Below are 144,179 nucleotides of genomic sequence, written 5' to 3'. Positions count from 1 at the left end.
CCTCACGGGTGCAGGGTCCCGAGTTGGATCCCTGGTACCAGAAGAAAATAAAAAATAAAAAAATAATAATAAAAGGAGAGAGATTTAAAAAAAAAAAAGAAGAACTACATCTACTGGGGAACTTTTGAATGACAATAAAAAGGCAAATGCTTAACTGTATTTGCTGAATAATCCTCAATGCTTTTTACTCTTGTTATCCTGTCATGTTACACCATGTGCAATGCATATGAATGGTATATACACATATCTGTATATGTATTGTATGTATTTCATATATATATGTGTATTATTTCTCTTTTACCTGGCACTGTAATCTCCTGTGGCTATACATATTCTGTGTTTAATTCACCTCTGTTGTGTTGCCTCTACTTCTCAGCAAAATTATACCTAGCTTTTCAAGTACTACACATGACTTTGCCCACTTTGTAATTAGAAAATTAAAATTATCCAGTCTAACCTCCTGTACCTTCTACTCAAGTGTTTTGTCTTCTGTATCTTTTCCTCTTTTTTCCTTCATTTCTATGTTGATTTTCTGTCTCATAAATAAGAATAATTCGTGTTTCTGGGGATAACTTCTATACATTTCTTGAATTTCACTATCATTTTCTATGGGGCTTTATGTAACAATTACTTTCTTTCTCCCCCATTCTTTCTTGTTAAACCTTAAAATGTGAGTCATCCATGATGAAATTAATTCTGTGAGAAATGATCTTTGTTTGGCCTGTATTAGTGTTTTTGCAGAGATATTTGTGTGATTATATGATTAAAGCACAAATATTTTGAAAAAACACTATGTTATACCATAACAGAGATCTTCCAAAAATGAAAATTTAAAAATATTCCAGAGAGAATAAAAACAGGTTTCCAAGACAACAGTAGAGGCAATTGGGGAGATACCCGAAAAAGTACAAGAATTAGAAAAACATGCACTGTTTTGGCCAAGGTAAAATATACAATCATTGTTCTGGGTTATGTTCTATAAATTTCCCAGAACATTAAATTGGTTAAAATGAAAGCATTTTCCTAGGGGATCTATGGGGTAAGGATCCTGCCAGCCACAGTCCCAGTGTTTTCATCAACTATCGGTGTTTTTACCAACTAATCAATGCACAATCTAGTTTATGTGTTTCTGTTTAAAGGTACCTTTTAAAAAATGCATTGTTGATTCACGAATGCTGAGCACACAGTCAGGAGAACACACACCCTCTAACTCATGCCAGAATGAAGCTAATTTCACACACACATTTCATCCACAAGGTGGGATAATCATTTAGGAACACTTGACAACAATTCAGCACTGCAATTGGGGCCTGTTTAAAATTTTACAAATGGTCCCCAATGCACACACAAACACGGGTGCAAGGAAAAGGTGGTTTTAAATAAACCATGGAAAAGACACTTATTTACAGTATGAAAGCTGACTCAGAAGGCAGTGTGTCACACGGACCAACTTTAGCCAGCTCTGTGTACCGGGACACTCACATCTCCAGGGTCCTGTGTATGTGCACACCTGATGGAAAATGCTCAGCCCAGCCCTGCCTTGGGGTGGCAGCACTATGACATTTTAGCAAGTAGGAAATTCACATATAGAGAATGAAGATCAATTGTGTGTTCGTATAGACATAATGCATACACATACATACATATGGGCACACAGAGACGAGCTTCATTTAGCTCTATGAAATTTCCAGTACCAAAGTGTAGAGCAGATCCCTGCCTGCTATGCTGGAAACCATCCTAGTAGGTGGTTGTAATGCAGGTCCACATGTAAAGACAGTGATTGCAGGTTTTATTTTACAACTGCAAGTGTCATGGTGATCATCATTCTCGCACAAAGTCATTGAGTATTATTAAATGGAATTTTGTTTTCCACAGGGAGTGAAAATAATGACACTATAAAGATGCAAACTTTGCTTTCTTCCTATTATCTTATAAAACAGAATGGGTTTTGTCTCAATCCAAAGTAATTTGGTTTATTCCAGTAATCTCAATTCTGCTCTGGTTTGCAATTCTCATGAATTCTTGGGCTGCCAACATTTTTTTTAATATAAACAAACAAAACTCTAGTGAATGAGCCAGCAGAACCACTATTATTTTATTGGCAGCAGTGGCCTGGAAAGTGGAAAGAGAGAATGCCGTGGAGCTGAATGTCCTCAACTCCGCTGCTTTGTACTTTTCTACATCTTTTTCAAGCAAGCTACATAAACTTCCTGTACTTTTTTATATGTACAACTGGAATAATATTTGAATAAATATATTGTATAAGTTGTACTTGGTACATGTAGAATTCTTAGAAAAATGTTAGGTACAGAGCCACGATTAATGCCATTACAGGCAATGGCTGACTTACATGCTTCAGCTTACAATGGTGTAAAGGCGTTCCATATTTCGTAGCAACTTTACTTCCAATTTTGAATTTTGTCTGAAACAGGATCATGCTATGTCGCTTGGGCTGGCCTTGAACTCATCATGTAGCACAGGCTGGACTGAAACTCACTGCAATCCTCCCGCCTTAGCTTCTCGAGCGATGAGATTACAGACGTGCTCCACCGCATCTGGCTCAGATTTTGAATTTTGAATGTTCCTTGGGCTAACACAAGCACAGTATGACAAGCGACTCAGGCTTCCCAGCCTCTTTTGCTGTGCTGAGCTGTGTCACCTGCTCAGACCTGATTTTCCCTTTTTTTGGCTGTACTTGGCTGGGAACTCAGGGCCTTCTGCATGGCAGGGGACCAATGAATTGTCTCCAGCCCTGGTAAGCTATTTTAAATGATAATTTACATATAATATTTTCAATTTACAATGGGTTTATCAAAGAATAATACCATTATAAAGATTTGTAGAATTTATTGTTATTATTGTTGCAATTACAGATACCAACCTTAATATTGAGGAGGTCGATTACCTGGCAGCTTTTATTTGCTAATGTGAAACAACAGAAATTAGCTTTTCAAAAAATGAAAATATCGAGGCTGGGGATTTAGCTCAGTGGTTTCACCGCCTGCTGCGCAAGTGCAAGGACTCGAGCTCGATCCCCAGTACCAAAAAAGAAAATATCCAAATCAATAACAACATTTGGTTTATGTGAATATGAATATTCTTTATATCATTTGTATTTCAGCTATTTTTGGTTTTAATTTTTTTAGTTCTTTATTCCTTATACTATTTTAATACGTTAACTTTTTCACTTACATAACCTTTAAAATTCTACTTATTTCTTTTATTATCCCAAATGTGAAAATGGCTGTCTTTCTTTCAAGCGTGAAGACTTTCTCACCTTGAACACTAGCCCTATCTCTTTGGGGTCCAATACGCTGACCATGGTCCTGACTGTCTTGCCCAACAACCATCCAATGCCAAATCCCTACCCAGGAGGACTGTGTCTTCCAGATCAGGCACTTTTTTTTTTTTTTTTTTTTTGTACTGTAGATCAAACTTAGGACCTTGCACTTGTGAGGCAGGCTCTGTGCCACTGAGCTAAATCCCCGGCCCTCAAGCATTGTTTTTGAAGGAGATTTTCAGACAGTTCCCTGGCCAGAGGTCTTAGCTTCCCATACTTTAGAAGGCTGTGCAGTCATCCACAAGTGCTGCAGGACAATCGTGCAAATGGAGCACACTTAAGGCCTCCCTTCTCCAAGGCCCAGTGATCCACGGCACTCCTATCGGTGCACAAAGGAGAGGAACTTCTGCTTGACTGCAGAAGACAGAAATGGAAATTATACCCTCTGCTCGTGGTGCCTGTACTAGAGCTAAATGATGTGCATTTGGAAAGGTAGGAGTTCTTGTAAATACTGAAGGGAAACGGCACTGGGTTATTACATAGGTCCAGGGGCTCGGGTGACTCCGTAATAATTTAACCCATCTGAGCCTCTGTCTTCATTACTGCAGCATTTATGAGATATCAACACCTGTTTGAACTCATATTTCATTAGGATTACTACCAGGATTGAGTGATATAATAGGTATAACAGCACTTCACAAATTAGAGTGCATTTCATTCATGCAATATGATCTGTTAAATTTATAATATTCATTCTACCTTCATCTGGATGTCTAATTTTTTATAATAATAAAAAATCCTTTAGGTTAAATAACTACAATTTGACATGGTGACATTAGCACTTCTTGGGAAGATTCTGAAATATGTTTTAAATTTTTACATTAAATTGATGACAAACATACAGTTCTTTTACTTTTTGTTTTTTTCTTCTAGCATTTGCAGAGTTGCTGTGCAGCCATGTTGAAAGATCACAAACAGATCGGCTTGTTCACAATTTTCATTCAGCTTTTCAGTAAGCTGTCTCGTCTACACAGGCTGTGCTGTAGCCATTTCCAGTTCAAAATCACTGCAAGAAAGTAATTGATCCTCTACTTCAATATCCCTGCTGTTTCATGATCTCTCTTACAATTCGGGGGGCATCTATTGCTCACTGATGTTGAAAAACATAATAAGGTCACAGCAGGGAGGCTTCAGCTTCATTAGAGAACATTATTATAAAAATAAAATGATGGAGGACAAATTGTTTTTGTCCTTGTGGTACTGTTTCTGCAGACCCACATTAATCTGAGGGTTTAAAGCAACAATGAATTGGTTATGTCCTTTTTGTCATTCACTTCACAGTGGTAGCCCCTAGTGGTAGAAAGGGGTGTCAATCATTCACATTCCTCTGTTGAATAAAAAGGACTTCAGCCTCTTGGGGAAATAAGGGCCACTCTCTGTCAATAACCAAATTTATTTCTGCTTTTAAAATATCAGGATAATGCTGGTGTCCAGCAAATGCAGTTGCCAGCATTATTTAAAAATGATCAAGCAGAGAAAGGCATTGAAGTTTTGACCCACTCAGGCTTCCATCTATCATGAGAGACTATAATAAGGGGCCCAGACACAAGAACTTAAGATGGAGAATCCGTGATTGCTCTATTAATCTGTTTTAACTGATAGTAAAATCTGACAGAGCGAATTACAAGTTGCAGGCAGTAAGGCTTATCAATTCATTACCACTTTCAAGGCTCTCCCTTGCTTTCCTTTTGCCTTCAGCTCCTGGCAAAGGACAGCCTTTTACAGTTCAATTTCTCAGTTTATTTTTGACTGCTTTTAATTAAATTTGATGGCCTGCTTCTGCACCGCTAAAGTTATTGGAGTTGCAAAGCACTTTGCTCTCTTGGTGTCGGTTCATTATTAACTGCTTTTCAAAGTGCTGCTCTCAACCTTCCATTTTATAAATATTTAAATAACTGAATTTCTATATAAATATCTGTGCACAGAAGATAGGGATTCTACTGCCTGTTTAATAGGTCATATAGAGTAAAATTTAAAAATCTCTTTTTTGTAATATTATGATAATATTAATTGAGACCATGTCCTTAAATCATTTGGAAAAGAAGTTCTTACACAAATAATATCAGTATCTTCAAAGTAACAATGACAAATGATTTAAGAGTTTATAGCACACATATAATTACTTCTGTCTAGTCAAATATCTCAGAAAATGTTTCAGAAATCTCAGAAAGAAACACATGGAGACACGGAATTCAGATAAAATAATAAAACTTCTTCTCGCAAGTGGGCAGGAACACCAGAAACCATTCCGGTCAGTATCCTGACACCCTTTGTTCAGCGTTTCCCTTTTTATATCCTTTTTAGCCATTATATCTCATCCTGAGTGGTCTTTGATGTGTAAATATAATTCCAGTTTCTATTTACAAGTCACAGACACAAGATAGGTGCATATACATTGTAAATTCACCCTGGCACGGTAACTTTGTTAGGTTAATGAAGTTACTGGTTAGTCAGATAATAATCACCTTAAACAAGGATTTATGGGAAAAGGAAATCTTAAAAGAACACATTACTTATTTTGCTTTTACAATTACCTTAATAAGAAATCTATTAAGTTATCTAAAACTTTTCCTTATCAAAAATAGAATCGTTTTTACACAGATAAGTAAAATCCTGAAATTAATCTGAATGTTTCAAAAAGCATTTTTTTTTGTTCCTAGGATGAAATGATGTTTAAAAAAAAAAAAAGTGTACAAATCAGACAAAATTTCACTGACTAGGGAAAATTAGTTGAGAAATTAAGAGAGTAAACTTAAAAGACAATAAAATTAAAATGTTGTATTTACTGTAAGAATTAATCTTTTGTTTTTCCCCATATCCCTCACAATTCTGCCAAATAATTTTTTAAAATATAGGGATTCAAAAAATTGAAGCAGGAAGAGTAGAGGAAGAGAAATAACAGGAGTAGTCAAGTTGGCAGCAGGGGACACTGGGTCAGCACTGTCCTGGCTTACTGCCTTCAGTGTTCCTGTCACTATCCCTGCTCTGTACACAAGAAAATGTAAGTACAGAAACATTAAACAGTTGCTTATCATCATAGATTCGGTATGTGACAAGACCAGGATTCCCTTTCAGAAGCTTACTCTTAAACATTGCGCTGTATATTTCAATGAACTGTGGTGGGAAGGAAGCGAGTAGAGACGTAATTGCTGTCAGAGTGCTGAGGTGGTACCTCCCTTGTCCCCACACTGTGGCACACCCATAAAAATTCAGCATGCCACCCACAGAAGCCGCAAGTGTCCCATCATGTGGAAGAAGTGAGTGCTTTAGTAGAAAGTAGGAATGAAGCAGAGTTCCCACAAGGTAGCAATCCATGCAGTTCCAAAGTGGTTCTTCTCTATCCCCGACAGCCAGTAGCACCTGTCTGTATCCGTCACCACCCCCTTCCATGAAGCTCCTGAGTGCTAAGTGTTTGTTCTGTGCAGAAACACAGCCTTGTACAGTTTAGACTTGGGGCAAACCATTAGTACAAATTGACACACTTAATCAGAGTCTACAGCCTCCCTCTTCTCCTTGGTTCCAAGACTCTAGCAGCCTATTCTGTTCCCTCAGCTCCCATGACAAAACTCCATTCTAAAGTATGAATGCATTGACAAAGGCAACCCCATCATTTCTGCAAACAAGACCTGTGGTAATAACTGAAAAAAGACCACGATAAAACAGGAACACTGTGTGGAATTAAAGAACAGGACAAAAATAGCTCTAATCAACATGGAAGTGATGAAAACATGTACTGTTGTAAAACCAAAGCAACTCAGAACAAAATAATAAAAAAGAAAAACCAGAAAATTTATTGAAGACTAAATTTATTTAAATTTATTGGATACTAAATCTATGATATCAGATAAACCAAAAATAAAAACATGCTCTTAAGAAAAGGAAGGCTGCATTGAGAAAAATACTGTAATGAAAGGCAACAAACACTGGGAAAGTGTTCCAGACTGAGGGTATTGAAGAGACAGAGACGGGGAAATTAAGTACAATACACAATTCTGGACTAGACCTCATGCTGGAAGAACATTATGCTCTAAAGATTGTTATGTGTTGTGTACAGCAAAAGAGAACAAATGGGCAAATGTTAAATAGAATAGCTGACTAAAAGGTAGATTTGTATTCATTGTACTTTTTCACAACTTTTTAGTTAAGGTGCATTTATTTTCAAATTAAAAGTTTACAAAAGAATAGGACAATAAATGACAAAAATCAAGAAAATTTTCTAAAGGGTAAAACAAAAAGAGATGGGAAGTAGGAAAGGAGAGAAAGGGAAGAGTAATACACAGGGCTCGGCAGCTGATTATTAGTAACAGGCGATGCTATGTCAGATAAGACGAAAGACTGAAGAGCTCACATAGAAAAAGTTTTAGTACATACACACTCTCTGTAGAGCATGGAGACTTTTAGAAATGCATAACATTCCTACAAAACAAAAGTAAAACAGAAGTCATCTATAAATAAATAAGAAAGAAATTAAGCTGCCATTAGTGAGTCTTTCTTAATTGGGAGACTCGTTTGTAACCTATATTCTCCAGAATATACTCAAACAAACATCAATCAGACTTAAGAATGTAACAGCCTTTGAGGACAAATAGGTAGGCTTCTGGTACACCATGCCTTTCACGAAGCTACAAGAGGCTGTGCTCCTGCAAAAGTGAGACATTACATCAAGCACCAGGAAGTCCAACCTGGCCACCTGAACCCTAACAAAGCACAGACCAGGAGGCTGAGGGAGCAAACAACTCTACGACAGCAAGACGACAGAAGGCTGCAGGAGACTCCGACATATTAACAGTAATGGACTTCATATTTATTTTCATCAGATTGTGCAAAGAATAAAATAATCATTGGTAATATTATGAACTTGAGGAAAAATTAAAATGCTAAAAATGGAACCCTAGAAAAATAGTTACATAGTTATAATGTGAACACTAAATATTAATTTCATTCAAATAAATTTATTCAACACACAGAGGATAGTGAAAAGGAAATTCTATAATCCACAAGCCTGTCCAAAAGCCTATATACATCGTAGGAAGTTAACATGTAATATTCAAATTTGATGAATCAAGATAAGCATATTAAAATCATTAACATACTTTCTAGATATACTCAAAGTTTGAACACTGGTCTTTATTGAACAAGACTTAAGCCCAGAGAGCTTTGGAAGAAATTGCTGTGATTCTCGTGCTGTTTTATCAGCCTCTTGGCACTATCTGATGACTAAATCATACATCCCTGTTTTATTTATAAAAATAAAACTGCCTTTAAAAGTTAGAACAATTTGTAGTACCACAAAACCACTTAAGTCATTTTAACAACAGAGGACACTTGAAATTAGAGACAATCCCTGTCCCTGAGTTCTTAGGGCTAAATATTTAAAAAGAAACAGTTCACAACTCAGGACCTTGCACTTGTGAGGCAGGCGCAAAGTCACCGAGCTAAATCCCTGGTGCTTGTAAGTTTTATAAACCACTTTGCTTCTGATGTTTAACAGTTTGAAAGGAAGCACATCCTGTCCTTGGTTTTGGCTCCAGCCCCAAGTAGATGACCTGTTATCTCCCCTGCTAGTGACAGAACATGGCAATCTCCTCGGATCCAGAAAGTTCACTGAAATTTAAAAACAGGCAATATCGACAAGCGATTTCCTTGACGTTAAAAACTGGTATGTATTCCAGATGGCATTATTTTTCTGTCAGGACTGACTGCAACAAAATTTAAACTCATGCACCCTTGGTCCATCACAAACTTTAATGGCAATGATCAAAGGGCAATAACTGACAAAAGGTGACCTAAAAAATGAGAGAACATTCTGATTACAAGGGCAAAAACTGTTGCCTTATTAAACAAATTCTGTATCTTTCCTTCCACAAGATAGAAATTATGCATATTCACTGTTCCTAGTCCACATATAGTCAAACTGTAAGTTCTCAATGTAACTGGTCATCTCCAGCAGACATGAGATGTAAGGGAAAAGAAGTTAACTGCTGAGATATTGGAAATTGAGGTCCTCAACCTGCATCACATATATCTTTGAGAGAGGTTCTATATTATATAAAGAATACTTGCAGAATATTTTACCATTTTGGATAACCAGAACATAATTTGTTCCATGCTACATTAACAATTTCTGAAGTAGTCTTTTCATTTTCCATCATTAAGAAGAAATATTGAATGTCACAGGCTTTTGTCAGTCCTTTTTTTCAATGCCTGGCAGATGACAACACGGACTTCACTTTAAAAGAAAAAAATTTTTTAAAGCTTTATTCCTACCTTAACCTTTCTGCTTCTCTTCCTGAGAGTTTTTTTCCTTTCTCAGTCACTTTTACCCTCTTGCCTAATTTTGTTATCTCAAAATTTTTTTATTCTATTAGCATCTTTTTTCTTGATTTCATCCTTGTTTCATTGTAATTCTAAATGGTCCTCCAATCTGTAAACCAACTCCAAATTCTTGGTTGCCTCAAGCTTTTAAATTCTATTTCAAAATTTCCTAATATTTTGTGGTCATATTAGCTCATACCCAACTCACAGTAAGTTAAAAAACTCAATATGGGGCTGGGGATTCAGATCAGTGGTGCCACCACCTGCCTCATAAGTGCAAGGTCCTGAGTTCGATCCCTGGTACCAAAAGAAAAAACCCTCAACATGGACAATAAAACTATGTTTTTGAGAAGGATATCTATAAGGTAATATTTATAGCACAGAAGAATTACTGTATTAACAATAAGACAAAGAAAAAAACCAATAAGACAAAGAAGGGATTTGTGGAATATAAACAGACACAGGATCAGGAGGAAGGACACTGCTTAGTTGTACAAACTACAAAAAGTTGAGTTTTAGAAGGTAAAGGCATAGAAAAGAGGAAAGCAAAAGGAAGAGAGAAAAGATACTGCTGTGAAAGAAGAGTGAGGACCTGCAGAACTGTAAGTTCTGAGTACATGATGAACAAAGAGTGGAGGAAAGAAGGGGGCAAGAAGAAAACACAAGTGCCAGGATTTAAAACTCTGAGAACCCTAAAGACAATTGTACCACTAATAAGAGTTCAGGAATAGCCATCATAAGCCTCAAATATAACTGCCTCATCCTTGACTAAAGTGATAATTGCAACCTGAAGCCAAATTTTTCTCACTAGCATTAATGTGGCATTTATTTTCAAGAGAAACTTTATTAAAGAAATATTCAAGTGCTTTGGGAAAATGAAGTGATAGCCTTTGTTAAGATAAAAAAAGTTACTGAATATTTATGTTACATAAATTTGCATTTTTATCTATACATTTTTAGTATTATATCATAAATGTGAATTATTTGTTTACAATAAATGGAAAAAGGTTTTCTATACAGTGCCAAAGTTAATGTTCATAGTGGCACAGCCTTGATTTATAACTTTAGGACTATTTAATGTAGAAAATTAAGAATATTTAAAGGTAGAAAAAGTATTTGTTCATTAAATTTTACACCTTATATGCCATAGGAATTTTTTTTATTAATTCCATGGTACTAAAGCCCTTTTATGACCTTCACAGATGTAGTAATAACTATTATATACTTAACTGGGAATAATAATACCAAGTATTTCCATATTAAGTTGGAAAATGTATAAAAGCACTCTGCTATGTGATTTTATTGAGGTCCAACCTAGTGAAAAGTAACAAATCACTGGAGGAAAAGCATAAAATAAATTTAATCCCAGTTCCTTGGGCTGAAATTCAAGACCCAACAAAATTAATCCCTGTCCTTTCTTTCCAGCATTATCTTTCATTACATTTAAAAAAATGATTAACTGCCTTTTCCTCGTGTCCTCTACATTCTAACTCATCTTGGGTATATATAGCATCCCTTTCATCTAAATGCCATTCCCAGCAGACACATCTGTGCTAACTGATTTATACCAAGTTTAAGAAGCATTTTCAGTTGTTTTGATTTGGATGTGGTCTGTTTTATAAAAAAAACAATGTGCACTTCATCTCTGTTTATTTTTTTTTTGAACAGGGTCTCTCTATGTAGTTCAAGCTGGCCTTGAACTCACTATATATCCCAGGCTAGACCAGGAACTGATGGTGATTCTCTGCTTCAGCCTCCCGAATGCTGAGATTACAGGTGTGCACCACTGCATCCAGATTCTGTTTATTCTTCAGAACCTAAAACTAATATAGTTAAATATGTACATGTATACATAGTAGCACATAATAATGTACCATTTTGTGGTATTAGTATATCTAGTGCAACTGCTATGGTAGATGATAAATTACTTATAGGCAGAAGTATTTTAATCATAGCTATATTGTCCAAAAATTTAGTGCAATGCAATGTACATAGTAGATACTTAATATATCATATCTTTCTGTAGTTTTTGAGAGGCATTATTGTCAGAGTCAGTCTCTTTTGGGTCCATCCTTTTATATCATCTGAATTTTCTCAGCTATGTGAGTAGACAGGAACACTTTGATTAGTAGTGATCGAATTCACCTTGATTTTACCACATACGATGTACTGTTTGAAAATCCAAGTGTATTGAATGTGACCAGCACTAGACCAATTTTGATTTATTCTAGATCTGAATTCTTAAATGAACACTGATTCATGTGCAAAAATTTTCATCTTCTGACAATTTCCAATACTCTGCAAATTATTCCCTAAATTATAGTACTTCAGCAAATATAATTTCAAATGCTGAAGTTTAACATTACTTTAGTTGTTGGCAATAACAACTTTCACTGCTGCATAAGATTAGCTGTACATTAACTTTCAGATCATGCAGTGTTCCTAATATTACATGGCTGGAATTAATTTCCAGATCAATGAGTCAGTACTATCTTAATATTGTGTCTTTAATTTTCACATCACATTTATTTTGTGAGTAGATTTCATGAAAGAAGTTGCTTTATACTGCCACACTCATTACCTTAGGGCAGCTTTTTATTCAGAGCTGAATTCTTTCTTTTTATCTAAGGAAGAAAGGGCTCCTCACAAACTATTGAACCATGCTGATCAGATGGGCAGGCCACATACACTAAAATGGAAAGGAGGGAGAGACTTTTCTGGAAATAGCTCCTTCTAGATTCCTACTTAGAACGTGGAGATATTTCACCACTGGGATAACAACAACAAAGACAGATGATGCTATACAGTGGAAAAAATGCAGAACCTGGAGCAGACTCTGGACAGGAACCACTGAGATGACAATGGCTGATCTGAATGCTTTATTTGTAAACTTATCTGGTAATAGCTGACCTTGTATCAGGTGAAAGAAAATAAAGGGTGACATTTACCATCTAATTCAGCAGAAGTGATCTCTTTCTCCTCTGAAGCACACATGAACACTACACACACACACACACACTTTTGTATTTTGAAGGCCAGTTTATTTCTCAAGTCCATTTATGTTCTCTAAACTTGAAGTTTTGAGCAGCTGCATCTATTCCTTTGGTTGGTGTTATAAATCCATTAACAGATTTGCAAAGTGGTTAGGCACTTCTAAAGTGCTTTTACAAGTAGCAGATTTGTTGATTTGGAGAGCAGGGACACTTGAGGACAAATGAGTAATTTAAGCCTCAGAAGCCCGAAGAGAATAATATGCTCTGAGCTGCAAATCTCATATGCAGCAGAGCTGATGTCTGAACTTAGGTCAACCAGTAGCCTATCTGTACTCTACCTATTTTCATTTGTTGCCAACTGTAAATTAGAATTGTGTTTACTTTTTCCTGTCATCTTTCTAGTTTCCACTTAGAGTTGACTTTCATATTTTAATGTGTTTATTAGAGGAGAAATATGGAAGACTCATGAATTGTCCAGAGTAACCTCACTAATGATATAAAGAGGGAGAAAATTAATGTGATTATATTCATAAAATTGACCTTCTATCCACTAAGGTAGCTCCATTAAGGGAATCTAGGTTACACACTTCCCTGTTAAGCAGGGTTTTGTTCTTTCAATCTTGATAGAGGGGAGGGAGGAAAGAGAAGATGAACCGGAAGGAGACATTGCCTAAAAGAGGGAGGGTTCTGTTTTCTAGGAAGTGTGAATTTAAAAAGTATTGTATAAGTCAGCTTTCCTAAAACTGAGACACACTTAACACCCCAACTTAAAGGAGGAGACGTTTAATTTGGCTAATGGTTCCCAGGAATTCAGTTCATGCTTAGCTCGTTCCAATGCAGGAACATCATGACATCATGGAATGTCATAGTGGAGACAGATTGTTTCAGGAGCTGGGAAAAGTGCCAGAGAGGAAGGTGTGGGGGACCAGATATAGCACCCAAGGTCACACTCCCATGACTCACTTGGACACACATAAAAGTGTGCTTTAGTAACACCCTGGGCAGATCCCAAGCTAATCAAGTGGCCAAAATTAAGCTTAACCAATTTCTATGAATGTTATTAAAAATATATTTCTTTATAGTTACCCTTAAAAGCACTGCTCAAAATTTCACATATTCTTTGTTGCTTTTACGCATTTATGAAATAGGTATTATTATCTTCACCTTTGCAACCTCTTATTTACTTAAACAAGTGTGTATTTTTTTCTTACTATAATATATATGTATGTTATTTTCTTACAAAAATATAGGATTTTACTGCAATTTTGTAATTTTATTTTTAATACTTCTAGAAAATATAGTGACTATTTTTCTAGAGTCCTACTTTTGCCTTATGGATTAATTTCAGACTTAATTTTCAAAATTAAGAGTTTTTTCCCTGATTATTTAAAATAATCATTCTGAAAACAAAATTAAAAATTAAAAAAATAAAAACAAAATGTTAAAATAAAATTACTTTATCATATTGACTCCTTTGCTTTTTTCCCTACCTATGCAAATCTTAATAATGCCCCATAAATACATTATTATTCTTTTATAAAACATGAAAATAAACCTGTTCCCTCCTCCTTGTTATAAGTATTCTTCTAAAGCATGGATTTTAATAGTTCTATAAATTATTTCAAAACTCTTGTAAGTTCTATAAAATTACATATTTGCACTGTACAGCATTTTCACTGCTACTCAGACTATAAGCAATATTGTTTGAAACTTTTCAGACATTTCTAATTTTTCTTATATTAAATCACTTGATATGAAATTGCTGTGTCAAAAAAATGCTCATTAAGGTATTTGCTAAATAGATCAAGTGCTTATTATGCAATCTTTTTTTGAGGAGATGGGGACTGTACCCAAGGCCTTCCTACGGCACCACATCCTCTGATCTTTTATTACTTTTTTAAACTTTGAGATGGAGTCTAGCTAAGGAGGCATCCAGGCTGGGCAAGAACTTGCAATCCTCCTGCCTCAGCCTTCCAAGGTGCTGGCTTAGAGGCTTGTATCTTTTTATAGCACTTTCCCAGGTAACCTTGATTGGGTCATCATCTTTATGACTGTGGAACAGAGATTCTATGTGACCCACAGGTAAGACTTAGTATGTTTGTAAGACCAGCATAAAAATGTGTTTTTTGTTTCATATCTGTCTTTCGTGGCCTGTTACTCTATGTATCCCACAGAGGTTTCATACCAATGTCTCTCTAGGAACACACATGCTCACCATAGAGTCATCAAAGAAGACTCAGGCGGTCAGCACCACATGTGTGTCAGAGTGCTGATCTTTCATACTTTTAAACCACAGGTAAACGTGTCTCTGTGTTATTGTGTTACCTGACCATGTAACACAGTGGCCCCACACTGAGAGGGACAACATTGTCCCCAGCTACCTCCACCTGGGAGGACTGTCACCAAGAAGGCCTTTGCTAGCACCAGCTGGGTGCTCTGTGCCCCTCTCCTTGCTGCAGGGAGAGGGCTCCCCTCCTGCCCCCTGTGAAGGGTGATGCTCCTTTGTCTCTCCCAGCCTGGACAACTAGAAGCTCAGTTCCAAAAGAAATCCCTTCATCACTCTGCTGTCACTTAAAGTGAGAAAGGGCACATACATTGTGCCCCAAGGAATCTTAAAAGGATAATTTTTTAAAGAGACATAGTAACCTTCCGGTGCTCAGCGATGGAGTCAGACTGGGACCCCTTAGACTGTGCATCCCACAGCCACCACTCACCTGCGGCCTAGGCCCAAAGCTTCCCTCGGTGCTGGTGCCTGCATGCTGCCCTCAGATTCCCTCAACTGCAGTGCAAGGGCCAGGACCCGCTTGCCTTTTATTCCTCCTACAACAAAACAGAGTGCCAGGCATTTTTTATGTCACTTCAGGCATAATGAGATATTCATTATATTATCTTTCCTGTCACACAAGATGCTCACTCAATCAGAGTGCTCCACATGGAGGGAAGCAGTATAAACTGTTCCCCTCCATGATTCACACCTCGAAGATTAATATGGTACCTGCATACGTCAATGGGACATCTATATTTTATCTCCTATAAAATGGTCCTTATAAAATGTTCCATATTATTTCAATGCCATCACTCCTATTCCTTTAAGTAACTGATACGTTCATTTAGGAAGCCATTTTCTGTATATTGTTCTTGGAAACCATAAACCAAAAGCTTTCAAATCCCAGAATGAAGCCCATGTTGAAAATAGTACTTTATTTTTTACCATGAAAATGAATCTCAGTAGCAAACAGAATTCAGTAACACAATTCCATTAGTTTGATGCCTGTCCTATTTTATGTTCCTCAACTTGAGAAACAGTGATGAACAATAGTGATGTTGTGTGAAGCACACTGAGCAGTGCTGCACAGAAACTCATGATAAGAGATGGTTTTGCCATGTGATAGAGTCATAGGCCCGGTACAAGGTAAAATATCAAGTTTAGCTGCCTGTGAGAATGGAGGTACTGGCCAGGCCCTTTCACTCCCCAGTTAGAGCCCTTGAGCTTCCTTACACGGAGCTCTACTCCAGGCTGCTTAGGGAGTCTAAGTAAACATGGAAGAGACTCAGCAACACACCCCCTGTCCAGCATTTTTGTTCTTTGCCTTTGGCCCCCTTTCCAGGATCTGGAGTCTGATGGAGGCTCATGGGGAGGAATTTGCCATTATCTGATATTCTTCATGGTCGCTGCTTCCCTAAATCTTCACAATCAGGACTGACGAGGTCAATAGTTCCTCCTGCTTGATCTACCTACCAGGCACCCTTTCCCTTCTGGTTGTACCAACTTGTCACCAATTGCCCATTTGGATTACGCCTGATTCTGGTAATATCCTCTGTGAATAATGACTGTGCTTCAACAAGTGCAGTTAAACCCCTCCCAGCTCCCCCAGAACTTATCTTCTGGGATCAAGTGAGAAATTACTTATTTCGTTCCCCTTCTTACTAGTTATTTAAGTATAAAAATGTTTTTCTGATGCAGTATGAAGGGGTCAAGAAAGACCTGATTAAATTGCTTTATGAAACTTTCCAACCATAAGGAGAATATTATTCTTTTAAGATTTAGATCATTCCGATCTTCTGGAATTCCTTTCACCCCTTCATGTCCTCTGCTACTGCCACAGCAGACTGTCAAGAGTCTGCACTTAGATAATAGCAATAACTTCTCCAATGTTGATTTGGTGCCACACAAAAACAGATGGCATTTCCAAATTAGGATAATTTGAGGAGAGTGTAATAAAGAATCCACTTTAAAAAGTATGAGCTGTATGTAGGAGAATCATGATGGAAACTCTGGTGGAGTTGTCCCCTACCCCAGCCTTCAGGGAGGAGGGCAGGGAGCAGGTGCTGCCAGCTAGGAGGAGTAAAGTGTAAACAGGGGCCCCTGGACAGATGCAGTGATCTCTCTGAGGTCTCAGATATCCCAGGATGGGACAGAGGAAGCCTGAAACTAAGTCTCCCATGTTCTCGCTTCCCTCCGGTTTCCCGCCTAGTTCACCTGTGGGACAAATCACACTGGAGTCCCCAGTGCAGGGGAGCCTGCTGATGTTCCTAGTTAGGCTAGTTTCCAGGGCGAGAGAGTAAGTGGAGAAAGGTAAAAATGACTCTGTAAGGGGGAATAAAATTTCAGAAAATCTTGTCTTTATATCTAAAAGCACAGGATTTGGAATCAGATTGATGTTTGAGTTCCAACTCTACCTAGGTGTGTGACAGTAATGTTTACAGTTCTCAGAATCATCTGTACAGTGGAGATACTAATACATCGGAGTGTCATTGATACACTGCCATAACACACAAATCACATACTGCGGAGTGCTTCGTAGTAGTAACAGCAATTCTTCTTAAAATACAAAAATAAAAACAAACACAAACATTTCTAGAATGCCGAGCTCAAAATCAGTTCTTCCAACATAAGATGACTTTTTTAACCTCTGCACTTTCCTCCAAGTGCCTGTAAGAATGATTCCTCTTCATCTCAAATCTGGTCTGGAAAACTCCTACTTACAGCCTATGAGATAGACTGCAGTCTCTCCACAGCTTTTCCAAGACCAGATGATCATTCCCTACTTATTTTCCATGGCACAGAACACCCCGCAAACCAAGGAGACAGCGCCTGTCTTCCCATGTGACCACAAGCTCCTTGAAGGAAGGAAAAGGTTTTCAGACAAATGTGTACCCTCAGGAAATTTACTGAATATAGATACTGAGTAAGCATAAAGTGAATAAATGAATATGTATTTCTAGAATAAATGAAGTAAACCAAGGAGTGTGAATTTCTAGAATAAGTCTGCTGCAATGTAAGAAAAGGATTCAGGAACATCTTTGCCTATTAAGACCAGCCTGTGATAAGGTGCAAGGTGTAATTACCACGCAAAGTCATAAAAACTCTGACTAGCTCCTAAAGAAAAATCCAACCCACTTTGGGAATTTGGTCTGGGACAGCATGGCTAAAATATTCACCTCATTCCCTTCCAAGTTACCAATAGCACTAGACAAAATTGATTTGAAGTAGAAAATTAGTGTTTTCCCAGCTACAACACCACTGTTATCAAATGCATGTGCATGATTAAAGAAAAAGTTGAACTCCCAACATTATCTCAGTGACTGACCAAAAGTTTCCCCCGTGAGTATTAATAAAAAGAAATATCTGCCACCTGCCTAGCAAGTGCAAGGTCCTGAGTTCAATCCCTGGTACAAAAAAAAAAAAAAAAAAAAAAAATTCTCTTCTGTACTTAGGTAATGATCTATGAAAATGAACATAAACACGAAGCAGTAGACAGAATAAACGGGTGTGCTCACCCCTGCCTCAGCCCCCTTTATCTTCTCTCAGCAAAACAACACACTGATATCTGTGTCTTTGAAAATGTCTTCTTCTGCAAATAGAAATATTTACTCTTATTCGCTGGCTCTTTTTAAAAAAGCAAACAGTTAACACTCATACAGACCTGTCTTTGTTTTCACCTACCATAAATCAGTTCTTCCTTATAAGTAAATAAAGAGCAGCCTCATCATCTTTGGCTTTATTTCTATTTTTCTGATTTCCTATAAATTCAACTCTGAGTCCCCTAAAATTAACTTTCAAAAAGTTTTGTTATGAAAGGCATAATAATAAATGTGTATGGGCAAATCAGTATCTAAGAGGTACACTGTAGGATAAATTACTGTAAAAACTTACAGGTATGTCAAAGATTAAACGTGTTTGTAATTCTTAAATATAGTGTCAAATCTTCTTCCTTAAAAATCAAACCAATTTGTGTTCCTACCAGCAATCTTTGAAACCACTAGGTGATGAGGGAACAATTAGACTTTTGCAAATGTGGTAATTGAAAAATCTATATTTTTGTATCGCATTTAAAATTATGATATAAACTGAGTATCTTTTTGTAACATTTAAGGGCCGTTTCTCTTTTTCTGCAACATTTGTTAGCTCGTTTTTATAAAAAAAAATACCAAAAATCATTGAACTATTCTTTACCCTATAGATTTTTCCAATTCAAGCAAAGCCATTAACTACATCAGCAAAATATTTCTTTATGTTTCAATTTCTTTTTTTCTTTTCTCTTTTGTCCCCATGCTGCCTCTGTTGCAATCTTGCAATGGAAAACAAAGCACCAAAAAGAGATCCCATAGTGCCCTCTGGTGGCAGCATGTTGCATTGCATTTTCCTTGCATAAATGGGAGCAGACACTGAAAGGAGTTACACACCTACCTTGGCCCACAGACAACATGGAAATACAGCTGAACTGAAGTGCAAAAAACATAAGCGCTTCCTCAACTCTGGTTCTTTTAGCAGATTAAATTTGGGGGTATTTGATGAGGTCGGATTATTTTTTCCTCATTATTTAAGAGGGCCAGGGAATACTTTGTCAGGAATACAGTGCAGGCTTCTAGGCAGACAGGCTCTGCTTTACTCTTGCCTGGACCGTGGTGATGTTCAGAGGGCTTTTATCACTCTCCAGATATCTAATTGCTAAGAATATCACAGAGCCAATCTGCTAACAACCCTTAAATTTCATAAACACTCGAATAATTATACATAGAACTCTAGGTGCTCATGACTTTCACTGAACAAAAGACACAAAAATCCTGGTTCTTCTGGAGCTCATTTTCTAATTTGAGAAGACACCCATGAAGAACAACGATGTAAGTGAGCAAATGATGTGCTGTACTAGCAGACATAGGTTTATGGGTGTGAATATGAGACATATTTCAATGTGAAATAGAGGAGTATGAGGCACTTCAAGAAAGCACATCTCAAAAAGGACTGGGAAGTGTGGAGGTTAATTGTGCAGCACCTGGAGGCCATGGTGAGCTTGGTACATACAGGGAACACTGGAAAAAATCCCCATTTGGTAATAAAAGGCCCAGCTTCCAGCTCCCGGGAATGTGCGGACTGCCGCCCCCGGGATCCATCTGGCTCTGGAAACTGCCCCCGAGGTGGTGATGCTACTTAACTCCTTCATGCAAGGAAGCCTTGCCCAGTGCCCGGTGGGCACAGGGCATGAAGTCCGGGCCTGTTGACCAGGGTACAGAACGGCTCTCCGTGATGGACGCAGGGGATTTATGGGGATGCACTGCGGCTCGTCCTCTCTGCCTGCTCATTCCCCTTTCCTTTCTTCTCTCTCATGGATCTGGATCCCACAGTGTTCCCTAAACACTATGTGCCAATCTATACCTCTGTCTACTAACTGGAGGGGCAGAAAGGCATCCAATGTGCAGCCAACAACTGGATACATCATTCTCTCATTAATTCTTTTAACAAATACTTTTTTCAGTAGCTACTGCATGCTACCACTAAGTCTGATGCTTAGAACTCAGTACCAACATAAAACATATTCACACAATTCCTTGTCCCTATGGAACACTTTAATTGTAGTGAAGAACACAATTAAATGAGATTAATAAAATATGTTATATCTAACACCAACCGATTCTAAAAAGGAAAAACCAAAAAGGGTGTCAGAAGTGCCTGAGGAGGGGTGTGATCCAGAAAGGAGTGGGGAAGCCTTAAGGCAACACTAGAGTGAAATGGGGAAGGAAACCCAGTCAGCTCTGCCCTGGAGGGAGGCACTGGGGTCCAGGCAACACACAGAGCAGCCTCTGAGGAGGGAATGGACCTGGGTGGTTTTAATAACAGCAGGAAGTTGAGTTTGAGGGGAATGGGTTAAATACCAGATAAAGGAGAGGAGATTAGGGAGTAACAAAGAGTGGTGTCATCTGAAGCTGAGTTGGAGGAACTGGAGACTCTGGATTTTACTCCAGTGACACAGGAAGCAAATGACAATTTTGAGTAGAAAAATGACAGGATGAGTCTGACTGAGTATGGGAATATAACTTAATGATGAGAAGTGAGAAGCAGAGAAACAATGAAAAAGGCTCCTGATAGGAGGGAGAAGATGAGCATGACTCAGGCCACCATGGAGGAGGGATAGAACACGGATGTGTGCGATGCGCTCTAAGACAGAGAGGAGGCAGAACTCCAGGGTGTGGAATCAAGGGTCAGGAATGCCAGTTAGTGTTTGTGCAGCTGAAGAGGAGCACGGAGATAGGAGGCCTGGAGGAGTTATTGAAAGATTTGCTGTAAAAATGTCAATTTTGAGTTGCCTGTTAGACATTTACATGAACACACCAAACACACCTGGGCAAAGAAATGGAAGACTGGGGAAGGGCCTGGATCATGACAATAGAGGCAGTATTAGAGACTCAGAGGGTAAACAAGATCACCAATGTGGAAAGTATGGTTAGGAAAGAAGTCCCAGGACTGAGCCCTGGGTACTCCAACTTCTACAGTCGGAGCCATAAACCCGCATAGGAAAATAAAAGGGAATGCATTTGAAATGTGTGGAGAAGTCAGAGCATAGAGTTGCAGAAACCAACTACAAATGGTGACTGGAATAGTGTTCTTTATCAAGTGTCTCAGTGAGGTCACGTAGGATGGAGACTGAGAACTGCACATGCAACACGGAGCTCACAGGCGACAAGGTCAATGACAGGTTATTTCTGAGGACAATGCTAGGGTTAAGCAAGAAAATTTCAGAGGGGGAAACAAAGGACAACAAATGTATGCTATTTCATAAAAACATACAGCACTCAATAAGACCAATTTTATATAAGAAAAGAAAAAAGCCCTTAATCAATTTCCTCCATCAGTCTCACAGACAATATTCTCTGACTACAGTGGAAATAATAATAATTGAAAAAAGACAACCACAATCACAAAAATACATACAACTGGAATAAATACAAATAAAATATGTAAGTATATATATCTGGAAATACAGTGGCAAATAAATAACAAGTAATTTAAAATAATATATACTGAATATATATATACAATAATATATACAAAACTATTAAATAATAGAAACTGGTGAAAGCTTTGGAAACCTTACTGTTCTTGCTGTGTTCCCCATTCATAGGTCAGGTACAATTTACAGTACAGTACTTTGAAAAATCTTATACCTTATTTCTCAGATAGTTGACTATATGCTTATCTTCCCAACTAGAATGTGAGCAGCTTCAAGGCAAATATCCCCTAATCTGTGCAATCTTAACACTTGGCACACTACCCAGCATATGGGTGGGGCTCAGGGCACACTTACTGAACGAATGAGAAATTTGTGGACAGCTCTATTACAATATAAGTGCAATTTAGAAATGTACAAGATTTTGTATGAATGGAAACACCTAGGGTAGTGAGTGGCATGTAGGATGCCTTCTATTAAACTGTGTTGAATTAATTAACAACAAATACCCTCTTCAAAGTTGCTGCAAAAATAACCTCGCAGAAAAGAGTGAAAGCTTCAATAGCTGCTTCTCTGTCACCCACAGGAATCACTTCCGGGGCTGGCTTTGGCCTTGAGCCTGGATCTTCCTCACTACAAGCTCGTGGCTGCACCCACAAGTCTCCATCTCAACACTGGCCTCTGGGAGTGGTTCTTGATCAGAGGAAAATTCAAGAAGGATCTCACAAAACATAGAAATCAAGTAACGCACTAATAAACATCTAATCTCTAAAGTCACAAATGTTTTCCTCACCCTGTGCCTAAAACTAAAGAGATTTTCACAACAAAATTAAAGCCAAGGCTTGCAGCACTGCTTTCACTGAAGCACAACATTATGTGAAACACAATTATGAATATGTTCCAACTCATTATCATTTTTATGTTGCAAATGACAGAATGAATAATGATATATTTGACTTTGAAAGCAATACTTTGAGTCCTGTTAACATGTCAAAACCAAAAATTGCCTAAAAATTTAAACAAGATTTTTAATCCAAGATCTCCCAAAATACCACAAAAGAAATTAGTTCTCAGTTATACAGATATCCTCATTTAGATTTCAACAAGCTACCTGGCAATATAATCCAAATCATTTCCTATTTATATTTACCATGAGCTCTAGAGAAAACAATACAATTGAAAATACTATGGCACATAGGCAGTGAAGAACCAAGCGACATCTTTATTCTGATCCTTGGTTCTAAGGACTTAATTCCTTGAATTTGGTATTTATGTGACTAGCTCATCTTCAAAGGTGCCTTTGCTCCCCCTAAATGATGAAACTAAAGTTAGCTCTGCACATAAAGATATTCAAGTAATATGGCTATTGAAGTCATTAAATTGATTATCTCTGGAAATGAATTTATCTGTAGGTAGATCAAATCAAGAAGGATGGCACTATGAAACTCTATTAATTTGGAAAATACCTATGAATTCCCTTGTTGATAGCAAAAGATCTTTCTTCTCTTATGTCTTTACAATTTCACATCAAAGGGAAAAAATGGAGAGAAAAAAAGAGAGAAAGTTTGAAACATGAAAGTAGTCAAGATATTTATTGTCAATTGTAAAGTTTAGTTTGCCCCTAGTTGTTCATTCTGAATGGTTCTGCTCATTTAAGACCCTACCTTCTTTAAGAGGCTATTCTCCTCATAGCAGCTTCTGTTCCGTTGTGGAGGATTAACTAATGGTCAACTTGGATCACCCAGCTGGACTGAGTCAGAATTTTTCTGGTGTGGAAGACCCACCTAAAGATTGTTAACAAAGGCATGAAACGGGAACTGGAGGGGAAGATCATTTGCTTCTTGGAAAAGCTTCCCATGGCTGGTTTTCCTGATGTGGACTTGGCTGGTCTGATCATCAAAGGATCTCGAGTCCTTGCTATGCAGGGGGGCGGTGGCTGCTTTTCTCATCAAGGGAGCTTTGGCCTTCACATTGAGGATCACTTCCTGGCTCCAGTGCAGATCCCTCAGCCTAGTGGTACAGATCCTTCACGCCGCCAGCACAGACTCTTTTAGCTATCACCACTGGCCTTGGGGCCTTCCCCATGTAGATCCTGGACATGGACTTGTATGAGACATTACCGTGGCCTGTGGGCCTCTGGACAGACTCATGGAGGACACTGCCTTGGGCCAAAGAGCTGGACTGGTGCGGGACATTGCTGAGGGATCCAGGCCCTCAGCTGGAGTTTTGGGTCTCTATTGTGTGGACAGATCTCTTGCACTCTTCTGCATTTGACTTTCTGGGTGAATACTGTAATTCTGTAAATTATGTGTCCTATATAAAATCTATTCCTTCACCAGTCCTGGATACAACGTCCATTTACTTATGAACTATACTGTCATTCTATATTAATACCACTCACACTCAAATTTTTAAAATATATCTTCCCTTGTTGGGATATTACAGAGATGGAGTATATTTCTGCTCCCCTTTTCTCCCAAATCTGCCTCCACAGTCAATTCCAAATACCAAATCTGGAACATAGAGAGTTCTTTCATGTGTTCAGTCAAGAGACTCACCAACTGACTGAGTGCCTGAAGAAAATTTTTAATGTAAAACATAAAGGATAACAAAAATAAATTCATAGATGAGTAAAAATATCAAATAGGCATGCAGCTTTAGCCTTTCCTCTTTGGTGGCTGGCTTAAGTATCTGATGACACAATACTCTTCTGAATCCATTTATTATTATAAAAGTAAAGCTTTAAGTACACATTGGTCAAATACTGCAAGACCTACATGCAAGTAATTTCTGTTATTCAATGGCAATAACTTAATGAACAATGCTAAAAAGATGAGAGAGTGTTGTAGTCCAATCGAAAAAAAAAAAAAAAAAAAGCAATGCTATATATCACCTAATTGTGGCAGAAGGTACAAAGGAAAACGGGATTGAAGAGAGGTATATTAGGACAAATAGAAAAATGGCAATTAATCAAACAGGTTAATAATAAATTTTAAAGGCTATTTTAAATTAAAGCTTTCAGTAGAGTTACTAAATAAATTAGTAGAATGCAGACAGTAATATTTTTTATAAAATATTATAAAAACAATGGCAAATGGTAGACCCAAAGATTTCCCTGGTGGATGAAGGATAGTTCATAAACGAAAACAAGATGTTGGACAAAGAAAACTCCAAGAATCTCTCATGCGGCTCAAATCAGATAAAGATCAAACTTAAGAGGAAAAGTTGCAATCAATGATTTTTTGAAATGTTTAATTTTCTCCTCCCTGACCCATATAAAGTGTTAACTTTCAACAAATTTTATTATTTATGAATTTTTCAGTGTTTATATTTTGGGCAAAGTAGTAACTATTTGTATACATTTTCCAAAAAATTTTTAAATTGAGAACAAAACTCTGCATTGTTGGAATGTAGTTTGGTGAAATATTGAGGAAAAATAGTTTGAGGGTGGTGGGAAAATGGATTAATCATAACTGGACATGACCTGAGATCTCACCACCTCAAAGTTATAGCCCTTGGAGAACTCAGAAGACTCAATACTCCAAAAGCTACAAAAACTATAATGGTGAAAGTGATGATATTGAAAAGTTAAAAGGTGATATTTTATGGTATAGGTTAAAAATGGGAAAACACTGGGTTCTGTAGTATTCAAGGAGGATGATGGGATACCAGGATATAAGAAGGCCAGTGATGGTGCTTAACCATCAGAAGCTAGGTAGATGGAAAGCTGAAAATACCATCACACTTAGCAATACTAGACCAGCTGTCATGGTGCCTTTCCCTACAGGAAATTTCAGCAAGGACTGGTAGAGCATGCTCTAGTAGCAAGATCCATGTACAACTAAAACTAAACTATTGCTCAGTTTTAAAATTGAGGAAAAAGATTAGCAGAAGGCTAATTGCATTCATTGCAGTGGAAAAATTTTTCTCACCTATTTCTAACAATCAATCTGGTTCATAGAAACTATAACCAATGACAGTCTGGCTCCTGTTGAGAAGGAATTCAATTATATATATATATATATATTTTTTTTTCATTTCCCAGAGAGTCCTAACACCATTTTGCCATTGTGACTTTACAGAAAAAGAAAAATATTCAGACAACTTCAATAGCTATTAGAAATTAGGACCTAACACTCAAAGAATTTGAGACACTATCCGTCACCTCCAGTGAGAATGAGGGCTTATGCAGACTGGAGGACATATGATGTTTTTTCTAGTCTACTGTGTAATGTCTTTGGTATCTGAAATACCTGAAGAGCCTCTGGCAGCTATTTTCTTGAGAGTCACACATGGATAGTTCTTCAGTGTATATATAGGATTGATGTACTCAATAACAACAAGAGCCCTCATTTTAGTTCTCAATTCTATTTAGTAAGGCACTTTGTGGGACAAAAAAAAAAGTGGATAAAGTTTACACTGTTCCCTAACTTCTTAACCAGGAGAATAAGTCTTATAATGAATTTTAAGATGAATTACAGAAATGAGTACCATGAGATACTTGAAGAATGGAATGGCGGTGATCTACGTTGGGTGCCCACTTGATTCACCCATTTTGTCCCTGCAAATAGTGAGACAGGATCACGATCATGATCATTACTGAATGTGTCAACTTGGAATGCCAGTGTGGCTGGGTATATGGTGCCTAGATATGTAGTCAACATTATTCTAGATACTTCTGCGAGGGTGCTTTTGGATGAGATTTAAAATTTGTATCAGTGAAATTTGAGTAAAGCAAACTGTCCTTTATTATGTGGGTTGGACCTTATCCAATCACTTGGGACATGAGTAAAAAAGAACTTCCCCTGAGTAATGGGGTTCTGAAGTAGGCAGCAGCATTAGCTGTCCCTTAGCTGTCCCTTAGCTGTCCCGTCTGAGGGATGCAACAATTCGGCTCCAGATTTTACACTCCATAATCACAGGAACCAATTCCCTAACAGGGAGAATCAAAGTTTCCTTCTTCTTCTCCATACACATATACAACCAACTGATTCTCTTTCTCTAGGAATCATACAAGATATGACATTTTTGCTGGAGCAAATTAACAGTCATATCTGTAACTATTACATATGGAAATCCTGTCAGTCCCATCTTTCTGCCGCTACTGCAGAAGGAAAAGCTCACATATTGTTCAGTTTGTTTCTGTAGGTGCCACCGGGCAATGATTTATGTCTTTCCCACTCATGTACTTCCTGCCTTAGGGTTTTATTGCCATGAAGCATATTGTTTAGGACACACATACTCAGTTACAATTAATCTTTGCAGCTGCTATGTGTGTAAAGGCAGCATTTTATTTGTGCTCTTAATCATATTTTTCATCTATTTACTACCTTGAAGGAAACCTTGATTGAAAAGTTTTACTAATAAACTATTCTATTTAGAGGAGCACATAATTGCTTATCTTTCCTGTTAGAGTGGGACTATTTAAAAATATTAACTTTAAAATAAAAATACTATTAACATTAAAATGTTCTAATATTTTGAACATGCTTCGGCATCTTCATAAAAATATTTTATTTCTAAAATGCAAATCTGGCAAGAAAGAGACTTTTTATCCAGAATTAAAACAAGAATATAAAATAGGCAGAAGCAGATTATCTCCTGTCTTTTGTAAGAATACTGAATTCATGTGGAATCAATGAAGTTTTCCTTTTAGTAACACAGTACATTGCAACGTAGTAAATATCTTTCTACATATAAAATACCAGGCAAATAGTTCTTATATCTTCCATAAAAGTGTATGCATATATTTCAGAAATGTAACTTGTGTATAGAAACACAAATTGAGTAGTAGAAAAAGGTAATATACAATAAAGGTGTGTGTACTATTTGGTATAAATACAATTGTCCTTTAAAGTACTATTTTGGTTATCTACATTGATTACAAAGGAATGAGATCAGTTTACATCTCATCTTATTTATTTATTTATTTATTTATTTATTTATTTATTTATTTTTGGTACCAGGGATGACCTTGGGCCTTGCCCTTGCAAAGCAGCCAGCAGAACCACTGAGCTAAATCTCTGGCCCAATTTACATCTTATTTAGAATGAGATGCTGGGATAAGAGACTCCATTTTAATAATAACCTTCTATTAATGAACAAGCTACCCATTTCAATTCACTTTATAAATAATTGTGGGAGGAAAAACTGAAAGGCAACGAACTACAGCCCAAAAACAAAATGGTTTAGATAGAACTGAATGCTAAAAAGCTTTTATTAAAGGAAAGCAAGAAATGAGAGAAAAGCAACTCCCTCTTGTCACAAATTAGACATAGAAAATCTAACAGAAAAGTATCCATGTGCTGTTATGTAAGCACTCTCAGCAAAGTAGTTATCTCCAAAATAATACCAGAAAGAAAGCATCCAATTAGAGAAGAACAAAAAAATGAAAGAATAAGTAAACCCTAGGTAGTGGAAATATAAGGTGACATGATCATCACCTTGAATGACATTAGCATTCATCCATAATCAAGAGAACATAAAATAATAAAGAATATACCTGTGTTGAAGCCAGATACTGAAATGTTTAAAAATTTTACTTTGTGTGATCCTTTATCATATTATGAATACCAAAAGAAAATTCTAGCATCTTTTTGCTATTTATCAATTTTGTATCCAGATTTGGCTTTCAGCTCTCTCATCAGCCTTAGCAATAATACTCCATTCTGCACACTCCGGACCCTTAAGGAAATAATTACTCTCAGAGCACAAAGGTTTTCCAGGCCTGAGTGGAGATACATGTTACTGAAAAAGCATGAGAAGAGCTCTTCAATAAAGGAGAATTAGGCCATTTCCAAATACAACAGAACTGCTGGGACAAATAACCAAGATAAATCAAAAGTCTATAAGATATTTATTTGATGTAGGCTCTATTTATCTGGAAATATTCCATTATATGTGTTTGCTTTTAGTCAGTTATATTAAGGCAAGCAATTTTGCAATTTTTTTTGTCTGTTTTGTTTTGCAGTGCTGAGGGTTTTACTCAGGGTCTCAACCATACTAGATAAGTGTTTTACTATGGAGATAAATGTCCAACACTTTTAATTTTATTTTGAGGCAAGTTCTTGCTAAGTTGCCCTTGTTGACCTCAAACTTTTGATCCTCCTGCCTGCACTGGATTACAGGTGTGTGGCACCATATCTAGCCTCATTCCTTTTCCAGATTTTCTGTATGTCCTAGGAATGCCTGGTCTGTTATATTATTTTCCATTACTCAAAAATGTAACTCTCATTCCTTTGTGAAGTGGTTTTTGTTTCATTGTCTTCCTGGTATTATTACTATTTTGTTCTTTCTGGAAGGAGGAGAGAATGTAAAGGGAACTGAAGTGAGACCTACTGGAGCCTCAACAAAAGTTAAACTTTAAAACAATGGTCCGACATTCTGAAAATGTGGTAGACAAAAATATTTTAGCAATGGAGCATTGAGAAGGTGGGTTAGATGATCAGAATTTCTCATTTTTAAATGAACACAGAAGCTTAAAACAATCATAAGTAAGCAATTCATGAATCAGAAATATAATGGATTGTTTTCAGTATGTTTGTAACTTTTAAAATTATCAGTTGGCTATATGTCGAGTACAGAGAAACACATAAATATTAAGAGATACATGATTCATAGTGTGATTTATAACTTCATCATACATTTAAGTATTACTTAAGGATGGATTCTTGAAAAATCATCATTTCTGATAATCACTATGAGAAATAGGTGAATCGGACATGAAATGGCCCATAGGAGTTGGTTACTTAGGAACACAGAACAATGTTTCAGGAAATCACAAGTCAGAAAGTAATGGAATGTATTTTTTTCCAGCAGTGAAGGAGCTAGACAACTGAACTTCTACTAATAAGTTCAACCCCTGTCTGGGTAGCATAGCACCTTAGCAAGACTTTATATCAAAATAAAAACTAAGTGTGAATGTGAGTGCTAAGAATATGGCTCAGAGAAAAGGTCCAAGGTTTAATCCACATTGTCAAAAAAAAAAAAATGAAAACATCACATTTGTAAGTTACTTTATGGCTGTAAGAATGGTGAAAACTAAAAATAATGAAAAATACTAATGGCCAGTAAACATGCCAAGCAATAGGTGACAATGCAAAATGGTATAGCCACTTTAGAGAACGGTTTGGCAGGGTCTTACTAAATTACACTTTCACACTATAATTCAATATTCATTTTTGGTTAAGTACTGGGTTTAACTGAAAACTTAATTCACAGAATAAAGAAAACCTTCCTGCAAAAGATTATATAAGTTTTATTCATAAGTACCAAATGTTAGAACCAACCAGGATGCCATTCAATAGTTGAATGATCAAAGTACTGTGACATATCCGTACAAAGGAACATTATTCAGCAATAAAACGCAATAACATATGGAGCTTTGGAAAGTCATAGGGAAACTTAAGTACACCTTCAATGGCTAAGCAGAAGTAGTCAGTACAGAATATCATGTCTTATGATTCCATTTTCATGTTATGTTTTTGGAAAAGAAAAAGTTAGAGATAATAAAATGATCATTTGTTTTTAAAGTGTTAGAGAGAAGGAAGGGGTATACATAGGCAAAGCTCGGGATTTTTAGAATAAAATTTTTCTGTTTCCTATTGCAATGGTAGATACATATTCATTGGTCAAAAAGGAGCTTCATAGCACAGTGCAACAATGCATGAAAAAATTTAAAAGATATTTTGGAGGTTAATTGATCTTAGAAGGTGTTATGGTCAGTGGTTGCAAGAGAATAGATTTGATATAGGAAACATAAATTTATAGGATAATCTTATAATAGCTCAAAACTCAAATGCAGAGAGTGCAAGAGATCTGTCCTCATGCTAGAGGCCTATGGCAATGTCCAGCATGAGTCCAGCCAAAAACCTTAAGCTCAAGGCAATGTCTCCTGCAAGTCCAGTATCAAGGATCGTATCAAAGATCTGCAAGTCCAGTATCAAGATCAGAGGTGGAAGCTAGAAAGCCTGCACTGGCAGGGGGAAGGGTTTGTCCCAGAAGCCCAAGGGATCTGCACTGGAGCCAGGAAGCAATGCTCAAGGGGAAGATCAGAGCTTCCTTGATGAGAAGAGCAGCCGTTCCCAGGACTAGAGCTCCTCTGACAATGAGAAGAGCTAAGTTCACATCAGGAAAACCAGCCGCAGCAAGCTTCCCGAAGCAAATCAACAGTGCAGTCCATAGGTGGGTCCTCCACACCCAGAACCAGGTGACTCGGTTCAGCTGGGCATTCCAAGTTGACCACTAGTTAATCTATCTCAGAAGGAATGCAAACTAAAACCAAAGAATCTAACTGTATTATAAAAATATGAAACCACACACTGTTGCATATGAGGAAGGAAGCTGCAGACCTAATCAAATTTGGAAATGGGTGCTGTGTAATACTTGAGTATACAAATCTCTGCCCTTTAAGTACAGTTTCATAATTCTGATATTCCTCTCTATATATACTGGAGTGGGGTTTTCCACATCAATAAGATGTCAAAGTTGGGATGATTTATGGGGTTGTGGATTTGAGTTGCAGACAACAGTATGGACTTATGTTTGTCTTAACATTTACATATAGAGATATTCATAGATGCTTATGTATTGGTTAGGATAAGTGCTTGTGTTTGCTTTTTATCTTAGGAGGTCTAAAAGAAATGGCAGCTATGAAAACATGAATAGAACTCAGTTGGTTTCTAGTACTTTTCAGTAATAAAAGGAATTAGGATTTCTTGATGAAATGACTGCTCCTAGGCCTAGGGTAGGAAATATGCAAAATAAAGTAAGCCTGAGACACCTAATAGTGGCTGAATCTTAGGAAGCACTTGCTCCTTTCCCTCCATCACTCCGGGTAAGGTCTGCCTCTTTCACCCTGCCTGGGTCACTTCCTTTGAATGCAGAAGTTTGTTGGCCAAAGAGGTGGGAACTGGTGCCCTTGAGATCTATTTTCCTTTCTGAGATGGAAAGATATGATGGTGTCCTTGATGGAAAAGACACCGTTGGCTTGGCCCAGGCCAAGCTGGGCTTCTGCACAGATCAGGAGGACATCAGCTCTCTGACTGTGGTTTAGCATCTGAAGGGAAGAGTCTTTCCTATGGTCGCCCTGTGTGGCCAGTGGTTGGGACAGAGGCCATCATCTATGGGTCAAAGTCTGCAGAGTCATTTGAGGCAGCTGTCTGAGGAATCTGGGAAACAGAGGAGGACTAGATAAGACTAACACATGCCACAGAAGCGCAGCTTCCATCTCCAGACCTAGCATGATTGAGTTGGCCCTTGGGATGGACGGTGAGCCCTGGGAGTTGCAGGAGATGCTGCTGTATGTGCACAGGAAATGCCAGACTACAGGTGGCTCTGGTGCTGAGCCATGGCTCTACTAATTGGGCCAAACCTCCTTTAAGTTTTGACCGAGGGCTTCGTGGGACACAGATGCAGCATGCCTAGGACTTTTACAAGCCTGATGTGCTCTCTGGTTATACTAGAGTAGGTGGAAAACTCTATACAGTGCTACCTCACTGCAATAGACCACTGCTATTCTGTCTACTGTGAAAACATCTGTGCCCAGTGGCAGAAAGAGGGAAATGATAAAGATTTTACCTTGAATGATTTTGGCTTCATGAACTTTCACTCACTATATTGCAAACTACTTCAGAAATCTCTGGCTCAGAGGATGCGGAATGACTCCCTTAATGACCAGATCAGAGATAAAAATACTATGTAGAGTGGACAGGACGCCTTTGGGGAAGTTAAATTAGAAGTTACTTATTTTGACAGAGAAGTGGAAAGGGCATTTATGAAGGCCAGTTGTGAACTCTTTAATCTGAAAACAAAGGCTTCTTTGCTTGTATGGAATCACAATGGAAATATGTACAGATCTTTGGTTGATGCTGCCCTTGCTTCCATTCCTGCATACTTCTCCCCTCAGCAATTGGCAGGAAAGGGGAGTGCAGTGCTCACCTAAGCTTCTGGTTTGGCTGCCACTCACAGTCATACAAGATGGCAACACCAGAGTCTGCTCTTCAGAAAATAACAGCACGATTATGTGCTTAAAGTCAAGGCTTGACTGAAGAGCTTGTGTGGCACCTGATGTCTTTGATGAAAGCATGAAGCTCAGAAGTCACTTATTACATGACTGGCTACATCCCCAGTGTTCAGTAGATTCTCTGAAGGAACACGGTAGCTCCTGGGGTGGAGGAAAAGAACAAAAGAACTCACGTTCCATGCCCCTCTTCCAGTGATGACACTTTGGATGTGGGAGTAGGACGCTTGCACTCAAACACAGCAGCAGTTCCAGGCCCTGCTAAGAAAGTGCCAAGACTTCCTGAAACAGCAACAGAAGCCCCGGCAGGTGTCATTAGTAACAAGGAGCATTAAAGTGCTGCTCTGTGAGGTACAAGACTTCACAGTGGGCTGGGCTGGGGGCATGGGAAGGGCTGGAGGAATGGGAGGTCTGGGTCAGTTTAAAGGATTACATGTTGTTAAATTTTATGTGACTGACAGAGAACCTACACAATTATCTCCATTTTTGGAAAAGTCCCTTTGCTCAGCTTGCTAACAGCTTCCTTTGTGGTCCAGTCAGTGCCAAACACACTGGACTGACACTGTGGGCTATGTAAAACTTTCTACTCCTCTGGCATTTATATGCATGGAGTCTAGTTTTTCAACCCGATTCAAATCATGTGCATCTGTCAGGAGAAAACAGAAGTAGTAGTCACCAGTTTAAATTCTTTTTTAAAGAAGTAAAATTCTATACTTTGAACAAAGATTATTAATGAAAGTACACATGGCTTTTGAAAAACCTTTCTAGCTTAGGAAATGGGGTCTTAAAATGTAATATGAACAATCCTTGTTTGAAAATGATGAAACATACACTTTTTCTAGGATTATACATCCTAAAGAGGGACAAAAAGAGGACAGTCACACTGATTCTGGACTGTGGAATATTGCCTAACGTCAAGGCCTGCAGTGACAAGTTACTGTAATGACCCCTGAACAGAGAAATGCTAGCACTGAGCAGGCTTTGCATAGAAAACGTGATTCATTCAGGAGCTGTGGATACAGCTATAGGAACTGATTGTTCCTGATCAGTTCATAATGGACTATCTCCTCACAACCTTGATGTTATTGGAGCTATGTATGAGGAAGCTTGTTGTTACAGTCTTTCTTTGCACCTTATTTTAAAAGACACAGGAAACATGTTTTGGCTCCCTTTAAAAATTCAAATAGAGAGGATGGGGCAGGGCATTATTAGGTTACTTCTGATTCAGTGTTATAAATGTAATTTTTAGACTGACAACTTAAATTCATCGTGTAAGAGTTCTCTCCTTTTGTTTAATGTGTGCGTGTGTCCAGTGAAACTAAGAAAGTACAGTACACCCCAAGTTTTTACATAGTCTGACTAGTCAAAAAGAGATTCTACTTCAAGCTTGGAATTAGCATTTATAAGGCTTTTCTAAGACTTTCAACCTTTATTAAAAAACAAAAGAAAAAAATTCCTGCCATGTGGGATAAATAAGATTGTTTGGAAAGCTTTATAGATGTTTTTGGTGCTGAACTATGATATGAACCTTATAGGTTGTAAACTACAGAGTTGGAACTAATGTATAGAACTAAATTTTTAAAACTTTTTTTGCTGTTAAATTTTGTGAAGTTTCTGTTATCTAAAATAACTATTTACAAATATGAAATGTATAGTTTCAGATTGCAAGGTTATATGTAATACAATGTTTGCAAGATACTCTTGTCTAATATTAACTGTAGTATTTTGGTTTGTACGGTCATAATTTGTTTAAATGACTTCAATTTATCATCCACTGATGTAGATTAATGTAAGAAGAATGGTGGGAAAATGGTACATGTAATACTCTTGCAAGTGTTGGGAGTTCAGCATGTTTTGAAAAAAGTAATTTAATATTTGGGTGCCAGGGAGTGGTTTTCTCCAAGTCCATTGCCAGCAAAGGGCAAGCCTGGTAATACTGGCACAGCATATTACCTACACACCTCTCCTTGGTGAGGTGAATAACTCTGAAGTTTTAGAGAAATAAAAACTAAGAAATGAAAAGAATCTCACTGAGCCGGAAGTGTCACAGAAGCACAGGATGGAAGATCCTACAGAGGTTCTGGAGCCAAAGCTGTAAAAATTGAGGAACAGACTAATGTAGGAGAAAGACACCACGCATTCCATACAGAAGAATTCCAGACAATTTACACGGATACTTTAACTTGAGGAGTATCACCAAGGATGAAGCACCACTGCTCGCTGTGCATAGTTACTTGCTTCCAGGATCATAGTGTGAAGTGGACGGATGTGTAAGGGAAGCTAAATTCATGGCGGGGAAACTGGATAAGCACAAAGCGCTCAAGGCCAATAGCAAGAGGTAGAAATCACGTGGACAGTCTCAGTGGTGGCCAACCTATGGCATGAGTGTTGTTTTTCTTTTAAGACAAAAGATGTTAATGCATGGCATATAATTTTTCTAAATTAAAACCTCAGTATTCAGGTTTAATTGAAGTGTTGGCACTTTGCAACAAATGGGATGAAGTTTGGGCACTCACTCCTCTCTAAAAGGTTTGCCATCACTGGGGTATGCATACCCTTAATAGGATGTGAATACAATGGCACTTTACCTCTGTCTTCTTCTCAATAACCAATTATCCCAGCCTAGAGGAAAATGTCCAAAAACCCTCAACAGCAGGGTGTTCTAAAAAATACTTGGTCAATACACATCAAAAACAAGGCAAGAAGGGCCGCGCCCAAAAAAATCCTAAAGTCACATGACAACTAAATGTAATGTATTCTGAATGGAATCCAGGAAGAGAAAATGTACATTAGATAAAAACTTATGAAATTGAAACGAAATGTAGAATTTACTTAATATGTCAGTATTACTTCATTGAGTATAACAATGTATCATATTAATGTAAAATGTTAATGGTTTGGGAAATTGTGGGTTATATGGAAAATTTTAATACAATACTTATAATTTTTCTGCAAATTTAAAATACTTTAAAATATAATTCATTACAAAATCTACTAGATATGGAATAATTCTGATGTAAGAGTAAAATGGAAGATAAACTTAAATTTTAAGTAATCTAGAGAGATACAGAAAAAATATGAAAAGAGGATGAAGACAGTTGAATGAAGTAATATATTATCTCTTATTTTCTATTTTTAATAGGAATTTTGGTAGAGAGAAGTGGAAATACTGAGAAAAAAATATTAAATACAATAGTCTCAAAATTTTCTAGATGTTAAAAGACATAGGTCTCCAAATTTAGAAAGGAAAAATTCTATACAGTAGGATGAATAAAAAATAATCTAATGAAGATAAATTGTAAGGTTAATGTTCACTATCAAAACAAAGAAACTAGGAATAAATATTTAAAAATTCAACTAAGGAAGTTCATATCAACAAAATAGACTACAATAGACTTTTTAATCACAAGTACCAAAAAATGAAATGACATTTTCAATGTGCTTAAGTAAAAATAAGTGTAGCCTCAAAATTTGTACCCTTCTGTCCTTTATAAAAAAGTTGAAAAAGCATTTTTAAAAACCAAAACAAAAAATTAAAATACAGTATTAAGAATTTACTACTAATGGAATCTCACTAGCAAAATTTGTAAATCATGCAGTTTTATGAAAAAGGACATTAAACATGCATTGAAAGAGTGCCACACAGAAAGGAATGGCTAACAAGAACAGGCAAATTTATAGGGACATTAAAACAAAGATTAACTGTATGGAGAACAGATCAACTTGGTGAGTATTTAACAAAACCCGAAATGGTAGATAGTAGTGCCTGTGAATGAGGATAACCCAAAACTTCTGATTGTAAGTTGTCTTTTACTTTTATACAGTATGAATGCTTGTTCTTTGTGAATTTGTGGCCATTAACTGATAATGTTATCCGTTAGATGAAAGATTTTCAAATCAATGTAATAAACACAGATCAGAAATACACCAAACACCTGAAGACACTGAAATGATGTAAAGTGAGTGAAATTATGGGAAAACATATTTACTGGGTGAACAATAACTACAGATAAATTGGTATGGTAGAGTCAATCACAAAAAGACAGCTTTTAGGGAAAAATATTACTATCTTTGCTTTTTCAACATATAAACTTCAATATTTACATGCATTAATTTGAGGAAAATCATGTTTATGGAATAAAATTTTTCAGTAAATCAATCTGAATAGTACATGAATATAGAAAGGCATTTTAAAATGAGTAAAAACAATAAAGATATGTCATTTCATAACATTCAAAATTCCTCATAAAACTCAAAACAATTGGATAACGGATGTACCATCAACACAAAGAGGGGCCCTTAACACAATATCTGCATTTGTGTATTAAACCCACCTCTAACATTCTAAGAAATGAGAAAAATCTAAAAATATTTTCCCTGAGATCTACAACAGGACAAGACATCTACTTTCTCTACTCTTCTTTAGCATGCTAAAAGTTGTAGCTGGAACAATCAGACAAGAGAAGGACAGAAAGGGCTCCAGATAGCAAGGGAGGAAGTCATGTTGTTTCTATTTGTAGACAATATGATTTCATATAAAACCTAGACTGTATCAAAAATCTGTTAGAAATGATAAATTCAGGAAAGTTGCAAAATATTAAAACCAATATGCAATATTCCATAGTATTTTTATACCTTAGCAATTATCTTGCTGAAAAAGTAAAGAAAGCAATGTATTAAAGCTAACTGACAATCAACAATGTACTAAAAGCATACATTAAAGAAAACTGGTTCTCCATATCTGAAAGAATGAAACTAGATCCTTATCTCTCACCTTTTACAAAAATCAACTTAAAATGTAGCAAATACAGTACTTAAAGGTAAGGCCTGAAGGAATGAAAGTATTGAAAGAAAACCAAACTACAAGATATCTGAATGAGATTTTGTTCAGGTAAAATCCTAAAAACCCAGGCAATACCATCAAAAGTAGACCAATGCGATTAGATCAAAGTACGAAGCTTCTTCAAACAAAGGAAATCAAGAGTAAAGAGACAACCAGCAGGTGGGAGAAAATATTTGCTTACTATTCACCCAACAAGGAATTAATATTTGAATATATAATGAACTCAAGAAACCCAACTGCAAAGAAAAAAATACCCTGATCAAATAATGGGTAAGTGACCTGAAAAGACATTTCTCAAAAGAGAAAATACAAGTGACCAATATATCAATAATGATCAGCATGACTAATCAGGGAGCTACAAATCAAAATCACAATAAGATATCATCTCATCCCATTTAGAAGGGCTATGAAACAAAAAAACCATTTACCAATGCTTGTGAGATTTTGGAGAAAGGAGAACTTCCGTATGCTGTTAGAGAGAATGCAAATTAGTATATTCCTTATGGAAAACAATATGTAAGTACAGGAGAAATCTAGAAATACAAGTATTACATGATCCAGCTATTCCACTACTAACCACATTCAAAAGAAAGTCAGCATGTGCTCGCTTCGGCAGCACATATACTAAAAAGAAAGTCAGCATACCGAAGAGTTACTCCCATGTCTACTATACCACTATGCTAATGGCCAAGGTGTTGATCAACAGAAGTGCCTATTGAAAGACACTAGATAAAATATATACTATACATAGTACACTGGACAGAAGTGCATTCAGCCATAAAAAGAATGCAATGTTATTTGTGGCTACATAGATAGAACTGGAGGAGATGAGATTAAGTGAAATAAACTAGAAACAGAAAGACAAATATAGCATGATCCCAGTCATATTGGCAGTTAACTTCTTAGAAGCAGAAAATAGAATATTGGTCATTGGAGGCTAGGGGCTGTAGGAAACAGAGGAGGTATAGTGAGGTAAGATAAGAGGTACCAAAATAAAGTTAGATAAGAGAAGTTCTAGTGTTCCCAAACACAGTAGCATGTCTATAGTTTATAAAAACTTATTATGAGTTTAAATAGAAGAATTAGAAGAGTTTAAAGAATGAGTAGAAATAGAAGAATTTGAAAATTCCCAAAACAAAGAAGTGATAAGTATATGAGGAGATGGAAAATGGTAATTATCCAGACTTGATCATACATTGTATGCATGTATGGAATTACTGTATTGTATTTCATAAATATGTATAAATACATGCCAATTAAAATAGTTATAAAATGGAAGAATTTGCAGAGAAAAGAAAGCAGAGTGGTTTGATGACAGTTGGACAGGGATGGGCATACTGGAAGATGACATTCAATAGATCCAGGGACGTGAGTAGAGAGATTGGAATACAGTTTATAGAGCAGAGAGGGAAGACACTGCAGGGCAGCGTGTCATGGCTCATGGTTTCCCAGGAAGAACTGGTTTGAATTAAAGAGCCCAGAAGAGGGTCAAATGGGGAAAGCATCAGAACTACAGAGCTAAAGGACTGCCTACAGAATGTCAGAGAAAAAGGATAGGCAGCAACAGAGTAGATACGAAGAGCAAGGAATTAGAGGATGAGGTAAAAAATAGTGTGCCTGGTGAGAAGACGTTTATGGTATTAATAAACTTGAAAGACAGAGAAAGCACAGATTTGGATGCTAATGAGCTTAGCTTGGCTACTGCAATTAAAAATGTCAATTACCAGGTAGAAGTGATTACCAGGCAGCTAAAAGATCAACATTGAAAAGGATTAAGAAGGGAGAATGAAAGGAAATAAAAGTATTTTGTTAGTGATAAATGCACTTGTGCTGTCTCAGAGTGAAATCACACACTTTTCTGCCCTGGGGAGAAACAGCACAGGTTCCATGAGTGCATTTTGGGGGGTCTTTTCCAGCGTGTTCCCTCAGGGCAGCCTGCATGCATGCCCAGCAAGAGTATGCGCAGTGTTTACATGATTATTTTTCTTTAGTTGATTCTGCAGTACTTGTTGTCCACAAAGGCAATCGAATTCCTCCTCTATAAAAGTAACTTCTTTCTGAATCTACCATAAGCAAAAAAAAAAAAAAAAAGTCTAAGGTTCTGAATATTTAGGAAAAGTATTGATCGTTCTGTGTTTATAATTCAGTTGGGAAGTGACAGAAATATGAAGATGGGGCAGGTTGTTTACCTAAATGTACAGAATTTGTGGGAAGTATTGGAAGTGAAATGCACAGAGAGCTTTGCAGCTGAAAATCTTCATTAGAAGCCCCTGGTGAGCTTGGATCAATTTACATTTAGAGATGAAAACAATCATGACAGAAGAAACTCAGGAAGGAGTTCATATGAAGTATGTAGGTAATTTAGATGAATGAGTTTTTTTCTCACATTTTAAACTATAATTTACACTCAGTTTTGTGGAAAAATACAGGAATCCTAGAGTAAATGGATAAAAATTCAGGCTTCCCTGTTGGATACTAATTTAATTTCCTAAATAAATTCAGCCTACAAATTTTATGCCATTGATCTATGGAGACAGTACTGTATAGTATGCCATCTGACAAAATCTCTGGGTTAACCCCCAAAATATTAAGCTCATGTGGCCCTACATTTATTCCCCTTACAACACTATTGTTTTCTAACTTTCTTAATTTATATTAAAATTGTCTCCCTGTCTTTTCCCATGGCTTTCAAACTGCTAAAAATTATACTAAAAAGAAATACATTTACAGTCTCAGATATTAATTATATATGGCCACAATGTTCTTTTCAATTAAATATATTAAGTCTTGTTTTCTTCACATCAGTGAGGATTTTGTCCTCTTATCTTTCTTGTTCATTAAAAATACAACAACAAAGAAAAATAAAAATAGATAATGTAGAATAAAAATCTAGTGGTGATCTAAATTATCCCTTGGGCTATGGATTTACTTTATGGAATTGAGATTTCTATACTGTGATTTTTGGAAACAAGCTAAAATAGAGAAATTTGAGGTTTAGTTTTTCTGTAGTCCACTTTTTCAGCTGAATGTCCACATTCCTGTGTGCTACCATGTCATACAGTCATATTATACATTAGGAATCCAGAATGGAACATTTATACCCAGCAAATCTAAATGTATTCTGAGGTGCAACCTGGAACCTCTGATTCTTTGCAGGTATTCTAAAGTAGAAATCCATTATTACTTCTGCAGGGAGAATCCCATAAGATAAAAGACAGAAACTTTTAAAATGCATACTTTTTTACTTTTTCATTCAACAGGTATTGGAGTGTAGATAGGCACAAAAATATTAAAGAGGAGGAGGCATCATTTCCATTTAAACACACAAATATAAAAATTATATAAATAGAGCTTCATAGTATAATGTAAAAAGAGCAATATAAATGCACTATACAAAACAATATATACCTACACAAGGAAATACAGAAGCAGAAGGTATTCAAACCAGCCTGGGTACTTTACAAATACTAAATTTTGAAAAGGCCAATGCAGTGTCCATTGTAGGTGCAAGAGACAGTATGATCAGGGTAGAAAGACTGAACACATAGTGAAATGTTCTAAGAGTGACAGTTATGGGTTCTTAGACACAGTTTGATATAGGGAGGGTGGAAACAATAAATGGAAAATGTCACAGTAATGATCTTAACATTCACTCAAAATTATTGCTATGCATAAATATGTATAAATTTATGTTATTGAATAAAAATATTACTATTATTTGAAAGCTTACAACATTTTATCTCAATCCTCTGAGCTCCTACTAGTATTATAGTATTGACATCAATTTTTAAACACAAAATACATAAAATGATTCATCAATATCATCCATATGTGCATGTATGTACATATGAGTTTTTTGGTGTTTTTTTGGTACTGGGGATTGAACTCGGGTCCTTGTGCTTTGCGCAGCAGGCAGTGAAACCATTGAGCTAAATCCCCGGCCCCATATGTTTTAATAGTTGGTATATTTAAATATATCTCACAGATAGATTTATACTTTTTCCTCCCAAGCATACTTACTACTAGATAAATCTTTTCTCTTTCAATAACTGTAATCAGAAATTTTAGTATCTAGCACTTTGAAACAGATTAAATATGCCTTGAATCATCTATAGTTTGGGAAACAATAGAAAATTAACTTGCTGACATAGTGGTATCAACTGAACTTGAGAGTAAATAGGAATAATTTCCTATGCACATTTGGATTCTGAATTGTAGTCATCAATGGAAATGATGCAGCTAGACACAGTGGCATAGGTCTCTGAGCCCAGCTCTGAGGGAGGCTGAGGCAGGATGATCACAAATTTGTGTCTCACCTGGGCAACTTCCTGAGACATTATCTTAAAACAAAAAATAAAACACTGGGAGTGTAGCTCAATGATACAAGAATGCCTGCTCCTACTTCTCAAACATGAGAAAAAGAAAAAATGGTTGCTCATTTGTATGAATGGTTGAATCTTTCAAAAAGCACTAATGATTAATTCGACAAACATTAAATGAAACCTACTATATAACAAGCATTATGATAACCTGAAGGTTAGACCTGAATAAAATTGTTTTACTCTGGTGACAATTATTTAATTGACTGGTACTAAAGTGTTTTAAATGTTATAATAAAGAGTGTGGGAAGCAGAAGTGCAAATACATGCTCTCCTATTTAATATAAAAATCAAGTGAGATGATAAATATGTGTAATGTAGTGCTTGCCAAGTCTGAGAAAAAATTATAATAATATAATTACAGTAAAATTTAGATGTCAGAGCTCATTTAAAAATGCAAATCATAGTTATTACCATATATGCATCCCCACCAGTAACAGCAGCACTTCTCACAGTACTGTCAAAGGTGGCACCTGTAGTCCCAGCAGGATTGCAGGTCAGAGCCCAGCATGGGCAACCCAGGAATTTAGAGACACCTCCTCAAAATTAAAATATAAAAAAAGATATAGCCGTTGCACCGGAGATATAGCTTAGTGCTAAGGTTCCCCAGTATTGCAAATAAATTAACAAACGAAGTGAAGCTCATTGCAAGAGCCAAAAGATTCAGGAAACATAACAGAAGAAAAAACAAATTTTATAGGTGAAGGATGCTAAAGGCAGTGGTTTTAAAATGTATTACCAATATATAATTTTCTATCCATCCAGGTAAATAAAGTCCGACACTAATTGATTCTTTTGTAAAGAAAATTGGAAGAAATACAGGCTGATTACATTGGCTAGCACATAGATTTTGTCACCTTTCCTGCCCCAAGACCTTTGAAATACAACACATTTAAATGTAAAGCCAATACTTTAAACAAATGATTGTTGCTCTTTTCACAATTGCATTGTTATCTTCAAGTTATGATTATAAATTTTATACTTCTAATCTTACCTGCTACTACTAGATATAGAACCTCTGCCCTTTTAATACCATCTAGAACTTTATATTCCTTATTATGGACCTATTTTTCAATGTAAATGTGAGAGTCATTATTGTTATTTGCTGAGCATTTCTGACCCTTTATCTCTTAGGCAAGTAATAAGATTGGGCCTCCTGCCCTAAAGTTGAGTAGAACAATAAGTGGTACTTAGTAATGAGAGAGAGAAGTGGTATCCTTTAACATTTTGATATGCCTGCACCTCAGGATGGAAGTCCTAAGTGCTAATTATGTGTTTTGATTTTTTGGTACTGGGGATCGAACTCAGGTCCTTGCGCTTGCGCAGCAGGCGGCGAAACCACTGAGCTAAATACCCACCCAGTGCTAATTATGTTACTCTTCGTGTGTATCATGCGAGTGATCTGAAGAAAGTATTAAGAATGATGAATCAAACATGCAATCTTAAAATAACACGTGGCTTCTCTTATATGAGAAATTCACATAAATAAAGAGGAAATTAAAAGGTAATAGGAAGTAGGGAGATACATCTTTCTTATGTAGGAAGAGGATCAAGAGAGTGAGGGAAAGAGGATAGAAAAGGAATTAAGATGTGTTCTGTGCATGTACCAACTCCACACGAGGAATGTAAATATTTATAGCAAACATGGAATAATAGAAAAAAGAATCAAATGAGATGGGAGGTCAGGGAGGAAGGCAACCAAAGATGATCAAGATATAATATGCATATGTACCAATTCCCTAAGGTGAATATGTGTGTGCACACATATATACACACACACACACACATACTGAGTTATAGGCCTAGACATTCATGAATACCTTGTGCTGTGCAGGAATAACTGGACAGAGCCAATGAAGAGGACACTTCAGTCAGGATCATGCTCAGATTTCTGGGGCCTGTGACTTATTCTACTGACACTCTTGGACAAATGCTTCAGCTATTGTCTTGGTTTTATTATTTGTAAATTCTAGATATTAACGGTGCCTTCTTCATAGAGCTGTGAGGGTTATGTGAGCTATATAGAACATTAATGATTCATGCCATTACCATTAGTATAGTTAGCACGAAGGTGACAAATGTTTAGAAATAATGTCCTTAACAAGGACAAGGTAAGCTGAGTTGATGTTCACACAGAAAAAGAGGGCAATTTTAGTCCCTTTTAAAAAATCATTACAGTGACCCCTGATGATAAACAGTGGCTCTCCTCTGAGGACAGTGCAGTAGCAGCAGCTGAGAGGAGGAAGAAATGAAAAATGTACTGATAAAGTTAGGAATTAGAAGACTGCAGGAGACCAGAGGAGAATTGAGGCCTAATTGGCCTCCTCTGTGAGCACAAAGGAGAAGGCTGCATTGTGTATTGCAGGTTGAGGAAAATTTAAGCCAGCTGAGGTTGAGTTGTTTCTCAGAGCATATGCTAATGGACATTGGAAATCAGATGAATCCCATGTTACTTTGATTGCCTGTGCTGGATGAATAAAGGTAAGATGAGTCACACACATGGCAGGGGGGTCCTCTGCCTACTAAGAAAAAAAATTGTGTCTTTTTGTCATTTATCCTTGTTCCCCCCAGGGTCAGAGACAACAAAGTAGAGGGTCTAGGTCCCAGAACAAGGAATAAGGCCAGCTGGGTAAGTTCACTTCAAGTGGCCCCTCACCGTGGAGCTCTGCTACAGAAGACATATATTTTACCTTTTTTTGGTGATGGGGGGGGACCGGGGATCGAACTAAGGACCTTGCACTTGTGAGGCAGGCACCAGAACCACTGAGCTAAATCCCCCGCCTGGAAGACATATTTTACTATTAATGCTGGGACAAAATGTGCGACACTTACAAGTCAAAGGAGGGGGGATTTATAGAGGTTTCAGTCCTTAGTTACTTGCTGCAAGGCAGGTCGTCTGGTCTGGCAGAGGGTCATGGCCCAGGAGAAAAAACCCATGGCATAGTGGCAGGGGGAGGGGGGGGGGGGGGGGGGGGGGGGGGGAGGGGGGGAGGGGGGAGGGGGAGAGGGGAGAGGGGGAGAGGGGGAGAGGGGGAGAGGGGGAGACGGGGGGAGAGGGGGAGAGGGGGAGAGGGGGAGAGGGGAGGGGGGAGGGGGAGGGGGAGGGGGAGGAAGGAGATCCAGGGAGGGGAAAGGAAACAGACCCTTCCAAGCCACGCCCTCAGGTACCACCCTCTCCCTCCAGGCTTCCCCTCCCAACATCACATTAGCTACCTCAGTGGACTAATTCACACCGATAAGAATCATGCCCCCATGAGCCCTTTACCTCCCCAAAGCTCACCTAGGAGAGGATGAGGCTTGGGGGACATCAGGATTAAAAACTGTAACAACAGGCTAAGTCATTTTAGCTGCCAGATCATTTAGTCCTCAGTGATTCTAAATGATGAACATCATCTCGCTTTTCCAACGAGGAATTTAAGGTTTAAAAGACTTTCCTAAGGTCACAGAGGAAAGCTGGGAAAGGAAATCTGTGTGTTTTTTACTTAGATTTACAATATGCTTTTACTTTTGTTATTTCAAAATCATTGAGGACTACTGATACATATACATTGAAAGTGCGCAGAAATTTGAAATATAATTCAAAGAGTATTGCTAATCCTAAATTCTTTTAAGCATCCCATGCCTGAAAACAAGGAAAAATCAACTGATTTTGCAGGCATATTTGATAGAAGCTGTATTCTAAATACTGAGAAAAATACTTTATTTTCACAAAATTTTAGAATTTTCTGTTAGAGATTTTCCATAAAATATTCTGATTAAAAGACATAGTGAGATACACGTTCTCTAATGTTAATGATTATGAAAGTATAAAGGTCAGTGCTTTTAAATGTTTGCATTAGGTAAATGAATCCTTTGCTGGAATATAAAAAGATTTTATTACACCTTTAAAGAGGATCTGTTATTCTTCCATGAAACTATAAAGACGCAGTTTGGATTAATAGCTACAAGCACATGTGCTACACTAGAACATTTGAAGGTCATACATTTGCACCTTCTAGTGAAGCTAGATTTCAAGAACACTGATTTGATTCAAAGTGAGAATGACATATCTAGTAACCCTTTCCAGTACTACAACCACTAAATATTTATATTTGAAGTATCCTACTGAGCAGCTCATATTTGAGAAACACTTGGACCTAGCATGCAGGAGGTCCCTGGGTTTGATCCCCAACACCACAAATAAAAAGTTCAGTGAGCAACTCTTGGAATAGGTGCTGAGCCTGAAACTTCATTGGTGAAATCAGCTAAGGCTTGGACATAGCCAACATAAATCCTGTAAATTAACAAAGTGGCTATGTCATTTGCTTCCAGAATCCAAAAAGGAGAGTTTGAAACCAGCTTTGCAAGAATGGACATGGGCAAATGCTAGCTCCTTTCACTGATGGCCTGTTTTTGCACATGCTCAGAAACCCTCCCCCTAGCAAGATAAAATGCGAAAAAGAAACACAAGATCTGTGAGAAGGCACCACGACTGCCTACACCTGTTTGAAAGAAGACGAATACCTATTTCCTCCATTTAATCAACAAGAAGCTTCTGTCCTCTCCCTTCCTGTGAATTCCCCTGCTACCAACCTATGAGAGAGGTCAATTTGAGATTTATTTTCTCCTTGATGTTATCTCAATAAAATGTTTTTCCTTTTTCCTAGTATAGTCCTAGTTTGCCCTGATAGCACTGGCTTCCACATGCTCTGGCAGTGAGCGCTTGCTTGGGACAGTGGGCCCTCAAGTTAGGACCGGCCTGACACATGAACTTGGGTTGTGACTGGAATTTAGGTTTAACTTACAAAGATTTGAGTTATGACCTAAATACCAGCTGCTTGTGCTTCTGGATGGGCTCAGATACAGATTTAACCCTTAAAGAGTTCTGGAAGGAACATGACAATATCCTTTCCTGTGTGAGGTTGAGAAATCCTGGGCCAATGTTTCCCTAAGGACACTGAGATCTGCCTGTGTACAGGAGAGAGACTTGGAAGGCTGTGTAGAGGAGCCTGAGCCTTCAATTGACCAACCTGAGTTACAACTAGCTCTCTAGGAGGAATTGAGTTAAGTCAAGGATCCACTATATTTTTAACACTTTCTGTATTACCTTGGGCCATGGGGAACCATGACCAGAGAGAAATGGGCTTTGGGCTTTCGCTATCACATTGGAGCTGCCTCAAATTTGGACAATTTGTTGCTTTTACAATAAACTGGTAGTTAAACATGGAAAGCCTAGTCTACATTTACATTTTTGAATTTACCAGCTGTTTTGCTCTTAATTTATCCTTAACAGCAAGAATTTTAGCAGTTTTTATTCAGTAGAATAACTGATATCCTCATAGTACCAGTCTTGAGGGATAGGAAATTTTAAAATAAATTCTATTTGTCACCCTTCTGAAAGGGCTTTCACAGATTCAGTGTTAGGAGAAATTAAAACAATAGGAAGAACAATTTTATGATTAATAAAATAATTGAAAACAATCCTTTAAAAAATGAAGTATGCAAAATGGAAGATTTTAAGGTTCCTATAAGCATAGAAAAGTAATGCATAATCTCACCTGTGGATTCTAAAATATTTGAGCTTGTGGAAATAGTGGGAAAGTAGTTTCCAGCAGGTGTGGGTTGGTGTGTGGGGGATGTACCTCAATCACTACAAAATTTCACTTACCTGTAGGAATAAGTTGAAGAGCTTTATTGTATAATGATGTGTTGTAGTCTCAAACGCTTGAGACATATTTATTAATTTTCTCTATGAAATAAGTGAGGTAAAACATGTTACTTAGTTCCATTTAGCCATTCCACAAATTATACATAGAATTTCAAAACAATGGCTGTATACAATGGTAAATACGTACATTTTCTTTCCTGATTTAACTAAGTTCCAAAATAAAGGTTTTTTTGAAGAAATTCTTACATCTGACATACCAAAATTAGTTGAAGGGTTTTCAAGTACATTTAGACTGATTTAAATTTAGTACATCTGGAAGAGAAAGTGTCTCGTGGGGTGGCTGTATTTGCAAGGGGGATAATAGAAGTAAACAAGTTAGGCCATGAATGTTATGTTGTTGAAAATTGCAGTTTTAGATTTTCTACTTTTGTGAATTTTCTATAAAAAACTTTAAAAAAACAGAACAGAAATTCTCAATTCTGAGGACTTCAGGTTTCAAAACTTATGACTTTCATTATAGAAAGGGACTTAATTTGCATTGGATCACAAAGGAAAATGAGAGAAGCTGCTTCTTAACATACGTGTAGGAAAAGCATTTACTGTTCTGGGTTTGTGGTGGCTGTGCAAAAAACACAACTGAGCTGCTATCGTGAAATAGAAAAGTGGGGAGATACTCTTTTACTCACACAGCAGAATTAATAATTTTTTAAAATACAAATTTATCCCATATTTCCTTTGTGGAAATTAGTGCTTTGGGGGCATAATGAGGAAGGGTCACAAATCTACAACAAAATATACAGTTACTTACCCTAACAAAAAATACAGTATTTCCCAAACACTATGCAAGCTTGCTAGTAACCTACTAATATGTTAACTTTAGTAATAAAGTTGACATATTAAAACAATGGAATTTTAAAAAATCTGTTATTCTTCACTTTCAAGGTTTTTGTTTCATAGGAATGAGCGGAATACATTCATAGGAATACAACTCAGACTTCCAACATTTTACAGTTTGAAAAATAATCACACTTTTACTTCTTATTCAGCTATGAAGGATTTGTCTGCTAAAAGCAAGACTTTAAATTCTGACTTGATCTACAGAGAAAACCAGCAAGTTTATGTTGAAGGGTCTTTCTGCTTTCCTTGTGCCACATTAAACATTCAAGGCTTTGTGTTACATGTCTGTTCCTTACATCTCTTGCAAAAAGCAAGAGTGAGCCCTATTTTTACACATCTCAGTTGGAAGCCACCTAAAAACTAGTGAGAGATTTAGAGAATCCCTTTATCTTTTCTGTTTCAGTAATGACAATTATAATCAGCTACAGTGAAACTTACTGCTATTCTTACATGACTCTTTTTGGTTAGGGACCTGAATTTAAATTCATTCATTCACATCATTTAACATAAATTGAGTGCCTATTTGTACACTATTAATTTCCTATTACTGATATAATGAATTACTGCAAATTTAGTGGCTGGAAATAATACAATTTTATTATCTTACAGTCCTGTAGATCTGGCATCCAACTCCAGGCTCACTGTGATGAGGTCAATGTATCAGCAAAGCTGTTTCCCTCAGGACATTCTGGGACCATTCCCTTTCTTGACTTTTTTCAGCTTCTACAAGCTGACTGCAGGTCTTGTCTTGTGGCTCCCTATTTTCATAATACTATGTTATCTCTCACTTCTGTCCTTGCCTCTCCTGCTAACCTTGGCCCTGTTGCCTCCCTTTTATAAAGAGTCTTATGATGACATTGGCCCCACCTGCAAAATCCTGGTTACTTTCCTCATTGTCAGGTCCTTCCATAATCACATGTGTGAGATCTTTTGCCATTGAAGATAATATATTCACAGGTTTTGTGATTGATACACGGACATTTTCGGGGGACTCATAATGCAACCTACAGTAGTCCCAGAGAACAAGGACACACTAAAACTGGTTTGGGAAAATGAATTAGATAACTTCAATACTTGTAGAATTTAGTTACTCCTATTGAAGGAAACAGTGATTAAACAGTGATTAAGTTAAAAGTAGATGTTTTGATGAGAACTAGAGAGAGACTGATTTGATCTCATTTATTTAGAAAACTGATCTAACTCCTCACATTAGCATTCTAAATCTAACTTTCTTGGCTTAGAAAAGGAAAAATTTGTATTCTCTATCTAGCTTTGGAGACCAAGTGCCTGGTTATAAGGTTAGTTGAGGTCTTTGGTGATTTTGTAGCTTAGGGGAGAGATTTCACCTTGAACTCAAAGGATATATTGATATGAAAAGAAATGTAACTATACAGCACATTTCTTAGAATACAGGAAAAACTGAAGGACAACCACAGACTTTCCATACCCTCCAAATTGTCTTGGTATTTGTAAAGAGAGAGATAGCACATATTCTAATTGTCTGGTAAATAAATTTTCCTAGAAATGGGACTTCAGAAATTATGATTCCTGGGAAAATTTGCCTCCTATTATGTTATGAAAGCACTTTTTCTACAGGAAAGTAGAATGATTGCTCACCATATTTACCTGGCAGAGAAAATGCAAAAGTTGTTCTCATTTTCTCTGTTTTACAAATCAGAGCTTTTGTTTTGTTCTATGGCATCTCTGAGAGACGTGTACTGATGGTGTATCCTCAATGTATTGTTTTTAAACTGTTTAGGCCTCCAGAGGTATTTAAACTACAAAACCACTAATGAAAACCATTTTATTGTCCTATAGAAGTGTGCACAGGTTGCTTATATTGAATGGTGTCAAAATGTTTACAGAAATTTTTCCTCCTTTGCTAGTAAATAAATTGATGACTGATTAATGTGGACAGTAAATAAAATTCATTTAGCAATTGGGTAAGGATAACCAAAAGTAGGGTTTTGGTTTTAGAATTAACAACTCACAGGCATAGAGGAATTTCATCTTTTTTCCACAGCTGTTTCATTTCATTGAACCTCTAGTTTCTCTCTGGATTGAGACCTAATTACTGTGTTAACTTCTGGATCTACTGATGTTTCCTTCTAAGGTTTCTGATATCTTTTCTAAGCCTCCTCAGCACACTTGCCTGCATACTTCTGGGAAGTACCTTTTTACTTTCCTTCTGCTTTAACTAGACAATGAGCCCTTTGAGGATTAGAACTGTATCTTACACCTTTCATTTCCAAACATATCATTTGACAAAAAATATTTCTTGATTACAGTAAATATTTGTTGAGTGACTAGCAATGCAGTTTGCAGGGACAAGAATTTGCTGAGTTCTTTCACTCAATGGAGTGTCTCAAGATCTCTGAAGTCTTATTTTTGACATACAGTTTTTTAGGAGGGAGAGAAGTAAAGGTTAAGAATCTCAAGACATCACAGACCATGAAAATGCAATGACAATGAATGTCCTACCCCTGTGCTTCCCCAGGCAAGGAAAATGCTATACAGAATTACCTAAGGGATTTTTTTCAACCTGCACACAATTCCTAACCAATTCACTGGCACTTATTGTATCACCCGCTATTCCCAGCTGTGTGATCAAAATTATAGTGAATATTTAAATTTTAAAAAATCATTATAGTAACAACACATTGCCAGTAAGCCCCAAGAAAATCTCCCTCACTTGGAACAGACTTACCCGTCATTCTTGCCACTTCCGGAAACAGTTCTGTACATCCTGTTTTTTGCCTTTACTTGTACTGTTGTGGCTGCTGCAATGTCATGAACTGATTCAAAATGTTTACCTTTCATGGTCATTTTACATTTGAGGAAGAGCCAGATATCACATAACAATAGATCCAATGAGTAAGGCAGATGCAGCCACACTGTAATGTTTTCATGAGCCTGCCTTTTCATTGGATGGCACATGACAGCAGTGTTCATCATATTTTTGATCACAGTTCCTAAAGATATTCACAAAAGAGGACTTCCAGAACTGCTTCAGAAAATGGCAAGAACAGTGAATAAGTGTTTCCAAAGCAAGAGACGGTATTTTTTTCTTTTAAATTCTTTTATTGGTACATTTTAGGTATATAATATGTTTACATTTATCATTGGGTGCTTGTACCTGTACATGATGAATCTTGGTTCTTATTTTTTCCCCATTACTGTGGGCCTTTCACCCCCTCCACCCTTCCCTATTTACATAGACTTCGTTTCCATTCTTTTTCTTTTCTCATAATTTTTCCTTTCCCTTCTTTCCTTTCCCCTTCCCCTCCCACCACCCCTACCCTTTTGGACCTTTTCTTCCTATTTCAAATTATCAATTATTCATTTTAATCGTTTTAATTGTTATTTACACTTTCAGTTCCTCACACCAGAGAAACTATTCAGTATTTACAAATGGGTGTCCTATTTCCTATTATTTCACTTAAGAGTATGGCCTCAATATGCATCCATTTAGTTACAAATGTCTCTAGTTTCTCATTCTTTTTGGCTGAGTAGTATTCCATGTTATAAAAAAACCACATCTTCTTTAGCCAGTTTCCAGTTGATGGGCACTTGGGCTGCTTCCAAGCTTTAGCTATTACAATAAATATAGGTACACATATATCACTGTGGTATGATTCTTTTAATTCTTTTGGCAAGATACCCAGCAGGGGAATAGCTGGGTCAAATGGGACCTCTAGTCCTAGTTCTTTGAGGTTTCTCCATACGGATTTCCACAGTGGTGGCACCAGTCTGCACTCCCACCAACAATAGAGAAGGGTTCCTTTCTTCCCACACCCCTGCCAGCATTTGTTATTGATTGAATTCTTGATAGCAGCCATTCTTAGTGGAGTGAGGTGGAATCTCAGTGTTGTTTTCATCTACATCTCTTGAATGACCAGTGATGTTGAACATTTTTTCATATATTTATTTGCTGCTTTTACTTCTTTGTCTGATAAATATCTGTTCATTTCAGATGCCCATTTTTGAATTGTGTCTTTGAATTTGGGGTGTCTGATTTTTTTCAGTTCTTTATATATTCTTGATAGTAGTCCTTTGTCTAAGGTACAGCTGCTAATTTTTTTTTCCCACATTGTAAGTTGTCTCTTAGCTCTATTGGTGGTTTCTCTTGGAGTGGAGAAGCTTTTTAATAAGATGAGATCCCAGTTGTTGATTCTTTGTGCTAGTTTCCATGCTACTGAGGTTTTGTTCACAAAGTCTTTTCCTATGGCAATGTCTTCAAGAGTTCTACCTAACTTATCTTCCAGCAAGTTTAGTGTTTCTGTTGTAAAATTTAGATCTTTAATCCACTTTGATTTTAGTTTAGTGCATGGTGATAGATACAGGTCTAGGTTTAATCTGTGGCAGGTTGAAATTCAGTTTTTCCAACACCATTTATTAAATAGGCTATTTTGCCTCCAATGAGGGTGGTTGGCTCCTTTCCATGGCTGAGTGTGTCTGGAGTTGTTTCTGCATCTTCTAATCTATTCCACTGATCCTTGGGTCTGTATTTTTGCCAGTACCATGCTGTTTCTATCACAGTAGCTTTGTAGTATAGTTTCAAATTAGGGATTGTGATACTCCCAGCCATGTCTCTGTTGCCTAGAATTGCTTTTGCTATTCTAGGTCTCTTATGGTTCTAAATGAATTTTTGGATTGTTTTCTCTAGTTCTGTGAAGTATATTGTTGGAATTTCAATTGGCATTGCATTAAATCTATATAGTAGTTTTGGAAGTATGGCCATTTTCACTATATTAGTTCTCCCTACCTAGGAACAAGGGACATATTTCCATTTTCTTATATACTCCTCGATCTCCTTTTTCAGAGTGCTGTAGTTTTCATTGTAGAAGTCTTTTGCTTCCTTTGTTAGATTGATTCCTAGATATTTCATTTTTTTTGGATGCTATTGTAAAAGGAATTGTTTCTCAAATTTCTCTCTCAATGAGTGTGTTATTTGTGTATAAGAAGGCTATTGTTTTTGAGTGTTGACCTTATATCCAGCTGCTCTACTGAATCTGTCAATGAAGTCTAGAAGTCTTTTGGCAGAGTATTTTGGGTCTTCTATATAAGGTCTCATATCATCAGCAAATAATGACTAACTTCTTCCTTTCTTATCTTTATTCCTTTTATCTCTTTCTCTTTTCTAATTGCTGTGCCTAATGTTTCCAGAAGAGATGGTATTTTGAAGTAGATTAAAGGCAATGTGTCTTTTACTGTGACAAATTGTTTAAATTTGAACATTCACTATATATCTTGATCACTCACTGTATACACTTCTGTGGACGGGGTGCATATTACTATGTCTACAGGGGTGGACTGACAAGGCAGACTTAAATCTTACTATATCTGTCACCTCTTTCCTTTTTTTTTCAAGCTCCCTCGATAAGTTTTCAGACAAATCCTCCAGTTTTCACCTTCTGGTCAACCAATCTTACACTTTCACACATGAAAATTTAACTGTGATTCTTCATTTTGGCTGTTATACAGAGTAACATTTCCAAACTTGGGACATTTACCAAATTCAGTTGCCTTGCCTTATCCTCAAATTGTAGTAATGGACAAATGAACAGGTGATTTTGCTGTGAATTCAAGAGTGAGAACTGTTGAGCTAGTTAGAGTAGGAAGCTGGGCCAAGCAAAATGGCATCCCTGGAACTGGTTAGACACAGAATCTGACCTTGTCAGAGACCTCCTGAAACTAAATCTTCCTTTAAAAAAAATTCTCTATGTGACTCACACATGCATTAAAGTTGGAGCTGCCCTGCATTGCATTGTATCAATCTTCAGTGCACAGCAAGGCTGAGCTCTTGGTTGGGGTGACCATGGAAAACTCTTGGAAGACTCCATTAGACTGGCTTCCAGAGTCAAACTATGATGTCACCTTGGTCCTTGCCTTAATTGTTTTGGCTAGAAAAGATAGTGAGTCATAAGATGATTGACACTGATGATTTCTAGCTTGTGTAGTACCAAACAACTAAGGAGTACTTGGAAAACATTTTCATATCAAAATACATGAGTTAAAAATCTGATGAATTTCAAAGTTGTTGAGTACCAAAGTGTGACTGACTGTACCCAGATTCCAGCACTTACTAGTTGAGTTACTTTTATCACATTATTATGCCTAAGTATCAACCTACTTCATTCAAACAGGGATAACGATAATATCAAATCCATAAGGTATCTCTGAGCCATACATTGTTTGGCACACAGGAAGCCCTCAGTAAAAATAGTTATTACCCCTAGTTTTAAGTGGAGTTGGATCTGAAAAGAGATGGAAAGCATTGCCTTTGAGTCATTATAAGTTTTCAGTAGGTTTCCCATAATCCTACAGGTAAACAAGGACTTCTACTTGGGACGCAGGAGCCATTATTTTAAGGAAATCATTTATAGCTCCTCAGCATCTATATGCACCCACTGATAATTCAAATAAAATTAAAATTTGAGATACCTGTAGTAGTACCTGGACTTTGCTTTGTTTTTTCCTTTCCCAACTTGTCTTTCATGAAGGTCCACCTCCCAATTTACAAAATATAAACTTTAAAATTTTACTCTGAATTATTACTCTGAGTATTACAAAATTACAACCGAATAACTTCATGGCACCATACATACATTTTGTACATTCTAGCTGAAAATTTATTAACAATGCTGATTCTCCAGCTAAGCACCAACCTTCCTTTCTTGGAAGAATGTTTCTTTCTTGTAGTGCTAGGGATTGAATCCAGGGCTTTATACTATACATTCTAGTCATGTGTTCTGCTACTGAGCCACATCTTCAGCCCCAGTTACCTATTTTAGAATGATTCAGGTTTAATGACATACAGTCTTACAAACTTACTTATACATGAAATCAGTCTTTCTGACAGAAAATTTGTTTGATGATTGGTTTGGCTGTGAGAATTAACTTTAGCATTTAATTAGGACCTAATTTTCTATAATTGCATGAGCTGAAGCTGAAGATACAAGGTTTTGACAAATATATTTTAAATACATAAAAATATTCAATACTTTTAAAATCTTTAAAGGCTATTAAACAAACAATAAATTTCACTTAGATGTCAAATTAAAAATAATAGATATTCCATAATTTTCCAAAGTTTCTAAAGTTTATAGACTACTCTTTTAACTAATGTTAGCTCAGGGCCTTTTTAGATGGATTTAATGTCCCAGTCTTGGGACTATTTATAAGATTCTTAAGCCACTAGGATGTCTAAAATAGAAAGTACCAATTTGAAACTCCAAATGCTTATCTTGGTTTAATAAAGAAAAAAGAAAGTAAACAGTATGTGACATATACACTTATCTCAAGGCACTTACTGCCACTCCAATAAATTTATATCAAATTTCAACAGTAAAATTATTTCTCAAGGAAAAGAGCTTAGACACATGCCAAAAACATCAGTCTACATCCACAGATCTAGATTTGAATATTGAAAAAATAAAAGTATACAAATGTCAGTAAGATGCAGTAACAGACTTGAAAATTATGAACAGAAAACTTATTTTTAAAGTTATTTGAAACCATTGTACAGAAATATTGATGTATAACAGTGTAATTTAAGAATGACAAGAAGATGAAGTTTTCAGCTAAAGAGGATGCATCATTAGATTTTGATGAGTTCCAATGTGTTCAGTAATTCTCCCAGTATGAATGTCATTCTTGTCATTTGTCTTTGAGTTATCTAAATATAAGAGTTAGAATGAAGGACATTATGTGATTCTAATTCAACCAAAGGTGGTTTGAAGGGGCAACAGCAAACTAAGACATTTGAAGGCTAATCTCAATGTGGCAATGATATTACTTTTTACACAGTGAGAAGTTTTAAAAATGTATTATACTCCAATATGGTATGACAGCTCACTTTATAGGATTTCCATTTCTTTGGATATGTTAAGATCTTTATTGTTGTTATGAGCATGGTCTGTTTTGATTAAATGAATGAATGAATATAAATAAATAAACAAATAAATAAATAAACATTATTTCCAAAACATGAAAATCTAAAAATGAAGCATAGCTCAGTGGTTGCCTAGACTTAAGATAGATTGGGGGTTGATAGCTAGCAGTAGATTGGTTTTTTGGGGGATAATAAATATAACCTAAATTTGATTGTGATCATGGTTGTACAACTCTGTCAATATGCTGAGATCTACTGAATCTACACTTTAAGTCTGTAAATTGTATAGTATTTTTAGCACACTAAATTTTAGATCAATAAAGCTGTTTTTTAAAAAATTATCATTCCAGAAATAAATGTCATGGGTTTTATGATTTAAGCTAGGATCTAGAAGATAGCGATGGATGTAGCTTGTAACTGAACAATGGAAAAAAAAGCCAAAACAAACAAAGAAGACCATAAAGTATAACTTTTCTAAAGTTCATCAGATACCGGATATTATAGAGTAAATTACTAGCCAGGATTCCAAATAGGACAAGCATGGAAAGAAGGAATTTATATTACATAAGTGAATAAAAGAAAATAATTCAAAGTAATTACTGAAGATCAAATGTGGGCTGGCAGATTAGCTTCACTTGAACAGATGATCTTAAAGTTTCACACTGATAGCTCGAGAGAATAACGGGTATGTCCATTTCTGGCTTAAGCAATATTTTCCTGCTACTCTACACACAGATATCCTACATTTGTTTAAAATAATAAAATATAATGAAAAGAGAGAAAGGAGATAAGACAATAAAAAGTAAAAAATAAGACTCAAAGATGACCTAGATCCGTGTTGGCAAACCTATGCCCCGCGTGCCACAGCGGGCATACAGAGCCCTCTCTGTCTGTGCCCAAGCCAAGTCGCCCCAGCAGCCGAACATCGGATAACAGTTGTTTTTTTATAAACTAAAACCTCAGTATTCAGGTTTAATTGCAGTATTGCCACTTCGAGATAAATGAGTTTTGGGTTGCAGTTCGGTCACTGGGTCTCTCAAAGGTTCGCCATCCGTGGCCTAGATGTTGGCTTTATTGGATAGAGTAAAATAAATATGTGAAGTTTATTAAAGATCTAGTAGGGTGGTGGAGTTTTAATGGATGGTAGACTTTAGCACAGAGATGAAAATATAGGAAAATGTCAAGTGGAAATGTTAAAAATAAAACATAATACAAATTGAAGAATTTCTTCAAAGGCCACTCCGTATTGAAGCAGGAGATTGATTGGCAAAGTGGCTGAGTGAGTGGGTGTGAACTGTCAATCACAGATTCAGGACGTGTCCAGGGGAGCAGTTCCAAACTGCGGGTCAGGCCCACCAGTGACGTGAAGCTCTGCACGTCAGTTCCTCCGGCACCAGTGGATTTTTGCTAGTGTGGCCTAGATCTGACATGACAATGGGAAACATAAAAAGCAGGTAGGCCTGGCTGAGAAAAGAGTCAAAGATATTTCAGCAGAATTTACTGGAATGGAATCACTGGGGAAATAAGTGAAAGTAAAATTCTAAATACAAAAACTGAAATAAAACCCAGCTTCATCGGTAGTTGTAGAAAAATATCAAATGATTTAAAAGGAGTGTCTTTCAGTTGCAAGGAGGATCCCATAGGGAACAAGGTTAATACACACACATAACATACATATAAAGAGACAATGGCTGAAAATTTTCCAAAATTAATGAAAGAGAGCACATTACAATACCAAGAATCTTGGAGGACTCTAAGTAGGGAAAATAACAAAACAAAACAAAAAAGATATAAAGCACACGTACACAGCAAGGTATAGTTCAGTTTTACTGGTGAAGGCCAAAAGAAAAAATATAGAAAAAAAGACAATTTACATATATAAAGACAGCAATAACAAAATACACCAAAATTATTTTCAGAAACAATACAAGCCTAGGAACATTTAGTAATATTATGAACATATTAAAAGAAAATCAAAATCATCAATCTATAATTCTAGCCTCTGTGGAAACATGTTTTAAAAATAAAGACAAAGCACATTTCAGAAACACTAAAACCAATTCTCTGCCACCACCAGTGTGCTGCTGGAAATGTGGAAGTCTTTCAAGCAAGAGGAACTATGATACTGACATGTAAACTTAGATTAACAAAAAAATTTGAAGAGTCAAAAATGGTAAATAGAAGATAAATATGAATCCCTTTTAAAAACTATTTTTAATTGTTCTGGAAATTTTAAATGACTGTGAGAAAGTTTTCTAAGGATGTGTTTTGTATGTTACTTTGTCAGGTAAATGTTTCTAATTGTACTCTATAGAGCTTTATGGTTCCACAGAAGTAACTGGGGACAGCATTTCTTCAAACCAATTAAATTAGCTCCATCATTTAAAAAATGTTTTAAAAAATATTTTGGGGGTAATTATTTTACTGGAGGGTGAAAAGGCAAAAATAATGTAAATATATATTCTCATGATGCTCACATTTTATTAAAGTCAAGATCAGTATGATAAAATTTCAATTAAATACAGATGGTACTAATATTAGAAGGAAAATAAGTAATGGGACTAAGCATAAAGAATGAGATAATTGCCAGGCATGGTGGCACACACCCTTCATCCCAGCCCATGGGAGGCTGAGCCAGGAGGATAACTGAGGGGTCAAGGCCAGTTAGGACTACACAGTGAGTTCTAGGCTAGCCCGGACTACACAGCAAGAGCTATCTCAAAATCAAAAGACAGAAAGAAATGAACAAACAAAAAAGATGCAAGATACCTTATGTAGTAGTTACACAATAGTCAGGGAATATATGGATTGTTCAATATGTACAGAAAGCCAGACAGCAACTTGGATAAATGGGTTTGGAATCGAGGCAGTCTTTACTAACATGTAAATTGGGGGGAGGGGGAGTCTTAGTAGGAGACAGAATTTCAAGCCACAGAAATGGATCCGATTATCAAAAGAGAAAGTGCAGTTAGAATAAACTTTTTTTGGGGAGGGAAAAGTTCTGCAAATTTTATGCATATATGGAGGAAGTAAGAGATATTCACTTTTAAATATTTCAAAATAAATTTTCTCAATATGTTTTCATTCCTCTCTTTCAGTGAATAAAAACTGAATAAAGCTCTTAATATAGTATAATCTCTTAGTAGCAAATCAGATATATTTTACTATATTGGTTATTTTCCATGATTATTATTTAATATAAATTAGATATATATATGATGTGATAATTCCAATGAATATGCAAAATTAAAATAAAATTTTACTTTTCCTTGGAATTAATTTTAGTTTTTCTTCCCCACAAAAATAATTCACATTTTTAAAAATGTGTCATTAAAATTCCTATTTTAAACATAAACCTAATTAGTGGCCATGGCTTGGAGAGGCCAAGAGAATATATTCTATGAGAAATCTTGAAAGACTAAAATCTCTCCACTGACATTTGCAAGACATTAACTTGGAAGTATTTCTGTCACCTTTTCTTGCTAAAACAGAATTGTTTCAGCTGGGCATGGTAATCCCAGCAATCCAGGATGTTGACAGGAGGATCTGTAATCCCAGCACTCTGGGAAGCTGACAGGGGGATCTCAAAGTTGATTCCAACCTGGGCAACCGAGCAATTTAGGAAGACACTGTCTCAAAACATTAAAAATCAAACATTTAAAAAGGGCTGATGATGTAGCTCAGGGCACAGGACTGGGCTCAGGTCCCAGTCCCCACCCTGTAACCCCTCCCTCTAAAATTGTTAAAATATTGCAAGCTTGGTTACCCTGGCTTGCTGCTCCTGCCTCCTCTCTGTATAAAACATGTTTATTCCTGTTCCCCTCTTGTCAGAGCTGTTCTTACATGCAATGATTTAATAACTTTGATTTGGTTTCTCCTTCCACATGCCAGAGTAAAGCAAAAATATATAATTACAGTAACAAAATAGAGATAGTAGATGGCAACAGAAGTAACCCAATAGTTTATAAAGTGTATAATTTTTTGTCTTTACAGTTGATGCATCAGGGTGTTCTTCATAAGTGTGTTCATTTCTCTAGATCATATTAAAATTACATGAGAATTATTATAGTTGAACATCTTACTTTGATATTACTATTTGTGCTTTACAACCTTTTTCTCCTGTAACTGAGAAATATATTTTTGGGAGAATACCAGAGACTTTAATTGTAACTGATAAATTTTAGAAATACTTTTGTCCAGTAAGTGCCTTCTTGAGCATTAAAATAAACAAGAGTACAAAGAATAATATCCCCAACAATTAATATTGCTTCTATTAATTAATTTATATTCTTCCTATTGCTCCTATCATTTATTATAAAATTCCAAGTTCTAGTTAATTGCAGAGAATATCAGAAAAAAAAGAACTGAGAATAAAATAAAATAAATGTAAAACTAATATTTCTTATAGTTGATAAATTAGTTATTAAAAATCCTAAAGACTTACAAAATTGTTAAAATTGTTAATGGAAGACTGAATGTAGGAAATATTTAAAATTTTTAATAGAATTATTCTATAATGAATACTAACTGAGCCAAATATAACATAGAAAATATACTGGGATGATTTTTAAAATGCGTGTACACATCCTTTGCCATTTTTTTTTTCTGCAGATGTAGTTTAATTCTTTTCCTTGGTGTGTCAGCCAGAGATGAACTAATTTCTAACACGTAGAATAGGAAAGAGGAGACGCTGTTTGCCCCTGATGCCAAGTTAGGAAACAGAACAAATTCTGCTGCTGTCTACTGTGTGTGCCCTGTGCTGGAGGAAGCCAGCTGCCACATTTGAGGACATGCACATACTCTATGAAAGGCCCAGGTAGGGGAGAAGTATGCACCTGCCAACAAGTATCATTAATCTGCCACCAAGAGAGTAAATGGCCCTGGCGGTGCAGCCTCCACGGTGGTGAAGAAGAGCCAGGAACTGCAGCCCTGGGCCACAGCTTCATGGCTGCCTAGGGTCACAACCAGCCTGCCAGCCATGCATGAAGCCTCAACACCCAGCAATGTGGAGAAGAGTAAATGTTTACTGTTATCTAAGACAGTAAGTTCTGGGGAAATTGTTTAGCAGTAGATAATGAATACATATGTGATTTACAACGAAACCATAAGTAGGTGACGAGCATATCATAGAATAGATACTTACTAAGTAGGGTGTTAATTGGGGAAATGAAATATAAGTGAGGTCTAGGGTGAACAGGAAGAATAAAAGAGGGATGTTTATGATCTGCCATATTCCATTTTCTTTATTTCCATAATAACTATCATTTTATAATATATATATTTTGTTATTTAATATTTCTTCCTACCAGGATGTAAGGTCTATAAAACCAGAGATTTTTCTTTTTATCCAACATGGCTCAAATACATTTTAAATTAGCAAAATGAATAACAGATAGTGGGTGATGAAAATTATTGATGATAAAATGACATTAAAAAATCAAAAAACAAAAAAGAAAATCTTTGATGAATTATCAGTAAATGAGTGATGATAATTTGCCATAATTTTATTTGGTCAGATCACCTCTCCTTAATCTGCTTAGTTGAAGCATCATGCACCTCCTTGGTGGGCACCTTCCTGAGCCGAACATGCGGTAAAGCTTGGCCTTTTTTGCTTCTCCTAACCCAGAAAGTGTTGCCAAAAGGCAGAGCTGCAGCAAACATTTCTGATTTCCTGAGCTTGACGAGGCTTTCTGAGGCACACAGCAAGGGCTTTTCTAGTCACTTGGCCACTGAACTGGTCCATGTGGCCAAACAATACCCACATTATCACATGCAGCACATAGTCCTCTGAGGTAAAGTCCCATATTTACATCACAATCATCTATGGTGTGATGTATGGATGTTGGAGAAATCAATGGCCAATAAGTAGACAAAAGTCGCCTGTATTCCACATATGGATATATACATATGAGACTTCCAATAATTGCTGTTTTCTTAATTATAATCACAGAAACAAGGCTTTTAGGTAAGTTTTTCTCTTCCCTCAGGGTAAGAATCAGCCCTTTATTTTTTCACAGTGTATTTTCAGAGTTTAGGTGAGAATGGCTTTTCTTCAATTAGATTTTTCTGTGTTGTGATAGATTCTATTGTTAGGATCTCAGAAGAGCTATTCTAAAAATAAAACTAAAATAAAACCAATAAATTTCAAGTTTGATTGTACCTTTCTCTTTACAATAATGTTCCATTTTAGATTCAGACTCTTTCTCGAGAGTCCAGCTTGGTGAGGATTCATGGGCTAAACATCATTCACTGAAGATGGCCTTTGTGTGGTTCCAGGGAATAGGTGAGCTTTCCTGGTAGAGAGCAGGTGGAGTAGTGAACATCTTTCTTGTATTGCTCCTTAAAATTAGCTGAATGCTCCTTCTATGATTTGATAGATTCCTTCCTGTTCAAATAAAATGTTTAAAACATTTCATACAAAAACAAAACACACAACATTTTATTTCTCAGTTGCCCTTGTTGTGATACAGACAGGTGATTGGAGAGCAAATCCTGAGTAGTGTGCTGTCCTCCAACGCAGAGCGTGCTTCACAGGGTAAAGTGTCATCCATTCGGCAGGTGAGAGTGGCAGCATGGGGGACAGTTGTGGGGGCAACAGCAGCCTGCTGGCCAAAGGGGCCAACCAGAGTTTCACAGTGGTCCTTACAGAATTCTGGAAATCTCAGTGCGGCTGCTCCATTGTTCTCCCAAAGCATCTCAAAGCTTTAGAATAAATACACTCTACTTACAGGTATCATCACAAAAGATAGGGAAAAACAGAAAAAACATCCTGGGTAGTAATATCATGTAAGGCCAAACCCCAAAAGATAACAACTGGTATTTAAACTTTGCTTTTAGTGGAATGAATAATAAAATAGAGTTAAGCACTGACTAGGAGCCACTTAGTAATGTAACATACATAGAACCCTAGGTGGATGCAACTTTAAATATAGTATGTTTTACATTGGGATCCAAAATATATTCACCTTCATACATGTTAATATGATCCACAATTTTAAAAGACACTGTCATAAACTTACCAGACAGAATTTAATTATATTAATAGATTCATAGTTAAACATTATTGAAAACAGGGCATTTGAGCCACAGCTTTAACCTTTAGAAGGCAACATTATTTGTAGCAAGCAGTTCATCCATTTAGTCATCCATTTATCATTTTTTTTTCTAACAATTTTTCTCTGCTGCCCATTCAGGGAAAGAAGTAAGGGTTGATATAGTATCTTTATTTCATTTCTATGGAGTAAATCTGTAATCACAGGATGGAATCAGAGTAAAATAAGAAATTGAGAAGCATGGAACAGTGATTGAAAGGTTTGTTTTTTTAAAAAAAGATTGTTTCCTTCACTTTGGTTTTGTTTTTCTTATTACAAAAAAAAATGAACATTCTGGACATTTTCAAATCAGAGATGAATAGAAAGAAGAAAACAGGAGTTACTCACCACACCCCAAACTGGAGGTTATTACATGCAGTAGCCTGGTTCTGACCATGAGGAAGCCTACTCAGTGATTTAACCAGGGGATGCTTAGATGCAAAGGCGACTAAATCATGACTTTAAAAGTAAGTATAAAATATACGAAAGTTTGACATCCCTTGTACACTGCAGGTGGAGCAAAGTTCCTACAGGAGGACGGACTTGGAAAGAGACTCCTCTCCCCTAAGCTTAGGGTCAGATTTTGGAAAAAATGTCAGCGTAACCCACTGGATGACAGAAAGGTTTACTAGTGTGCAGAGAGCACAGGCAAGTGGAAAGTAGTCCTCGGGGTGTAGCTGTGGTTAGCTGGGTGGTGAGTGTGTGGGGGCATGGAGGGCCTCGGGGGCGGGCGCTGGCAGAGCTCCGGTGCAGGTACGGTCAGGGCAGCCGTTGCTGGTTGGAGAGCACGCGGGCACCCAGAGACTGGGAGAAGAGGTGGCTCAGAAGCACTGGAGAGCACAGTGTCCCTGTTTTGAAGGCCACAGTGTCCGGAAGACCTTGGAATACAACCTGGGGCAAGACACGGCTCAGGGAGGAGAGGAGTCAGGGTGCTTGCACAGGCAGGAGGCCTGGGGTAATACCCAGGTCAGGAGCACGGTGAATGTTGGGGTGCAGCATCCCGTGTCCTCACGCCCTTCTCCCCTTCCCCATGCAGAAGTTAGCGTCCACAGCACAGGCCTTTCCCTCTGCAGCATTCCGCAAAAGCCTCTACTAGAAGCTTCACACCACACCCTGCTTGTGGAGAAGGCGGGGTGTTGAAAGGAAATGCATTATCCTACAGCAAGTATTGAGAGGTAAATTGGAGCTGTGATGTAATAATTGAAAACTAACAAGACACACACTACAATTAAGATTTTTTGTGTATACTTTTCCATTGTTGATTGCTAGCCATCAGTACTTTGCTGTAGATCTTGATTGAAACTATGAACAACATACCGTGGTTACTTTCTATAAGCTTTGGAGAATGTACTTTTACAGAAAGTATCCTGATAAACATTGTGCCAATGATAGACACTAGTTGAAATAATCAGTTTACATTCAATGACATTGATAATCCAAGCAATTAGCTTATAGTGAAAAGAAATTTAAATATTTATCCTGAGTAAATTTGGAGGTAGGGAGATTCAGTAGACACCATTTTCTCGTTCCTTACTGAACAAGTACTTTAAAAAGCATGTATACATGGTGTAATATGTACACATGTTGATTTGAGAAAATCAACATATTATTTAATGCACATTTTTTGAGTTTTAGAGTATTTTACATTAGGTAATGAGATATCAAATTTGCAAAATTACAATAGTATTATACAATCCATACTCCTTTGTTCACCTTCTCCTAAATCCTGCAGTGAGGTCAGAGGAAGGTACATAATTGTTTACAACTGTGAAAAATTATGTGTAGGTAGAGGTAAAAGAAAACATTGAAAACTGTGACAGTAACAAAAGAAAATTCATTTTATTCTGGACAGTTACTCTGATTTGGGTGATAGGGTACCAGCTATAGGAACTTGGGAATTTTTAACTAAAAAATCTCTGTTCCAAACTTTTCACTAATTAAAACATTATTCATTAGACAAAATTTACAAAGAATGAATGCATCCAGAGTTAGCCTGGTTTGGAGAAAAAAAAAGTCCTCTTTTACATTGCAGAGAAATATAATTTGGTATAAAATCATGTAGAGCATTTTTACTTAATGTCAAATGCTTTAAAATTGTGTATTTCTTTTCACCCAGAAATCCCACTTTTAGAAAAGAGTTTGACAATTGTGAAAAGGTGAAAACATCAGTTACACTGTAGAATTAGCATAGTAGTGATAAAGTGAGAAGAATAAATGTCCATCAATGGGAAATAGAATAAATTATAGGTTAGTCATATAATGGCATACTGTGCATCTACTAAAATGGTATCATAGAATAAAATTTTTGTTATGAATAGTTGCCTACAATATTTTATGAGGATGAAAACTAGAATTCTAATGTAATCTCATTGTTATAAATGAAATTTATGCATGTAAACACAAAAAAGCTCAAAGCATAATCACTAAATGATTAACAACTGTTTTCTCTGACTGGCAGGACTGTGAGAAGTTTTACTGTTTTCTAAATATATGCATACATTATCTAACTTTTTGGATCGAGCATGTGTTACTTTTATAATAAATTAGTAAGAAAAACTTTATGTTAAGAAAGGATTCACGTGACTTACCGTAGTTTCTTCCTAAAATTCATCACTTAGAAAATCATCAGTTGGGCTTTGTGATTAGAATACTGCCAGAGTTAGTGTGCTGAGATGGAGTTTTAGTCACACATGATGAACAAGTAGTACAGTGTGTTTCACAGCAGTGGGCACATTGTACTATGCACCAAAACTGTGGCCATAGTGTGGATTTCATGTTATTCTTCTTACCATAATAAAAAAATATTCGCTACAGTTCTGCAGCAGTTAAAAATCAATTCTGTGGCTTTAATAGGAAAAATATTTCACTGAAATCACTCTGAGAGATGGCAAAGTAAACCAGGAAAGGGGCTAGAGAAGAAGAGAGTCAGGGAGGAGAAAATCCGTAAGGTGTGGCATGTGACAGGGCACAAGCAGTGATCAAGCAGACTGCAATTCTGGGGACTTCTGTTCTCCTAATCCCCAACTACATTTTCTCTGGGTAGAATCATAGGTAGTCCCTCTCCAACCTAACCTTCAAATACACCATTACTACTTGGGTGTTAACATCAGATGACTCAGCATATAAAAGAGAGCTGAAATGTTAAGCTATTTAAATCTATCATTTCTTAATAAAAACTCATTCCCCAAAGCCATTCCTTCAGTTATATAACTTTCATTAATCTTTAAGTCCTGTTATTCCACTCATATCTTGAAATAGTATTTAATTTTCATACTCAGCTTGCTTAGCAGTATAGTAACATGGGAAATATTCTTTCATATGAGTTTTTTTCAGTATACTGATTGCTAACTGGATGAAGATGACTAGTGTATTGAAAATAATTTTTTACATTTTCATAGAGGAATGTTGTTTAATGGAATAGGTAATGGAATTCTACAGTACAGCTCTAGGGTAACATTAAACTCACCAAGTTACTGAAATGGTAGTTTAGTTATAATCATGGGAACACATTTCTAAGAGGCCAGTATCAAGGCATCTACATAATCATCTGCTTTTACAACAGGTTTCTGGAAATTACAAAATTAATTTTGTGATGCTTTATATCCAAATATATCACTACTCTTATTTCAAAGTAAATTACTCTTATTGATTACACAAACATGATAATTAAATTATGCTAGAAAATAAACATACTTATTTATGGAGCCTCACTATGACAAAGCAAAACTGCCTTGAAAATAATTGTACATATCAAGGAATTAATTTTGGAAAATTATATTTTATGAGATTATCTTTAAATTTTACTTGTGTTATTTAATGTTTTATTTTCTACCTTAGAGTCTTGATTTTTACTAAATTGATTAGCTCAAAAGTTCATGACCTTCAAACATGAAGAACAAACTGCCTTGAAGGCAGGTTATATTATATTATATTATATCATATTATAGTATCTGATTATATTATGGTATCTAAAATTATACTATATATAATTTCGTGATTAAGGATATGCAGAACGTAAGTGCCTAAGATGCAGTGACAAATCTAATTCTATGACAATGCCATTACATTTACTCATATTTCTTAAATTATTATTCTGTAAAATAATCTTTTTCTTTTCTTTCTTTCTTTCTTTCTCTCTCTCTCTTCTTTTTCTAGCCCCCTTATTTTCTTTTCTCTCATTGAAAAAATGCTAGTAATTTTTAATAACAAAAGCTCTTATCCCACAAATCCAGAAATAATACAGCTTAATTTATCAAGACGTTTAAAGGTATTTTAAGATAAAAAATGAATTTGTAAGATGCCAAAGAAAGCTTTTATTTTATCCTTTGTAGTCATTAGATTGTATAAAGAGTATCTTTCATACACAGAAAGAAGAAAAAACTTCATCTATTTTCAGTAAGGAGAAATAAATAATTGCCATTTGAAATCTAGAAAAATAAAATATTATATCCAGTAAAGCTTAAATTCTTTCTTGTAGCGACAGCCACATTAGAAAAGTGCTTTCCATGTTCCTCTCCCAAACACCAGCACAGTCTCTTCATAGGGAATGTGGACTTGACCGATCGTAGGGCCCAGGCTGGATGTTTCTGCCATGGCTTCGCTCACAGCAAATCACTAGGCACAGCAGCACCTGAGGAGGTCTCCAGCTAGAGGCTGGTCTCTCTCAAAATAAGAAATGCATTGGACGATCCAACATTTTCATTCATATTTCAACATAGGGAGAATGGAACTAACAGAGAGAGATAATTAAACAAAAGGTCACTCTGACTGGAATTATGTCATATGTTATTTTTATAACTAAAGCAATTGTGGTCCAGTTACAAGCACATTTTTTCTATATTCTCTCCTTTTCCTAATTTGTTTCATCTTTAAAAATTAATTTTGTTATGGATACAAGATTCATAAAGTGTGTTCTTTAAAAAGATGATATGGTTGACCCCATTGTTATTTCATATCTAAGCTTACCTACCTTGCTAGAATTATTTCTTTCTGTTTATATTCTCTCTCTCTCTCTCTTTCTCTCTCTCTCTCTCTCTCTCTCTCTCTCTGTCTCTCTCTCTCTCTCGCTCTTTGGTACCGGGATTGAACTCAGGACCTCATGCTTGTGTGGCAGGCGCAGCACCACTGAGCTAAATCCACGGCCCTCCTCAGCTCCTCAGTCACATTAAAAGACAGAAATGATGAATTATTTGTATATCTCCTAATAAATGACAGTTGAACTTAGCTGTTAAACCTTACAGCCTGAAAACAAAGAGCTCTTTGTTTGAAAAAGCAAAACTTTTATTATGACTTATAGTATAAAAGTATAATTGTATATAAATATAATTATAATAAATAAATTATATTATATAATAAATATATATTATAGAAAATAAATATATAATAAATTGTATATAAATATAATTATAATATAAAAGTATAACTGTAATATTATAAAAGAATGAAAACCCCTAAAATTCTAAAAATTAAGAAGATAAGAGTACAGATGAAATTTGCTAGAGTTTTTGAAACTCAATAAAAACCATGTGCCATCTAAAAAAGGTCACAAAAAGATCACAAATGACCAAACATTTAACTCTAAAACATTTATCATTTTGTATTTACCAGTATTAAAAAGCAAATAGTGTCTGTTTTACTTCTCATTCAAACTTCATGTTTACACCAAAATAAGTTTAGACAAGTAACTCTAAGTAACCTATTGTATATAAACGTAATACTATATCTGATATTTGAGTTTATATCCAAAAATTATATTTTAATTATATTTTAGAAGTAATATTTCTTTAATTCATTTAATATTTGAAAGTATAAAAATAAGTTAATTTATGTAAACAAAGAAATTTATTCAATTAGGGTTTATAATTTTAAAAGTTTGAATTTGTATGAATCCATTTAATCCATTTACAGTACTATGTTGGAACACAATTTAAAGAAAATAAAGATTGTTTTGGCTACTTTGCCTAAACCTGGAGGTTTATTTTTTAACAGAAAAAGTTGGAAGCCACTAAGGACATTAAAAGATCATAGAATTTTTTATTTGGCAGCATATTTTGCATTTCTTTAGGTAAAATATACAATTTTTAGCACTTCCTAAGATACTTCATCTTCCAATTATTTGTAAATAGTGAAACAAAAAACAACTGAATGCAAAAATCCTTTTGTTTTAAAGGCAATGCCGCTATTGCAAGCTTATTTGATATGGATGATTTATGCCTTCTTAAGGAACGTACCATAAATTATCTAAAAGGCAAAATTTTCTGAATGATTTTCATAGACCCTTTCTTTGCTCACCTCTCCAGACCCATTCTCCATTTCCTTCACCACACTCTGTGCCCTGAGAATGCTGAACAGTGCCACTTTTATCAAATGGCTTTCACTTGACACTTTGGTTCAGTAGTAGCGTCTTTCTGTGTAAGTCTGTCACATGTGAATTTAGTGAGATATCTGAGATTAGATAACTTCATAAAGAAGAAAAGCTTATTCAATTCCCAGGTCTGGAGACTCGAGGACAAGGTACCGACATTGCCTCAGCTCTGGTGAAGACCTCAGGGTGTCACAGGGTGGCACAGGGTGCCTGGTATCACATGGTGGGAGTCTGTGTAGGAGAAAGAGATCTCATCTTTTTGAAGGAAGGCAGACAGGTGGAGGTCAGGCTCAGGTGTTTGTAACAATTCACTTGCACAAGAACTATCTCAAGATGTTTCTAGAAACTATCCTAATTGTTCTGAGGATAAGTTCCCCATGACCTGAGGACCACACACTAAGCCCCATCTCTTAAAAGTCCTAGCACTTGCACTGCCACATGGAGAACCAAGGACGAGGACAGCGACCTTTGGGGACAAACCAGGTCCAGACCTCAGTATTGAGCTCCCCCTTTCCTCTTCAGAGCAGCAGCTCTCTGGTGTTTCCAGCTCTGCCTTCCCCTTTAACCCCACCCACCTGCTCTTACTCAATTTGAGTGGGTCATGTTTCCTTGTGGGACTATACTGCACATATTTTTGTGATTTTACTTTATGCTTTTCTGTACCCAAATTATATCGGTCCATTTTTGTGTCCTAAAATGTTCTGTAAGGCCACAATTCAATCCTCTATTATTCAATTGCTCTTAATTAGATTCTACTTGAATATTACCATTAACCAGGAGCACATTACTTCCTCTTCCTAAAGTAATCCATTTGTTTTATCCAAGTCTTAATTATATAAAGTTATCTCATCCTTTTGTTTGATTGAACCAGAATATTTTGCCATTTCATTTCCACGGAAATTTCCTGTTGACTCTTTAAGCCACACCATTTCATGTATTACCATTTCCTTTCTTTGAAACTCATGACATGTATTAAATCATTGAAAGTATAATTTGTTCTATTCTGATTAAATCTTTTAGAATATATTGCCCAGAAATGTCTGAAGAAACTTATATTGGTATTAATCCTTTGAAAAGATTGGAAGTTATTCTAATAAATTAAGAGAGTTAAAGAAATGAATCCAAACATATCTCAAAAGATTAAACAGGGATTTGTGAAATAATATTCTGGTAGTAAATTGGGATATAAAATACATGAGTCTAACTCCCAGTTTAAGAGAGGTTTATTAGAAATAATTAAAACAAAAAAAATCAGGGAATGGGATGTCCAGAGAGATCTTTGAAAACTCTATCATATTCATGGAATCTAGAATTCCCATGCAAGGACAGGGCTTTGTGAATGTCTAGGAAAGACTTGGATAAACTTGAGTCTGTGTACAAGCAGGAAGGGAAGATAAGGCAAAGATACAAACTGCCTGGGTGAGTGAATGTTGCATCAAAATCACAGAGCCCTCTGAAAGGGTTGGGAGACTTATTGAAGCAAAGCATCAACATACATCTCTTTATAAGCATTAGCTCACTTCTAAGATACATGAGCAGAAATTTCAGTAGTTTCATATGATAAGGAATGTAGACTGTACAGAATTCATATTATTCAGCAAATGATAACATCAGCAACAATCAGCAACAGCAGCTAATCCTTGGAGAAAGAAGAGCTGATTTTTGAGTTGACATAATATATTACTTTAGAAATCTAATATTCAAAAATATTCTTAAAAAGTGGATAAACAACTAGGAGGTATGGCCATACATAGTTTAAAAAGAAAAAGTCAATAGAAATGCACAGATATTAGACCTGCTAGACAAAGACTTCAAATTTGCTACTGTAAATATAATTAAATGATTAAAAGAAATGATACCAAATAATTAAAGCATATGAAATATAGAATATGAATACAGAGATAGAAATTTGAAAATAATTCAAATAGGTATTCTAAAGTTGAAATTAACAGAACCGAAATGACAAATTCAGGAGAGACAACATTTGAATTAGTAGAAGAAGGATAATCTCACTGGAAGATGTGCCAATTAACAAAAAAGCAGAAAAAGAATGAGGAAAATGAACAGCATGTTAGGGACCTGGGAGGCAGATAAAAAAGATTAACCTGTAGATACTAACCAGACTGGTTTCTGGCATTCCTGTCCACTCATGAGAAGAAATTTTATTATTTTATCCGAATTTTGTGTCTCTGTGTATTTCTTTCCGAGATTTCTGCAACATTCGGTGCGTTGGCTAGGAATCTGGAATGAAATAGCCCTTTTGGGCATCGGCCCAAACCCTACCTGAGGGAGCGGCTATCTCCTGGAGAGGAAAGGTGTGCCCCTTGGACTAATTTCCTAGGTTCCCCAACAGGACACAGAGATCTGCTCACCAGCGGAGATTTGCCTGAAGCCAAGAAGGAGACAACAGAAGGAGGACTGCTGCTCTTGGTGTCTCATCTGTCTCTATCCTTTGCTGGGATTCCATCCAGGAGCCCACATTACATTTAGTAGTCCTGTTTCCTTAGATTCTTCTTGGCTGTGATAGTTTCTCAGAGTTTCATTATTTTGATGTCCTTGATAGACTTTGAAGAATACTCATCAGCGGAAGGGGCTTCTGGGCCACCATACAGTCCACTGCTCCCCGCCCAGAAGAAAGGGCTTTTGGGCTACCATCTGTCCTGCCACTCCCAGTGCAGAGGTAGGGCATTCTGAGCCACCATCCCACTGCTCCCAGCCTAGAGGAAGGGGCTTCCAGGCCACCGTCCTTCCCACTGCTCCCAGCCCCTGTCCCACCTCTCTCAGTGGAGAAGAGGTCAGCCATGCAGGTGAAAAGAGCATTGCCCCCTCCCACCCCTGTCAAAATGAGAAGACGCGTAAATAAGTCTCAAAGCCAGACTTCCAGATCACCTACAGCAATCCCAAAGAGAAATGACATGGAACACTCTAATACTCAACCACCTGGACCCACTGAACTGGCAACAAAAGGGGATCCGGAAAAAATGAAATCAGAAATAATTTCTAAGATAACAGCAGAGATTGTGCCCCTAGTGCAAGACATGATTAATAAATCTAGAGAGGAGCTCAGGAACATGATGGAATCCCAACATAGGAAACAAAAGAAATCTATAAAACAGATGCAAATAGATTTCCATGAGATGAAAAACTCCATTGAAAGTCTATACAGCAGAAAGAGCCAATGTGAGGATAGAATTTCAGATATAGAAGATAAGATTGCAAATAATGGCCAGGAAAAGAAAAATTGCTTCAAAATTGAAAGGGAATGCGAGAAATCAATCCAGCAGCTGCTAGAAGATGCAAAGAAGAATAACGTAAGACTGATCGGTGTCAAAGAAGAAACAGGAGAGAGTGCACATGACATAAAAAAAACTCTTCACAGGAGTAATTTCAGAAAACTTCCCAAGCAGGGGAAGAGAACTTCACATACAGATAAGTGAGGCATATAGGACTCCAAATAGCCTTGATCAAAAAAAATCTACACATAGGCATAGAATTGTTAAGATTCCAGAAACTCAACAGAAGAACAAAGTTCTACAAGCAGTTAGAGAAAAGAAACAAATCACATACAAAGGAAAGCCCATCAGAATCACAGCAGACTTCTCAACACAAACCATCAAAGCAAGAAGAGCTTGGAGTGACATATTCCAAGCCCTCAAAGAAAACAGCCTCCAACCCAGATTGATGTACCCTGCAAAACTATCTTTCAAAATGGATGGAGAAATAAGATACTTTCATGACAAGGAGCACCTTAGGAACTTCGTGAATGCCAAACTAGCACTCCAAAAAATTTTACACAATATTCTACGAAGAGACATTGAGGATCACAATCCCAGGAAACAAAGCAGAATGAACCCATCGGGTGCAACAAGAAATTAAATGTAAAGGGGGAGAACCCAACAAAAACAAAAAGTCATGGCAATGACAAGTCACTATGTTTTAGTTATAATCATCAATGTTAATGGTCTCAATTCACCAATCAAAAGAAATAGACTGGCAGAATGGGTCAAGAAGCAAAATCCAACAATATGCTGCATACAAGAAACACACTTAATTCAAAATGAAGCTCATAGACTGAAAGCTAACGGGTGGAAAACAATACTCCATGCAACAGGAACCCCAAAAAAAGCAAGAGTAGCTATCCTCTTTGCAGATCAAGTAGATTTCAAACAAACACTGACGAAGAAAGACAAAGAAGGATACTACATCCTTGTAAAGGGAAGAATCCAAGAGGAAGAGATGACAATCATAAATATCTATGCACCAAACACTAGTGTGCCCAACTATATAAAACAAATACTAATGAACATGAAAAGTCATATATGCACTAATACAATTGTAGTGGGGGACCTCAACACCCCACTCTCACAAATAGATAGAACAACTAGACAAAAAATAAGTAATTAAATACTAGAACTCAATCGAACTCTTGAACAAATGAACTTAACAGATGTTTACAGAGTCTTCCACCCCACAAAATCAGAATACACATTCTTCTCAGCTGCACATGGGTCATTCTCAAAAATAGATCACATATTCGTGCATAGAACATGTTTAAGTAAGTGCAAAGGAATTGAAGTTATCCCCTGTATATTATCAGACCATAGTGCGATGAAATTGGACATCAATAGCAAAAGAAACCACAAGAATTTCATAAACACATGGAAATTGAACAACACACTTCTGAATAACCAATGGGGCACAGAGGAAATTAAGGAAGAAATCAGACAGTTCCTTCAATTAAATGACAATGACAATAAAACATATTGGAATCTATGGGTCACAATGAAAGCTTTCTCACAAGGGAAATTCATAGCAGTGAACACACATATTAGGAAAACAGAATGAGTCAAATTAAACAACCTGATGCTGAAACTCAAGCTTCTAGAATGAGAAGAGCAGGACAAACCCAAAGCTCATACAAGGGAGGAAATTATAAAGCTCAGAGGAGAAATCAATGCAATGGAGACTAAGAGAATGATACAAAAAATCAATGAAGCCAAGAGTTGGTTCTTCGAAAGAATCAACAAAATTGACAAACCCTTAGTCAACCTTATCAGAAAAAGGAAAGAAAAGGCCCAAATCCATGCAATTAGGAATGATAAGGGTGAAATTACAACAGACCCAGCAAAAATCCAGAGGATCATCAATACCTACTTCCAGAACCTATACGCCAATAAGATGGACAACACAGAAGAAATGGACAGATTCCTAGATACATATGAATTACCAAAGTTGAATGAAGAAGACCTCAAAATTCTAAACAATCCAATACCAACCAATGAAATTGAAAACTTAATAAAAACTTATCAACAAAGAAAAGCCCGGGCCCTGATGGCTTCACTGCTGAATTCTACAAGACATTTATAGAGGAACTACCGCCAGTAGTTTAAACTACTGTTTAAACTCTTCAATGAAATTGAAAGGGAAGCAATACTCCCAAATCATTCCTGGAAGCAAGCATAATCTTGATCCCTAAAGTTTATGTAAAGGTGCAAATTTCCAATGATGAATGTCAGTATATTGTATACCTAAAATGTACTAATGATTAGAATGAATAATGGATAATGTAAAATTGGAAGAAAAGGTCCAAAAGGGTAGGGGTAGTGGGAGGGGCAGGGTGAAAGGAAAGAAGGGAAAGGAAAAATGATGAGAAATGGAAAAAATGGAAATAAAATCTTTGTAAATAGGGAGAGGTGGAGGGGATGAAGGGAGGGCTAGGAATGGGGAAAAAACAAGAACCAAGATGCATCATGTAAAGCTACAAGTTCCCAATGAGAAATGTAAATGTGTTGTACACCTAAAATGTACCAATAAAAGAATTTAAGAAAAAAGAAAAGACTAACATAATGAAATTTCCAAAATGGTCATAGAAAGAAAGGAGCAGAAAGAATACTTGAAGAATTATTAATCAAAAACCTTCCAGATTTGTTGAGAAACAATCTACCTATCCACGGTGCTCAGTGAAAGTTTGGTAGAATAAACTCAAAAAGATCTTCAGCTATGAACATCATAGCTGAAGTGTCAGAAGCCAGACAAACACAACCTTGAAAGAAGAGAAGTGACCCACACATAGGATTGTCCTCTGTAAGATTAAATCCTACCTCTCTAAAAAATTTGTGGAGGTCAGAAGACATATAAAATCTAGCAAATAAAAATTTCCATTGAATAAAATTATCCATAAATATGTAGGATAAATTGTGAAATGAAAACATATTGTGTATCATACAAAAATTAATGCAATGGAATTGATTAATCAAGAAAGCCAGGGAATTCATCACTAGTACACCTCTAAAAACATTTAATATTGAATTCTTAACACTGAAATGAAAGGTCACTAGACAAAAACTTGGGTCCATATGGAGAAATACAAACACTGGGCAAAGTAAACAACAGAGAGAAATATAAGTGACCGTATGAATACATTTTCTTTGTAAGGCTTTTGTTTTTCTTTTTTTTTCTTTTTTTTGGGGTACTGGTGGTCAAATTCAGGATCTTGTGTTTGTGAGGCAGGCGGTGGCACCACTCAGCTAAATCCCCGGTCCAAGGCTTTTGTCTTTCTGTCTGTTGAAGGCATCTCATGAGTCAATAACTATATAGGCTTAAAATTATAAAAGTGTAAACTGCAAAACAATGTGTATATAGGGCAGAAGGTTGAGGAAGGAGCTATACAGCAGCAAAATTTTGTACAGTATTGAAATTGAGTAGGATTTAATATGAACCCGAATATCTTAATGCAAAGTCAGAATTATAATCCCAAAATAATTCCTGAGAAAATAAAAAGTGTAATAAAGAAATAACTAAAAATTAAAATAACACACTAACATATTTGTTACCAAAGAATAGAACAGTGAAGATATATTGAAATAAAAAAGATATAAGGCATCAAAGTTAGTAAATGACATATATAAATGATACTTTATTGGAATTTTATTAAATGTAAATAGATTAATTATTTCAGCAAAGATTGCTAGAAAGGAATTTTTAAAATAACAACATATAATCCAATTATATGTTGTGTAAAAGTGAAACATTTTTGATTCAAAGAAACAAGTGAGTTGCAAAATAAAAGTATAATAAAAGATATAGTATGAAAACATCAACCAAAATATACTTGGAGTAACTATAACTACTACTGGATGAAATGAACTTCAAACCCAAATATTTTACTAAGAAAAAGAAATATTTTTATTACATTAAAAGTGTGACTCTATCAGAAAGACGTAATAACTTTAAACATATACTACCTAACAACAGATATCCAAAATATATGAAGCAAATACTTATAGAAATGAAGGAAAAAACCAAAACTTTCTATATTAGTAACAGTTCAATGCTCCACTTTCAATATGGATATAATGAAAAAGATAAGCAAGGAAGAAAAGAGTTCAACAAAGCTATGAAGTAAATAGAATTTGTAAATATGTATAGAATATACTTCATCCATCATAGCAGAATATATTCTTCTCAAGTGTACTTAAGACGTTCTACAGTATAGACTATATAGTAATTATGTCAAACAATAAACTGCAACAGATTTTAAATGAATAAATAAATTCAGAAGTCTCTAACTGAAACTGGCTTAAATTATAAATCAATGACAAAATAAATTTAGAAACTTAAAGATTATGTAGTAAGACATCACAGCAGTACAGAAGAGATGACAGTATCATATGTTTATTAAAGGATAGAGAATATTCTCTTAGACAAAGCACAAGAAGGATATCAATTACCAATATTGCCAAATTATGGACTCTTAGTGGCATATCCATGGAATTGTACACCTTTATGTGGCTGGAATACTGGGTAAGCAAGTTAATTGTCAAGTTGACTGGATCAAGAGAGTCCTAGAGTGGTTATTGTATCACTGGGGAACAATATTCATGAGTGGATTAATCTACTGATGTTAATAGCTGGATGTGCTCTTAGGAGGTTGGGCCCAGTTGGAGATGGGGCACTCACCAGAGCCATTCCTTTGAGATACAGCTCCCACTGGCATGCTTTCCCAGGCTCTGCTTCCAAGCTGCGGTGAAGTGAGCAGCTTTGCTCCTCCACCAAGGACAGCTTCGCTTGTCCTTGAGGCCAGACAACAATGGACTAAACCCACTGAAACTGTGTGCCAAACTAAATCACTTCTTTAAATTGTGGTTTTGGGCTTTTGTACTAGCAGTGAGAAATTTAAGTCAATGAGGATGATGGGTAAATGATGCAGAAAGAAGAATGGCTAGAAAGGAATACAAACTAAGAAGACATTTGGATTTTATCTAAGGATGACACAGGGCTATTGAAGAACTCTAAAGCAATGTTCAATGATACAGTTCAGAAAATAATTTGGGGTAGTACAAGGGATGGTGACTGGAGAGAATCATTTGAGGATATGTTGAGACTGGATACATATTGTATTCAGTTAAGAGAGCAATTTTGTATTCTGGATTAGATTATAAAGAGGTTCAACATGACTTCAGAGATAGTGAACTGGGGAAGAGAATATGTTATTCTGAAAGGCAGAATCTTGGAGCTCCAGTGTGGTAATAAATTAGTTCATTACACATGAAAGACAGAATCTCAGATAATTTAATGAGATGTTCTTATAAATTTAATGCTAAAACAACCCAGTAAGTTTAATATAAAAATGTCGGCCGGGGATTTAGCTCAGTGGTTCCGGAGCCTCCTGCCTTGCAAGTGCAAGGTCCCTAGTTCAATCCTCAATGTCAAAAAAAAAAAATTCAAAAGTTAATAAAACATATTACTATAATAATAGTAATAATTTTACAAACCTTTACAAACACTGTTCTAAGAACTTAGCATATGTCAACAATTTGGTCTCACAATAAGCCTATGGAATAGGGACTATTATTTTTCCTGCTTTGATTTTGAATTTCAAACTATAAAGTTCTTTCTTAATAACCTGATGAGTAAATAAAACAAGCCAACACATTTCATTTATTTTCTTATAGACTCATACAAAATATTCCAAATTAATTTTGAAATAAATATTGCCTTGCAGTATTAATTTCACGATGAAGAAGAGAAAAATGAAATTTATGTTTGAGAAATTTTAAGGCTATTTTGGCTATCCCTGTTGCTCTAAGAGCCGTTAGCAATAATTTAATGGACATTTAGTAAGAAAGTAGCATTATCAAATATGCAGTGTTTGTGGGGAAAAAAAGAAAATAGAAAGAAAAAGCTCCTGATGTAAAATTTTTATAAGTTTGAAAGAGAAAATACATTTTTCTTAAATTTAAAACATAGGTTTTAATCTTATATTATGTTTATTGATCCAGAAAGTAAAACTGTTAACTATGTCTAGAGAACAAAAAAACTATGTTAAGTTAAAGGTAGATTTAGAATGATAAAGAATTCACTAGATAGAAAATTTAGTAAAATTTACTAGATAGAGGGGCAGGGATTGAGCTCATTGGCACCACGCCTGCTTCACAAGCATAAGGTCCTGTAGTTCAATCCCCAGGCCCCTGCCCCCCCCAAAAGAAAGCCATTACAGAATATGTTAGCTGAACAATTAACCAAATTAATAAAATTTATATTAGGACATTGAAGAACCTCCATTCTGCAAAACATGATGTTTTCTCATGTGGATGGCAGGTTGCTGTAGTTTGGAACTGGGATTTTCCTCAAAGGAAAATGGCATTATAGGTGTTATAGGTGTTATAGGTTTGTTATAGGTGTTACAGGTGTCAAAGGTGTTATAGGTTTGTCCCGCAAGTAGGTACTAATCGAGGGTGGTTAAATTCTGTAAGAGATGGAGCCTCATGGAAGGAAGTTAGGTCACTGAGCCCCTGCCTTTTAAAGACATATAGGACCCTACTCCTTTCCTGTCCATTTTTTTTTTTTGGCTTTCTGCCTGTCATGGCATGAAAAGACCTTCTCGCTCCTTGTTCCTGCCAAGATGTACTGCACTAGCACAGGCTCAAAGCAACAAGAACAAACTGCTGCAGACTGGACCCTCCAAAGCTGTGAGCCAAAAGAAACCCTTTTCCCTTAAATGTCTTACTAAGGTACTTTTTTTCACAGTCAAGGGAAGCTGACTAAAATTTGTCCTGAGATAATTAACACCATTTTCTTTTAACATCAAAATATTCAATTGTTTATTACCATTAGTCAAGAGAAATAAAATTATTAATATTTTTTAAATGGAAATTATTCCAAAAATAAGTCCATAGCTTTATGGTGTCATCTAGCTCTCTGATATGTTTAGCATTTTAAAGTACAAACAGTCACACACAAATGCACACACACAAATCTGCATGTCTTCATATGATTTAAACATGTTTTAAAATACTTCTATTTTAAAAATAGCCATGAGTTTTACTAAAAATAAAAATTCATATGGCCTAAAATACAATTTTTTCAGTAAATAAATTGTTTACAATAATATTTTTAACAAGTGATGGAACTCAAAAACTAATAGGAGTCAAATTAAAGTTTAGATCTTTTTGAAAAATAGTCCAGTATTTACTGTTCACTCATTCCCTGAGTTGACTGGAAAATCAGGAAAATATTTGCATGTTTTACTTTTAAAATTATTAACGAGGTTGAAAGGTGCCCAAATGTAAATGCTAAGTTTTCATGCCCCATACTCTTGAACAATTTTTACTTTTCTAAACTTGATCATATTTTCTTGCAAAGAAAACTAAATATAGATAGGTTAAAAAATAAGGAAAATACTTTTCATAGAATTTGTTTCCTATATTCAGTTACCTCCACCTTTGTCTCATGACCTTTGTATAACCATAACTGTAACTATTACTGTCCTGGATAGCAGATGAGGTACAAGGCTGCTAATGATATTTCTAAAGCACAAACCCATCTACTCTTTAGGATATGTGAGAAATTAAAAATTCCTGGCATAGGATAATTCTGGTGCTAGTCTTTATTCCTGGGTCATGATGGTCACTTATTTTGGATACCACCATATAAGATACAGATTTTCCTCAGAAAGTAGCTATTGGCCACTTTCTGCTCTCTTTCTGTAAACTGCTACTTAGAAAAGTCTTGTTTCCTTTTCATTGGTGGGATATATTGCCAAGCAAAAAAGTTTTGTCCAAAATAATTTTTGTCTTTTCTTTTTTTGTTCAGATAACTCCAAAATGGTTATCAGCAAGTTTAAAATTTAAAACTGTGTACCATCTCCATATTTTCTATTTCTTACTAAAGAAATCAAACTGTGTAAGGCAGAAATTCATAGAGCTGGTCACTACTCAAAAGCACATAGGAGTGCTCATATTGGATTCCTTTGTGGGAAGCTGATAGTATACAACAATTGAACTAAAAGTTATAATAGATAATGTGAAATAGGAAGAAAAGGGGCAGAGGGGAAGGGGAAGTGGGAGGGGTAGGGAAAAGGAAAGAAGGGAATGGAATTAATATGAGAAAATAAAAAAAGGAAACAAAGTCTGTAAATAGTGAGGGATGGAGGGGTTGAAGGGAGGGCAGGGGAAGGGGGAAAAATAAGAACCAAGACAGTATGTAAAGGTGCATATCTCCAATGATGAATGTCATTATATTGTACACCTAAAATATACCAATGAAAGGATATAAAAAAATTGAACTAAAATAGCAAGAATCTTTGGCCATATTTTTGCCTTTTGAGATTCTACCTTCATCTTGTTACAGAAATCTCAGAAAGAAATACACAGAGACACAGAATTCGGATAAAATAATAAAATTTCTTCTGGAGAGCAGGAGGGAATGCCAGAAATCAATCTGGTCAGTATCTGTGCCCCCTTTGTTCAGCGTTTCCCTTTTTATATCCTTTTTAGCCATTATCTCATCCCTAGTGGTCTTTGATGTGTAAATACAATTCCAGTTCCTATTTACAAGTCACAGACATAAAATAGGCACATATACATTGCAAATTCACCCTGGCATGGTAACTTTGTTAGGTTAATGAAGTTACTGGTTAGAGTCAGATAATCCTCACCTTAAACAAGAAGTTACAGGAAAAGCAAATCTTAAAAGAACACATTACTTACTTTGCTTCTACAACTACCTTAATATTCAATCTATTAAGTTATTTAAAACTTTCCCTTATCAATCTAAATATCTGAAATACAAACAAAATTGCAAAGGTATTCACGTAGTATTAATTCTAAAAGAAAAAAAATTGGACTAAAATTTTTAAATATGGTAACTATATAATTAAATAGCAATCAATTAAAACAGAAAATATTGGGTCTATATAATTAAAATTTCCAGCAGCAATTAATAATATCAAAAATTCTTACTCATAAAGAAAAATGTATGGAATTCCATAAGCATGTGTATGCAAATATATGAAAATTCCATCATATGAAAGATGAAGTGAGAAAATAATAAATACTGCAATTAATAATTTTCTGATGGTTTGATTCTGAAACTTCAGTTTGTTAGTATTAAAAATGCAAACGAGAGAAATAACTGGAGATATGCTAGTGCAAATTTGATCATTTTAATCCTTTATTTAATGATTTGCATTGTTCTCTGCTAGCCTTAGGAAAAAAATTTAACTGCTCACCATTAGATAGAGAGCTCTTGACAAAGAGACTACTCCTTAAGTCTACTGCCATTTATTCTCACTAACTTAACTTATGCTTTAGGTATTCTGAACATTACAACATACTGATTTCTCTTCCTTAATATTCTCCCCAATGTTAGAATAAGCTATATTCCTATCATATTTCTGTTTTCTGGAATTTAATATCCTATCGTTTCTCCAGTTTTATCCCTTTCAAATATGACCAGCATGTAATTAATATTTCCGTTCAAATAACTGAACAGACTCGGTCCCTATATCTAGTTTGGTTTACTTCCGCTTAGATTGAAATAATAGTCACAGTTAATACTTTATTGATCAAGGAGGAATTCTTCTGTCTTTCTTACCTTTCATCTCGCATTGCTCCATGTTATCCATAAGACACCAAAACATCCCTCAAGACTTGGCTACAATCTAGATGCAATCTACTAACAACTTTCTCCTAATCTAGCTGTTGGTCTGATAATGTTATGAAAGAAACAGAACATGACTATTTTGATATATTTCACTTTGGCTTTTGGTAATCAGAATTACTTTCTAAATGTGTTTTCAATGTATTTTTTGCCGCTAGTATAATAATTATTTGAGGTTTTTTAGGTACAGGGGATCGAACTCGGGACCTTGCGCTTGCATGGCAGGCACCGGAATTACTGAGCTAAATCCCTGGCCCAGTATAATAATTATTATATATGAGAAACCATTTTAATATAACCACTTTCTTCAATACATCTACTGTTTTGACACTCATATAGTTCTCTCAGTAACACTTGAATATAAAGCTTATTGCCTTTGTTTTTAAAAGACAACATTGAAACTCTAAAAGTTTAACATATACAGTTCAAAAATGATCTGATCCAGAAATTAAATGCAGGTGTTGGTTTCTAAAATTCCTATCTCTGCATGAAGCCACATATATTTGCAAGGTATGGATGTTAACACAGTGGTTTAATTTATTTTCATTGTTTTTACTGTTTTATCATACTGGAGAAGAGATTAGTAGAAAAATAGCATACACTGAGCTTTCAAAATTTATGAAAAATGGAGAAAAGTAACATGTATAGGAAATACAATCTCATAAAGAGAAAACAAAACAAAAGGAGCACTGAGGAAAAATGAACAACTTTGTCATTGTATCAGTGAGGACAGGTAATCAGGAGATGCTATGGTTGCTTGTCCTGAGGACCAGCTGTATGGGACAGAGGCCATCAGCCTGGACAGCTGCACATAACTTGCATAGCATGAGCACCATGTGATCAGGAGCTGCCTTGGTGATGTGAGTCCATTTCAGTGGGGTTCATTCCTGCCCCATCTAAACTGCCTTCTCAAGAGAAACATGACACAGGTAAAGACTGTCCTTAGTAAGGCATCCACATTGACATATGCATGTATATATATATACACATGGAATACTTAGGGTGAAATATCAATAAAGTTGTAGATATTTCAGTCTAAGGTAAACATATACATGTCGAGCATCCTTAATAGAAAAGTCCAAAATCTCAAATGCTCCACAATCTGAAGTGCTCCAAGATCTGAATTTTTTGGAGTCCCAACAGTGCCACAGTGGAAAAGATCACACTTGACCTCATGAGACGGAGTGAAGCAAAAACTCACTAAAAATAGCATATACAATCTCCTTCAGAATATATATATATACATATATATGTATATACAGTGCATAATGTGTATCTATACTATATATATGATGTATATGAACATTAAATAATTTTACATTTAAATGTTTAGATTTAGGAATCATTTCCCTTGATATACCATTTTCTTTGTGAAAATATTTCCAAACCCCCAAAAATCCAAAATGCAAAATATTTCTGGTTTCAAGAGTTTCAAATAAGTACCAGTGAACTATATTTCTCATAATGGTTGTTCTATACTTTCAGCTCTATATAACATTCACAAATCTTTCTAAGAAAAGTAGTAAACTTAGTATATTAGGAGAAGCACTATTATTGCAATATGGAAGATGTGGGGAAGGATGGCGTTTCTAAAATGATTTAAGATTAATTTCCAGTTAACCAGTCATTTTGCATCATGTGCTACACTGATCTTGGGAAAATAATGAAGGACAAAGTAAAGATTTAGAGGACATCTTGTTTAGATCTTCATCATTATGGAGTAACCACAAAGAACTCTATGACATTTCTGTATTAAAATTAATGTAATGTTACTACCATCTTTAATATTCCAGAATTATCATATATGTCACTGTATCCAAGCCAATGTACTAGCTGTTGTAATCAAACTGTTAGGCAGCACCTTAAATTGTCAAAATTTATCAGAGAAATTATATCCTAAAGTAATTAGAGACAAGAAACAAATACCAAACTATTTCCCGAGTTACTACATGGAATACACTGTGACTTTTGCCTCCTCTACAAAATTGTTTAAAAATAAGAATTAAATGAATAATAACTACTTGTCTTTAGAAAAAAATCACCCTCTACAATCTCTCTACCATAGTAACTATAGATATAATAACTATAAAAGGATACTACTTGTATTTTTAGAAGAAAAACATCTTACATATTGTTATTTTTCTTAGTTTGGAAGACTTAGCAGACTCTTGATAATGTTTCAAGCTGTTAACTTTTATTTCACATAGTAAAAGTTGAAGCTTCAACTTTAGAAAAGAATTTAACTGTGAAACTGGTTGGTTGGATTGAATTTAGTTAACTTCTATCCAATTTTTTCATTGGTCGTTCAGTCAGTAAGGTATTGCCCTCAAAAGACAGCAAAAGCCAGTATTTCCTTGCATCCAAAACAAACAAAAATCTCATTCTGAGTTTTCACTTGTAGGTATCTAATGTACAGATTTCTTAAGTGAGTTTTCATTGATTTGTCCACTTTATTTAGTAAGTTGAAGTATAAGCTTGATGAAGAATAGACTAGCATCAACACAAAATGCCCTCACTAATGACAGACAAAGAAAGGCTGCTTTCGATCCTTGTCACTTTGCCGTTTTGAAGGGGTATGTGTTTATTATTCAAAAAGACACACCATTGTAGCATGTAGAACTCTGGGGATGCAGGCATTTGTAATAATCATTGTAAGTCTGACAAGGGTGTCAGAGATTCCTAGTGCTTTTATTAATTTTTTATTAATAAATTACACTGGGTTTGTGGAAGTGCTTCATATGTGTTACAAATCAACTTATAAAATACAATTTTATGTTAGCAACTCTCAATATTCAAGTTGGAGGTGAGACATCAGGAATTCATGGAGTAATTTTGTTGCATTTGGACAACAGTAAGTATTTTGGTCAATACATGTTTTCAAAGTTTATTTGTCTTCATAGTATTGACATTTTATTACATTAAATTCTTCCTTTTCAATTATAAATATTTATATTGATAGGTAGCTTAGGTAGATAGGGACTGTTTAATATATATATGTATATATACACATACACATATATTCATAGAATTGCCTTAATGAAAGCATTCTGAAAATATTTGTCTATATATTCAAAGCTTTTAAATATTGTAAGTGGTTTAAAAATGAAATTTTTGTAATAATTTTAAAGAAATATATAAATAACTGTTATAAGATTAAAGGAATAATCCAATATATGATCAAATTGAGATGAAACTATAATCACAAAATGAAGAAAGAGACTTTAAAAACAGGAATAAAAGATTCACGTGAGAAGAAATAGTATTTTTGAAAAGAAGATATGAAAACTGATGTATAATATCATGTTTTCCAGTAGTTCTTTGAGCACTATCACAACTACAACTTTACTCTCTAGTATTTGTTGATTTCTAAAAATATTATTAATATTCATCTTCTTTATGAGTGTAAATTTCATTAATCCAGATGAAAGGTTGGTTTTTACTCCTCACCTTTCATCTCTCAAACTTAATACTGTTACTAAAACACAACAATTCCTCAATGTTGAGGAATTAGACCCACTGTAATAGCACTGAAATGCACAATATTTGTGGCAAATATTAAATACACAAAAAAGAAAAAACAACTGTATTCTGAGTAGAAAATTCCAGAGATTAAACTTATTGCACTGATATTTTGGATGTATTTGCATAGCTTCTCATAGAATGAATAATTCCCAAACAAGATTCAGCAGAGTACATAAAACCCAGGAAATACATTTAAATCAATGAACAGTGAGATTAAATCATTCCTTAGAAATGGCTCACGGAATTTTCAAGATCATGACTAGATAAATGAAATATATTAATATTTTATTATTTCCATGATTTTCTAGAAAATTATGTTCACTATCGATTTTTAAAAATTCTCAGCAATCTTTTGCCATTAGTATCAGTTTGCGTTCAGGGATATTAAAGCTCACAGAGTCTAAGTATTTTAAGCACAGAAAAGAAGGGGCAAAAACATGATCTAAATTTCAGTTATATGAACAGAAAGGCAATATTATTTCTATTCTATCTTTTTTACCAGTATACCTAGAATAATTCTTTGTTGCAACTGTTTGATTAAAAAAAGAGAGAGTTTTTTTCACAATTTCTGCTACATAGTTGAATCTTGGAAACGATATCAGGCCCCTAACTCATGGTTTAATGTACTTTACTCTCCTGGTACTAGTGAAAGCACATCATCAAAGTAACCAAAGAATAAAATTAAACTCATATTAAAAATGTAAAAATAACTAAGTGTTATAATCTATTGAACACATTAATAATCAATTCTGATTTTATTTTTTATTTGTTAAAAATAAACATTACTTTTTATTTTTTATTTTTTTTGGTACCGGGGATCAAACTTGGGACCTTGCACTTGTGAGGCAGGTGCCGGAACCACTGAGCTAAATCCCCGGCCCTACATTACATATTTTTTAACCTCTTAAGGACTACATAGGAAGGCTCTTTTCAAAAATCTATTTCAACACTCAAGAGAAAGAGAAATTCACCTCAGAAATTTCTACTTTTTAGCTTTGGAAGCAAATAAATATAAATGGCAGAAAATTCTTCACCTTTTTCAAGTGACACATGATATTTTAAAAACATGCACACCACAGAGAAGTATTTTACTGCAACTACTACAACAGGTATACAAGTTCTACAAAGACTGCACCACATATGGATGAAATACTTAGTTGAGTTCTTAATACAGATGTAGATATGTTGATGATTTAATTTCAGAATTATTTTCCAAGTTGTTATTTTACTGAAAAATACACGTGTTTTTTGTTCCTTAAAGTTTTCTTAGACATTCTACATTTTAGTTCATGTTAAGAGCTAAAATTTGACATTGCTGGTCAAACTGCACAGTCATCTGTTAGTTTTTTGTTTTTGTTTTTTTTTTTCTGTAGGTAAGCTTTAGGTAAAAATGCATACTTTTCTGCCTAATAGGAGAGGGGGATTGAAAAGAACAAAAGAGAGAGAGAGGGAGAGAGGGAAAAAGAGGAAGAAGATGAAGAGGAGGAAGGGAGGAAGTAGGGAGGGAAGAAGGATGGGAGGAAGGAAGAAAGAGAAACAGAAATTCTAACTATATGGTCATTTTCTTCTTTAATGTAAAATCATCTCCAAGATTTTCAGAGCTTCAGAATGAATATGTTTTCCTATGTCAGCTCTTCTATCATCAATTTTAAGTTGCCAATAGGAAAATGATAAGACTGGATTCATTTGTAAAAGTCACAAAGCAATTCAGTCATAAAGGCAATACAAGAAATGCCCTTACATCAATCAAAATGACACAATTATTGAGTGTGTATCACCCACTGAGACATTTTGCAAGGAATTACTGGAGAGACAAGGTAAAAAATATATAATATAAGACTTACTAATTTTTCCAATTTTATTTTAACACAATCTTCATTACACTTTGAAATTCTGCAATTCTTTGATATTAAAGTAGGAATACTTTTTGAGGAAATAATATATCTTTAGAATTTTCTAAAGTTACTAATTACTACTCTGACTAATTATAAATTATTGTTTAAAAGCTAATTTGTTTGCATGATTTATCTTGCGAAATCTTTCCATATAGGTCATGATCCAGTTAATCCTATGGATAGGAAATATCTGTCCCTCTTCTGTCATTATTAGATGGAGGTTTTTTATAGATATTTGTAAGTCTAGTTGGTTTGCCATTTAATATTCTTGCTCATTGTCTTTCTTTTTCTTTTCTTCAGTTACTTAAAATGCCATATGAGCCTCTGTCCTGGTATTTATCTTGTTGCTGAGACAAAATACCAGATGCCCAAAGTTAAAGGAGGAAAGGTTTATTGTAGCTCAAAGTTTGTAGAGTTTTAGTCATAGTTGGTTGGCTCCAAGGTAGATTGGCAGAGGGGAATCACAAAGGAGAAACAGTTCATGGCAGGCAGAAGGCAGCAAAGTAGTACAGTAGAAAAGAAGCAGCAAGCAAGGACAGCAGCCCTCTCTCTGTCCTTTACATTCTATTCAGGCTACATGCCCTTAGCATAGATAGCACTCATACTCAAGGTGGGCCTTCCCATTATCCACATCCAGTACTATGCCAAACCAATCAGTGGACTAATTTAGTAATCACACACCCTTGATCCCAACATCACACACTCTGGATCCAGCCACCTCTGAAAACCCCCACTTGTGACTGTAGGAGGCTGTGGGGAACTTCTAGATACAAGCCATAATAACATCTTTAAGTATTATTGTTAAAAGAAGTATTTTTCACTTCAATTTGTGAGTTTTACTTATTGTATCTGGGACCCTTTGTTAGGTGAAATACTTCGAAACATCTATATTTACATAATGGAATGATATTTTTATCATTATAAAATGTCCTTTCAAATAGGAAAATAGTATTTTCAATTCATATACAATGAAACAGATTCTCAGAGGGGCTAAGTAATACACCAAAGCTGCAATTTCAACTTAGGCTTTCACACTGCAACGCTTAAATTCTTTCCACTTTTCCATTTTCCTCCAAGTAAAGGCTTTTTATTAGTTTTAACACTTTATTATGGAATTGTTAATTGCATATATAAAGTCCACTGACCACAAAGCTTCATATATGGGTATTGACTCTGAGAATATAGATGCATTATCAATTGTGTTCTATAAAGACTTGGGAACATGATAAAAATTTTTACAGACTATGGAAAAATGTATTGAATTATCAAATTATACCTTATTCACAGTTTCCATATATTTTAAATAAAAAGGGAAGAGCCTCAACAAGTCATGAATGACATGAGAAAGCTCATTTAGTGGATAAGAAATGAGAAATTAAATAAAAAATGAACAAAACAAGGGGAGAACATTTTTATTTGGAATGAATACACTGTATATATTTTAATCTTCAATTGGAAGTAGTCTACTATATATAACCTATCTCCTAAGAATTTTGGCATCAAATTCTGCTGCAACAAAATACAAGCTGCTGTGATTAAGCATATAATTATTTGTATATTTAACTGTGCTTCTTTCCTCCTTATAATAAAGAGAATTGCTGTCCCACTTTATAGGGCACTTAAAAAGTCCTTCAGTTAGGACTTCACTTCATTTGATTGCTTTGGGTTGAGTAACTGAAACGCCTTTGAGACATGGGATTTGTAAATGGTAATGGAGACATAATATTTACGAGAGTAGTTCTACTGTTGATAATCAAATTGAAGTAATTTCTGTAGACAGGTGTCTTACTCACACGTATGAAACTCTCACCACCTACTTGGGCAGCCTTTCTATAATTTACTTTTATGGCTTCCAGTTTCAATTGGATTTTATAGACCTAATGGCTTGGAAAATGATTATAGGTAATAATAATTCAGAACTGACCTTTTCAGAGTTACCTATTTTTTCATTGGTTTTCTAGCAAGGATTGTAATTGAATTTGTCAGTAACAAAAATGTGGGCAGTACAGCTGCTGACTTACATTTTATACTCATTCTTACTATGCTAGATAAATATTTTAGCAGTTACAAAATAAGGTCAATAAATGTCATCCACAGAAATACAAATTCAGTGTTCAATAATGGAAATAATTTGCAATCAAATTATTCATTTTTCTCTTAAAAGGAACCCTTTAGGAATATAAAATATAAAATAAAATCACAATCAACTGAAAATTGAGTTCTCAGGATGCTTAAAATGTAATAGAAATACAAAGGCAATTAGATTTTTATATAGATATCGAAGAAGTCAATCTTAGCCTCAATTCTAACATCACAATCAATATAAGACTTATCTTTTGTACAGCAAAGTACTTAAAATAATGCTAGGTACCTCACTCATATTATTAGAAGTAGAAAAGCACAAGAAAAGAGTGAAAAATAAGGGGCCAAGTAAGCAGAGGATTAGGAGGAAGAAGAGACTATAATACTATAGAAGTCTGGAGGAGCCAACATTATCATAGAATCTCACAAAATGTATTTCTTCTCTGGAGAACTTTAGGAACTGAAAATGTTCTATAATACAACATTCTACAGTATTCTTTTGAAATATTTCACTTCAGGGTTATTCCAAGAGAAAATACAGATGTCTTGCTATTTAGGAATTCATATGCAGTATGTCTCATATACCTTTCTCACTACAGTTGACTGACATTGTGTGTTCTCTACTTGGTGATCTACTCAGACTTACCTTTCCTGAGTGGGTACCAGGCTCCCTACCATCTCTACCTCTCTTCACCACTGTTCCTCAGAAACCTGATATATACTGGATATGATCTGATACACTGGAAATATATATATATATATATAATCTGAGTTCAAGCATATGCACCGGATGAAAGCTTAATATGATATCTCAAAACATGTGTGCAGTTTTACATGGTTTGTAGATGTATACTTATAGCCATTTTTTTAGCAATCTAATAAATACTAGAAAATGCTTATTTTCTAAACTGTTAAAAACATTACCATCTTTTAAAACATTTTATTTAAAATAATGGATTATAATCACAAGAATATAATAAAATTCATGTGTCTACATCAAAAAAGAGAGGCAGATATAAAGGAAAAAATTCTTCCCTATCGTAAGATGCCAAGCAATACACATATAGAACACAGGGGAATTTGTAAGTTATTAATAAAAGCTAAAATCACAGGAGATAGTTCAGGATATTCACAGTTTCAAAGCATCTCTACAAGGTAGTTATTAATTTTGAAAGCTAAATGGTAATCTTAAAGTAGAGCAAAATGTAGTCTTTCTGGATTTGTCTTTCTACTGCATAATGTTGTTAGGAATATTATTGCAAGTGATTTACTATGTACATTTGTAAGAATTTGTAAGAATTTCTGGAGGATATATTCTTGGGATATTTAGTGGAAGGTATCACACACTTTTAGTCCTATTAGAAAACATCAAATTATTTCCCTAAATGGCTGTTTCAATCTATAGTACCATCAGCAATTTGTATAAAAATTCCCATTTATATAGAGTACCCCTTTATTAACAATTAGTAATGAAGCTAGATTTTCTTTTTTTTTTTTACTTTTTTCAAGCTAGTGGGGACAGAACCTTCTCATGGTGTTTTAATTTGCATTTATCTTATAGCTATCATGTTGTCAAATAGGTACATTTATAAAATTCATGGTCTTTTCTTTGTTCGGTTTGGTTGACTTATCTTTCTTGTTGGTAGTCCTTTTCATAGTTTGTGTTATTTATTGAGCTAACTAGGTGTTCTGAATCTTCATTTGAGTGGTTTTACACCATGAGATACTCAATTGAAGAAATTTTCTTAAGTTATATACTAGGAGTACATAGATTGATAAACACCCTGCACATTCTAGGAAGCGTAATTCTAAATATAAAAATACTAAAATATATCAGTTAAGAAAAAGTAGTCATTCTCTTAGAAATATATAAATAAAAGAACAGAATCATGATTGAAAAAGTAGGTGCAAATTGGTGGTGAAAAGGTGGATAATTTAATACTAATAAAAGCAAAAGGCAAAAGAGAAGACAGAAGAGGAAGAGGAGTAAGAAGGAGGAAGAAGGTGGAGAGGAGGAGGAGGAGCAAGAAGAGGATGAAAGTGGTAGCAGTGCTATAGATGCCCACATTGAAGTAAAATGTTTCTTCTTGGAATTTAGAGCCTGAGGCTTTTGATACACTGTATCTCTCTTCCATATAATTCAAGTCTGAAGCTGTACGTTAGCAGATGTAGGTAGATTTTTCTCATATCTACCTGTCTGTTTCACAGTTTTTTTAACTTTCTAGATTTATCTTTCCTTACATATTTCATGTGTATCATGTGACTAAAATATCCGATATTTTTATATTTCTAAGTTTTTAAAAATCTTTAATCTCAAATATACCATTATTCTGCTAAAATTTACTTAAGAATTGTGATTCTAATATAGATGTGGTACATTAGATATGCATGATCTTTTAAATGCACTTTTTTGTAAAATGTTCAGTTTTCAACTTTTTTTTTTGAAATAAAAAATCAAATTCTTAAAGAAAATATTATTTAAAATAATTTAACCTGGAAACCTGGTGATATTCCAAATCACAGATATCTCTCAGTAAGCTTTCCTAAGGTATAAGATTGAAACTTGAAACTGATAAATTGGTGGGCTGAAAAAAATAAGAATAAGAAAGTGCCAAATTTCTCACAGAACCTGTTTTGCACCTCAAATTTATGTAATTGGAAAAATAAAGGTCCTTTCTAGATAGCATTAGCAGTTAATTCATAAAAAGATTAAAGTACATGCAACAGTGCTTGTATGTATGTGATTGCATGTGATTGTTCATCTTTTGCTTTTGAATTCAGTTTCTAATATTGAAAAGAGAATCCAAGCCCACTACATTGGTTGCATCAGCATTATGACTGACAATATTGTGTATTATAGGAATGACACTGCAAGTGTGGCTAGGTTCAAATTTTTGTGTTTGTAAGTAAGTAATGGTGCTGGAAATAACCAGAAATTAAAGCAAATGATACTTACGTTCCACTGATTAAAAACCAACCTACACAAATTTTACACAGTGAGTATTTAATCTTAAATTGTAGGAGAAATCATTAAACTAATTTATTGTTTAGATTGAGTAGGTAGCTGCTAAGATTTACATTAAAAAGTTTTATTTTAATGACTAACATGAATAAAGTGCTATAGATAGAGCTAAAATGCTGAATCCCTGGTTTAAAAATGATTTCTTTGGGCCAGGGATTTAGCTCAGTGGTTCTGCCGCCTGCCTCACAAGTGGAAGGGCCTGAGTTTGATCTCTGGTACCAAAAAAAAAAAAATTTCTTTTATAGTTTTTCTATTCTCAATAATTCACTATTATAGAGCAGAAAATCCATTGAATTACTGTAATTAGATTATTTCTTGAAAACGTATTATGCGTCAGTATTTTCTGTCTCAAAAAAAATCTTACACTGCTTTTACGTAATGCTGTCCTTGAATAGGAAAGTATTCACTATCAGGAAATAATATTTTTCTGGAAGTATATATTAATTTTCCAAATTTTAAATGTTAAAATAAATTGAAAATAGTATTTTATCTATGTATTTATACTGCATGTCTTTATATTAATGATTTTTTTGACATTGAGAACAATGCATAATCAGATTTTTGTAAATCACTAAATATATATTGTGTTAGCCAGCTTTCTGTTACTGTGACAAAATACCTGATACAATCAACCAAAAAAATGAGAGGTTTTTTTTGGCTCATGGTTTTAGAGGTTTCAGTCCACATCTTCTGAGCTCATGGTTGAGGGCCTCCGTTGAGGCAGAATACAGTGACAGAAGGAAGGTGTGCACTTCATGACAGCCAGAAGCAGATAGGGTGAGAGATTCAGAGGAAAGGGCTAGACACAAGCCATAGTCTTGAAAGCTATGACCCCAGAGAGCTGCTTCATCCAATTAGGCCTGGGGTCCTAACAGTCTATTCAATGATGAACTCATTACAATCAATCCATTGATGAAGGTAGTGCCCTCATGATAAACCACCCCTTCTGCCCCACTTCTGAACACTGGTGCCCGGGGGACCAAGCCCTCAATACGTGAGTCTTTGGGGGGCACTTCATGTTTGAACCATAACAAACACACTGTATATAAATATATCACTGTTCTGATTAATTATACTAGGAATAATACTTTGACATGATATACATGTTTCAAAAATTTTCTTCATAGATCAGAAACCAAACTTTTTCAAAACTTTTATTACCTCAGGGATTTTAGTTTGCATCACAGATAGGTAATATTCTATACACTGTTCCCAAAACAAAGATTCTAAAAAGATGTCAGATTTTAGTTTCCATATAGAAAAGCCACAACTTAGCTATATTAACTCCCTTGCAAACTTTTTAAGAAAGAAGACTTCAGGGTTTCTACTAGGAAAGAAGTCTGAAGCTTCAAGCTGTGCCATAGGCAGGTGCTCTGTACAGTGAGATAGGCTGTACCAAAAAAAGGAAAAACTCTAAACCAAAAAGGAAAAGTGCGAACAAAATCAATTCTCTACATATTTTTCTATGCAGTTGAAGAAAAGAGAATGGTATATTTTTTTCTCTAAATAAGGCCACCATCCGTGGTTTAATCTTTGAATATTCCACAAACCTTTGTATTCACTGTTATTCTTTCTCAGATTCTTTTCACTTGATCATGATTACTAGTAAACTTTATTGTCAGACCTCAAACTAAACGTTTGTCTTCTGACAAAGTTTGAGAGTCACTATAGAGTTAAACAAAATTCACGGTCTTGTATTTAAGTCTAAAATTACTTTATTATTAGCAACTGCATTCAATTGTTAAATGGCATTGTAAATTAGGGACTATATATAAATACTTCAGAAGTCTTTAAGTTTTTTGTTTTTTTTTAAAAGACCTGGTAAAGTAGAAAGACGTTTAATGAACATAAGATTGTTTTTGTTTTCATGGTGGTCATGCCATAGTTTATTCTAAAAAATTTGCCCTTAATCCTATGCTTCAAAATACCTTCAATGATAGGGTTATAGCTGGTAATGTAATGGTTGTGAATTGTTTCAAGTACATATTTGTCATTATTATGAAGAGCTTTAATTGGAATGCTCAATTATTTTTGTTTTAACTAAAATGTGTATTATTTTTTTCAGTTCTGTACTTCCTATATTTTATATTGACAACCATTTAAACGGTAGTATTTTTTCAACCATTTAAAATGTTTTCAAATACTTTTTGAATATCTTTGTTGTTATTGCCATAAGATGTATATAAGACAAAAAAATTTATAGCAATGTGTAATTATGATGAGCATTTGTAATTATTGTTAAAGTGTTAGTATTTTTATTTGAAGAATGATTTTAATTTATTCTAGAGTGAGTATGGATAATACTATATAAACAGAGGCTTGGCAATTCTGTTTCACAACTGGGAAGCCAGCTTTTCTCTGAGAAGAATTTCTATTTATTATTTGTTATGTTTTCTTGCTAAATGCGAATGTTTGATATCTTGAGAAAACAACATCCCTTAATATATAAATCATTTATGATTACACACTCACAACACTGTCATTGTAATTTTATCATGAACTCTCCAGTATTGTGATACCTCAAAGAAACGCTGTACTATATGTAGGACTCTAATCCGGTGTCTCAATTTACTACTCCTAAATGTTTCATCTCTGATTCACTTATACATTTCAACTTTGTGATTGTTTTTTCTCAAGAAACTCTGAAATTTTATGGACACTAAGCATTTTTACCTGAGAATAATAAATATAAAATTAAGTGTACTTAAAACAACAAACTTAAAATAACTATTTGACAACCAGCATTGAACTGGTTTTGCTAGATTTTGCCAAATTAGTCTTTGTCATACAGTATTCTTGCTTGTAAGAGGGGTTTAGAATGAGTGTTTGCCTGAGCACATTCCAAAGAAGTTTCAAATTTAAGATCGATCTCATGAACTTTTAAAATTCAGGTAACTTTAAAATTTCTCACTCACTTTGAGAAAACAAGGAGTTGGATGTTTGAAGCCTTCCCCGGAGAGAACTATATTGAGACTCCTCCATTGACCTTTGAAGACTTCAAGGAATAATTTATTCATCCCAATGAAAAAGAAAAAGACTCCAAGGAGACCATGTGGAGGATTAAAACCCTGTGCTATAGTCAGGGGCATTTTAATCTCACCCTTTGAGAAATATAAAGGTTGAGAACGAATCCTAACAGGAGGGAGCCCAGAAAGGTATAGATAGACCACAAAAAAGAGAAATTAGAGGTAAGACCTGATGCTCAGTGCTAAGGAAGTGGAAGCAGTGAATCTCAGAAGAGTTTGCCACTTAAGTAAATTATGCTGCTTTAATATGTCTCTAGAGATAGATGGTGTTTTTGAAGAAACCACAAATGCACAGATGAGAAAGAAGTAGCTTTAAATACCTACCAGTCCAGGCCAGTTCCACTAACAAAGAGCTTCACCAAAGCTGCCCATGGTACTTCTGTCTCACCACACCCCATCTGAACATTCTGAGTCCTCTGGCCAGCTGGAGGAATCCAGACGTTACAGCATTTGATCAGAGAGGGAAAGAAGCTGACCATTTCATCTTTCTGGACCACTGGCCTTCAAACTGACCCACCGGACAGAAAAGGGAGGTTTAAGTAGGAAAAAAATCCATGCACAATTTCAAACATCTGAAAAGATAGAGGACATTTTTAAAATCTAAAAGTTACATGAAAAGTCAAAGAGCCTACATGAGGCTCTAAAAGAGCAGGGAATTAATATCCTGACACAGGGAACATTAAAAAGACCATGGTAAACAAAAACAAACTCGCTTTATTTATTTTATCCTACAGTCTGCACGCTGTTCTCTGGAACAGTAACATTTGATAATGAACCGGCCTCCCTAGGGGGCGCTGCTTTCCACTAGAGCTGCACCTTTCCTGACTTGTAAACACCAAAAGGCTGAGCCGGGCCACAGGATATTATCTGTCATAACTCTGACCCAAACAATGTGGTAGGCTTGGATTCCAGGTACACTACACATTTACAAGAACTATTTCCTCAGAGAAATGAGGCTGTGGTCACATAAGTAAGGAAGACACTAGTGATGTCAATTTAAAAAAAAAAAGACATGAGAAGGATATGAAATTGCAACACACCACAAAACCTATAGTACTTCTCAGGTGACAGAGAAATAGCTCCAATTGATTTTAACATCCCATTAAAGCCAGACAGCAAACCAGGGAATCTATTGTCTGCAATAATGAAACATTCCTCTGGAGACTTGGCCTTGGTAGAATAAATAAAAGAGGGTAATTCCTTCTATTAATTCAGTTCACTGTGGCCATTGATAGGAATATGGAGTCAGGTTTCTGAAAACATTGCATTTGATAGAAAAAGTCTTCTGTAACTAAATAGAAGTGAAATGCAATATGATCAATTTTATTGTATCTGATATCTGAAGGTAATCTAAATTTGCTCTTACAATATTTTAAAATATATTGAATAAATAAATGGGAATTTTCAGTATTATGTTCAAAACTGTTGTTTGAGATAAAAAGCATAACTATTAAAGAGAAGGAAGAGAAAAGAGGAGTAGGATTTGACCTTCTCCAAGGTATGGGGAAAACCAAATTTCCCTAGTTCACAAATATGACCCAGCACCATAAAAGATGTATATATGCATAATTCAAATATCTTGGTCATGCTGAGTTTGTGTACAGAAATACCAAAACATAGCTAATGTTTGGTCAAATTCATGTATAGTATGCCAAATGTGCTACTAAATTTAAGAGGCTAAAAGGAGAATATATGTATTTGTTCACTACATATGGAAGCATTTGTCATGAGCTTATAAAACAGAACTTTATTCTCACTGACATCATCTGTTGGAAAATTTCGAACACGAAACTTGTCAGGATTATGGGATATGATTTAATGGTTGTGTGAAGATAAGTATGCAATTAACAGTCATTATCTTTGGTATTGTTTATAGACCCAACATCCATGTATATTCACATTCTTTATATAAAATTGAACAGTATTGGTTTTAACCTACACACTTCCTCCTATAAATTTTAAATAATTTTTACATAACTTACAATACATAGTACAATGTACGTGCTATGTAAATAGTTGTTAATTGTACTGTTTAGAGAATGACAAGAACAAGAAGTTTGTATATATCCAGAACAAATGGACTTTTTGTTCCTTAATATTTTCAATTGTTACTGATTGAAAATAACTTAGGCTTTATGAATATAGAAGGTTGACCACACATATATGTTGGAAAACACTGCAGTTAAAATATTAGAGATTGAAGTTAACAATAAAAACATACCAAATAATTGATAAAATATTTCACATTACCTCTTACATGGGGGTGAATTAACTGTTTTTTGTTTTTTGTTTTTATTTAGACTAGGGTGATATGTTTGCACTGAAGCATTGCAAACATAGTTTAAAAAAGGAATGGATTACATTTTTAAGTTCCAGTTACATTTCCCATCTGCCTAACTCTGGAATTGACAAGACTCTATGAATGAACTGATAAAGAGATTGAAAAGGTATGAGAGGAGTTGAAGATACTTTCCAGATTTCTTTTTGGTAAACTGGGTAGAAGACCCTTCAACCCAAAAGAATGGAAAGGACAAAACAAAGCAAAAAAAGGTTTGTGGGAAAATACTGTCAGTTCAGTCTTAATATATTAGAGGTGGAGAAACTAATGTGCTACCAAATAGATATGTTCACTGTTTCTCAGGAATGAGATGTTAGGAGGAGGTATTGATTTGAAGGTCATGAGCTATAAATCACTTTTGAAGCTGCAAGAGTAGAAGAGTTCAACCATGAAAGCTATTATCAGAAAAGAAAAGAAACTTAACAAGTGATTGTGTGAATGCTAAATTCTGGAAGAGATAGCTGGAAAAAGGAAAGATCAGGGGAAAAGGAAATGTTAAGTATAGGAAGGACATGGTTTTTGGTGAGGTAAGAAAGGAAGCACACATGGTTTATCCATTCATGAGGGAAATTCCAGCTGAGACACTCATGAATGTTTGATCAATAAGGCCGTTTGCCTTGAACACTGAACATGGATTGCTGAGCGAGATGACAAACTAATCAACGTGTTACACTCACAATCCTAGTTCATTCTGAATCTTGGGCTTTTCAGTGTGTATGTGTTTTCTTTTTTCTTTTTTCGTCACCAACCTTGAACCTTGTGTACAAGGCTGCTTAAATCTCCCTCATATTCTAGAAAGATGTCAAACTAACTCCCCTGTATTTAGGTTTTTTGTGTATGGTAAGCAGCAGGCAACTCAAAACACCTTTGTCAAGTGGTTTAGTGAAAAAAACAGAACAGGAAAAATGCTATCACAAATGAAAGAGCAACTTGATCAGCCTGCCAGTTCTTTCTTTCCCTTGAGGAAAGTCACGAACAGATAGGACCCATGTATAGAGTAAGCTATGTGTGTTAAAACTTGATGTGACAGAAATTTATTCCCAGAATATGGTTGAATTTCATTTTTATCAGCCAGGTGGCCTGTGATGAACACTATTATTAATAATGAACCAAGGAGTTGTGTCAAGAGACCTTCACTTCTTTCATTCATTTATTCATTTGTATAAATTAAAGATAGGGTATAGACACAGTAGCCTTATATTTCAGAAAAGTACAAAATTTTTAGGACGAGAGATGGAAAATTATTTCTCATATAACATAATACTTAAATAGATTTCAAATTTTCTCTGTGATGTTATGTTTTGAGTTAGAGGAATTTTAAAATAAGTGGAATCAGGAAACATAAACACTTTTCCATTAAAGAGTTAATAAAATTTTGCTTCTCTAGATTGTCCTAAATTTTTCATTCAGTCTTCCACTTCCCTGGCTTCAGATCTGAATGTTGACTTGACTCATTAACTGTGAGACACTGTTATAAGGAATAGAAATAGGAATGGGTAGCTTTATTGTTTCTCTTTTGTGGTGTTAGGGATTAAACCCAGATCCTTTGCACTGAGCTACATCCCCAGTCATTTATTGATCAATTGATTGACTGATTGATTAACAAGTTCTCCTTAAGTCCCTAAATTGCCCAGGCTGGGTTTCGGCTTGTCATCCTCAACACCCTCCTAGGGTGTGGAGATTAGAGGCTTGTGTCACCATGCCAGCTCTTAACTGTCAAAAAGATTATCCTTTATGTACTGTGAAAAACAATGCACACAGAATTTTGATTCACATATGTAGAACCTTACTATAATAATTCAATCTTCCTTTCTTCTCCTCATAGTGTAACATCTGGTTGCCTTCCACTGAGGGTCCCACTGAGGAAACACATAAGCAAGCCAACAATCAAACCTAGTAAGCTCATCCATTCCTCAGGGGTTCTTGCATGCAGTGATGATAAATAGGGTGAATCAAAAGACACTAACTTGGAAAGGTGTCTCTGGAGATACTCCGTTGATAGGTGGTATTGTTCCTAATTATTTAGCTCTTTGACTCTCTATAGCAACCTCTCTGAAATTCTCCTACTCTTTCAACTTTTTCTCGGAGACTCTTCAAACTCTTGATCCAATCTTGTCCACTTCAACCACATCACATGAACATTTTTATGCATAGTTTTAAAAGAAGACTGCTGCTTTGCAACATGGAGTATATCATGCTCAGGGCAAATTTTTTGAAGAGCCTGAATGCTGAATACCATTTCTAGAAGTTAGAAAGAATCATAGGATATATAGAATTCTGATTCTCACAATCTGGTATAACCTCTCTACACACCTATTTTCATTTTATCTTTTAAAATTTCTGTTGGCTGCATTTCATATTATTACTATTATATTTATAAATAAAAATAAATCCATGCAATTTGTTGAACAATGTGCATGTACCTGAGAGCATAGTTAGGATTTTTACCTGATGGAGTGTTCCATCAAAGGTTTCTGGTGATCAGAAGTGAGGGGGAGAAGTGCCTCAGACACCGAGATCCAATTGAACAGTAAGTTAATGGTGTTCTGAAGATGAGGCACTATCTTAAGGGGATCGTGTGTGTGTTTATATGTGCGTGTGTGGGTGTGGGTGTGTGTGCTTAAAAGAGAGAGAGAGTGTGCTGGTAAGGATGAGCATTATTGAGAAATGTTACACCAGCATACAGTAATGGTGCGCTCAGATAACAGAGAAATAATACATGGGAGAAGAGAAAAGCTATATATTTGATTTTATGACATAAAATTCAAGCATAATAAGTGTTTCACATTAAAATTTAAATTTAACATGCAAAATAATAATTATGTATTACAAATAATAGGATTTATTAGTTTCAGATCCTTTCATGGGTGTTCACTTAATTCTTGCTTGTTAACCAGGGATTCACTGAACGTTACATCTTAAAATATAGTAATAAACAATACTAGCACAATTTTAGAACTAAATAATTACTAGTTTCCTTTCTAGTATATAATTTTAATTATATCACTTCAGGTTTTAGTAGCATTTCTGTCATTACAATAACTAAAAACAAAAGCAAAACCATGATACTATGGATTTTCTATTGTAAAAAATCACTTTGAGCTGCTGGGTATGTTGACACAGGGCTGTAATCCCAGCAGTCTGTGAGGCTGAGGTAGGAGGATCAAGAATCATAAGTTTGAGTCCAGCCTGAGTAACTTAGTGACTCAGCAAAACCTTATCTCAGAAGAGAGTTAAAAAGGTTGGGGATGAAACTGAATGTGAAGGGCCTGGGCTTAATACCTGTACCAAAAATGAAAATTTTGTTCACTTTTTTGTGTGTGTGTGTGTGCCGGGGATGAAACTCGGGGCCTTACGCTTGCGATGCAGGCGCCGGAACCACTGAGCTAAATCCCCGGGCCTAAAAATGAAAATTTTGTAATTAGCCAGGCAGTAATATTGACCTTCTTTAATTCTTGTTTTACATATTACACCCATATTACAGACTGTATTAAAAACTTTAAAATTCAGAGAAGTTAGAATGAGTGACACTCACCAATGTGTAGCTTTCCCACAAGATGATTAATGGCTGGTGGATGAAAAGGGTCAAACTCCTCAAGATTTCCCTGAAAGAAAAAATGAGAAACACCTTTGAATTTACATTTTCTGACAGGTATATTGTGCCAAGTCTAAGTCAGTTGATAAGTTGAAAAACAGAGCAATAAATATTGGTATTTTATAGGTTAATAAAGTTGACAAATTAATGCTAAGAAAATGGTAATCTGTATGAGTCCTCTGATCCTAAAATATTTCTCAGAATAAAAATTCATGCTGCATGGTATTAATTTGTTGATTAATCACAAACCATTTGCTTTTCCTAAATGATAATTTACATTATTAAAACACAACTTAAATTTTATGTATGAGATCTTGAAATCTGTTTTTGCTTCTGTGTTGTGTCAGAAAACAAACCAGTCAAATGTTTCCTAATGTTATACTGTACTACTGGTTTTCTAGATGAGCCCTCACAGACTCAGAATGTCTATCAAATTATCTTTATTATCTAAAGAGCTCTAGCCTCACAGTCAAGTAACTGTGGAACTCTGGGAAGTAAACAACTTCCAAATTAATAGCAAAGTTGTACACATAAAATACTTGAGGCCAGAACTAAGATAAATAATGTACTATAAAACTCTAACATATATCAAGGCAAAAATATACAAGACAATTGCTGAATAACTATAAGATGAACACATCTTAAAGCAAAAATCATCTTTAATTAAACATTTCCCTAAATTCACACATTTAATGACAGAAAGTTTGAAGTTGGTGACAGAGAGACATTGGTTCCATGAACACCTTAATGATCAGGCTGGTCATTTACTTCTGAGTTCCAAAGGGGACTGCAAAATTCCTGCCAATTATTGATCCTAAAGAAATGAGTTTTTACAGTTCATCACAATTCCCCACAAATGCTCCCTTTCCTGTACACACCGAGATTCTAACATATCTTTCTTCCTAGAATATACACTTGCTACCTGTTCAAATATCATTTATTCTTTCTAATTTAAACTCTAATCTCACTGCATCAATGCAGGTATAAATTTAGAATTTTGATTGTATTCACAGGGCTTTTTGTAATACTACATAACATATGCTCCATAATAGGTTTTTCGTATTTTTTACTTATGTGCCTAGTTCCTTCAATAATTATTTTAGTTCAGCAATCTTGTTTTTATATTCTGTGTATTCAAAATCCAGTAATTTTTGACTATTTATATACAGTAACTGAGGGGTCTTCATGCTACCTACCCATGCCTAAAATGATCAATGTCAAAATCTCTATTGGTGGATAAAGGGATAATTTTGGTTTTGAAAGGAGGAAACTTTTTTCTTTTAAATTATTTAAAACACACACTGAGAATTTATAGCTGTATGTATTTAAAGGGTGCAAAGTGATGTTTTTTATTATGGATTTTTTTTGTGACACATAGTAATTATGGGCTACATGCCCATACATGCATTTATTGTGTGTACATGCATGCAATGTGCAATAATCAAGTAAGGTTAATAAATAGCTAGATTGACAAAAGATTCTCGCATGGGACAACAAAAACAAATAAGGAACTACTTCATTTCACAGTCTTACAAGTTTCTGTTATAACTGTCTGCTGAAGTTATCAGAATGTAAGCAAAATAAGATTATTGAGTAGTTATTACAGTATATGGTTTAATACATTATGCTAGTCTTTAAAACAACCCAATGAACAAGAAAGTACTGTGTATTCCTTCTTTTCAAATAATACTGAAGTAAAGAGAATTTCAGTTACTTGCTAAAGTATTAGCCTGTAAATTGGTAAAGCTGGAATTTAAATACAGGTGGTGTGACTTAAATTCCATCATTCTTGCTACAACAAATGCTATATACTACCAAAATGTGTAACTGGCATAAAATAATACAAAATAAAAACAAAGCAGTATTAGTTTCTAAAGGATACTACTCTTCAAACCTTTTCACCAATATACCGTAGATATTCTTGGAACCAACATTTTCTTATAAATTATCTAAAAAGTAATAACCCATTATTTATAAATAGAATGAAACTATGAATGATCTAAAATGTAATACATCCATTATCTATACATAGGATTAAATTGGATAGTTTAGAATAGAAATCTGGAGCCAGGCATGGTGGCATATGCCTGTAATCTCACCACTTGGGAGGCTGAGGCAGGTGGATCGCTGCAAGTTTGAAGCCACCTGGCCTGGATAGTGAGTTCAAGGCCAGCCTGAACTACATACAAGACACTGTCTCAAAAAAAAATAAAATAAAATAAAATAAAAATCTAAAATTATTTTCTGGATAGTTATTTCAACATTATCAAAAATATTTTAAAATGCTTTAGAATTTAAATTATGGAATTTAACCTAAGCTATATTTGAAATGATTTTTACATTGGATCTCTACATTTACCTTTCTATTCTTGAACATATTAAGTATTTGTGTATTGTATAGCCATTGACAGATACAGCATCAGTAATGCCTGAGGATAATTTTGAGTTATTGTCCTGCAAACTTCATATTTCCCTAAACTATCCCTTTTTCTTTCTTTTTTCTTTTCTTTTCTTTTCTTTTTTTTTTTTTTTTTTTTTTTTTTTTTTGGTGTCAGAGATCAATCTCGGGACCTTGTGCCTGCAAGGCAGGCGGGGGAACCACTGAGCTAACTCCCCGGCCCCAGCCCTTTATTTTTTTTTTTTCTTAAATTCTTTTATTGGTACATTTTAGGTATACAATACATTTACATTTATCATTGGGTACTTGTATCTGTGCATGATGTATCTTCGTTCTTATTTTTTCCCCATTCCCTGCTGTCCCTTCACCCCTTCCATCCTTCCTTATTTACAAAGACTTTGTTTCCATTTTTTTCTTTTCTCATAATTTTTCCTTTCCCTTCTTTCCTTTCCCTTTCCCCTCCCACTTTCCTTTCCCTTTTTACCTTTTCTTCCTATTTCAAATTATCCATTATTCATTTTAATCATTTTAATCCTTATTTATACTTTCAGTTCCTCACACCAGAGAAACTATTCAGTATTTACAAATGGGTGTCCTATTTATTTCACTTAAGAATATGGCCTCAATATGCATCCATTTAGCTACAAATGTCTCTAGTTTCTTGTTCTTTATGGCTGAGTAGTACTCCATTTTATTAAAAAACCTACATCTTTTTTATCCAGTTTCCAGTTGATGGGAGCTTGGGCTGTTTCCAAGCTTTAACTATCACAAACTGTGCTGCTATAAACATGGGTGCATATATATCACTGTGGTATGATTCTTTTAATTCTTTTGGGAAAATACCCAGCAGGGGAATAGGTGGGTCAAATGGGACCTCTAGTCCTAGTTCTTTGAGGTACCTCCATGCTGATTTCCACAGTGGTTGCACTAGTCTGCACTCCCACCAACAATGGAGAAGGGTTCCTTTCTCCCCACAACCCTGCCAACAATTGTTCTTGATTTCTTGTAGCAGCCATTCTTTCTGGGGTGAAGTGGAATCTCAGTGTTGTTTTCATCTGCATCTCTCAAATGACCAGTGAAGTAGAACACTTTTTCATATGTTTATTTGCTACTTTTACTTCTTTGTCTGAGAAATGTCTGTTCAATTCAAATGCCCATTTTTGAATTGGGTCTTTAAATTTGGGGAGTCTGATTTTTTTCAGTTCTTTATATATTCTAGATATTAGTCCTTTGTCTGAGGTATAGGTGCTAAATTTTTTTTTCCACATTGTAGGTTGTCTCTTAGCTCTGTTGGTGGTTTCTCATGCAGTGCAGAAGCTTTTTAATAAGAGGAGATCCCAGTTGTTGATTCTTTGTGCTAGTTCCCATGCTACTGAGGTTTTGTTCATAAAGTCTTTTCCTATGCCAATGTCTTCAAAAGTTTTACCTAACTTATCTTCCAGCAAGTTTAGTGTTTCTGTTTCTAAATAAGACCTTTAATCCACTTCAATCTTAGTTTAGTGCAAGGTAATAGATATGGGTCTAGTTTTAATTTGTGGCAGGTTGAAATCCAGTTTTTCCAACCAGTTATTAAATAGGCTATCTTTCCTCCAATGAGGGTGGTTGGCTCCTTTGTCAAAGATGAGGTGGCTGAGTATGTGTGGAGTTGTTTCTGCATCTTCTAATCTATTCCCTTGATCCTCAGGTCTGTTTCTTTGCCAGTACCATGCTGTTTTTATCACAGTAGCTTTATAGTATAGTTTCAGGTTGGGGATTGTGATACCTCCTGCCATATCTCTGTTGCCTAGAATTGCTTTTGCTCTTCTTGGTCTCTTCTGGTTCCAAATGTATTTTTGGATTTTTTTTCTCTAGTTTTGTAAAATACATTGTTGGAATTTCAATTGGCATTGCATTAAATCTATATAGCAGTTTTGGAAGTATGGCCATTTTCACTATATTGGTTCTTCCTACCCAGGAACAAGGGATGTCTTTCCATTTTCTTATATCCTCTTCAATCTCTTTTTTTGGAGTGCTATAGTTTTCAGTGTAGAAGTCTTTTGCTTCCTTTGTTAGATTGATTCCTAGATATTTCACTTTTTTCTAGCCCTTTATTTTTCAATAGCATAGTGATATTAAATGAAGGTAGTTTTCAATTGTTATGCATGAGAATATTTTCTTTTTTTCCTTCTGGAAGTAGATCCGTAAGTTATTACATTTATTTTACAAAGCACTTTTTGAAGAGTTATAGAGTGCACTCCTATCTTTGAGAGAGATGTAGTGGACAGCATTGTCCTCATTTAAGGATTAGGACAAATGACTCTCAGTTTAGACTGCTGTCTAATGTTACACCATATTTTTTCTTAAAAGAAGTTAGATTTGTGCTCTCTCCTTTTTAGTTTGACTTCCTATTGTCTCTTCTTATTTTATTTCTTCTGGGTTACATTGTTTTCATTTTCTGAAAATTTATATTTTGCTTTTAGCTTTCACATGAAGAGGTGGAAAAGAGACTCATACACATACAAGGTGTGTGTTTTAAAATGAATGCTATTTTTTGTTAAACCAATTACTTATGTAAGATCTTTCATTAAAAATTTGGAAGCTGATTCAACATTCTTCACAGATACTAGTCATTTTAAAAAACTCTACCAGTATCAAATTTGGAAATTTAATCCTATCCATGGTCACTGATTTTAATGCTTCAAACACTGTAGCTGACTGTAAAACATGTCATAAACATCAGCAATTAAGGAGTCACATGATATTGGAGAACACAGAAATTTTAAAAGTTTGCCTTCTCCTTCAATTACAAAATAAATTATATTAAAGAGGATATTTCTGAAGGTTATAAAGGTACAACAATTATAAGAAAAAAATAAAAAAAATCTTCACTTCTATCTTGAAAGCCTTTTAGCTTTTTTAAATAAAAGAATAAAGTGAAGAGATTAAATGTTCATTATCTAATAAAATATAACTAAAATGAAAATATGGACAAGAATGTTCTTTATGAATATCTCCATAAAAGATCATAAAATACACTCATATAAACCATTGCCATCAGTTCAAAAGTAAAAGTAAAACTAACTATATCTCCCTAGAATTCTATCTTTCTTATACTAACAACTGGTGATTTAACCTCTGGTCATTCCTCTAAATGTTTTCTTCAGCATAAGTTCCTCTATTTGATGTTCTTCCTCTCCTGTTGGTTTCAGACCCCTGGATCTAATTTTCCTCTCCAGGGTGACTATAGCTCTGTCTCTTCAGATTACCCCTAACTTGGACTCCCCTCATCTCAGCCTTCCCATCCACTACCCTGCTAATCACCAATGCCAGACTAGTCCAACAGTCCACTTCCTCCACGCCTACTCTGATAGCTCCAGCGCATGATTACTGGTTTCCAGATTAATAAGAGCTTGCTTTGTCCACAGTGTAGACAGGAAAAAGGTGAGTAAATTATGGCAATAGAACATGCTTTTCACTATTAAATGTGGCCCTTGCTCAGGACCCAGAAAGTCTGCATCATCATTTGTGCCTAAAAGTTAAGCAGATATTTGTAACTATTTAAATCATGGAATGGAATATACCTTAGCAATGATCATTTCAGATTCCCAGTGGCATAGAAGGTTGAAAATAGGATTCTGTGTTAGAAATTCAACACTGGAGACTGGCAGCCCACCAACTGCTACTCACATTGCATATCTCCCAAATGAAGGCAGTTCAAAAAAATATCAAATTTAGTAATTTTTTATACAAAGCAAGTTTGTATTGACAGTGTACATACATTAGTGGCATCTCAGACCTCTTTGAATTTCTGTGTCCTTGATATTTCAGACACAGAAATAATAGCTTATTGACAGATAAATGATAACCAAACTGTTCCCCTTGAGGTTTAATTCAATGAGATTTTGACTGATAAGCGTGGATATACATTCCAAGGCCGATTTACCCACTGAATATAAATTTTATCAGCATTTAAGCATCACATTTAAGTAATAGCCCACCAAAAAATGTGAGTTGAACATTGAAATACGAAATACCAGTAGGAAGTGTGTGTGTGCGCGCGCGCACACACACACACACACACACACACACACAAGCATGATATTTTTTCCAGGATTCTACCAACTGCACAGATATATTTTGAAACGTAAAACTGATATATTTACTTTATGTTTAATAGCTGATTTAGTCAGGTCAATTTTTCCATGACAAGAGACTGGTAAATTTGCAAGAGTGACAATCTTCATTCTCTTCTCAGCCCTGCTCTCTCAATAAGAGGTTTGACTTCAGTGGGTCTACTTCCAAACTTTCTCATCACACCTTAAACACTTTCTTGGAGACCCCTCCTACTGACACTGATGTATCTGAAGTTGCTAATGACTGCTATAATGAGAATTTTAATGCTGATTTAAATCTACCTTGTCCTCTTTAACAGTTGGTTCCATGGACTGCTCTCATCATCTAACAGCTTCTCTCCTAACTTCCATGACACTAATGTTATGTAGTTTTCTCTGATTATTCTGATTCCTTCTTACTTAGTTGTCCACATGTATTTCATGATATGTTTTCTCAAGACTTCATCTTTGACACTAGGCCCTTTTCACTCTTTAGCACCTTGTGATGGCTTCATTATAAAGCCAGTATCAATAAAACCTATTACTGATAAATCCATACATATGGGAGGTCAAACTTACTATTGGATATTTCTGCATGGATGTCCAAAAGATATCTCTGATTCAATTTGTGCATATGTTCAATCACCTTTATTCCATTAATCTGTTGTTCCAGTCTCCATCTTAGTAAACAATGATAACATTTATTGAGCATTTACTCTGTACCTGTAGTTGTAGTACATTATTTAGTTACCTTACAATCTCATAGGGAGATACTAGTATTATTGCTATCCTAATAATGAAGAAACAAATACTCAGAGTGGTATAATCTCCTGCCCAGGTTCATATAGTTAATAAATATTACATCAGGACACATTGCTGACAAACTTCGCCATTGAACCTTGAAAATACTTGCCCATTTGCATGAATCAGACACTTTGGAATTAATCTATATTTATTCTTTTATTCACCTATTTTCAGAGTAATGTAGTTACTTTCTTAGATTATTGGTACAAAATATTTATTGTATCCATTGTCTCCCTTCCAATCTTATATCCCTGAACTTAATTTAGAGCTATTCTTCTTCAGATTGTTTTAAAATTATGACCCTTTACCTTAACCCCTTCAGTAAAAACAAATTTTTATCTCCTGTCTTGATTCCAAAATCCTTATCCTGCTGTTTTTTAAGATTAGTCTAATGTTAAGTGAAATAAATCAGACATGCAAGGTAAAATACTTATGGTTCCTCTCATTTGAGCAATCCAAAATAAAATAAATAGCAAGAATGAACTCAATTCATTCTTGAGGGCTGGTTGTAACTCAAGTTGGTCAACTGAAGGCTCAAGCTCCTCTACCCAGCCTTCAGAGTCTCTCTCCTGTGTGCAGGCAGATCTCAGTGTCCTTAGAGAGACACTGGCCCTAGATTTCTCAATTAACCCCACACAGGAAAGGATGTTTTCATGTTCCTTCCAGAACTCTTTAAGGTTTAAATCTGTATCTGAAACCATCTTGAAGCTCAAGTGGCCGGCATTTGAGTCATAACTCAAGACTGTGGTCATATGTTAAAACTAAAATTCAGGTCCTAACTGTAGTTTTTCAAATGTCAGGCTAGTCATAACTTGAGGGTCTACTGTAAAATGTTGATAAAAAAGAAATGGACATACATCCTTTGCAAAGGAAAAGGGGATCTAAAAGGATTTAAAATGCATCATGTATAGATACCAAGTATGCACGGTGAATGTAATCATTGCATGTTATAAACATGAGCTGAAAATAATAGTAATCATGAAAATGGGGAAAGGAGATCTAGAAAGGAAGGGAGGGAGGTGAGTGGAGAGGAAAAGGGAATAAAAAGAGTCAAGATGCATTCAGTACATGTACCTACTCGCTAAGATGAATGTAAATATCATGTGTTGTAAACATGCACTAATAAAATTTTAAAAATTTGTCCTGCTAAAAAACTGGATGATTATGAAAGGAGTTGATATAAAAGCCACCTTATTTTTTAATTGCTCCATAAGAAAGGCATATATACAGATTTGTCTTCACAAAATTATTTTCATCTCCATAGATCAATTTTTGTGAATCAAAATTCTAGCCATCAAAAATATGATTGAATTCTCAAAAAACCACTGAAATCATCTATAAAAATTATTAAAGTGCCCAACATATATTTCCTCTGACAATTCAAACTAATTTGCATCAACAGAAAATAAATACCAAACAAGATCCTATTTCTTTCTCATGTAAAGCCTGACATCCAAATCATCTATATGCCCAGACCCAATTATTTTCATGCGATGCCAAAATAAAATCATGAAAAAGATGGACCTATAGGGGTCTTGTCTATCAGAAATTAAATCTTACAAATCCCAATCATCTGTATAAATTAATATAGAAATAAAATATTTTTGTTGTAAATAAGTTACAACACAAAATGAGGAAATTTACACAAGTATGATTATTATCGCGAATCCAACTTTATTCTATTCTAATTCTAATTTTAATATATTTTCTGTACATACAGAAGACTTCAGTTATGAGCTAAAACTCCTGATTGAAAATGTTATTTCCTATATCCAGTGGAAAAATCACTAAGCCTGGGTCTCAGTTTTCTTATTTGAGGTAAAACAAAATAAAAACAAAGGTGAATTCTAGAAGCCACATGAATTCGGAGTCTTTTTTTTGCTCTACCCTGCTAATTTAAGTAGACTTCTCAAACTGGATAAAATTGTTTTTGTATGAATCAGAGAGAACAAAACAAAACAATATTATGTCTGGTTAGCAAACAAAGAATATGAGACCCTTGTGGTTTAAAATTTGAGGTTCACAATTTGAATTACTCTACTTTCTAAGAGAAAACAAAATCCAGAAGTTTTAATGTCGTTCTTCTAAATTGCATTTAGTTCAAGTGGAAAGCAATCAGAATCAAAAAGGCACACACATTGTGTTCAGTAACAATTGGTTTTGCTTAGAAGAGAAGATATAATTGGTAAAGAGAAAAAAATATGACAGTAGCGTTTGGTAAAACTCTAGTGTTTGGTAAAACTCTGTCCAAAAAATAATCTCAGTGCAGAGAAAGAAGTGAGAGGAGCACACAACTTTGTTTTAAAGGATAGGTAAAAATGAATGCATTGATGACCAGAAGACCTAAAAGTCTTCCCGTTTTATTACAGACTGATGGCACTGAATTAGGAATGCTCACACAGTTTTTATGCCTTCTGGATGTAGCTTTGAAGAACAAGCACTGTCAACAATTGGTCAAAACATTTTAGATACACAAATAAGGAGTCCAAGGAGCAGATGTGAGTCTGTCAAACTGCATACTGAGAATCCCAATTATTCAGGCAGCCAAATCACAACAACCTAATTGCCATTACCAAGTGTGTGGCATTCACTCATTGCTTACCCACCCTTCTGTTTCCAAAGGAAGCATTAAAGATCTCAACCAACTGCCCAGGGCTGGGGAGAACTAGCAGGGAGCTACGTGGCCATCAGAGGTTACAAATTAGCTTTGCCTGCTGGTTATGGATGGGCCTCACATAGATACCTTCTTTCTGAATCAGTGGTCATGGGCTAACAGGCTTAAACATTTTCTTCCCTGACAATAAAAAATTTCTTTGTAGTGTTCTTCCATCTCAGTTTCACACAAAGTGCAAATATGCACTATTTGAAAATTAGATAATCTGTTTAAAAGCTATTACTGTACCACTCTACCTTCTTGCAAACCAAATTTACTGTAATGTGGGTGAGATTGTTTTTCTTTAACAACTCTCTATTTATTGTTTTGAAGAGTGATAATCTAAAAATGTTTTTCTTTTCCTTACAGTAAATGCATGCCAATGTTTCTGAAAATCAAGATTGTGAAGATATGTAATTTTACATAAAAACTTCAGGCTTTCTATAGAACAAAAATATATTGAACAACTCATAAAACAAATTATGTAACTAGGGAAAGAATAGCTTTTACAAGTAACTGCTGTAAATTATATTTTGGTTTTTTTTCATGCTCTCACAAAAACATGTAGTTTGAAAAATATGTATTATATCTGGAGACAATTTGACATTATGTGAAAGACTGAGACTACACCCTCTAAGATTTTTTAGTTAATGTTGAATGTGCTAGAAATAAAATGAATAGAAATGTGAAATTCAGTTGAATTGAATTCTAGAAAAATGGGGCTTAGACAAACCAGACTTCTACACCTGACCTGTAGGGAGTGGTTTTCTCATTATGTCAATAACCCATGCTTTAGGCACCTAAAATACAACTAGACTACAAACATAAGCATATTACATTTTAGAGGAACTATTTTAAGTCCTTGATTTGCCACTGCCTAAATTGAAGAGTGGGAAAGTAACAAAATTCTTCACTGTCTTTTTTTTTTTTCCAGAATTCACCAAAAGATTTAACATGAGCAAAATAAAAAACTATAAAATACCTCAGCAATTTAGGCATCTGTAAAATGAAAATTCTATTCAGTATTTCATTTTAGTAAAACTATTTTTTTCTGTGTATAATGTATTTGTTAAATGATTAATTATTTTAATGAAATTTTATTACCTAGGACAATAAAAAGTTCTTTCTTAAAGCTAATGGAACTTAAAATATTGAGTTAAGATCTAGGCTGTAATCCATTAGCAGTTGCCTTCCTTATGAATGCTAAATATAACATATGATCTCATCTGCTCATGGCAAAATAACATCCTTCCTAGAGGCACATATTCAGTGACAGCATTTCTTGAATGTCTTCTGAGCTCAAGTAAAAACCAGCTCTGCTGTAGTGCACAATCATCCTCAGAAGTATTGTTATTTAGAGGCAGAAAGACAGTGAATAATGATAAGAAATAGGCACTGCCCCCACGGGAACAGAGGAGCAGAGGTATCAAAATACTTAAACTTCTGACTGCTTTCTCCCAGAGATTTAAACCCCAACAAATCAGGCCCTGTAGGGATACAAAAGATAAGTGCAAAGTTAACCCCCTATTCACGTGTTCAGCTGCCACGGAGGTCATTTCTCACGTGTAATTTACAGCTTGTTCCCTTTCTGCCTTGTTCTTATGTAGTTCTGTGAAATCAGCATAAAGAGGCATGGAGGGATAGAAGACTCAAGTGAATCTTCAAAGGAGATTAATCCATTCAGTGTAATCTGTTAAAGCACCAGATTGCCAGGTTAGCTGGAGGTAGCTTTATAGAGCTGCAGAGAAGGAAGCCATTTGTCCTGACCATTTGCTGAGAACCAAGACTGTTACTAGGGCTGCTCTCAGTGCAGTTTCCCGCTCAGCAAGTGTGCTCTGATCCTTATTAAAATCCTTGGGAAAGGTAACAGGCAGAGAGCTATTAGCAGAACTATTGTTACATTAGCGTAGATGATGGAATTGTGGATCTGTTTGTGAAAGGAAAAATACAGAGAACTGAGAACTGGTGGAGGATTTCCAGATGAGGAGGAAGTAAAGAACAGGAGGACTGAATATGCTTCCTGTGTATGTGCGAATACACAACGAAACCTGGATGTATTGAGCTTGGCACTAACGCTAAAGTACATTGCTTCCTCCTGTACCTAACCTCTCTCGAGTGAACTTAAATCACAGTTTATTGTCCAGAGCTTAACCTTTTCAACAATTCCTGCAAAAAGGAAAAAACAAAATTTCTAAGAGATCATAGCTTCACCTAATTGTACTGTATTGATGTGTTAGTGAGAAGCGTTTTGAATCCCCATAACATAAGAATAGACAATTTTAAGAGATCAAGAAAGAAAAAATACTGGATGTGACCTGGGCGTATAAATTCATAATTCAAATCTCTCTATTAGCATGAGACAAATGAGGGAATTTATTAGATATTCTGTGTTTTAATTAAATTCTCATTTACATAAACAGGGTAGACGAGTCAATTAATCTCTAAGATATAACCACCTCTAAAAATACAAGGCTGTAGAAAATAAAATATTTTCTGATTGTAAATTAAAGATAGCTAGACAGATAGACTGACTGATCTTTGCTATACTGAGAAAAGAACTCAGGCCTCCTGCCTGCTAGGCAAGTACTCTATCATTGAGTCACAACCCGAGACAGTTTTTAATTTTTAGTTTTGAGGCAAGATCATGCTAAGTTGCGCAGGCTGGCTTGTACTTGCAGTTCTCTTGGATTAGCCTCCTGAGTAGCTGGAGTCTGCATCCTTGCACCTGGCCATAAATTCCTCTTCTAGATTACTTCCGGAAATCTGAAACTTGTAGGTAAAACTGGAGCATACTATTTATTTAACCAAATGATTCAAACCACTTGAGCTTAAAAAGTAACATATCCACTTCTTTACTTGGACCTCAAGATTATTTAAGAAAGCCATAAAATATTGTCTTTCGAAGTACTACTGTGTTTCTGGAAAGTGTTAAAAAATTAGGAGACAATCAACAACTGGGAAAAGAGTAAAATCCTATAATGTGAAGAATTTTATCTCTTATTAATGAACCTGAGTGGGATTCAAGGTTGAACTTCAGGGTTTTACGACCCTTGTAAAAAATAAAGTCTTTTAAGATTTTGTGTGAAGTGCATGAGTCCATTTTTCTAAGATAGTTCATAGCTCACATCTGCAATTCACAGTAGACTAAGAATAAGGTAGAGGAGGAAGAGGAGGAGGGTGAGGAGGAGGAGAGAAAGATAAAAGTGAGATGAATTTGCCTTTGAATATCAATTTGTCAAAAAGAGACAAGAGAAAATATAAAGTTTTGAAAGAGGCATCCTAAGTAAGGATAAGGCCAGTGGCCCTCTGCCTGCCTACATCTGCAAAATGCCAAAGGCTGCCTTGTCCTTAAGGGGATCCTTATTCAAAGAAGTGACAAGGCACAGTGACTTCAAGGTCCCAACACATACCGTACCTGTGCAAATTAAGGGTGGCTAGGATGTCGCTAGGCAGTGTAATGTTGCGGGACCATTGTATATGTGTCCATTGCTGGCTAAGACAGCATTATGCAGTGCATGGCTGTATTTTGATCATAAACTGTGAAAATCATGATTTAAATTAGCTCTACCACTTTTTAAAAAAATTCTTTTATTGGGACATTGTAGGTATACAACACAATTACATTACTCTTTGGGAATTGTACCTTTACCTAATGCATCTTGGTTCTTATTTTTTCCCCATTCCTAGCCCTCCCTTCACCCTCTCCACCCTTCCCTATTTACAAAGACTTTATTTCCATTTTTTCTATTTCTCATCATTTTTCCTTTCCCTTCTTTCCTTTCCCCTGCCCCTCCCACTACCCCTACCCCTTTGGACCTTTTCTTCCTATTTCACATTACCTATTATACATTTTAGTCCTTATTTACACTTTTAGTTTCTCACACCAGAGAAACTATTCAGTATTTATACATGTGTGTCCAATTTATTTCACTTAAGAGTATGGCCTCAATGTGCATCCATTTAGCTATAAATGTCTCTAGTTTCTCATTTTTATGGCTGAGTAGTACTCCATTTTATTAAAAAAACCACATTTTTTTTTAATCCAGTCTTCAGTTGATGGGCATTTGGGCTGTTTCCAAGTTTTAGCTATCACAAACTGTGCTGCTACGAACATGGGCATACATATATCACTGTGGTATGATTCTTTTAATTCTTTGGGGAAGATCCCCAGCAGTCGAATAGCAGGGTCAAATGGGACTTCCAGTCCTAGTTCTTTGAGGTATCTCCATACTGATTTCCACAGTGCTTGCACCAGTCTACACTCCCACCAGCAGTGGAGCAAGGTTCCTCTTTCCCCACAGCCCCGCCAGCATTTGTTATTGGTTGATTTCATAACAGCAGCCATTCTTTCTGGAGTGAAGTGGAATCTCAGCACTGTTTTCATTTGCATCTCTCAAATGACCAGTGATGTTGAACATTTTTTCATGTATTTATTTGCCATTTCTACTTCTTTGTCTGAGAAATGTCTGTTCATTTCAGATTCCCATTTTCGGATTGGGTCTTTAAATTTGGGAGGTCTGATCTTTTTAAGTTCTTTATAGATTCTATATAGTAGACCTTTGTCTGAGGAAGAGCAGGTAAAGATTTTTTTCTCATATTGTGGGTTGTCTCTTCACACTGCTGTTGGTTTCTCTTGCTGTGCAGAAGCCTTTTAATAAGAAGAAATCTCACTTGTTGATTGTTTGTGCTAGTTGACATGCAACTGAGGTTTTGTTCATAAAATCTTTTCCTACACTGATGTCTTCAAGGGTGCTACCTAACCTCTGTTCCAAATGGTTCAGAGTTTCTATTTCAATATTAAGATCTTCAATCCATGTCGAGTTTAGTTTAGTGCATGGCAAGCAATGTAGGTCTAGTTTTAATCTTTGTCAAGTTGAAGCCCAAGTTTTCCAGCACCATTTATTAAAGAGGCTATCTTTCCTCCAGTGAGGGTGTTTGTCTCCTTTATTAAAGATGAGATGGCTGAGTGTGTCTGGTGTTGTTTCTGCATCTTCTAATCTGTTCCACTGGTCCTCAGGTCTGTTTCTTTGCCAGTATCTTTCTGTTTTTATGACAGTAGCTTTTTAGTATAGTCGCAGGTTGGGGATTGTGATACCCCCTGCCATGTCTCTGTTACCTAGAATTGCTTTTGCTATTCTGGGTCTCTTCTTGTTCCAAATGAATTTTTTGGATTATTTTCTCAAGATCCATGAAGTATGCTGCTGGGATCTCAAATGGAATTGGATTAAATCTATACAGCAGTTTTGGAAGTATGGCCATTTTCACTCTATTAATCCTTCCTACCCAGGAGCAGGGGATGTCTGTCCATTTTCTGATATCATCTTCCATCTCTCTTTTCAGAGTACCATAGTTTTGAGAGAAGAGGTCTTTGATTTCTTTTGTTAGGTTGATTACTAGGTATTTCATTTTTTTGGATGCTATTGTGAAAGGAACTATTTGCCCTATTTCTCTCTCAGTGAGTCTGTCATTTGTGTAGAGGAAAGCTATTGATTTTTGTGTGTTGACCTTGTAACCAGCTACTTGACTGAATTTGGTTATTAAGTCTAGAAGACTTTTGGTGGAGTTCTTGGGGTCTTCTATATAGAGTATCATGTCATCTGCAAATAATGACAATTTGACTTCTTCATTTCCTATCTTTATTCCTTTTATTTCCTTCTCTTGTCTAATTGCCGTGGGTAATGTTTCCAGAACTATATTGAACAAGAGTGGTGATAGTGGACATCCTTGTCTTGTTCCTGATTTTAGTGCGAAGAATTTCAGATTTGACCATTTAATATGATATTGGCTGTTGGTTTTTCATAGATGGCTTTCATCAATTTGAGGTAGAGACCATCTATTCCAATTTTTTGTAGGGTTTTTATCATAAATGCATGTTGGATTTTGTCAAATGCTTTTTCTGTGTCTATGGAGATAATCATATGGTTTTTGTCCTTGGCTCAGTTGATATAGTGTATTACATTGATTGATTTGCGTATATTGAACCATCCCTGCATCCCTGGGATGAATCCCACTTGATCAGGGTGTATGATCTTCTTGATGATCTTCTGCATTCTATTTGCCAGTATCTTATTAAGGATTTTTGCATCTATGTTCATTAGTGAGACTGGCCTATATTTCTCCTTTTCAGTTGGGTCTTTCTCTGCTTTGAGGATCAAGGTGATGCTTGCTTCCAGGAATGAATCTGGGAGTATTGCTTCCCTTTCAATTTCACTGAAGAGTTTAAACAGTAGTGGCAGCAGTTTCTCTCTAAATGTCTTGTAGAATTCAGCAGTGAAGCCATCAGGGCCCAGGCTTTCCTTAGTTGATAAGTTTTTAATTATGTTTTCAATATCATTGGTTGATATTGGGTTGTTCAGAATTGTTAGGTTTTCTTTGTTCAACTTTGGTAATTCATACATATCTAGGAATCTGTCCATTTCTTCTGTGTTGTCCATCTTATTGTCATATAGGTTCTGGAAGTAGATATTGATGATCCTCTGGATTTCTGCTGGGTCTGTTGTAATTTCACCCTTTTCATTCCTAATTGCATGGGTTTGGGCCTTTTCTTTCCTTTTTCTGATAAGGTTGACTAAGGGTTTGTCAATTTTGTTGATTCTTTCGAAGAACTCTTGGCTTCATTGATTTTTTTGTATCGTTCGCTTAGTCTCCATTGCATGGATTTCTCCTCTGATCTTTATAATTTCCTCCCTTGTATGTGCTCTGGGGTTGTCCTGCTCTTCTTTTTCTAGAAGCTTGAGGTTCAGCATCAGTTTGTTTAATTGGGCTCGTTCTGTTTTCCTAATATGTGTATTCACTGCTATGAATTTCCCTTGTAAGACTGCTTTCATTGTGTCCAATAGATTATGATATGTTGTATTGTCACTGTCATTTAATTGAAGGAATTGTCTGATTTCTTCCTTAATTTCCTCTGTGCCCCATTGGTTATTCAGAAGTGTGTTGTTCAATTTCCACATGTTCATGAAATTTTTTGAGTTCTTTTGCTATGGATTTCCAATTTCATCGCACTATGGTCTGATAATATACAGGGGATAACTTCAAATCCTTTGCACTTACTTAAACATGTTCTATGTGCGAGTTTGTGATCTATTTTGGAGAATGACCCATGTGCAGATGAGAAGAATGTGTATTCTGATTTTGTGGGGTGGAAGACTCTGTAAACATCTATTGAGTTCAATTGTTCAAGAGTTTGATTGAGTTCGAGTATTTCATTACTTATATTTGTCTAGTTGATCTATCTATTTGTGACAGTTGGGTGTTGAGGTCCCCCACTACAATTGTATTAGTGCATATATGACTTTTCATGTCTGTTAGTATTTGTTTTATATAGTTGGGTGCACTAGGGTTTGGTGCATAGATATGTATGATTGTCATCTCTTCCTGTTGGATTGTTCCCTTTACAAGGGTGTAGTGTCCTTTTTTGTCTCTCTTAATCAGTATTGGTTTGAAATCTACTTGATCTGCAAAGAGGATAACTACTCCTGCTCTTTTTCGGGTTCCTGTTGCATGTAGTATTGTTTTCCACCCTTTAACTTTCAGTCTAGGAGTTTCCTTTTGAATTAAGTGTGTCTCTTGTATGTAGCATATTGTTGGATTTTGCTTCTTGACCCTTTCTGCCAGTCTATTTCTTTTGATTGGTGAATTGAGACCATTAACATTGATGATTATAACTAAAACATAGTGACTTGTCATTGCCATGACTTTTTGTTTTTGTTGGGTTCTCCCCCTATACAGTTAATTTCTTGTCATGCCAGATGGGTTCATTCTGCTTTGCTTCCTTGGGTTGTGATCCTCAATGTCTGTTCCTAGGATATTGTGTAAAATTCTTTGGAGTGCTGGTTTGGTATTAATGAAGTTCCTAAGGTGCTCTTTGTCATGAAAGTATCTTATTTCTGCATCCATCTTGAAAGATAGTTTTGCAAGGTACGTCAATCTGGGTTGGAGGCTGTTTTCTTTTAGGGCTTGGAATATGTCACTCCAAGCTCTTCTTGCTTTGATGGTTTGTGTTGAGAAGTCTGCTGTGATTCTGATGGGCTTTCCTTTGTATGTGATTTGTTTCTTTTCTCTAACTGCTTGTAGAACTTTGTTCTTCTGTTGAGTTTCTGGAATCTTAACAATTATATGCCTATGTGTAGATTTTTTTTGATCAAGGCTATTTGGAGTCCTATATGCCTCACTTATCTGTATGTGAAGTTCTCTTCCCCTGCTTGGGAAGTTTTCTGAAATTACTCCTGTGAAGAGTTTTTTTTATGTCATGTGCACTCTCTCCTGTTTCTTCATTGACTCCAATCAGTCTTATGTTATTCTTCTTTGCATCATCTAGCAGCTGCTGGATTGATTTCTCATGTTCCCTTATAATTTTGAAGCAATTTTTATTTTCCTTGTCACTAATTGCAATCTTATCTTCTATATCTGAAATTCTGTCCACACATTGGCTCATTCCACTGTGTAGACTTTCAATGGAGTTTTTCATGCCCTGGAAATCTATTTGCATCTGTTTTATGGATTCCATTTGTTTCCTATGTTGGGATACCATCATGTTCCTGAGCTCCTCTCTAGATTTATTAATCATATCTTGCACTAGGGGCACAATTTCTCCTGTTATCTGAGAAATTATTTCTGATTTCATTTTTTCCAGATCCCCTTTTGTTGCCAGTTCAGTGGGTCCAGGTGGTTGAGTATCAGAGTGTTCCATCTCATTTCCCTTTGGGGTTGCTGTAGGTGATCTGGATGTCTGGTCTTGAGACTTATTTACATGTTTTCTCATTTCAACTGGTGGTGATGGGGTGTTGGCACCTGCATGGATTACCGCCTCTGAGCTGGGAGAGGTGGGACAGGGGCTGGGAGCAGTGGTAGGGATGGTGGCCCAAAAGCCCTTTACTGTAGGCTGGGAGCAGCAGGAGGGATGGTGGCCGGGAAGCCCCTTCCTCTGGTCCAGGAGCAGTGGGATGGTGTCTCAGAAGCCCCTACCTCTGGGCCAGTAGCAGTGGGAGGGATGGTGGCCCAGAAGCCCCTTCCTCTGGGCCAGGAGCGGCAGGACAGAAGGTGGCCCAAAAGCCCTTTCCTCTGGGCTGGGAGCAGCGGGAGGGATGCTGGCTGGGAAGCCCCTTCCTCTGGACCAGGAGTAGTGGGAGGGTGGCTCAGAAGCCCCTACCTCTGGGCCGGGAGCAGTGGGACTCAGTGCTGTGGTCTGGTGTTCTGGTGTCCTCTGTGTCTTTGTAGTGTGGAACCAGGTGGCTGTACAGAGGAGCGGGGGGGGGGGGGGGGTCCAGTGGATTGTTGTTGGGGTGCAGGCTGATTCGGCGTGTTCCACGCAACTCAGGACCTTGGTAGGGCATGCGCAGACCTGACTGTCTGCAGCGGGTTGGTTCGGTGTGTTCCGAGCGACTCTCTACCACTTTTATTACTGGTTATTTTTTATTCTATGTAATGCAAGGACAAGACGTAGAATTTGTGACAAATATTTAAGCCCCCAACGTCCCTTCAGAGGGCGACCTTACTCTTAGAGACAGGCCAGTCTCAGCAAACTCAGGCAATGGACCAGGAAACATTTTTCTTCTCTGACTTCTGCTATCTACTGTTGAAGACACCAACAATACACTGTAACTTTGACACTATATAAAAGATACTTTTGCTACCATTTTGAGTCTATTATACTAGAAAAGTGAACAAAGTCTGAGAGTTTTTCCTTAAAATATTTGCTGATTGAATAATAAAGAGGGCATAATAGATAATCGTCAAACTTTGAAGATATAAATTATGCTATAGATTTTTTTCTTCATGCTAAAACATAAAGATCCCTGTTCTAATTTATTGTTTTGGCTCTATATTCAAAGACAATGTTTTAATATTGAAAATGAGATCAGATTTTATTGATATATATATATGATCTTTCCACATAAATAGAGCTGAAACAAGGATCTTAAAAATCATTTCCTGAACAAAAATAACCAAAATGCCATAAATATAGACTATGAGTTTACCTTTTTCAATAATCAAATAATATTCTATCATTTCATATATTTGGTGTTCACAAACACTATTTAATTAGATCATTATATTATACTCAATATGTAGATTAGACAATTTAAATTCAGGGAGACTATTAGTTTTTTCTCAAGTTTGCAAAGATAGTAACTAATAGAGATGGGAATGGAATCCAAACTGAATTTATTATAAAGCACAGACCAATGGAAAACTTGCCAAAGTTACAGGTCACATGTTACATATCCACGGGAGTAGACATAATTTAAATTATCCTGCCCTATCATCCACTACTATTATTATTTACCTCCATTCAATACTCTGGCTTCCTATTTCTTACCATTATGTGAGTCATTTCATAAACAATAAACTAAATATTACATTTCCAGAATCTCCTGCTTATTGGAAAATGTGACGGCTACTTTCTCTACTGTTCGAGGTGGCATATCTAGTCAGTGCAGGAAGATCTCATTATATATTTGGAGAAAGAAAAAACATTCAATATTTAGAGGACATGATCTGCCAATTATCTTTGAACCAATTTGTTTATTCTTTTGCATTACTAGAAAACAATCCAAAAAATACCTGTGACCACTTTTTGTCCTAAGTACTGTAATATCCTTTTGTTTACCAAGGAATTTGTCCAGAAGTTTCTTTAAAAAAAAGGATAATTATTTAGGAAAATATTTCAGCAATTGAAAAAACACTTAAAATGGAGGTGGGATACTTAAATATAAGAAAATCGTATTAACTGAATTTATATACAGTCGTGGAACAAGCAAGTTGTCACCTATAAAAACTGGCTGCAATATTATCTATGTCACCAGTTTGAATGAAAAATAGCCTTACTTCAAGAAGACTAGATATATTGGAACTTTAAAACAAGAAACACAGACCTCATAAATATCTAACTTAACAATGTGCCTTTTAATGTACTCTCTGCCATAGCATTTATATGAACGTTTTCACCTATCATTCTGAGAATAATTTCTTTGGCATTTACAATAATTAAAAAAATAAAATAGATTTGGTTAATGCACTATTATGTTCCACAATACTATATTTTATTATAATAGTTGCTTTTTGAATATATAGCTTATTTAATGTGATTCTGTAATGCAAAAAGATTGCTACCACAGATGACACATCTTAAATGACTAGTTTTAATAAGACAAACATTTGTTGCAATGACATCACCACTAGTCTGTGCTGTTGTACAAGAAATATTTATTCTCTTCATAGAGAAGATAGCTCCCTTTATTGTGTTAAAAATTACAACTATATCATACAGCAAGTTTTTTTTCTTATTTTTATAATACATTATAGGGAACAACATTAGGAAATATATTAAGTTAAAACAGGATATAAATCTAACAATGGTTCCCTTCATACCTAAATTTATGAAAGATGGAATTCTAGTACTAAGAAGATATTGGTAAATTATGAAATGTGAAGTATATTGTTACAAAATAATACTTTATAAAATTTTGATACACAAAAACATTCTAGCAGCTGTATTTTATTAATGGTCAACTAATTTGTTTGCACATATTAATAATGAACCATCATTAAATGGCTTTTCTAGATGGCTTAATTAGTGATTATAGGTAAACATGCTAATGTACATACATTTATGTAAATCTTTATTTTACATTCTATTTTATATAATTTTCTCCAGTTATCCATTAAAGTTTTAGTTTTTTTCTAGCTAAAACACAATCATAACTTTGGCTTTTAATGTCTTATCTTAGAAAAGTTTCTCACTGAAAAAAGGAAAAACTTGAGAAACTACTAAGTTTTTGCCATAACATTCAGGATTTGCAAATACATAGACCCTTTACAGTCAAAGCTATATTGAAAGCCTTTTTTGCCTTGACCAAATAATAGTTCAAAATTCTCTAATGATGTTTCTAAGGATATGGCAGCCTGAAATCAGAATGAGAAATGTGAGAGTATGCCAGGAGTTCCTCTGAATGCATCAAAGTTTCTCAGAAAACAATGATTATCTATATCTATCTATATTATTTACTTGCAATAGTTTTAGAGAAAATATAGTTAATCAACTTGCATCAGTTATCTAAATTGATATGATGAATAATTGCAATGAAGAACAATTAATATTCCCCACTCAATTAAGATGAACATGTGTTTGCTTTCATTCTGGATAATATTTCTATAGCAAAGACATGTTAGTTTGGCTAAATACCTACCTTGTTCAAGAATGGAGATACCACAAAAATATGTGCAAGTCTTAAAACACCACTACACCTGTCATATGAAAATCTGTTCCGCAGTTCAACTCCAGACATTTAAATTAGAATATTTTATAGATAAAAAGCAGATCAGATATACCTGAAAATTAGTAATGCTATTTTAAATGTCATGGATATTTTGTTGTCATGTTGTACTGCTACTGAAACACCTTTTGCTGTGTTGTGTATGAAAGAGTGATCTTTAGGATGTAGCTCACATACAGTTTGAATATCACCATCTATAGTGCATGTAAGTTAAATATATCGTTAAGCATGTATTGCAGTGTCTGAAGACTAAAATGTGACCGACTGACACTTGTGTGTGAATCTCTGCTCCAAACCTTTAAAAAGTTTGTGACCCTAGTCTATGTCTTACAATTCCTCCTTGTCTCAGTTTCTTGTTCTACAAAATTAATAAAAATAACTCTTACGTGGCTCTGAGGAAAATTGTGCCTATTCATATATTTGATAATTCATGTAAATACTTTAGGATAACTGGATTTTAATATGTATGTCTTCACTGTTGGATATATATCACTATTGTTAATTTTATTGGTTTGAAGAAACAAAATTTTTATTGAACATCAGGTTCTATAAAATGCAGTCAAGTAATATATCCTCCTTTTATTTGCAATTTTCCATCTCTGGACTTTTGTTTCAACATTGCCCATGTATTTTCTTTTGTTACAGTATTGTAGCTACCTTGGCAAAATCTTCTCTTGAGTCTGTAAGTATAAAAATATGAAAATTTCACTTTTTATGTTGCAAGTACTTTAAGTAATTAGGATAACATTGAATTTTATTCTCAAATTATTAATTTGTTCAGTTGGATCTGAAAACTGAAGAATTACCTGGATCACTGCAGAAGTTTATTATCGTTACTCAGATATAGCGTATTATTGCTATTTTCTCAAAATACTTGCAAGGATGAGTAAATGAGCTAAAACAGGCAAAAAGCCTAGGATAGAAATATTAGCTGTTTCCTACAGCCCACCTTATCCTATTTACTTTCATGTCTTTACATCAGAATTGCCAATTAATCCATGTGGGTGTCTAACCATTCTATTCCAACCAGGTGAACCTTTGAGCTTCACTAATCAAGCATTAGCTGCCACCAACTTGTGGGTTTGCTCTGTTCTTGAATTTAGTCATCTATTTCTTGATGCAAGCAGGAAATGCATAAAAAGAGACCCATGTTTGCCACCTTCTCACTGTTGTTTTCTAACAGCTAGTGTCCACTGTTGTTTGAATCTTCCATTTACTGTGTTTCCTCATTTCTGTTGTGCTTCTTGTTTTGACTTCCTGCCCTTTTCTTCTTAAACTCTCACAACCTCTGTCTGAGTTTCTGTCAACAAGTACTCAAGTTTGTGTAGTCTCTGCTAAGCATCCTTTATCTAGTTTAGATTCATTGTTTCACAGTGGTCTTTGACTTTCGCATGCTTTCTGGAACATGTTCTTTTGGCTTTCTTTGACCTGTTCTTTTGGCTTGACCCTTGCCATATGAATTAATTCCAGCTCTCTTCTTGTCTTCATATTCACTGATGTATTTTGACTTCCACTTTTCCTGAATCTTGAATCTTCTATTTATTGATGCCTACCTTTTATACTCTAGCTTCATTCATACTCACTATTTATTATCATCCTAGGGCTGATGGGGAAAAAAGTGCCAGGTAGGTCTGATCTAGGACCATTAGCAGAGCAAGTAAGGAATTTCAAGCAACTTTCATTCTTATGCTTAATTCTTTTAGCTTAATGGCTCCTTTCCTCTAAGGAACCCATGTTGATCATTAATCCCTACCCTCCTGCAAACAAGTCTTAGTTTTAGGTGTTTCTTTTACTAAAATATTAATAACTCCTAAATATATCTGATTTATAACAAAGTAAAGTTCAGTAAACAAAAAGAGAAGAAAAGTGGTAATAGAGGATTATTTAGGGTTAAGATGTCTTGAATCACACTTTATTGGAGTGATTAAGGAGGAAAACTGACATAAATTTAATTGAAAAGAAAGTGAGAGTTGAGTCCTTTAACTCAGTAGGAAAAGAAGGCTGAACTCTTTAAAATATAAGTGGCATATACACGATGAGACAATCAAAGATAGAGGAGAAAGCAGTGACTTCAGTAGACAGCTGGAAGGGACTCTGTTATTACCTCTATGTGGCATTTTCAGAAAACAGAGGCAGGGGTATTGGCAATGGAGGGGATCCTTGCAATCACCTAGCGCAGCTTCCTCATTTTTCTAGGATGTTTAGCATACACCATTTTCTTCCTGCCTCTGGTGAGGCCTTACTTAGAAACTTCAGCCCTGCATGTTCAATGCTTTCAGAAATAGTAGCTGCCTTAGAACATACTGAACTGGATTAAAAGGAGAAGCACTTTCTCTGGCAAAGGGGGCGGGGGTTCATATATGGATATAGAACACACTTTGCCATCTGTTCCCTTTTCCACTTTAAGTCAGGTTCTTCACTTTTCTATATCAAGTGATGTAATGCTGCTAAAGATTTTGGGTCATTGTTAATATACTTATGAGGAAAATCTTTTAAAGAGAAAGTCAAGCTACTTTCTGCTGTGTGAAAGATAATCAGAATTTTCCAACACTAATGCTCTGCAGCTCTATATGGATTCTTCACAAACAGCCTTAGGAGGGAAAGCCAGTTTTAGTTAAAATATTTTTCAGAAATTATTTAAAGTAGTGCTACTCATAAACATTCTATGAACAATTTACTGCTAGAGAAATGGAAAGGCATATACACCAGGTAAATCTGTTTACCGTTAGTAGCAAAAATGTTTACACCTGATAAAGTCTTTGAAGTGAAACCAATCAGTCACATCAGTCACGTTTCATCTCATGTTGCCATGACTTGTCTCAGAAGCCAATACATAGTTTTGGCACTTGCTGCAATCTGACAATAGCTGCTAACTCTCATATGTTTTTCTTGTATGTGTTTGTTTGCTTTTTCATTAGAAGCTATGCTCTGTGAAACCTGAGATCTCAAAGGCCAAGCTCATTCCTTACAACCAGTTCCTTACAACCTGGAATAATAGGTTCAAAAAAAATCTGTTGAAGCAAAGGACCAATGGGATTTTGAGATTATAACCTGAGGTCTGAGCTGTCCTGTGAGAGGGAGAATGAATGGTAAAATGGTAAGCAAAAGAGCAGACTGCTCTAGGTAGGACTTGCTAGGCCACACTGGATGGCTGCTACAATGGCCTTGAAATATTATGTTTCTGTGCTGCTGTCAAATCTGACCGTGCTTGGTACAATGAGCCTGAACACTGTTTTGTATATGTACTAAGTAAGTAAAATTATATTTTCAAAGAATGGCTAATAAACCAAGAATGAGAAAAATCTTCACGGAATGCTCCCAAATGTATATACTTGCCTTATTTTATTTCATTGTGCCTTTCCTTCTTAATGCTAAACTTGCTGGCTTTGGGAGACTGTGAGAGTCTGCCTTTGGAAGACTTAACTCTAAACTTTCTGGCTTTTCTTACTTTGGGGGTTGTGATTCTCCACACATTTGTAACCTGAAAATGTTCTAACTATTAGAAAATTACATAAAGTCAAATGGTGATTCATTTTCCTCTTTCAACTTTATAAAAAGCGTATTCATATATAATGCCTATTTTACATACACATTAAAACTTTAAAAATGTCAAACATATATTATCCCATGCTGCTTTAAGTGCACCTTAGGCATAATAAAAGGCCATACATTTTCACAGCAGGTTTGACACCACAGAAAAAAAGAAAAAAATACAGAAGCTGCCAAATTCTGTGTACCTATAAATTATTTTCTACAAACATGGAATGAAATCATTTTTAGTTTTAAGTAAAGAGTTCATTTAGTATGTTACAAAAGGCAAAGAAAAGACTATTTATAATTTGAGAGAAAATAGTTCTGTTTCATGAAAGCATAGCCGGTTATATTTTGGTGATTACTGATCACTACTATTTCCCTTAAAGTATTAGAAATAGTAATCAGAACCGATTCTTCTCCCACTGTGAGAACTCTCCCAAATAGTACATTTAAATTCATCTTTTCTTCTTATTGGTCCTAGTGTATTTCCTTTCCTTCCATGATATTGGTGACACCACAGATTTTCTTTGCCTGTGTCAAGGTGCACCAATTGCTTTACCTCTGTCATTCATTTTCTACACTTGGTCTCTAATGAAAAGCAAAATAATATTCCCTTCCTTAAAGAACACACTTAATTTTTCTTCCCTTTCAAGTACAGTTGTTTTTTCTTTTAATTAATACAAATACTAAAATATTTTAATTTTAAAATTTGTATATTACTTAACAATATATACACAATAACTGCATATTTTTACCTCGCTAATTATTGAGACTCTTTCCTATGATTTTTCATTTTTAAAATGAAAATCTAATCTTCAGATAGCATTGTCTGTGTGTCTCAGGGGTTGCTCCGCTTGGATTTCCAAATCAATATTCCCTATTGATGGAATAAAGTGAAATGTAAGAAGGAAACTTTTTCTAAAGATGAGCTCATTCAGTGAAGTTAAAAAAAGGCGCCTACTTAGTGGCAAACTCCCAAAAGAAAAAGCACAGGAGGGAGATGTGCTAGGAGTTGGAACTGTGTCATTCTCCACCTTCAAGTCATCTGTTCAACTGTAACTTGGAAAATACTAAAAACCTGCCTTTAAGGTAAAATCAGGCCAAGCTATGCAAAAGAGGAGAAACTGACATTTAAGAAATACCTATTATATATCAGGTGTTGTGAAATTAGGTCTATTTCCCATGTTATCTGATTTAATTTTTAAAACACATGAGGTTGTTATTATCTTCCCCATTTTTTAAAACAGATATAAAAACTAAGACTCAGGTCATATACCTAAAAAGATTCAGGATTTAATATAGGCATTTCTCACTCAACGTCTATGGTTTTTCCACTGAAATATTACAGAGTTCCTTCTTACCACCTAAATTCTTCCTTTCTTCCAAATCCATCATCAATCCAACTATCTATTTACTCTCCCTTCCTTTTATCCTTCTTCCTCTCTCTATGTCTTCTCCCCTCCATTCCTTTAAAAAATATATATTGGTATTATGGTGCCAATTACCACATTAGATATCAGGAAGAAACTGTGAACAACGTATTTTGATATATATATATATATGTATTTATATATATATATATGTATTTTGATATATATATATATGTCAATAATACATGTACTTATTACAAATAGCTAAAGTTTATACTAATGTAAAATGTGTACAATGCAGAGATAAGTGAAACCATATCACCTGTAAACAAATTTTGTCATAAGAAAAATATGTAAGACAAATTCTGTATGGTCCCAAAAATGACAATATAGGCAATGTGAAACTTGCAAATAACTTATGTGTGTATGCTTAACAAAAACGATTTTTGTTAATAAATGGAGCTGAGCTGAACTTCAAACATGCCAGAAACCTTGAAAGCTGGAATTTGAAGTTTCAGGTGCAAGGAGAACATACAAGTTATGCCACCACCTTATTTCTCCTGTCATCCCCCCTTTGCATCTCAGTAGTCTGTAATAGTTTGCTTCTCACAGGATTCCAGAGGTTTTCACAAATGAGAAGACAACACGGAGGTATCTGGTCAGGTATTTAAATATTTCACTATGAATGCGGTACATTATAATTAAAAGGACACTGGCTGTGGTTATTCTGAGTAGGTAAATACCAGGAACATATAGTATTTGTGTACTCTGAGTAGAAAATTGATTCTATCCATAAACAATGACCTGTTACATGAACAGTCAATGACAATCAGCAGTTCTTTCTAGTTCACTCAGGTTTTCAGGTAGTATCTCATAAACTTGCTTGTCATAGATCGCCCTTCTATTGTACGACCCTACTCAGAGTCTCTAAACACATGACAAAACACTGTGTTCTACCTTTATGCTGCACATACCTTTATGTAAGACGAACTACATAAAACTAACACATAACTTAGATTTGAATATTTCTTTTGTGTATTATACTTTCCAAAAGTAAACTCTTGTCCTCAATCTATTCTGTTTCAAGTTTGTCAGAACCATAAGAAAAAATCTCCAATAGCTAACAGTGATGAGAAGTATTGAATAGATTTGTCAAGGACACCAGTGAGGCTGTGCTTAATATGTTATGGATAATATTTGTGATATCTTCAATTCAAAGAGACAAACAGATATAAAAGGAGATAGGGTATAGGTCTCTATTCATGTGGATTGGATTATGTGATCTAAATAAGTAATATTTGTTTTTAATGATTAGAATGTTAGGATATTTTTTGCCAGTAACCAGAATGAGCTTCATTCCCCTACAGGCCTCTGACCTCTCTTTTCTTAAACTGTTTACTTTAGACAACTTGTTATAAATTCTTTATTGACCCTTTGGAGATGGAAATGCACAGCTCAGTGATGCCTTTCTGAAGGAGCTGGGAGTCATTCCTCTGAAACTTATCATCAAGAACAGTCTGCCCTGTCTTCCGTGTCTGTGGGAGATTAGTAGTTCTAACATTAAATAAGTAACAGTTAGCAAACACAGGTAGCTGCATCATATCTATCAATTGACCTCTAATGTCACCCCACATTTTAAAATCCTCCTGGCTTTTGTTTTACTGAAGTTGACTGCAGTCTCTCTCCCTTATTGCAATAGTCTTTAATAAAGTCTTCCTTGCTATTATGGACTGAATGCTTTGTCTCCCCACAACCATATGGCGGAGCCCTAACACCCAGTGTGATGGTGATTGGAAGTGGGGCCTTCAGAAGTAATTAAGTGCAGTGGAGGCCATGAGGGCTGGGTCCCTGGGTTGGGATTAGTGTCTGTACAAGAGGAGGAGAGAGACAGAGCTCTCTCTCTTTTCCATAGGAAGACACAGACAGAAGATGGATTTTCCTTCCCAGGAACTAAATCTCCTGGTGCCTGGATGGGGGCTCTCCTGCCTTCAGAACTATGAGAAATAATTGTGCATTGTTTAAGCCACCTAGTCCATAGCACTATTTTTTATATAACAGCCAATGTTGTGACACGCCTATTTTACTGTTCTGGTGCAAGTTTTCTTTGATGTCACATTTATTAATGTGTTTATTTGCATATTAAAAATAACAGTGATAGATTACAAATATTCACAAAATTATTCATTCAATACATAGTAATACTGAAAATTTTCTATATGTTTTCACGGAATTTTGGTTTTTTATATATGTTCTAAAGGGGTAGGTATTAGTTTTACTCTAATATATAGATGATAAAGTGTAATGGAGAGATTTGACATAACTTGCCTTAAGCTACAGATCTACTAAGTGGTAAATTTGGGATTTAAGTGCAGAAGACTGACTCCATGACCATCAATCACTTTACTTTATTATGCAGGGGGATCTATGAAAATTTCTGAGATTTCGTCCAACTGTCTTACATCAGGTGGTCAGTTTTGTCATGATTTATGTGATGACACAATACAACTGATACACACACATACATATATACATATGTACCTACATCTGGGGAAAGAAGTGCTTAATGAAGCTCATTGATCTCTGAGAAACACTTTATAAGAATATATCCTGAAATACAGTATTTCTATTAGAGCATCTTACTAGCTAAAGTTTGCAGGTGCAAAAAGCTTCAACAAAACAAAACAATTACAGAAGAGTAATCTTTCAATTAGTTTCTGGAAAGAAAGAAAGAAAGAAAGAAAGAAAGATAGAAAGATAGAAAGAAAAAGAAAGAAAGAAAAAAGAAAGGAAGGAAGGAAAACACTGTTGATAAGAAATTACCTAAGTATTAAATCTTTTTATTGTGCCTTTAAAGTTTTAAATCCATATTTTCAGGTCATTATCATTTCTTAAAGTTCTTTGTCCTAAGTTAGTTTAATTTTAATCAAAATTATTAAAAATCAGAAGTATTGTCCATTTTTGAAAAGAAGTCCACAACCTGATGGAAAAGTTCATATCTTCCCCAAAGTAATTGTGATTCAGCAAAGTCCAGAGGAACATGATATTGATCCCCAAACACACTTTTTCCAGTGAGAGTCTTTGAAAGGGATTTAATGAGCTACATTCTCCATGTATACAGGCTATATCTTGGGAATAAATTAAGCTCTTCTACAAGCCGAATTAACTCTTTCAGATCACTATGGTGTTATTTAATATCCTGAAGAAATGACTTACAAATGATTTGCCTCAAAATTTGTGTGAACTGTTGCAGTTTGAAATTTTCTCTAGGTATTCATTTTGGGTTTATTGTTCATGGTAATAAAATGGGTAAAGTTGTGCTAAGTGAAGAATTTTAAGCGTAAGTAGAAATACAATATTTATAAAATATGAGGCAATGTAGAAATAAAGAAACTCCAAATTAGAAGATTAGAAAGGAGCTCTTAGTCACAACTGTATCTTTGCATATTTAACTTTGGGTACAACTCTTAAATTTTCTTGGATTTATTTTATTATTTCAGAAGTACTCTAGTTAAGAGCCATAAGGTTCTGGGAGGTTGTACAGTAATTCTAAGGAATTTTCACATTTACATCAACATCAATCATCTACCAACATGATAAATAATTATGTACTCTTGTATCAGTCTGAGTCCAATTAGTAACATAGAGTGTATAAAATGTAGTTCATTAGAAGATATGTAATGTATGAAATAGTCACAAAAAGCCTAAAGAGGTAAAAACCCAACCATTAAATGGAACGTTATCAAGAAATTGATGGTAGCATTAGATCCTTTGAACAAGGATCAGTTTGAAGTGAGCTTCCAAATAGTTTCACCCCCCCACCTTTTGTAGTCCTAAGTGAATTAACAACAACAAAAATCTTCACAAATGATGGCATTTAAAAAATACTTCATGTGTTCTACTTTTTTGGAAAAAGACATATTTTCTGAGCTTAAGGTCTACACTGACTCATTGGTAATGGATAAGATTGGACACATGGTTGGGCAGTTGTAGAAGACAGGGTTGGAAAATCGTGACATAAAGATTTATTAAGAGCACATTGACAAAATTTTTAAGGCAATCCCTGAAAACCCAGATATTGGTATTGTATATGAATGATCATCAGAAGAGCTCTGCTATAAACAGGCCCTTAATAATGATGTCCATCTGTTTCAGTGATAGAGAATATAGTGTGTACTGTAACATCTTCTTCCTAGTTTCTTTCCTAAAAGACCACTGGAATTTTAGATACAGCCCATTCCCAATAAAGAACAGGTAATTTAGGGTGACAATTGTTATGGTTTGTATCTAGATGTCCCTCCAAAGCCTCAAGGGCTCATAAGTGAGGCTTTTCAAAGCTGACTGGATCTAGTGTGTATGATACTGGGTTTTAGGGTATGTGGTACTAAATTAGTGCATTGATTGGAATTAGAATAGTTCTGGGTGTTGCTGAATGGATTTACTGAAAAAAAGCCCCATCCTAGGTGTGGATGGTAGCACCCAAAAGGCTTGTGGCCTAGATGGGATAAAACAGAAAGGGAGACTTGCTGCTGCTGCAGCTCACTGCTGCCTACCCCCTGCCTGCTGTGCCATGGACTGTTTCTCCTCTTTCTTGCTCGTCTGCCATGCTGCCCTGCCTTGGAACCAGCCAACTGTGGACTGAAGCCTGTATAAACTGTGAACCAAAATAAACCTTTCCTCCTTTAACTTTGGTTGTCAAGTATCTTGTTTCAGCAATGAAAAAGGTAAGTAAGACAATGATGGAACTCAAAAGGTAGAGCCTAATAAGACTCATATATTTATAGTAATCTTTCCAACTCTTTTCCATTAACTGATTAATGGCTTATGAACTGAGGCTTATATCAATCAGTATTTGGCATCCCAATGCATTTTCTATTGGTCCTAAAGTAACACATCATTGGTCAAGTTTCTTTTTATTTTATATTTGACTACATTCTCTCTCTCTCTCTTTGCTCTTCTGATGATAAGAAATCCCAAATGTTAATGGAATCACCTTGTGACCATGATGCGGACAGCCTTAAAATCAAAGCTGTTATAAAAAAAGAAGTTAGAATCAGGAGAATTGTAGGGAAATAGCCCCAGAATTCTGATTGGAAGATTTGTAGATTCTAACTCTATTAGTTTCTTTAGGGTTGCTATGACAAAGTGAAATAAACTGATGGCTTAAAACAATAGGAATATGTTGTTTCACAATTCTGGATGCCAGAAGTTCAAACTCAAGTCATCAATAGGGTCATGCTTCCTCTGAAGACATGAGGGGTTCTGCCTCATTCCCCTATCTTAGCTAGCGGTTGTCTTAATAATTCCTGGACTATAAGTTACAGTAATGTCTTTTCTCTCTCTTTACATTTTCATACTTTTGTCCATCTCTAATTCTCTGTCCAATACTCTGCTTTTTATAAGGACACTGGTTGCATTAGATTATAGCATGCACTCATAATCTCATTACCTCATTTTAACTTGATTCTCCATGTAAAATGCTATTTCCAGAAAAAGTCACATTCTGATGTCCTGGAGGTGAGAACTTCAACATGTCCCTTTGAGGGAACAATTCTACTTATAACGATATTTTACTTTTGAATGTCCTGCTATAAAACGAGCATGAACCTTTATGTGTTATACAAGTGTGGGCTTTCAGTTGCATACAGCCCAAAGTCCTCTAATTAATACAAAGAGTATGGAACAGGTCAACACTGATTACTTTTTCTAATAATAGTTGAATCCTTGCTATTTAGCCACAGTGACTGAAACAAAAATAGTGCCATTCGATTAGAACGTTAGACATTGTTTCAAACAATTATAGTTATCCTTGCTTGGGTCTTCTATCCATTCTGGGACAGGGCCTGTTACCAAGGTTTTGTGCTGCACTGGTTTTCCTATCCAATGGTGGGAAGTAGATTGAGCACCACTTGGAATATTGATAAAGTGAATGTCAATTAAGAGAAATTTTAGGAAAATAATATATGCCAGTACAAATGCCATAATACAGATGTAAACAGCATTATGGAACCATGAACTACACAGTGTTGCTGAATAATTAATGTTCATGCAAACTGGGCTCTGTACTTCATAAACTACATAACATCACTACGATTACAAAGTCAGTGGGAAAATAAATCAGAAATTTATTAAGTACACCACTGCCCCACAACAGTGATGCAAATATAAAGTAAAATTGATGAAAATGTTATTTCTCTTCTCAGCTTTCAAGTCTAAATTTTGTAAGTATTTTATAATCATTAATTTAGGATTTATTAGTTAAAATAAAATGAAAAGGAGAAGGAAAAATAAAGAATGTGATAGAAAGAAACCCACTTTTTCAATGCAAATTCACTCAGTGACACTATCCCAGTCACAATGTTTACCCTTCAGGATAACATATAATCTTCCACCTATTCAAAAGTAGCAGTATTGGGTTTCTATATGAATTAAATACAGGTCAAATTAGATGTATAATATTATGAGAATCTTACAGAAATATGATGCACAATTTTAAATTTTCACTTTCTCCACTAGAGTGCACCATAGTAATCTCACAAATATGACAGAAACGTGTTCATTTTTAAATGTACATTGAAGAGAAATAAAGTGTTAAAAGCAAATTGCATTCCTTAATTGCCACCAACCTCTAAATACATGACAAATTGCATGCAAATTAGATTTAATTTACTTTATGTTTTATAGATTCACAAAAGCCTTCAAACAGTATTTGAAACTTCTGCCTGTATTTTTCCCATCATCAGCATAGCAGTGACAGGACTTGTTTTTATTTTCACTAAAAAAAAGGAATAATAGAAAACAAAAGGAAAACAATGGTCACATCTTTAGGTCAGGTGTAAGGTCTTCACCCAGAGTATTAGATTTTCCTTTTGACTTATGGAAGATCTTTGCTCATTTAAAATTTCTCTACTGCTACCCTCCTTTCTTGCGATGAAAACACACCTTGAATTCAATAGCCACAATAGAAAAAGATAATGCAGCCCCTGCAGAAAGGAAGGGGAAAGAAGGAAAATGTAGAATTTGTTGCAATGAGTGAATAAAGCATCAAAATTAGAATGGAAAGGACCTTGTATGCATTGAAGAACATAGCTCAGGGGAGACACGGTTGCACTTATGTTTACTTCAGATTACACTGCTCAGCATTTACACTGTTCTTCCAACAATAGCTTTCCCCTTCTCCTTCTCACATCACATACATCCTATAATTATCTGTAGTTGCATTTTCCTCAGCCCAAATGAGATTGCTTTGTAAGCTAAGTTCACCATCAAGAGTAATTAAGTGTGTAATTAGTCGAGAGTGAATCATACATTGTCTTCTATGATACCTTCTTATCCCCTGTCATGTCACTTGATAGAAGTTGGCACTATTTCTAATACCCAAATCAAGAGATTTAAGAGGCTAATTTATCCAGCTAAAGAGGGAAAAACTAAAATGACTAGATAGATTCTTTGCACAGAAGGATATGAAAATAGTTTAGGGCTGCAGTCTAGGTTTTAGAATGCATATCTTTCCATTTATGAAAAATGAAGGTTTGGGAAAATTATAATCATCAAGCTGTGTGACTACAATTTACACCAGTGGTTCTAGCACTATGGTCTCTAAACCTGCAACATCATTATCACTTGGAACTCAAAAAATAGTTCTAGCCATTACCTCTCATCTCTAATCTGAAGGGCTGAGGTAGGAGGATCACAAGTTTGAGTCCAGCCTGGGAAAATTAGTGACTTAGCTAGAGTCTGTCTTGAAATAAAAAATGGCTGGGAAGTAGCTCACTGCAAAGGCTCTGGATTTAACACACACACACACACACACACACACACACACACACACACACACAGAGAGAGAGACTCTGGCTATTCCCAGGAATACTGAGCCAGAAACTTTGGAAATGGAGCCAATTGATTTGGCACTCCATTGATTATAATGCACACTGCAATTTTAGTACCATCGAACACACTGTTAAATGACTTTAAAAAAGCTAAAATCATGACTAAATAATATTGTGTCAATGTATTTAACTCATTAATAGAGTAGTAGCATGGTACTGTAAACAGCCCAATGGAGAGTTCAAATAGCTATATCTAGGTAATAAAAATGCTGAGATGAATTTACAAAAGATGTAAGACTACTCTATCCACAGGGCAGTAATCAATTGCATTCCCCTAAGTACAAACCATTTCCCCTTATATGGATCATTTATAATATTGGTTTTATACAGCCAGTTTTCTTTCCAGTTGTAAAATAGAAATAGGCATTTAGGGAAAGGTATTCTGGTTGGGACACTTAGTAATTCATTCTGCTTTACCCATTTCTAAATCTTTCATATTGTTTTTCCTGACAGTCTACTCAACTTATGCTTCAACATCTTTCTTCTTGGGATTTCTGAGTCATCCCATTTCAATACACTCATTGTAAAGTCTATCCATGGCTCAGGTTTGTTTTTAGTTTACCCCTGTTAATCCTTTAATTTTGAGATAACATGAAAATGAGAGAGATAAAATGGTATACTTTTCTTGTAGATATTGTGTGAGCATTCTATTGCCTTAAGAATGAATATGTCAAGAAAAGATTGTGGAAATAGAATCCTATTATCTGGAAATTTTAGTGTAGCAAATAAATTGATGCAATTTTCAGATTGGCTTCAGGGAAGCCAAATTCTGCTAAATTGGCAGAAGGAATCTGCCACATGAAATCCAACAGTTATAACAAATAAAGCCAGTGTTCTGATATGTTATTGTATGTAACAAGGTCAAGTTCTACAGAAATATAATAGTGTGAATTCAGCAAAATTCAGCTATTCTACTTCTGTCAAAGTTTTAACCAATTCATCCTGACATAACTACTCAAGTTATAAAAAGTGAACCAATCAATAGCACAGAAATATATATTTCTCAATTTTCTCTCAAGAAATAAATGTCTCCTTCAATATTAGTTGTTAATAGAAAATTGGGTTTAATTAGGTCATTGAAGCATATTTTAATAAGGAAAGAATGCTAAAATACATTGTAGATAGAACAACTGAGTTGTTAAAATTAAAAAGGTACTTGTAGATTTTGATTTATATCTATTAAAAACTAGTTTGATGAACTTTGCAAAAAAACTTCTTTCAGTAGTGAATGTCTTTGAACAAATAGATTTTTGTTATATGTCCGAACACAGTGTACTTAATAAAACAATTGTTAGCTCTAATGTGAAATATATTAACATCACATGTACTTTACTAAAATATATAAATTTGGTACTTAATGATGTGAAGCCCAATAACTTTCAGATATTGAAACTCCTAGATATTCATGTTGAAAAGTATTCCATGTTTGTTGAAATGTAGCAATACAATCCTGTCAAGGGAAAAATGGACCACAATAAAATCTACTAGAGATAGCAGTACTAGGAAAAAAAAATTTAAAACCTCAAAATTTCCAGCTTCTAGTGGGCAATCCTCAACTGAAATAACTTAAACAGCAGTACTATGAATAAATATTAATGCTATGAATAACATAGAACATAATCATAGGAACAGAAAAAATGTGTTCTCTAAACTGTCATAAATTTTCTGGATTTTCCTAAGGGAATTTTTTTTGAGACATTACTAAAGTCCTTTTGGTTTGTCAATGTGTAACATAAAAGATTTTTTGACATTTTCTGTTTATTGCTTATTCTTATCAGAATTATTCTTTATTTCTCTTAAAGAGGTTTTTTTCTGTTACTCTTTGCCATAGGACAGTGAGTTGCAGAAATACTTGTTACTTCCTCTCTATTGTGAGTCATTTGAGGGAAGGACCATGTCCCATTAATACGTCCTTGCTCAGTAGAGTATTGAGACTCAATTACACAACAAATGTGTGCTAGAATTGAATAATAGATACTCCAAACCCTAGCTAACCTCAAAATGACAAAAACCATGAGAAAAACCTGTTTATCAAATATTATAGACTTCTGCCTCTTTATTTTTTAGTGACTCTGTTTATAGTACGTAACAGTCACGTATGTTTTGGGGAAATGATACATGTATATGACATATGTGATCATTTTATACTTTAGTGTCTCTGAAGAGGTGAAAATGTATCTATCTCTGATACATGTGATATTTCTTTCAGTAAAATCAAGTTCTTTTCAGTCAGAGAGTTATGGTTAATGACATGTTTTTAAGGTACTATTATCACAATTCTACAAGCTTGACTTCCTCCAAGAAGCTCAGAGTAGGTTTGGTCTCATCATCTCTGAAAACTTCTTCCCCCTTACAAACTTTCAAAGATATTAAGCAATTAGCCCACAAAACCCCTAAGCTCAAAAGCTAGAGCTGCTATTTTCCTAGTCTGGGTCAATGTTTTACATATTAAAGCAGGACCTGAATGCTACACAGAAATTATAGCTCAACACAATTACTGTCCTCAGATTTCGTGTTTGTGCAGCCAATAGCTGACTTGAATTGGTAACATTTAATTAAGAACCAGAGAAAACCAATTAAGTATAAAAAGATGTTTCCAGATATACACAAAAATGTGCTTTGCCTAGAATCCTGCATTGCATCTGCAAATTTCCAGATTAATTTTTTTGCCCAACGTTCTGCTGTGATATATATGTGCTTCAGGGATGCAGAAACTCACCATTTCCAGTCTGGACGCATTGCACGCCTGATAGCACTGGTCTCATCCAAGGTAACTGGTGCAGACTTGTGGACTGTTATTCAATGGATCCCTGCTTGCTTTTTGTCACTGGCCAGCAGACATAGAAAATGCCAGAATCCTTAACCACACACACACACACACACACACACACACACACACACAAGCACACAGACACACGCACATGAAACTACACAAACAAAATATCACATAGCTTTGTCATGGTCAGATGGCTTCACTTTTCACTCTTTTGAGCAAGAAATCCATTAGGCTCTTTTCCTGGCAAAAGGCCTCTTTTATTTGTTTGCAAGACTAAATTGTTTGACTTTTGTTATAGTATTTTATCATTTTTATTACAAATACAAGTAAATTTTTGGTTTGATACAATTCTGGCCCCATACGGCATAAGAGGAAAAAAAGTCTTTTTAAATAAATTTTCAGATTACTGGAGTCATGAAGGCAAGCTCCACATATATACCAAGGATTAGAAGAGCTAAAGGTGCATAGGGAAAGACTGAAAAAACCAGTCAAGCTCCCAAACAATGTACTGGTTCTGTGATTTCTTTTTAAAGGTTTTCCTAGAGAAGCTGCATAGAAAAGCATCCATCAATCATTAAAAGAATAAAGGAGATCCATCATATGACCCATTTCATTTGAGGGACTATGTAGTACTAGTCCTTATTCCAATTTCTGATTCATTAGCATTCCTTTCATATGTTGATATTACAAGGTAAATGAAGCAAATGTAAATTTCCTTAAGACATCATTCAAGAGGTTGCACATAAGTAACTAAATTTTCTCATTCAAAAATGTTTAAATTTATTGATCTGTTTATCTCTGAAAAAAATGTCATTTCTCTTGGAATTTAAAAGTGAATGAACTACTTATTCTCAGTAAAGTGAATGATCTGTTCACTGACCCAGTCTTTTTGCCAATTCTAGAGGATCTATCAATCTATCTATCTATCTATCTATCTATCTATCTATCTATCTATCTATCTATCTATTTATCTTATCTATCGTCTATCTATGTCAGTCAGTGGTTTTTGGTATAGCTTTTAAAAAGCCAGTAACAAAGATTACCTGACTACCAATATAGCTCCATAATTCGGAACCTAAAGCACTGTTCTGTAGGTATGTTTGTCCATCTAAATACAAAAAAGTAATGGCACATTCAGTGCCTATTCAGTGGCTTCCTGATTGATAACAATGGTTCTTTCTTTTGTAGAGATGCTCTAAAGCTACTTCGTTAATGAAAGCCTTTAGTTATAATTTATTACTGGGTTTCAAAAAATATACACAAAATTTAATATAGAACTCAATTTCACATGCTTCATGTTTAACAACACTTTTCATAGAACAAGTTGACATGCGATAGCTGAGAGCTGTTATTTTTGAGATGAAGTTATGTCCCAGTAGGAAGACTGCCTATCAAGTGTCCTGTTCCCTTTGGCATTTCATGCACTTAGGTTCTTCTAAACTCTTTTAATGTAATATGCCTGAATGACCAAGGAGGTACCAAACTTCCCTACGTCTGAGACCCCAAAACAAAATCCATACCTCTTTGGCTTTTTCACTAAGCAAAAACAGTTTTTCAATGTATTGTCTTCTTGCTATAGTTATGGGCTTGTTTTTCTCTTATGAATTGTTAGTTTCAACCTTATTGTTATTGTCTTTCATACCCTTGAAGAGTTCCTATTTTTAGTGTGTTGTGTTCCTCAAGTTTCTGAATGTTGAAGTAAAATATATCTTATGAAAATCTCACTCCTAATATAAACTCTCACTTTGACACGAACTTGGGTTTTCTGAAAAATAAAAATTAGTCTTCACAGGGGCTCTGTAGAGTGTATTCCTCTTCAAACGGGGAAAAAGGAAACCTGAATATTTGGCAGTGCTTGTGAGGACGCGGTTGGTGGCGCTATTCTCTCCAAGCAAGTATTGAATGGATGCCCTGGGATAAAATTAGGACTGTAGTGCTTTGTGCTGTGAATCATATGAAGCAAAAACCCAAAACTCCATGCTTCCAACCAATTTGTAAGTCCATGGCTCCTTTGGAGGAGAGCAGTACCATTTACCTCCTGTTACTTCCATTTGGCAAAAGTAGCATTTTCTTAGCTGAATTTTATACTCTGTTGTATTGTGTAGCAACAATAAATAGCTAGAATTATAGTGGTAGCTATTTATGAAGAGCCTAACAAATTTTATGATTTCTTATATTTTTAACAAAGTTATTCATCTATAGAACTGTAATGTGATGTTAACTTTACTCGTGGAAATTTAAAAACTAAAGGAAAAAATATGGTTTTCAATAATCATGATAAAATAATCTAAAATCAATTGCCTTTGTCAGCACTCACATACATGACCATTAATCCTAAGACTCCACAAGGAAGTATTATTACCTGCTTATATTAGGAAGAAATGGAAATTCAGAGAGTAATTTGGTTTAAGAACACTCTATTATATAATGGTAGGGTCAGAATTCAAACTAAAGTCTTTTTATTCTAAAGACCATCATTTTGTATTATTCATTACTCATATCACTATCTCCCAACATAGTAGCACAAATGATATAGTTGTAGTGATGATGTGATAAATGTTTAATAACTACCTCTCTGATTATAGCATGTGCCAATTTCTCTGGTATAAATACTCCCACCACAACCAATTTGAAACTGTGAATATTATGCTACTAAACATAGCATTGAGAAGAGATGGCTGTTGGGATTTGGGAATAACTGACTGGGGATCACAATTCAAACTTTTTCTTCCATATTTCTGATAAAGTCTTACGTCCCTTGGCTCTAAGTTTTTCAGCTCTGGTAATAAGGAATAAATTAGCAACATGTTGTAGGATCACTGTCCATTATACGGTTGCTCCTACTTTATGCAAAAGGCAATCAGGTGCGAGAGAAAGAACATCAGCTAACAAATAAGAACTGATAATTCATATTTCTGAGAGGCTGACTAAAGGCACAGAAGGTAGTAGAAAACCTGTACTTTTCCTGAAGTTGATTTTTTTATTATCATAAAAAGGATATAGTAACCACTATGTTAACCACCTCCAAAATGAGTAATATAAAACAACCCAGATTAAACTATTTTGTAATTAATAATATGATAAAGACAAAGAATACAACTGAAATAGTGTTTTTCTCCTGGTCCTTTAGATTGCTACACCACACATTTCATGTCCTTTTGCAAACCAACTCTTTTTTTTCATTTACATAATATGGGGGTATATCATAAGTGATATACAATTTGCAGATACAAGGAATGTGATAGAAAGGACTGTATTTTTAAAAACAAAGCCCAAATTCTTTCATTTTCATCAGCTTCTCTAGACCAGTACTTAGAAATTGATGAAACTAAAAGATCTGTTAATGCAACTTCTACTTTGTGACTATTACCTCTGTAGGATGAAAGCAATATTCTATTACCAAGTTGAAGCAGGTGGGGAGGCCAGCAATAGTGGAAACAACATGAAATGTCAAAAAAGAATGAGTACAAAGATATCCTCTTCTCTTTTACTTGTTTAACATGCATGCCACCTTTGTATATTTGACCCATTTAAATACACTCAAATATCTATAAAGAAGGCTCCCTGAAATAAAAGATATCCTGTACATTTGTAGTCCGTTTTCAGACTTATCTCAGGTTCAGCTTATTCCTACCACATTAACCAGTTTGTTTGCCATAATCTTTGCTCATCAGCAAAATGAGTTTCTTTGTCCTATTTTGGCTGCCAGTTCCTACTCAGCCTTTTGGATTTGGCAGTCTGGCTTTGTTTTATCAACCCATAGTCTCCTCATTAAATGGCTTTCATCATTCTGCTTAGCCCTCTGGCATTGTGCAACTTCCATTTCTCTGACAGGGAATGGAGACAAGACATTTGTCCTCACCTTCTGAATGCAGATAGCACATAGGCTAGATATTAGGTGTGGAAACCCCATGAGAAGAACCCTGGACTATGAGAAGGTAAAAAGGTCAGCAGAGC

At 35.3% G+C, this 144,179-nt stretch overlaps 1 pseudogene; it reads left to right on the top strand.

Annotated features, from left to right (window-relative positions):
• Positions 1 to 32,177: 32,177 nt before the first annotated feature.
• Positions 32,178 to 33,230, top strand: LOC101722829 (hydroxymethylglutaryl-CoA synthase, cytoplasmic pseudogene; annotated as a pseudogene).
• Positions 33,231 to 144,179: the final 110,949 nt, after the last annotated feature.

This window comes from Heterocephalus glaber, unplaced genomic scaffold (genome assembly GCF_053883595.1).
Source record: "Heterocephalus glaber isolate CG9 unplaced genomic scaffold, H.glaber_assembly_v1.0 deba00001481, whole genome shotgun sequence".
NCBI lineage: Eukaryota > Metazoa > Chordata > Mammalia > Rodentia > Bathyergidae > Heterocephalus > Heterocephalus glaber.
This window is presented reverse-complemented; position numbering and strand designations above follow the sequence as displayed.